The sequence below is a fragment of the Alligator mississippiensis genome, chromosome 12 (assembly GCF_030867095.1).
Source record: "Alligator mississippiensis isolate rAllMis1 chromosome 12, rAllMis1, whole genome shotgun sequence".
NCBI lineage: Eukaryota > Metazoa > Chordata > Crocodylia > Alligatoridae > Alligator > Alligator mississippiensis.
Genome location: NC_081835.1, coordinates 38,122,422 through 38,265,472, shown reverse-complemented (window position 1 = coordinate 38,265,472; position 143,051 = coordinate 38,122,422). Strand labels below are relative to the sequence as shown.

At 46.9% G+C, this 143,051-nt stretch overlaps 1 protein-coding gene across 1 annotated transcript; it reads right to left on the bottom strand.

The window, feature by feature from the left end:
• Positions 1-23,375: 23,375 nt before the first annotated feature.
• On the bottom strand, positions 23,376-130,384 carry SFMBT1 (Scm like with four mbt domains 1). The gene is made up of 20 exons (XM_059716060.1): positions 130,281-130,384; positions 98,735-98,975; positions 97,413-97,501; positions 95,779-96,025; positions 95,335-95,409; positions 92,153-92,253; positions 89,683-89,784; positions 79,708-79,858; positions 74,565-74,647; positions 72,988-73,114; positions 71,400-71,513; positions 64,797-64,839; positions 53,598-53,662; positions 40,183-40,322; positions 35,933-36,042; positions 33,630-33,805; positions 32,617-32,792; positions 31,003-31,248; positions 28,790-28,918; positions 23,376-24,173 (listed from the first exon to the last, which is right to left on the bottom strand). Exons 2-20 carry the CDS (start codon positions 98,937-98,939, stop codon positions 24,135-24,137), a joined length of 2,418 nt encoding a protein of 805 aa, XP_059572043.1. The 5' UTR covers positions 98,940-98,975; positions 130,281-130,384; the 3' UTR covers positions 23,376-24,134.
• Positions 130,385-143,051: the final 12,667 nt, after the last annotated feature.

Sequence of the window (143,051 nt, the reverse complement as noted above, 5' to 3'; positions counted from 1 at the left end):
GGAAGAGCGGCAGCGCTACAGGGTGGTCATCACGCGGGGACCACCCTGTAGAGTAGCCTTGAGAGTCCTGGCGCGAGCGGGCTGGTGTAGGGCAGCATGAACGGCTGGTGCCTCCTGAGACGGGGCGGGCACCACCTGCAGTCGGCGGCGAGCGGGAACCGAGCGGTGGCCAGTCTCAGGGGGGGCACATCCCCCGCTTCGCGTCGCCTGTGCAGGGCAGTGGAAACTTTTGCTTCCTCGTGCGGCATGTTCCGCCGGGGAACGCTAGCTCTTTTGCCCCTAACAGCTGGGAAAATCTGGAGTGTGCCTTATATGTGAAGAAAAGGGGCTCCCCTCAGTCAGGACCCCTTGGTGGCAGGGGAGGGATGGAGCAGGGGCAACATTAATTGCCACAGCTCCAGGAACAACTCTCCCCACAGCATGCTGCAGCTGGGTCTCACCCTCAGGCTGGCTCTGGAGCCACCTGCTGGGTTGGATCTGGCCACAGCAGGTAGAAGCTGGAGGCTGTGGCAGTGTTGGGGCTATATATAGCACGGTGAGCACACTCCAGGGCTACACAAGACCAGACTCTGGTCAACTCTATACTGTAGCTGTGGAGCCACTGCAGCTGGACTCTGCCCAGCCTGGTCTTGTGGCCTCGGTGCCTCCACAGCTGGATCAGGCTCAACTCTACCATGCAACCCCCACCACCTCAGTTCTGGCATGAAGCCCCTGGCTCCCAAGCTCCGGTCCTGCTGGGTGGTCCCAACTTCCAGCCTGAGCAGTGGTCCCAGTCCCAGACCACTGCTACTTGCCCATACCTGGACTTCATGGTAAGACTGTCTTCTAGGGGCCTTGAGAAAATAGGTTGCATACTATATTCTAGGGAGTAGTGTATGGGGGGGAAAAAGAACGTGGCATACAAACCTTGCAGTCAACCTGTACAAGCAAAGAGACTACCTTTGTTAACCAAAATATGAGGCTGCTGTCTGTTTATTCCCAGACTCCTCATCTGAGAGTTCAAACAAGCAAGTCAATTAGTGGGGGTGAGGTGTGTGGAGGGTTAATAAATTTACTAGGAGTTCAATAGAAGGGGAGAGTGCTTGGAGCTATTACCAAGACTTAAAAGCCTTCCTACTATTAGTGATCTCATGAATCATTTGGTCATCTTCCACACTTATTCTTTTTCTTTTTTAAGTTCTCTTTACCTTTGGGCAATTTAAAGTGGATCTAGTGGATTGTAAATTACTTTTAGCTATTTGTGCATGCACATGTGGAAAAACACTGGACATTCATATGTCTTTGAAATCACCTAACGTGTTGTACTGTGACAACTGTTTATTTAAGATTTTGCCAAAGGATCAATCCCCTTATGCACACCTTGAAATAAAATGATTACATCTCCTAAAAACTTGATTTTTTTTTAATGCTTGATTTCAATTTCAGCAGTAGCATTCTATAAATCAGTCTGTAGTCTTTGTACTTGTCCTTGTTGAACCTCATGGGTTTCTTTTGGCCTAATCCAATTTGTCTAGATCAGTGGTTCTCAAACTTTTTTTTTTTTCATGGACCAGCTGAAAGTTGCTGAGGGTCTCAGCAGACCACTTAAACTTTTTGTTTGTTTTTGTTCTACAAATCATAGCATACAACTCGTTTTTTAATAGCAGTAGTTTTACCTTACAAGTACAGACAGTCTCGATTGTTCTGCAACCTTTCTGTGGACCGCCTGAATGGAACTCGTGGACCAGTGGTGGTCCACAGACCAGTTTTAGAACTTCAGGTCTAGATCACTGAATCCTAGCTCTACCCTCCAGTGTATCTACTAGCTTGCAGTAGTATATCCCCCCAGCTTGGTGTTGTCTGCGAACTTGCTGAGGATGCATTCTTGCCATCTTCCAGGTCATTGATGAAGACATTGAACAAAACTGGCTCGAGGACCGACCCCTGGGGTGCTCTGCTTGGTACCAGTTGCCAACTAGACATCAAACCATTGATTACTACTCTGAGCCTGATGCTCCAGCCAGTTTTCTATCCACCTTTATGGTCCATTCATCCAGCCCATACTTCTTTAACTTGCCTGCGAGATATACTATGTGGTGAAGCACTGACTGTACTGTGTTGTCTGGCTCCTGTGGTTGGACAGTGGCAGAGGAGGACTTCCCACAGGAGGGGGAGAGGGGCAAGAAAGGAATAGGAGAGCACCAGAAGAATCTCCCTGGCTGCAGCAAAGACTGCTGGTAAGGAAGTCCTTTGTTGCCTGTGCTGGGCCACAGGAGCTGGGTAGCTCAGTGCTGCACCAAGCAGTGTATTTAGGGGGAAGGGAGCATCACTCTGCTTGCTCCATTTATCCCCATATATACTTCTTGGAGCAGCACTGGGCTGTGCTTTCCCTGCCCATGAAAAGATTCCTGGTGGGGGAGAATCCTGGAGGCCCTTACTAGTCAGTGCCCTGCCATAATTATGCTACTAAGTAAATAGGATATTTACTATTACTATTTACTGAGTAAATGCATATCGGCATTTTTAATAAGAAAATGTAGCTCATGGCCAATCAATTTAACTAACTAATGCTGTTAAGCTATGGGTCTCAATCATTTTGAGAAGTTGTCTTCAAATTTAGATTCCCATTTTCAGAGTGGGATCCAGTGAGGTTATTGGAGTAATACTACATCGCAAATAAATTGTTTTTGTGGTGCTGAACTTCTGCACCTGGAAGGGAAAGAATCCCACTTAGCCAAGAATTGTGATGGGAGGCACAGTGAAATATGTGCTGTAATCCGTTTAGGAGCACTGTTTTAGCAGGTTAGACCAATTCAGAGATAACAATTACTCATTCTCTTCTGCTTTGCAATACATTTAAAAAAAATTACCCAAAGAAGAAGCAGTAACTTGCCACATCATTTCTACCTACCTTACAAAAGCTATAAATCAGCAAGTGAACTTTCTTCCTAGCAGTCTTAGAAAAGGGTTTAAATAGATGAATGGACCAGGAAGACCACATTCTTCTTGTCCCTGGACATGCTTCTTCCAAGTTAGTGTTGTTGCACTTTGTCAGAACTTTGGGAAGCGTATAGTACTACATGCTCCCATTTTGCAAGATAAAACACTTCAGTCTCCCAGGTTGTCAACACATCATTTTCAGTAGAAACTAGGAGTGCACTGATAGATTTTTGGGGGCTTTTTTTGAGTCGCGTCTGCCAATACCATATCTGATTCTGATATGGAGCCCTGCAGCCTGGAGAGTGGCATCCAGATGGTAAGTCTGTTGCAGGGGAAGGGGTGTTGGGGGGTGCAAATTGAGGCCCCTGAAGTGGGGGAGAGAGTGGGGCTGGGGCAGGTGCTGCTCAGTTGGGCAGAGTGGGGCACGGGACGGAGCTGTGGCTTGGCCAGGGGTCATGGGGAGGGGGGAGATGGGATGGCTTCCACTGCTGTGTGCACCCTGGGGGGGTATGGGGACATGTACCCTTGGATCTGCACTCGGGGCCAGGGCAGGCTGTCGCTGCGGGCTGGGGCGAGGCAGGCACTGGATTCTTCCCAGCAGGGGGCTGGGCCAGGCTGTGCTCAGGACAGGCAGTGGCAGTACTGGAAAGGAGGGTTGTGGGGGCTACTGCAAATTTTGGGAACTTAGGGGTTGGGGAAGCTGCAGACACCCCAATTCCCAGGAGCACTGCCGCCCACCCCGAGTGCAGCCTGGCCTAGCACCCCTGCCAGGAAGAGCCCAATTCAGCCCCTGGTCCGAGTCCACAGCAACACCCCACTCCACACACAAATCCAGGGGCACATGCTCCCCATGCTGTTCTGGGGTGCGCACAGCCGTAGGAGCTGCCCCCATGCCCCGTGGATGAAGTGTGGCTCTGTCCTGTGCCCCAGCCCCACTCCCTCCCTTATCACGGGAACTTCGATCTGCCCCCCACTTCCCTTCCCCCTTGCCCCTTCCCCCACAACAGACTTAAGTTATCAGCCAGACCTGGCCAGAGAGCTCTCCATGCTGCCAGGCTGTGCTCCTAGCAGCGTGCATGCTGCGGCTGCATGCATACATGGGGCTCCTTTGGCCACATCAGACAACAAAAGCCAGTTGCTGATACTCTCAATTTTCCTCATATTGGTGCCAATCTGATATGGGACTGATGTATTGGTGCACCTCTAGTAGAAACAAATCAAACATCAAAATATTAAAGTAATCTGTCTTTTCTCCAAACTCTGCACTGAAAGTTTGATCCAGGGCTGCCTGGAATTCCAACAAGGCAAAAAGCTTTTAGCTTGTTTCTCTTTCCTGACAGCCAAGTAAGACAATCCAGCTCTCTTGATTTTAATTAGAAAACTGAGAGCTCTTTACATTTGATCAGGGCATGAATAAATTTTTTTGTTTATTATTGGGTATCATACACAAACATACTGTTAGTTTTGGGCTGACACTAAAAAAATGTTAATATCATGCCCAAACTGAATGGTGGAACATTTGAAATCATGGGAATAAGGACACGAGATGAATTCCATGTACAACATGGCCAGACTCTCTCTCTCTCTCTCTCTCTCATCACAGGCTATAATGATTTACTCATCAGTTTCCCATTTATGAAAAAGGGAGAGGGAAAGTTGTGCGACTTAAAATCAAATTAGAAAATACTACAGAAGTGCAGAGAGATACAGAACAGAGCCTTAAAGCAGTAAGAAACAAGGTTTAGCATGAACCATGAATTAAAACAGATCTAGCAGAAGAAAGCGAGCTTTTAGGAAAACTATTTCAAAAGCCGTAAACTTGCAAATTGTGACACGCAGTATACTGTGTCCTAAGAACAGCTCTTCCTAGTGATGACTCATTGCTGAAATGTGTGAACAATCTCCTCCATCCCCAAACCTCATATTCAGCTGACAAAAATGTGAAATCTGCTTTGCTGAGCCTGAAAATACACATTTAAAGGAAGTGCTGATGTTTTATACTAGTTGCTTGCCAAAGAGCAAACTTCCCTTTACAAGCTCTCTGCATTGAACTACTTGAAACGAAATGGAATTATGTGGAAATTTTAAAATTTGTTATAATTTCCCATGTATAGAATAAAATTATTGGCGGGATCATCTTAAGTTTGTTCACCACCAGCAGGGCAAACAGTGGCAGCAGGACAGGTGGTGGGAGTGGCAGACCTGATCCTTGCCCCCTGTTGCCTGACCCCACCACCGCTTGCCCCCCCTGCTTCCTGACCCTCAGTACCTGCTAGGTGGCCATCACAGAGGACATTCCGGTTTTCTGCTACTCTGTCCTATGTCTGCTATTAATATGAAACCTGACACCTTTATGTCCTCTATTTTTCTCTTCAAAAGAAAAATAGAGGACATAAAGGCATCTGGTTTCGTATCAATAGAGGACAACTGGACTGCCCTCTGTGATGGCTACCCTACTGCCTGCAGAGTCTGTGCCTGCACCACCATGCGCCTTGCTCCCTGCCACCCCCAATGGTGCCTGCACCTCCTGGCACCTGCCCCCCGCCCCCTCCAATTACTCCCTTGCCACCTGCCCCCATTCTTGGCCCCCTCTGCTGCCTATCCCATGCTTTTCAATCATAGCTCAAATGCTGATTAATACAAAGAATACCATATTTACTTAAATCCAAGAAAAGTGTCTTTTCCCCATTCAGCACAGGGGGAAAAGCCCAACATTTTGGATTTGAGTACAAGTGGGGAGGCAGCAGTTCAGACTCCAACTCTGGACTCGGGGTCAGAGTCAAAGCTGTAGCCACTGTCCCTCTGCCACTTGTCCTTCTGGCCTTGCCATTTACCTTTCCATTGCAGCTCTGGCTCCAGCCTCAGGCACAGAGTATGGAGCACATGCTGGCTTCAGCCTCCACCTAGCCATATGGCAGTGGTTGCAACAGTGGCAGCTTAAGCCCCAGCCCTGGAGATAGGGGTGCAGCTTCTGACAGTGGTGCTGTTGTTACAGGCTGGGCAGGAGCCAGAGCCAACATGTGCTCCATGTTATGTACCTGTGGCTGGAGCCACAATGGGAAGGTAAGCTGTGATGGAGGGCTGGTGGCAGGGCACAGAGGCTGTGAGGGTCAGTGGGTGCAGCTTCAACTCTGATCATGATTCGAGTCAGAGCTACTGCCTCCCCCACTTGTACTCAAATCCAAGGCGAAGGGCTTTCCCCCCATGTTGAATGAGGGAAAAAAAACCTTGTCTTGGATTTATATGGTGTTCTTTGTGTCTACAAGCATTTGAGCTGTGAATGAAGAGTGATTTCTTTCCCAAATCAAGCTAGGAAAGGAACTGCTCTCAAACTCTGTCAAATTTCTGTGTCAAATTTCAGCATGGCTGATAGTCCAATGAATAAAAAGCCTGAGTAAGCAGCAGCAGCAGCATGTTGTATGTTTGTGATTGCAAAAAATATATTAGAATGCAAATGGAGTTGCAATTATTAAATCAAAGACATCATCTGAGAGCTATGAAGCTCAATGCATCTGAAAAAACAAGAGAGTCTTAAGACCTCACATCACAGAATCATAGAAAAATAAGGCTGACAGGGCCTTCTGAAGATCATCTAGTCCAATCCCCTACCTGGAGCAGGATTATCCCTATCTAAACCATTCCATACAAATCCTTGTCTAACCTGTTAATAAAATTGCAGTTGTGTGTCACACAGCCACAAAGCACAACAGATTAACCTGCTGCAGGTGTAGCGGGGACAATGGAAGTCAGGGTCCTGCTGCTGCAAGGGTTGTTCAAATATGCTTGAAAGATCCAAGGAAGCGTTCCACACCCCCTGTGACAGAGGAAGCAAAATTTGAGTCTGTACCAATCTGTCCCGAATCTAAATGTGGTAATTAGTCTGATTCTGAGTGGACAGGCAAGACCTAAACCAGGAACCTCCATGTTTTAGTCACAGCAGGAGCTTTGGTACACCCCAGCCAAAATCCCCAGCTTCGGTTGCAGCCAACACTCAATGCTTCTAAAAAAGGCAACCTCCTTGTCCCATAACATGTATACCAACAGGAAGGGAAAAAATCCTTCCCGGCTCAATACCACAACCAGGAAAGCCCAGAAGTATGGGAAATATCCTTCGCAGGATACTGCTAGATCATCCCTGGCCAATACTTATCCAACCTCTTTTTGAACACCTCCAGAGATGGAGAGTCTACAAATTCGCTAGACAGTATATTCCACTGTCTCTCTGTTCTAACAGCGAAGAAGTTTTTCTTGATATCCATTCTAAACCTGTTGCTGCAACTTCAAGCCATTCATTGATCTGTCCTACTCTCTGCAGCGAGAGAGAAAAGGTGTTTTTTTTCTTCTTTACAACTGCCTTTCAGATATTTGAAGACTGTCATCATATCATATCATATCATATCATATCATATCATATCATATCATATCATGGCTTAAACGATGTTTGCCAGGGGATGGATACCAAAGCTCTGAGGTAAGTGGGGAGGCAGAAGACCTGGAAGAAGCTCAAGGAGGAGAGGGCAACAGGGAAGACCTCCTCATTCCTACTGAGAAAGTAGGGCAATTGGCTAGTTACCTCAGGTGTCTGTACACAGAGCCTGGGAAATGAGCAGGAAGTATTGGAAGTCCTTGCACAGCCAAGAAACTGTGATGAAATTGGAATAGCAGAGACTTGGTGAGATCGCTTACATGACTGGAGCACTATCATGGATGGGTACAAACAGGTCAGGAAGGACAGTCAGGGGAAAAGAAGAGGAGGAGGAGTTGAACTGTATGTAAAAGAGCTATATGATTGCTCAGAGCTCCAGTATGAAACAAGATAGGCCTGTTGGAAGTCTTTGGGTTAAAGTTAGAACAGAGAGCAAGGGTGACGTTGTGATGGGAGTCTGCTATAGACCACCAGACCAGGAGGATGAGGCATTCTTCAAATAGCTAGTGGACATTTGCACATTACAGGCCCTGGTTCTCATGGGGGACTTCAATTACCCTGATACCTTACTGAGGGCACAGGAACAAAACATCCCAATGTGCAGGAAGACTAGCAAGTGTGCCAAGTGATCAGCTTGGCTTAGCAGAGAACTCTTTCAGTGAGCTTAAACACAAAAAAGGAAGCTTACAAGAAGTGGATGCTTGGACAAACAACTAGGGAGGAGTATAAGAGTATTGCTTGGGCATGCAGAGATGAAATCAAGAAGGCCAAAGTGCAATGGGAGTTGCAGCTAGCAGGGGACATGAAGGGTAACAAGGGTTTCTACAAATACGTTAGCAACAAGAGGAAGGTCAGGGAAAGCGTGGGTCTCTTACTGAATGGGGGAGGCAATGTAATGACAGATGATGAAGAAAAGGCTGAAGTACTCGATGCCTTTTTTATCTCGATCTTCACAGGCAAGGTCAGATCCTAGACTACTGCACTGGACAACATAGTTTGGGGAGAGGTGAGCAGCCCTCAGTGGTGAAAGAACAGATTAGGGACTATTTAGAAAAGCTGGACTTGTACAAGTCCATGGGGCCAGATGCAGTGCATTCGTGGGTGCTGAGGGAGTTAGCTGGTGTAGTTGCAGAGCCTCTGGCTATTATCTCTGAAAACTCATGGTGATCGGGGGATGTCCCAGATGACTGGAAAAGGGCAAATGTAGTGCCCATCTTGAAGAAAAGGAAGGTTGAGCATCCAGGGAACTAGACCAGTCAGCCTCACATCAGTCATCAGAAAAATCATGGAGCAGGTCCCCAAAGAATCCATTTCTAAGCTCTTGGGGAATCAGGAACAGTCAGCATGGATTCACCAAGGGTAAGTCATGCCTGACCAACCTGACTGCCTTCTATGATGAAATGACTGGCTCTGTGGATTCCAGTAAAGCAGTGGATATGATAAACCTTGACTTTAGCATGGCATTTGATACCGTCTCCCACAGCATTCTGTAAGGGGGTAAAAAAGCTGGCTGGATTGTTGGGCTAAAATGGGTAATAATCAATGGCTCAATGTCTAGTTGGCAGCCGGAATTAAGTGGAATGCCACAGGGGTTGGTCCTGGGACCGGTTTTGTTCAATATCTTCGTTAACAATCTGGAAGATGGGATGGATTGCATCCCCAGCAAGTTTGTTCAGATGATACCAAACCCTATGCTGGAGGGTAGGGCTAGGATTCAGAGTGACCTAGCCAAATTGGAGGATTGGGCCCAAAGAAATCTCGTGAGGTTCAGCAAGAATAAGCAAAGTCCTGCACTTAGGATGGAAGAATCCCATGTGCTGCTACAGGCTGGGGCAGTGGCGACATGTAGGAGGTACATGGGGGCGCATGTGCGCCCCCTGAGAGTGTCGCCGCACCCCTTGCAAGGCCGCCCATTTAGCCAGTGGGCAGGGGGGCAGGTAGGAGAAGCAATGCCCCACCTGTGAACGTTGGCTGGGGAGTGGGGCTGCCAGCAAAAGTGGCCGTGCCACTTCTGGAAGCGAGTGAGTGAGATTGGCCATGGGGGACCCCCCTCCCCCCCTCCCATCAGTGGCATTTGGCCAGCACATGCCCCCTCCCGACTCGAGGCACCAGTCACCCATGGGCTGAGGACCAACTGGCTAAGCAGTAGCTCTGCAGAAAAGGACCTGGGTGTTACAATGGAAAATAAGCTGAATATGAGTCAGCAGTGTGACCTTGTTGCCAAGAAGGTTAACAGCATATTGGGCTGCATTATTAGGATTGTTGCTCCCAGATGGAAGGAAGTAATTCTTTGCCTCTATTCTGCACTGATGAGGTTACCTCTGGAACACTGTCCAGTTTTGGCCTTTGTTACTTATAGATAAGATGTGGATAAGTTGGACAGAGTCCAGTGGAGGACAACCAGAATAGTTAGGGGGCTGTGACACATGACTTCTGAGGAGAGACTGAGGGTACCGGGCTTATTTAGTCTGGAGAAGAGAAGACTGATGGGGGATTTGCTAGCATCCTTTAACTACCAGAATGGTGGCTACAGAGAGAATGGAGATAGACTGTTCTCAGTGGTGGCAAATGACAGAACAAGGAGCATTGTTCCCAAGTTGCAACAAGGGAGGTTTAGGTTGGATATTAGAAAAAAAAACTTTGTTTCTAGGAGGGTGGTGAAACGTTGGAACAGGTTATCTAGAGGAGGGTGGAATCTCCATGCTTGGAGGTTTTCAAGGCTCAGCTCGACAAAGCCTTGGCTGGAATGATCTAGTTGCAGATGGTCCTGCTTTGAGCAGGGGGTTGAATTAGATGACCTCCTGAGATCCCTTCCAACCCTAATTTTCTATGATTCTATGAAAAAAGACTTTTCTTATATCAACTGCCCTACAGGACTCAGTTCCACATGCTGTTGAGATGAAGCTTAGCAGAATTTTAAAAAAAAAGTTTCACCTATATATAAGTAATAATGCATTCTACTCTCAGAGCACAACAGTGGCAGCATAAAAAAGGTTTATTTTATTAGTACTAAATAGCTGTCTCTTGTTCAAGTAGGGATAGTGATGAAGGAGAATTCTGATTGAGTTCTACTCAGCTTAATCACAGATTGTCTACACAGGAAAAGCAAAAAGCTGCAACTTTTAGCTTTTATATCCCATGAAACATATCCATGCTTCCATCAGACAAAGCACAGATAAAAATGTTCCAAAACTTGATAAAACTAAGGCTAAGGCAAACTTCTATACAGAGGGGTGACAAGTGTTAGTTGCTTCAAGTTTATAAATTACTTTGCAGTTGTATGTGAGGGTCTCAAAGCAGAATTTGGAAAAGGACAAATTACATTTTATTTTGATTTCACAAGAGTGCATCCTAATTATTATAATTCCCAATTGTTAAAACAAAATAGCCATAAAAAGTTTAAGCCTTTTTAATCTAATCTTTTTACAATGACTTAAAGCTGTCATAATGTACCATAAACTTATGTACATTCTTTTTACAGAGGATATAGCCATCCACAATATTTAAAGTTGTTTTGATTAAATAAATGGTGAAACTTGATAAGCATATTTTCTTGTGCATCTCTCTCCATGTAGCATTTCCCTTTTAATGCTCGCTCTCTCTCTCTACATATATCTACATCTATATATGTATTATATATAAATAAATAACCAAAGAAAGAAAAGACAGCAAGCAGAAGACACACAACACAGTATGCATTTGATTTGTTTTCTTGTTGTTAAGAACAAGCAACTAATTAAAAAGGCAAAATACAGGAAAAGTGCATCAGTTCCAATAAGTTAGTACAAGAAGGAAGCCTACGCATGGTGCTTGTTTTAGCCAGGTTCAGATCTTCCAGCAGGCCACTGATTGTCTATATAGGTGTTAACAGAAGTAAAAACAAATGAAAGAGCAGGGAAGAAGAAAATGACACCCCAGGAAAATATTGAAAGTACATTTCCATTCTTCAGCTTCTTGGAAGCTGTTGCTAAGTGACTTCTGAAAGTCACATGGACTTGAAAACTTTAACATGGACTTGAACAATTCATCTAACTTGACCAAGACTCACCCCTCCTTCACTACTCAGACTGGGCCGCCTGTTTTCCAGATGCTCTACAATGCTGAAGACTTTCAGAGGCTCTGTAACCATAGTTCAGTAGAACCATAGACTGCAACAGATGTCTCTGCTTATGGTATATTAGTTAGATCCTGTCTCTGAATTTTGCTAGTGAGACCTGCTGACTGGTCTTAGATTAAATAGAACAAGTATCTGCTGATCACAATTCCATCTGTTTTGTATGGTGTACTTCAACACCATGATAGATTTAACCTTTACTGAGCATGCAGACTCTTGTTTTTGCTTTTTAGATTTCAGATACAATTTAAAAGGAGTCATGAAAATAAAGCAGCTTGCACTGTATTCGGTATCCAAACCTCACTCTCTTCACCTATAAGGCTGCTTTTGAAAACAAAGCTATTAGTATGATTTGGGGAACAAGTCAGATAATACTTCTAAAGAAGGCCTCAGCACATCCTTTTGAAATTCAGTTTCTGGCCTATATTTTTAAAAACTTTAGACAGACATACTTTGTGCTTATTTTAGGTATTCTGAAATAACAGCTGGCAATAACCATCTTGCAGTTATGCTGTATGATTGGTTAGGATGGAGGAATTAGGAATAGGACTATTATAGTTTTGGCCTTATGGTAAGGATACCTCAACCCAGACTTCTCTTTTTCAACATACTTGCTTGTTGCTTTGCCCAAAGCAAAACGTGGATGAGGAGCAAAGGCATCCATTTCCTACCCACACTGAAGTCTCAGGTTTGTTCATTTTATTTAGCTGCTGTCAAAATCTCATGGCTAGTCTTCTGCTATTAATGTAAAAAATCTTGGTACGTAATATGAAAAAACTGAGTGCTTAAACTAGCAAATAGCATATATTTATATTGCTGTGGTCTAGGCAACTGATCAAGCCTCCCTTCTTAAAAGCATCAATTGAAAGCCTACCACCAAGACAGAACAGTTAAAATTGTGACCTAAGTCAAGTCTAGAAACCATTCCAAAATTTCTCCATCAATCCCACAGAGGTTGACAAGCTCCCTGTCCTTCTGTACCATCCCCAGGTTAAGTGGCTCTGTCCTCCAACCAGCTATTTTTACATTCACATCCATAATATTTTCATATTTTTATGTTCACATTTCTAGTATCAGAAGAAAAGTAAGTAGTGCTACTTCAGTGAGATCAGTCCTGCACCTCTCTTTTTGGAAAGTTACCTTTCCCTTCATCTCTGCCCATTCTGTAGCGTATGTGGCAAGATTTTCTTGAAATGGGTCAATGGTTGGGACATGTCAACTTTTCATGTAGATGCAAATTTGTGGAGACCAAGAACCTCTCTCCTATTGGTTCATTCATTCCTGATGTAGAAAATACCATATCAATGCCCACTAAAGAAATGATGTTCAATAAGGCTAAATATAGCTAAATGTGTGCACTAAAATGCAGCTAAGTATGTGTTCATTTAATGGTGTGATGGAATTTGATCCCTCATCCCAACAATTGTGCCTCCTGCTATAGCACACGTGCATGGCAGGGGGCATGCTTTTGGGATCAGGGGTCAGATCCTAATAGTGCCATCACTACTTGCCACTGCTGGGAGAGACCAGGCTCTCTTAGCACTGGCGAACTGAAATCTCAGTGCTCACTTGTGGGGTTGACAGTGAGCTGATTGTTGGTCACAAACCCAGCCAGTCCCAGGTCCGGGTCATCCAGGGCTGTCAGGACAGATAATCAGCTGATTGTTGGCCCTGGCTCAGACAGCCCCAAGTTTGAGACTCAAGGCTGTCTAGGGCGAAGCAGACAGTCAGCTGATTTTTCAGAACTCTTCACCTGGAAGTTCTGGTGGGGCTTGCCTGATGTGGGGAACAGAGGCTCTGTTCCCCTGAGCTGGGGAGCCTGCCCAGAGCTGTCTGATGCAGAGTTTAAAGTCTCCAGTAAGGGAAGCCAAAGTCTCTACCTGCTGGAAGCCTCCACTCACTCCCCTCAGGCAAATCTGGCTGGGCTGCCCAGGCCAGTGCTTAAAGTCCTTGGTGAGGGAAATTCTTTGGCTCTCCCCAGCACCAGTTCTTGTGAACCCAACAATCATTCCTGCCTGTGGCAGGGGGTCAGGCTAGATGATCTAATCAGGTCCCTCCTGACCCTAGCTACTATGAAACCACAACACCTATTGTCTTGATGGGGCCATTAATCAGCTGATTGTCAATCTTGGGACCTTCCAAAGTCCAGTGCAGTGTGGGCCCCAGGATCAATGGTCAGCTGATTGTTGACATCATACAAACATCGAATATTTTTATGGCTTGTTCCCCATTTTATAGTGCCTACAATTGGGTGCACCCTTCCTATTTGTGCCATGATTAACACATTAATTAATTGTGGCATAAATGTAAAGCACAGAGGGGGGCTTTAGTTATGATGTGCAATTCAGACTGTATAATGTTGTTGTTCAAGTTTATAAAGAGATAAATGAGGGGAAGAGGAAGACAATCATTTGCCCCTGAACAGGTCAGCTACATAATTTAAATAGCATGTGAGCCTAGTATAAATTGTCAGTACAAGATCAACAGATATTCTTCTCTTTTTGTAAATATAAAAAATGGTACCTAGTAAGGAGTTCATTTTACTGCAGGGAAGGTTATTTAGATGCATGTGAAACCCTCTTGCCTTCTTTTACCCCTCCCCCAGTTCTTATGGTATGTAGATACACTATAAAACCTGAAACCAAAATACAGGGGCAGTGCCATATCAACTTCTTGTGGGGACATGGTTAAACTAATGCCAAGATTCACCCATCAAGGTATTTAAAATTCATTCTCAAGAAACAGAGGCATTTAAATAGCATGTGAGCCTAGTGTAAGTTGTCAGTACAAGATCAACAGATATAGCCTCAGCCAAATTTTTCCTTTCTGTGCAGATATAAACAGAATCAAGTAAAAAGATTACACCTAAGGATAATCCCCAATTCTCCCTTTTTAATCCAGCAACAAAGACAGAATGCATTTCCTCCCAAAATGAAGTGTACAGGTACCCATCCGTGTACAACATAAAAACTTGGTACAAATAATGGAAAATATCCCTTTGGAAAATCTGAAAAAAAATAGATCCCATTGGGATCATGCTGCCAATGCCTTCTAAGGTAAGGCAGTAAAAAGCACCCTACAATACACCCAAAGGAGACCAGTGTCTACCTCACTGACCTCTGAAGCAGCTGACTGTTTACTCACAATGACAAATGGCAGTATGAAATGTTTATTGTAAAACAAAAACTTAAACTTTATGTTAAGAAGGTCATTAAAAACTCTCTTTATGTTTAGCTTTTTTTCCTTGCTGGCCTTTACCTAAAGATGCTTATTTTTCATCAGAAGAAATATGCAAAATTCTTGTCTCCAGACCTGTCACTTCAGTTTAGAGTCAGTTTTTCTTGTAATTGAATGAGGGTCCCAGAAATATTTGACAACTGTTCAATTTCAAGGCAAAATGCTGGTAGTAAGTCAGCAACCATGCCTTTCCATAGTGTATTTCAGACTCCTAGGCTTGCCAGTTAGCAGATACTGGGGAAAGGAGTGTGAGCACGTGACCTAGGAAAAATTTGGGAGAGCAGAAATATTTATTACTGGGTATGTATCGGGGGAAGGTTAGGTCAAGATTTCAATAATAATGTTTTCAGCCTAGCTGGCTGAAGCTTGACAGAGTGTATATGTTTCATCCTTACACATACATCATTTGCCTGAAGGATACTAACTGGTAAATAGTCAGTCTTGCATGTAGCATTACATTTTGAGGGGGAGAAGAATTCTTTGGAATTTAGCATTTCTCCAAATTTTTTTTTTGTCTTTACTGAGCTATTTTAAGGGACATGCAGCAAAAAAAGCCCTCTCTACTTAAGAGTTATTCACCATGTGGGTAGCTTTGCTGTATTTATCCCCTTCTTACTATTAAGAATAAGCCAGGAGTGGACACTAAAACTAGGTAAAACCTACCATTTTAAATTTGCAAGGCATTTCCTAATGGAACCCAGAAGTTTGGTCCCAGAGATACTGCATGAATCAACCAGTAGACTTGTGTGGAACCTGAATTGCTTCTATGGCCAGACTACCTACTGCAAATGTTGGAAGCTGGGAAATGTTTTTCCAGCACCACTTCCTCAAACACACACCGGCAGGAAGCTAAGTACTATCATCTTACTTAAAATGTCTTTTGTATGTTGGGGGCCTTATACATACATTCATTTGAGGACAGGAAAGAATGGGGGTGATGTGTTCTGGTTTCCCAGCTGTATCTAAAGCCTCAGCCACAGTTCTTCAAATGCATGTGTAAACTCAAACAGAGGTTGATCAATGCATAGAATCTGAAACCCAAGTGGGTTCAAGGCTTAAAATAACTACACCAAATTTGAAACAGACAGTGAGGTTAGCTTGGCTGGTTGGCAAAGGGTTAAGCAGGATTCTGTATTGTGGCAATCTGGATTCTATTCAGGACTGATTTACACTAAGAAATTATAATCAGCAGTTCTCCAGTAGTGTAGTTCCATTAGTGGAAACTGGTGTAGACATGAGAAAAATGCCTCCTGCCCATGCTCAACTATGGTGCACTAATTTAATATTAACGTTTACCTGAGGTGTGTTCCCACTACGGCTTTTACTACGGCTAATGCTGGTGGGCCTGAACTATAAATCGCAGTTTCCACTTTTATATGTACAGCCCTGTAATTCATGAAGTGGGGACAGGAAAACAGCAGCCTTCCAGATGATTCTATAGCTGCTTGATATGCATAGAAAGAGAGAAGAGAGATTTCACCCATATTTAAAAAATGGAGGGTCAACGATTTTATCCAACAATCAAGGTACAGGAAATGGAGATAAAGCAGCATCTTCCTCTTCCATCTTCTGTCCTATGGCCTGTCCACCAGAGAAAAAGTATTAACACACTGCATTTTCCAACCTCTTTTTACAAAAAAGATGATGCTCCTGAAATGCCAAATAAGTCTACACAGTTCTTTGCCAAGGCTTTAGAACAGAGCTTACCTGGGAGATCAGAACTCTGTGCTGATATTGTTTTGTCCTTTTAAGGTCTATAGAACTGCAGCTGTCAATGAATTGCCCAAAGAATCAATCTCTCCCTATTCCAAATCACCACTTAAGCTACAGAGGTAGGGAGAACACACACACACACTTGCAATCCTGTGCATTTAGAACCATGTGGCGACATCACTGTCCTGATAATGAGCTATTTTAGTTTTTAAAAAAGGAATTAGAAGTACTGATGTGCAAAGAGGACATTCCAAAATCAGTGCTACAATAGAGAAAATGTTTTTTCGTTCTTCCCAAACAGGAAATGGAGAAGGCATTCTTCTGTGAATAGTCAGGAATAAAAAAAAAAGATGTCTACCAGTAGCCTGCAGTTTCAACACAACTTCAACTTCTTCTTTTTCGATTCTGCATCATCAGAACTCTTGAAATGTTCCTCGCCATTGGAAGCTTTTCTGTAACCACATTTAAAAATTACTTTAAAAAGTTAAAAAGAACTAACAGGCTGGAGGGAGGCAGGTGGGAATGATCATGCTCCCAAGCAGGAAGCTCAGTTTGCACTGGCCTTTTGTTCCAGGTGGGCTCTTCTTTCCTTCAAAAGCACAAAACTGTGGCTGACAGAAGTTTGTAGGTCACCAGAACCGGCATCTCAGTTTAACCCGTTTTGGCTTTCTCTGCGAGAAAGGAAAGAGTATGTTGCTTGAGTTGTGCTAATTTTCACTGTGACTTGGTTGCTCCTCAGTTAGCAAACTGCTGATAAAAGGCAAATTTAACTCTTTCAATATGATGACAAAGTTTAATGGCTGGCCCAAGTTTCAGGTCCATGCACTCCTGAACAGTGGGCAAGGTGAGCAGAAGGAGTGCTTGACCATCTATTTCCTGTCAAGAAACAAACAAAATCAACAAGGCAGAATTAGTTGCATGCTTACTCCCACTATGCCTTATATTTTAGCTTCCTTTAGTTTCAGCTCATTATTCTCTACCTGGCTTTCACTTATATTATTCCATTTAGGTAAAAAACAATCCCTCTAATTTTTGAAAATGTGACCTTGAAATAGGGTTCCACCCTGTACGTGGGTAAAGAATAGGACTCCACAATACCATTTGTATTGAATACATAGTACGTGTATTCAATTTAAATATATTTCCTAATTTCAAGCTTTGCAAAATTCTTTTTGTACTCAGAGAATTAAACAAGTTTCTTTTCTTCTCATGTATCAAACCACAATAAAATGTTCTGCAAGCCAAACTACACGTTCAAGAACATCTTCGTAATTCTATTTTTTTTCATGTTATGATATTAACGCACACTTGCTTTCACCATCCAGGAGACTAGCAACTTGAGGAATTAGGAATTTGATAGAAAAGACTTTTTAAAGCATACATTTCTACCATAGGTGCCATAGAAAAAACATATTAAAAGGGCTTTCATTTTTGTATTGTGATACTCTTAAAGATAAAATTATAATTTTTCTTTAATAAAATTCGTTATAAAAAATATGCCTCCTCACTTGGACATCAGTACAACTGAGAGATGCTCAATAATATAAAAATTCTAGATGTGCAAGCCTTGTATTTTGAAGAATTAATACAAGTGACTACTGAAAGTAAACTGTATCATAGAGCATGGACAGACATGCATATGAAGCACTTCAGTACAATAAAGACATGCCCTTCAAAGGGCTGAAACTAATGCTGTTGCATTGCTGAGAGACTGGTGAGTGGAAATCCCAGTACTTTTCTCAGCCACAATCCCTAAGTGGCTTCTGAGGACAGTCAAGTGACGGAGGTAGAGCCTAATCAGTATGGCATGCAGGCAACTGTTATGTTTTCATCTCATAAGGATTGGTCATTTCATGTGTTTGTACTCCCAGAAGGATCACAGAATGGATGCCTACTGTTTCCTTGCTCTCCAGGCTTTTGTGAAGCAAAGTGTTGCAAGGCCCTGTCCTAACTCTAGCTCAGGACTGCCCAACTTCTGAATAGTTGGGGGTCACACAGTGTGGCACACACCCCCTCTTTCCACTGCTGCACAGCACTTGCACCATTTAGGGTCCTGAGTCATCTAAGCCACCTGGCCAAGGGTAGAGGCAGAAAGTGGAAGTCGTAGAAGAAAGTGGGAACCTAGATGGCCCTGAGTTGCAGGGAACAGATAAGAAAGGCTAAAGTGACAACCGAACTTCAATTAGCAACAGGAATCAAGGACAACAAGAAGTCCTTCTTTAGGTACACAGGGAACAGGAGGAAAACAAATCGGAGTGTAGTGCCATTGCTCAGCAGCTCAGGAGAGCTGGTTACCAGCACCCAGGAGAAAGCTGAAATCCTGAATGACTATTTTGCCTTGGTCTTTCACTGGACCAAGGGGAAAACAATGCTAGGTAGAATACACGATGAGCATGGTAGGAATAATCGCCTTCCTACTATTGCTGTAGAATTGGTGTATGACCAATTAAAAAAATTAGACATATACAAGTCAGTGGGACTGGATGATCTTCATCCAAGAGTGCTGAAGGAGCTGGCCGAAGTCATTGCAGAGCCCCATGCAAAACTCTTCCATAACTTGTGGCACTCTAGAGAAGTCCCTGAGGACTGGAAGAGGGCCAATGTTGTGCCCACCCACAAGAAGGGCAAAGGGGAGGACCTGGGTAACTATAGGCCAGTCAGCCTAACTTCCATCCTAAGAAAAATCCTAGAAAAGTCCATCAAGGAGTCTATCTACAATAAGCATACAGAAGGTAAAATTCTGAATGACAGCCAGCATGACTTTGTCATGGGCAGGTCTTGCCTTACCAACCTCATCTCCTTCTATGACCAGGTAACTCGCCACCTAGACACAGGACAGCAGGTTGATATTGTATACCTTGACTTCCAAAAGGCCTTTGATCTAGTATCCCACAATGTCCTCATGAGAAAATTGGAGGGTTGTGGGTTTAATTCTGAGACCGTCAGGTGGGTGTGAAACTGGCTGCAGGATAGGACCCAGAGAGTCGTAGTGAATGGATCTGTGTCATCCTGGTGAGAAGTGGGCATCAGCATCCCACAGGAGTCAGTGCTTGGTCCAGTACTTTTCAACATCTTTATTATTGATTTTGATGTGGGTGTGAAGAGCTCACTGGCCAAGTTCATGGCTGACACCAAGTTATGCGGAAGCATGGTTACACTTGAAGATAGGCTACAGATACAGGCAGACGTAGACAGGCTAGCAAATTGGGTGGATCGGAATCTGATGAAGTTCAATGTTGAAACATGTAAAGTGCTCCACCTCGGGATGAGCAACCCCCAACACTCCTACAACTCCTGCCTCATACCTCTGGGTCATAATCAGTCACACTTAAAGCTGCACCCAGCGTCGTGGCTGAAAGCACCCGATTTGGCTGGTATTCCCCAAGAGTCCATTTGTTGTCAATACAAAGAAAGATGAAAAGACAAGCTGCTCCTCACCCGTCCACTGTCTGATGTGCTCTCTCATCAGCTTACTGCTGGGTCTTGCTTCCTGGAAGCTTTTGAGGCTTCTGGCCAGTTCCCAGGACAAATCACCTGCTGTCTGAGCCACACAACTGGAGCTCCTCTCTCCCACTATAAGGGAGAATGGCTCCTGATCACCTGGCTCCTGCCTCACCTGGGAGGCATCTAAGGAGCCAGTCACACCCCCAGCAGAACTGCCAGCTTGAGCCGGTGGTTGTCTCTGGCACTGGCTTCTGGCTCTGCAACACATCTCCACTCTGCCGAGGATAAGCAGAGACACTGCCCCGGCTCTTCTGATCCCGTGCCAGGACCAGACACCTGGTATATTTTGGGGAATCAGGTGGCCCGGGCAGGGTTGCAAGTGGGGTTTCTTCCCCTCTCTTTCCCCCAGCTCTGCCCCACGCAGCTGCAGCACTGAGGGTGGCTGCTTTGGTCACCCTGCCCTAATTACTCTGGGTGCCATGAAGTGTGAGGAGATAAGTGAGATGTGAGAAGATAAGTGCAGGCTCAGGCTCCCACCTGCCTGGCCCCTCTGCAAGGAGGTAAGCACTGTAATATAAATGGGTACTGGTAATCAGCTCTCCTGAGTTGTTGAGCAATGGCCCCACTTTCCCATTTGTCCTTCTCCTGCTCCCTCTGTACCTAAGCAAGGATGATGATCAATTATTCTCTATCCACAGGGGACAACAAGTAGCCATGGTCAATGAGAGATTCAGGTTGGATATTAGAAAGAACTTTCTAGCTATAGAGAATGGTTAAACACTGGAAAAAATTACTTGAAGAGATTGTGGAACATCAGTGGAACATTTTAAGTGCAGGTTAGACAAATACTGGGATGAGATGATTTAGACAGTGGTGTTTCTCCTCTGAGTAGGGTGTAGGACTAGATGAACTCCAGCTAAGGGACCAGAGTGTGATAGGCTGGGTGAGGCTAAGTAGGTTTAGGCTGGGTGGTGGGGGGAAGCTAAGGGACCGGGGTGTAATGCTAGATACGGATGCCAGCTATGAGGCATGGGACATGGCATGAGGGAAGGTTTGGAGCTGTATATACGCCCCTTGGCATCAGGGTAATTAAATGGGCAGCCTCCTGCCTGGGAACAACATAACGAGACATCAAAAGTGTGGCAGGCGAGGCAGGTGGGCAGTTAACCCTAGACAGCTGAGAGGGCCAATGTCTAGACTGGCCTTGGGATGCCCACTTATTCTTCTGGTCTTCCGTTATCAACAGAGCCAGTCACCTTGTCATAGAAGGCAATCAGGTTGGTCAGGCATGACTTGCCCTTGGTGAATCCATGCTGACTGTTCCTAATGTCCCTTTTCTCCTCTAAGTGCTTAGAAATGGATTCTTTGAGGATCTGCTCCCTGATTTTTTCAGGATCTGAGGTGAGGCTGACTGGTCTGTAGTTCCCTGGACCCTCCATTTTCCCTTTCTTAAGTATGGGAACTATGTTTGCCCTTTTCCAATTATCCAGGACCTCTCCTGATCGCCATGAGTTTTCAAAGATGATGGCCAATGGCTCTGCAATCATATCAGCCAACTCCCTCAGCACCCTCAGGTACATCCCATCTAGCCCCATGGACTTGTACCTATCCACCTTTTCTAAGTAGTCCCCAACCTGTTCTTTCAATACTGAGGGATGTTCACCTTCTCCCCAAACTGTGCTCCCCAGTGCAGTAGTCTGGAAACTGATCTTGCCTGTGAAGACGGAGCCAAAAAAGGCATTGAGCACTTCAGCCTTTTCTGCATCCTGTCACAAGGTTGCCTCCCCCATTCAGTAAAGGACTCATACTTTCCCTGATCCTCCTCTTGCTACCAACATACTTGTAGAAACCCTTCTTATTACCCTTCACATCCCTTGCTAAAGTGCAATTGGAGTTGCAGCTAGCCTTCCTAACTTTGTCCCTGCATGCCTGAGCAATGCTCTTATATTCTTCCCTAGTTATTTCTTCAAGTTTCCACTTCTTATAAGCTGCCTTTTTGTAATTTAGTTTACTGAAGAATTCTTTGCTAAGCCAAACTGGTTTTCTGCCATACCTGCTAGTTTTCCTGTGCATTGGCATGGCTTGTTCCTGCACTCTCAGTAAGGCTTCCTTAAAGTATAGCCAGCTCTCCTGGACTCTTCTCCCCCTCCATCTGGTTTCCCAGGGGATCCTGCCCCTGAGTTCTCTGAGTGAGTTTGAAGCTTGCATTTCTGAAGTCCAGTGTCCTTACTCTGCTGCTCTCCATCTTTCCTTTCCTCAGGAACCTGAACTCTATCAACTCACAGTCACTGCTGCCCAAGTTGCCATCCGCTGCTACATTTCTCACCAATTCTTCCCTGTTTGTGAGCAGTTGGTCAAGAAGAACACGGCCCCTAGTTGGCCACTCCAGCATTTGCACCAGGAAGGTGTCCCCAATAATCTCCAAAATCTTCCTGGATTGCCTGTGCACTGCTGTATTGCCCTCCCAGCAAATGTCAGGGTGATTGAAGTCCCCCATGAGAACCAGGGCCTGTGATCAGGAAATTTCCACTAGCTGTTTGAAGAAAGCTTGCCTCTGAAGATGATCTTCCCTCTCTTTGTCAGTTGTATCTCATCTCTTCCCAGCAATTTTTCTTAGAAGAACATCCCATGGTCAAAGAAGCCAAAGCCCTGCTGGCAACACCACCTGCACAGCCAGGTGTTGATCTGCAGGATGCTCCTGCTCCTGCCCAGGCCCTTTTCCTTGACTGGAACGATTGACAAGAACACAACCTGAGCCCCAAACCTGCTCAGTCTTGCACCCAGAGCCCTGTAGTCACTTTTGATATGCTCAGGGTCTCCCTTGGCAATATCTTTCATGCCCACATGGATAAGCAGAATGGGGTAGTAGACAGCTGGATGAGCCTCAGTAGTCCCTCCATGACATCTCAGATCTGGGCTCTGGGCAAGCAGCAGACCTCCTGAGACAACAGGTTAGGTCAGCAGATGGCTACCTCCGTCTCCCACAGAAGGGAGTCTCCAACCACCACCACCCATTGCTTCTTCTTGGTGGTAGTAGTCTCAATCCTTCCCACCTTGGTGAGGCCTGGCCTGTCTTCCTCCACCAATGGAACTCTGCTCCTCCCTAACAGCAGAGGCTGTTCCCTGAGAGTTTGCAGTTGTAAAAATACTCTCTCAAAGAAGCAGTTTTTTCAACTACTTGCTGAGCAACTACCAGATTCATGTGGAGAGTGCTTTTGGGTGCCTCAGCGCATGGTGGAGGATGCTGGGGGTGCACCTCGATACCAGTGAGCAGTTCTTATCTTGGACTGTATGTTGCACAACATCTGTGAGGTCAGGAACAAGTCTCTCTCAGAGGCCAGGGCAGTGAAGGCCCAGAGGCTTGCCAGCCAGTACAGGGTCCCAGAAGCTAAGTCATAAGTATTATAATTATCAGTGTTCTCATGAGGGAAGGCCTTTGTGATCAAAGCTTGTCACTGCTAGAAGTAGGAGTGGAAGGTAGGCATAACTGTGGAAAACCCAGATAATTCAAAGGACAACTCCTTTATTTTTAATCTAAAAGAACTGTTTATTGAACATCTTAAACATTGAAGCACTGTGTGCTGCACTCTTGAAACAAACTACTTTTCAAACTGGGGGTGAAGTTTCTGGGGACTTGTATGTTAGCTGGAAAAAGGAAGTCAGGGAAGGAAAGTTCAGGTGTGCTCCCTGAACATAATCCAAAAGGTACCCTGCCCTACCAAACTGGCAAATTATGTTCCTGTGGAGAGGAAAAGGTGCAGTAGGATAGAGTGGCAGGTCAACATGCTTCTCCATCAAATGATGGAATCAAAGGGGCTTATGATCCTACTCCATGCTGCTATTCCCTGAGAACTACTCGAGACCTGTAAGATCAAGGGTGCTGTTCCTCTGGGAAAGGCAGTGACTCAAAGCTCCTTTCCATGCTGTGGAAGGGGCTCTGGGGTTCTACAGTGATTGTTTGGCAGGACTGACTGAGAGAGAGGGGAGGGGGACTTATCTCAGTATGGCTGAGATGGCGGGGGAAGTTTGGGAATAAAAAGAAGGGTCTGGAACTGGAAGATTTGGATGAGAGGGCAGAAGCTGTTTATGACAAAAAGGTACATCACAGGGATAGTTGAGTGGGGTGTTGGCACTTCAGTGGGAAGCTCTGACTGATGCTAAGGGTGGGTAGGCCTGAGCTTGTGATTGGTGCTGCTATCCCATGGCCAGTGAAGAGTACTGTAGAGAATAGGCCTGGGCATGGACAGCAAAACAGAACATGGGTTGGGTACTCTCTATCTTCTACACCTGTAGGAACATCTGTGGGTGCAAGTGCTGACCCTGTAACGACAAACAAACAAAGAGTTGTTAAGCTTGTGTGATTTGATGATGTCAACAAAAAAAAAAAGTTCTTGCTTTCAATTTCTGGGGCCTCTTCACATTTACTGTACGATTCCAAGATCATACGCTAACCCCTAGGCTCCTGCTGTCCATCTGTGATACCCTGAGTACATGGGCTACTTTGGGTGACCACAGGACGCAGGGCCTTCTGGAAAAGGTGCTCCTTCCTTGGGCTGCTGCAGGACTCTTTCATGTAAATTACATGGGTGGTTATGGTAGGTCTCTAAACTCCAATTTTCCTATCTCCTCAGTTTGCAGGTCACCCTGAGTTTTGCTGATGTGACCCTTCAGAAGGCAATATTTTACAGTTAGGGTGGCCAAAATCTGGAACCAACTTCCCAGGGAAGTGGTCCTCGCTCCTACCTTGGGCATATTCAAGAGGAGGTTGGACAATCACCTGTCTGGGGTCTTGTGAACCCAGCATTCATTCCTGCCTGTGGCAGGGGGTCAGGTTAGATGATCTGTTCAGGTCCCTCCTGACCCTAGCTACTATGAAACTATGACCCTCCTCTCTGTTTTAAGTGCCAGACAACAGCAGACAGACATAGCAACACTTTGCAGTTTACAGTATCCTAACAATGGACAAGGCAGTATTGCTTCCTGATCTTGCCTCCTGTAAGGGTGCAGCACATTACAATAGCTATACTCTTGGTTGCTCTACAGGAGTGGTGTTAAAGATACAGCCACATCATCCAGTCCCCAGTGCTAGCCCCACTTAAGGCTAGTCTGGGACTCTTCCCCAACATGCTGGATCCAGCACCTGCTCTGGCCAGATTGGGACTGCATTGCATGCAGCAATCACTCCAGCTGGTCTAAGACCTGCACTGTATGCAGCATCTACAGACCTGCTAGAGTGGGCATCACATGTGGCTTATGTCCCAATTGGGCAGGAGCAGGTACAACATGTGATGTACTCCCAGACTGGCTGGAACAAGCACTTCCGGCACTAGATCCAGCATGCAGAGTGGGAGTGGGGTCATAAAAGAGTGGGGAAGCAGAGCTCTATTACTTGGAGAGGCTATGAAATCTCTATCCTTGGAAGTTCAAAAGTAGGTTAGACAAACATTTTTTGGAATGGTTTAGGCAGGAATGATCCACGCTTGAACAGAGGGCTGGACTAGATAAGTTGAACTACATTTTCCTATGATTCTAATGATTGAATAGACATCCCACTGGCTTCAGCTGTGTGCTATAAAACTGTAATGCATCCAGGTCCATTGTTGCCTCCCTTCCTTAAAGTAGCCTGCAACTGTCTGTAGAATTGGCCAGGACGGAAGGGGACATTTTCTGCTAGTTTTCCTGTGTGGCTGTTTGTGATTTCTACAGTTCTAATTTATGGAAGAGGTCAAATTGCAGAAAAACCTGACATGGGGAAGGGCAAGTTCAGTAGGATTACTTATGGCCTCTTGAGTGAGCACCCACATTAACAAATGCCTCGTCTCTCTTAAGCCTGGCTGCTTGGCTTCTGCTTCCCTGCAGCAGTAGGTACAAACTATTTTTTGGCTAAGGTCTTTGGTCTTTTGGCCTGGATTCCTTTCCCAGGTATGCTTTCAGATTCTCCAGGGCCTTGGGTTGCTGGATGGGGAAAGACAGTTGAAGGTTAGGGAGTCTATCATTTTGACAGCATTCCTTCGGTCAGTGAAGATGTGAAGAGGGGGTTGCAGGCAATGGGTGTTGGGAGAGAGGATTTGTGATGGTTCTGTCAGACAGAGATTAAAAATGAGACTGAACATACTTTCAGGGCATGGGCACCCCCAGACAGAGGATTGAAGGGATTTTAAAATGGTGGATAGGGGCAGTCCTGCTGGCAAATGACCTGTAGGGAGGAGGTAAAAGATATGCAAGAGAAGGATGCTTGGGAGTTGGTTGGCCAGTACTGGAGTAACAGATGGGGCAAGCAGTACACAAAATCTATGTCTGGCTCCTACCCTGTTGGGGTCAACCATCGACAATGGGTAATGTGGGGGCCCAGGTAGCACAGCTACCAGTTGTGGGAAGGGAGTGCTGAGCTGTCTGGTACCCTACCTGGAAGGGAGACTCAGGTGGGGGCAATGTAATTATATTTTAGTATACATTTCTGCACTAACTGAATCACCTACCAGTTGACTGAGAATCCTTCAACAGGCTCCTAATAGCCCTAGAAGAAGTTTCAAGGGTGTTCCCCACTGTTCTCCCCACAGTACGCCCCCTTCTCACTCCCACAGTGCATGAATGGGCACAAGGGCTGTAAGAAGCAGCTGTCGCTGATTTGATTTGGCAGCTGAATCTCTGTATCCAAATCGAATCAGGAGACCCTTTAACCTCTCTGAATTAAATCAGAACCCTCTGAATCGATTCAGGGAGATTCGATGATTCAGACATAGACACAGCTTTAAATGTTTTTTCTACATACCTCAAGGTACCAGCATGGGTTGTGAATGCTGCCATGTTGGGCAGATGGAGCGTCCCAAAGGAGCACGGCAGGGGGTCCCCAGTGTGCTCAGTGGCGGACCCAGAAGTGAACCAGAAGCAAGTCCAGTCCACTTTTGGGTCCACTGTGGAGCACGCAGGAGACCCCCCCCCGGCTTGGAGACTAGTGCCTCCTGGGTCTGAGGGGGGGCACCTGGGGTTCCCCCGTAGCTGATCGCTGAGCCAAGGGGTTGCCGGGGGGGGGAGGGGGGGGAGGGTTCCCCCCCCCCTTGTGCTCGGCAGCAGACCCAGAAGTGGACCAGAAGTACTTCTGGTCCACTTCCAGGTCTGCCATTGAGCACGCAGGGGGGACCCCACACTTCTGTGGGACTCTCTATCTGCTGCACCATCTCAGCATTTAAGAACCATGCCTGGTACTTCGAAGTATGTAGAAATAGCATTTAAAGCTGTGTCTGTGGCCGAATCGCTGATTCTCCAAATCAGCATCGAATCTTCAGATTCCTATTTGGCCAAATCAAAATCGGGACAGTGATCTGAATCAATTAATCGAATCACTGTCCCCCAATTTGGGCTGAATCTGAATTGAATATGGCTCATTTTGCACACCCCTAATGGGCACCCCATGGGCACCCTGACTCCAGATAAGATCACAGTAGGTTCTGGTTACCCTCTGCTGTCCTAAAGATCCCTAACAACACCCCACACACAAAATCGTTAGATACCAAATACCAGTGGACATTTGTTCTTCCACTCCCTCAGACCTTGCACAAATCATGGAGCAGGGTGCCTGTAGCATTTTCGAGATGAAGGACAGGTCTTAGTGATGCTACTGGAGTGTTGCTACTACTCACCAGTGGGTTCAGTGTCTGGCCATGCAGGCATTCCCTTCAAGCAGTTGGTCTCTGTGCACTGAAAGGATGACGGCAGGTATATCTCCTGCTTTGGTCCCAGGTCCATATCATCACTGTCATTACATGGCTCTAGGTCAACAGAGTTGATAATGAAGCAGGGCTCAATGGAGTCATTACTAGCTAGCATGCACAACAGCTCCTCATCGTATATGTATGTCATCTGACAAGGACCTGAAACATGGTAAAATCACAGGCTCTCTTATGCTGTGTCTTCAAAACCTTTGCCTTGGGGTGTATTGGTTATGCTTATGAGCTGCCACTTCTGCTGTGATCCATTCGTACATAGCCTGGGCCCAATGACTCACCCCTGAAGGACTGCTGGATGTTCTCCTCATTCCAGAGAGAAGGTCCATGCCCTCACTTGCCTACAATTTGTCGAGTAGTTCACAGATGCAGACATTTTTTAGTGCAGGTCATTTGTTCATGTGGTGGTTGAGCAGGTGTTTGAGCATCTTGCACTTAGGAAGTGGAGTTTCTGGGGTTGAAGTCCAGAAGATAATGGCAGCAGCCTTTGTACCAAGCTTTAAAAAGGCAGGTCATATGCAGGGCAAGGCTGGTGACCTCAGGGCACTGGAGCTGGGATTCAGTCACAGTACTTGCTCAAGAAGCCATAAATATCCTTGCTGAATTACCTCCTCCCATTCCATCAGTCAGGTTCCCCCCACCTGGAATAACTTGATCCCTTCCAACTCACCAATTCCACACCACATTCTAATTTGGAGAACAAATGTAATCTGAAGCACTTTGTAGTTGACCCTTGATGAAACAGGAACATTTTTATATGCCTTGGGCCAATTTATAGTATCAGTGTCATGCATCATTTGTTCCTGCCCATTCTATGGCACTTTTAAAATACTTGAAAGTGCTAGAAACATTACATCTGTCTATGTCTACATTTGAAAACCATTTAGTTTTTGAAGTGCAATTTGGATGAGAACAGCAATTATCTCTTTCAAATAATACTCTGCTGAATTCATTGCGAACTATTTCTAGCTGCTAGATATCGTTTCTCCCTATTCAGTTTGTGAATTTTAATAGCAAAACCTGCAGAAAAATGGTAGATGATAAAATGCATTTATTCCACAATAAATTTAAGAAACAGGAAGCACCATAGTTTGGCTAAAAAACAGCCAACCACTGAAGTATTAATAATTAAATCTGATGTAATGTGTCCAGTTAATCAACAGTTGTTGAGAATGAAGCAACAAGTTAAATCTTTCAAAACATGTACTATACCTGATCCAGGAAAATTCTGGCTAATGGGGCACAATCTGTAGATTTGAGGAATCGCACGACATCAGCCACACTCCAGTCCAGAGGATTACTGTCCAGCTGCAGCTTTTCTGCAACTTCAGCCTTTATTTCCTAATACAACACCCCCCGAACACCAAAGAGTTAAACAATTGTTACATTAAAAATGCCCAGTTCACAAATAATAAAAATAAACAATGTAGCAAGAAATAATAAATAATATTCCTAAGATAACTCTGAATTCCACAGTTAATGTAGCCTAGAGCAGGGTGTCAAACTCAAATGAGCTGGCAGGCCATATTCCCTGCCAACAGGCAGGGTGTGGGCCATGGCTAGGGGATGGGCCACCTGGCCCACAGGCTTTTTATCAGTAAGGGCTTTGCTGACTAGCTCTGCTCTTTGATTCCCAAAAATAGTAGAGCTTGAACATTTTGTGTGGCCAAGTAATTACATCTTTTCCATTCAGATGCAGAAGTCTTCCTACCTATCGATATTTCACAAAAAGCTAAGATGGCCATAACATTTTCCAAATTAATAGACTACCTGGCAGTCAGATTTGATGTCTAATTGCATTTATATATGAAATGATGAGATCACTATTAAGGTTTGGTATCAATCTGAGTTCAAGTATACCTTGCTTTTCAGTACATGTTGGAGATGGGAGTGAAACCCTGAAGAGTGTAAGTGACAATGTTTTAGGCCAGGGGTTGTCAACCAGGGGTACTTTGGAAGGCCCGGGGGGTATGTGGTGGCAAACCACTCTCCCCCACCCCCCACTCAATGATTGGCGGCTGGGGGGACCCCCTCCCCCTCTGCTCGTCTACCGGCTGGGGGACTCCCTGCTTGTCGACCAGCCGCTGGGGTACACCAACCAAAAAAGGTTGAAAACCCCTGTTTTAGGCAATGTGAAGAATGTATCCTTTTCCCCCATGTTTTAAATGGGTGCTGGTACAATCAAAAGATTCAAATTAACACAATTATAATTAAATGCATTGACTTCAAAAACAGAAGTTTTAATTTATACAGAAGATTCAGTGCAGACTGCATTTTAGATGATCTAGTGTGTTGCATTTGTGCAGTTGTAAAGTGACTCCTTGTCACATCATCAGAGTAGTGGGCTTTATTTTAAACATACTGCCTAAGTTTGTAGTCATTTTCATAGCAATTTCTGGAGATGCACAATCCTCTAGCACAGGGATGCTCAACCTGCAACCCACAAGCCAAATGCAGCCTGCAGAGCTATCAGATCTGGCCCGCGAGTCTCCCCACAGGTTAGGAAATTTAGTGGTGGGGGAGTGGTGGCCATCCTCTTCCCACAAAATTCCCAAACCCCAAACCCTGCACACTCGGTCAGAGCCAGGCTGCACCATCTTTTCCTTCAGGGCTGGGCCATGGCCCCTTCCCCCACGAGGCTAGGCCATGCTCCCTTTTACTCAATGGGCCTGGGTTGGGGCAGGCCATGTCCCCCTTCCCCCATGGTGCTGAACCACATCCCTTTTCCCCTGCTCCACAAGGCTAAGCCAGGTCCCCTTTTCCCAAGCCACATCCCATTTTCCCTCCAGTGGGGCTGGGTTGGGGCCATGTCACATCCCCTTCCCCCCACCACATGGCTGGGTTGTGGCTAAGCCATGCCCCTACCCCCATGGGGCTGAGCTATGTCCCCTTCATCCCCACCCAGCCAGGTCACATCCCTCCTCCTTCCCCCCAGGGCTGGGTGAAGCCCCCTTTCCCCTCTGCATGGCTGGGCTCAGGTCAGGCGGTTCTCCCCCACCCCCTTGCATAGTCGGAAGATGCCCGCTGTACTGGCCCCAGGCACTGGACTAGAATCACTATCTGGCCCATGGTTGGATCTGGCACTGCCCATGCTGCCTGCTGTGGGGAAAAAGGTTGAACAAACCAGTGTTTGTTTGTTTGTTATGTCTACTATTTAACTCTCACTAGAGCTGGCATTGCTGCTATCCCTTCTCTGCATAATACACAGAATGTCAATGTTTCCATGTAGCACTGGGACCACTGCAGATGTGCTCCTGCTATAAACTGGAAATTAAAAGGTAAATTTTAATAAGGACAAGAGGCAAAATTCAAGACAAACTGCCACCTTGAAGAAAGATCTGATTTAGCAACATTGCCCCCTTCCTGCAGCTGACAGGGACAAAGCCCTAAGAAGGGGAAAGGGATTTTTTACTTTTAGAACATACATTTGGTGAAGGGGGTTTATTTTCATCATCAGAGAAGGAAAAGGTTCGGAGCCTCCTTTTCTGTTTGTCTTGATCTTGAGCCAGAGAGTGGGACAGTTCACTCTGAGTGGGAGAGGATGACACAGATTTTTTCTCGGACACTTCCGATTCTTCAAGCAGTTCATCTTGCTGCTCAGAGGTGCTACCCTCACTCAAGGACTCTTCATCTACTTCATCCTGGTCATCATCTTCCTCTCCTGCACTGCCCTGAAAGGGAAGAAAAGACAGATGAAAGTTGAAGTGGGAAATCTGGCACCAACATACTATGATGGATTTTTATCTCCTAAAAATAACTGTCCAGCCACACAGGTTTAAAGGAGCTGGTAGCCTGCTATGCAGTCATATTCCAAAACTGATTTAAGAACACGTACAGTCGTTAGAAGTGCACCGACAACGATTTTCTTGGCCGATACTGATAGCCAATATTGGCCAATATTGATCCAATAACTGATTTTACAGGAACACAGCCAGGCAGCATGTAGAGCAGCTCCTTGCAGGTGAGTCTGTGGAGGGGAAGGGACATGGGGGAGAAAAGGGGTATGGGGGGGGCAGATCAAGGCTCCCACAGTGAGGGAGGGAGTGGGGCAGGGGCTGGTGGTGCTACCCAACCAGGGTGGTGAATGGAAATACGGGCCAGGGCAGGGAGCAGGACAAAACCATGGGCAGCTCATTCAGGGGATCACTGTCCTGGCACTTAAAAATGGTGGTGGGGGCACTTGAACTAAAGTTTGTCGAATGAGCTTTAGTTTAAGTGCCACCACCACCATTTTAAAGTATAGGGATGTTTTTAACTGGAGCCAAGCTGAGCAGGGCAAAGGTGGATGCAGGCTGCCTGCTGTAGGCTTGGGGCTCTCTGCCTTGCTGCCTGTGCCCTGGGGACCCTGCACAAGCCGTGCACCCTCTGCCCGCCTGGCAGTGGGAGGCACAACTCACCACCCCCACTGCTGCCAGGCAGGCAGAAGGCACATGGACAGCGTGGGATACCTGGGGCAAAAGCAGCATGGCAGAGAGCCCCAAGCCCGCAGCGACCAGCCTGCATCTGCCCCCCACACACACATATATACATCTGGAGGGGCACATGCCCCTCCATGTCTCCCCTGGAGGAGCTAGCTGCCTTTCATCCCTACCCCACCCAGCACCCCCTGGATGAGGTACCCACTGCTCTGTCTTGCTCCCAGCCCTGGGTCCAATTCACTGCCTGGGCTGGGCAGTGCCCCCAGTCCCAGCCCCTGCCCCACTCCCTCCCTCACCATGGGGGCCTCTATTTTGTCCCATCCCCCATGCCCTTATCCTCCCCCACGCCTCTTCCCCTCACAGACTTACCTGCAGGGTGCTGCTCTCCATGCTGCCCAGCTGCATTCCTGGCCAGATGCATGCATGCAGCTACGCATACAAATGCAGTGTCTGGGGGCCTCAGACAGAAGGCATATTTATCAGTGAACATTGTCAGCTACATCAATAGATAAAAGCTGATAGCCAATAATGTTAATTTTCCTTTTATTGATGCCAATCTGGTATGCAACTGATATGCAACAGTTCACCTCTAACAGTAATAAGTTTACTATGGCTGCTTGCCTGGGGAGATCCAGCTGGACTGTTATCCACTGAGGTAGAAGAACGTTTTTTCTTATGAACAAAGTGTTTTCGTCTCTTCCTCCTCTTATTTGGTTTCTTCATGTCTGCTTCCAGATTACTGTGAACACCTGGTGGTCTGCCAATCCTTTTGTTTCTCCTTTTCCCATAATAGTGTGCTGGAATGGCAAAAGAAAAGATCATTTGCTTAATGTGTTATATAATGCAACGTTATCATCACTAGTTATCTGTCAGCCCCCAGGAAGAGGCAATCAACATGAGAAGGTTTTCCAATAGAAAACTCAACTGCAAAATTTCAACATGAATGAGTCTGTATTCTTTCCTTCAATAAAATGTACCAGGTGAGAGCTTATGAATACAGTTTTATTCACTCAACGGGGATTTAAATTCCTCTACCTCTGAAAAAGGGCCAGTTTTTGCATAAAATGCCATAGGTTATAGAATGGCAGATTTGGGTGGTGCAGCTTGTAGTGGTGCAGTATTTTGCAGACTGGTGACCTGTACAGATATCTGGAGTTGATACATGATTGGTTCTCACTTTGTCCAGATGACCACATAAGTTAATGCCCCTCTCCCCCAGCCCCCCCTCCGAAAGGAGACAGTTGTTCTCTAGTAGAATAATTTAGTTAGTCTGTAAGATACCACTCTATCCTGCAGCTAACTATCTCTCTGCTCAGGAATAATAAAGAGTGAAACACTTAAAAATATTCTGGAGTCTGTTATATCCCAGAGATTAATGGCAGGAGAAAAATGAAACATTAGACATAACATGTAACTAATAAATACCATATGTTTATGTAGTACTATTATTCACTATGAAAGAACCATATCTTTGGGTAAAAAAATGATTATGTAAGTACCTTCATAGCTTGCATCACTCAGAAGTGAAGCAATAAATTATTTGTAATATATCTTCACGATCAGTTTTGATCAAAAGCACCATCTAAACCAATGTCATTACTATCGTTAAAAAGAAAAGTGGTGTTTTAACTCACTGTATTTAGTTTTTGTCAGGACTGAGCAGTTCTCTGAACACTTATCTAGCACCATCTGGGGGCCGAAGAGGTTTGGACAGCACTCCAGTTTGATGCAAGTTTTCCTGCAGAAATCTGCCACCCGATCTGCTGTTCTCACAACCTCCACAATGGCACGGTAACTCTTCCCTTTGTATCTGCCATAGGGAATAAATTATCATAAACCATCTGGCTCTACTACTGCAATAAAGGTGCAAAATTGAAAATTATTTAACATCAAACATTATATTCTTTTTCAGGATAAATGTAAAGAATTTAGTGTTGGTGAAAGACTAGGAATTGGCAGTCATTTGAATCAAAATTCTCTCATTAGTAACAAAACATGACAGATGTCCACATAATAAACATTAACAAGCCAAGACAGAAGAGACATTTGGGTTGCAGTGCCAAACATTACCATAATCCACTATTATAAATGTAATTAGGGATCTACTTAAATCATGCCAAAGTGATGGGAAATTTGTGGGCTGCTTACAGTGCCTTTTTCATGGCAAGCCCTCCCCCTCCCCTTCAATTGGCTGAGGGACCCACCTCTTGCTGTGGATTGGCCAAGAGGACTGCCTTTTGTGCAGTCCTGCCCCTCACCACTGATTGGTAAAGGGCTGCCCTTCACAATTTACTAGTTTCATAGACGTTAGGGTTGGAAGGGACCTATTAGATCATCAAGTCCGACCCCCTGCCCCAGGCAGGAAAGATTGCTGGGGTCAGATGACCCCAGCCAGGTGTCTGTCCAATCTCCTTTTAAATACCTCCAAGGAAGGGGACAGCACCACCTCCCTTGGAAGTGTATTGCATATTTTGGCATCCCTCACTGTAAATAATTTTTTCCTGATGTCCAGTCTGAATTTGTTCTTTCTGTTTGTGGCCATTATTTCTAGTTACCCCAATGGGAACCCTGGTAAACATAATTTCCCCTATTTCTTGCTGACCCCCCTGATGAGTTTGTAGGCAGCCACTAGATCACCTCTCAGCCTCCTCTTACGGAGGCTGAAGAGGTTCAGGTCTCCCAATCGGTCCACATAGGGTTTTTTATGTAGGCCTTTGACTTTTATGTGGCCCTCCTCTGAACTCTCTCCAGGCCATCCACATCCCTCCTGAAGTGCGGTGCCCAAAACTGGACGCAGTACTCCAGCTCCGGCCTGTCCAATGCCACCCTAGAAAGGGTGCAGTTAGCTTTACTTATTACCTTATCACACTGGTGACTCATGTTCATTTTGGAGTCAACTTCGAGATCCCTGCTATACCAGTATTTACTAAGGATCCCTAAGAACAACAATCTTGCAGTTAGGATACTGCCCCTACCATGTGAAACAACTGCTGGAAAGGGTAGTGAATTTCTCAATAGTCTGCACAGCCATCCCTGCTGTGATGGATGACTGTGTGTAATAATTATAACACACTACTCTAAATTATTTCCTTTCTCTGAGTATATTTACATAAATACTTCCAGGGGCTTTTTATAACTATATCCAAGTATATAGGAATCCTGCAATGCAGAAAAGTATGTCCATGTTATGGATAGAGAACTGATGCAATTACAGCTCAAAGTTGTATTGTTAGTTTTATAGCAGAGCTGACCTCTTGGGTCCAAGTCCAGTGCTTTAATTACAGAACCATCACACTGCCTCACAAGGCAGTTAACAACCTGACTCAAAAATACCATTCTTTTTTACTAACATGATAATAGTGTTCCTTCATCCCAGTTCTCTCTCAGCAATATCTATATTGTGGATTAACAAAACTCATCAAAACTCTGAGCAACACATTAAGGGGCTAAAAAGTCAAACAGAATTCTAACCCAGTCCCTGTTTGAGCTTTACTAAAGCTCAACAGATAAGAGATAATATTTAAACGGGGAACTGTTTTCATGTACAGAAATTGGAAGGTGATGACAGCCTGAGAACCTTCTCTGACAGATCTGTTAACAGTTAAAATGCTGATACTATCTTCAGTCCTATTACAAAGCTTTTACCTTTTCTCTGCTGGTCTAACAGTTGCATCTGCCATGTTGCACTAATTACTGTAGTATTACTCCATTTAAAACAAAGCAGCATCAGAGCCCACCTGACACATGAGAGGGTCAGAAGCACTCTACTGGATGTTCCAGAAAAAAAATACATTAATTTGGGGATTACATTTTGCAACATCCTTATGGACTTAAACTGCATAAACTTCTGAAAGGTAAGTTCTTAAGCAAAATGTAGTTTGTAAAAAAGAGATTACTGCTGGTTGTAAATTAATTAGATATAGGGTAGAGAATTTACTTTGCCTTCAGAGTCTCTCCATGCCCAAGCCATGCAGCTTCTTCATCCAGCTGGAGCTCTCGAAGGACACGGCTGGGTTTGTAGGCTGCATTGATCAATAAAGTGAGAACCTGCAAATGGAAATGAATAAAAAGGGGTGAAAAAAAAAATTAGGTTATGCTAGGTTAGAATAGCAGATTAATTCTATTCATCTGCATCAAACTTTCAGCATATACTCAGTCACAGTGGGATTATAGAAAAATCATAACTGCCAACATGAAGAAAAACATATCAAGTACAGACAGAAAATGGAGTCATGCCAAGCCTTAAGAACTAACTAATGAGGGGTTACTGATTCTAGCAGATCTCAGCTTTTCTTGCAGCTTCAGTAGTCTTACCTCATATCACCTAATTTAATTACAGAGTAGATACTGCAAAGCTCATACAACTAATGTTGCTAATGCCAGCAACATTTTGCTGCTGGAATGTGTAATGCATCTCTGAGTTTTTCCTCTAGAGACTGAGTGACACTCAAAGGGCTGCCTCATGTACTCCATGTCTGCTTGTATCCATAACCTTGATAAGTGTGAGCAGTTTAATCTGGATTCTGGACTGCTTCAGAATCCATGCCCAACCTCTTCTGAAACACTGGGCTTTTTATTATAGAAATAACATAGTGACACTCCAATTAACAAGAGAATGGCCCCTCACACATTATCTTTAGGATGTGATTAACATGTTAAATCAGCCTCTAAATAGTAACCTAGCCATATATGCAAGTCAATTTAAGGCGCGGTAATACAGTAAGTGAGCCAGAAAGTTATTCCACATAAAATGAATAACAACTTTGTGGCTTGTGTGTGTCACGTCTTAAATTGAACACGTATCCTCATTTTAAAGAGGTATCAGTGTACAGAAATCCCAGCACTGGGCTGCTGCAGTCCAGTGCCAGGACCTTCATGCACTGAGAGCTGTATAAACTCCATGTAGCACCTAGCTGGACAGCACACGGGGACCACTGCATTGGACCACAGCCCCGTGCTGGGCTCTCCCTATGCTGCATAGCATACAGGATTTGAGTGATACCAGGCTGCCACAGCCTGATGCTGGGCTACCCAGTTGCAGGATGCTATCAAGCCCCATGTGCTGCTATCAACGCCTGTGTCCCACTCGGCTGGGCTGCACATAGGGCTTATACAACTCCCAGTGCACAGAAAGCCTAGCATCAGATTGTGGCAGTTTGGTGCTGGGCTCCCAGTGTGCTGAGCTGACTGGCAGCTGGGGTCAGGGACCATTTTGGTTCCTGGTCCTGACTGACAGTCAGCTGATTTGCTTCATCTTGCTGGACTCTTGATCTGGGCCCCTGCACCAAAAGTATGGTGTAATCCCCGATCTCAAAATCACAGACCTTGCCATACATGTGTGGCATGATTGTTTGGATTGAGGATTAGATGCCATCACATCTTTAAAGCGAATGTCTCTTGGGGCCAGTCATACAACAGAGGCACCTTCTACAATCTGAGGTTTCCTCCAAGGGTATGTACACATGCACATTTGCAGCCATTTCTAAAAGGGAATGATTCAAAAGTACTGTTGCATTCTAATAGTTACATGTGGGCTAACTAGGAACAATGAAAATGTAGCACGACCATCCTAACTTTAACACTGAATGAAACAGTTGCTGATGTCACATGCTTCAGATGACGGCAAGTAACTTTTCTGCTACCCCAATAATGCTACCTGGTCAACTAGGCAATATACCGAACTCTTCCCAAAAGCCCATTGTGAACAATTTCACATAAAGTGCACAATCTGATTATCTACCATGCAAGTTTATTGATATTCATAATTTATGCAATTATACAAATAAAGCAACAATATTTAAACAATGGCCTAATCTTTCATTAACCAGAGTAAAAAAAAAATGTATATCTTCACATACATATGTATATATAGATATATATTATTCTATCAAAAGCATAAATAAGTTATGCATGCAAAACACTGGTTATCTATCTAAGGATTAGGGCTATACAAAATGGCACCGTTCCATTTCGACTTCAGTTTCGAGGTTTTGATGGAAGAGTGTTTCGTTTCAAATTTCATTTAGATTCGAAACAGCTATTCCATTTTGGTTCGTCGAAACAGTGATGCTGTTTTGACTTTTCACCCATTCACTATAATGAGGAAGCTCGAAACAGCCTCTCTTATCCAGTGGGCAGATGGGGGCCCACAACCTCGGGACGGCTGCGAGGGCTGTGCCAGTCCTCCCAGAGCTGTGGGCCCCTGATCTGCCTGCCAGATGAGGGAGGGAAGCCAGGTGCTGCTGCCTGGGACCGGGGAGCTGGGAAAGGGAACTGAGCTAGATTGGGCTGAGTTCCTTTCCCCAGCCTGACTGTAGGGCTGGGGAGTGGATCAGGCTTAGTTCCCTTCCCCAGCCCAATCGCAGCGCTGGGGAGGGGAACTGAGCCTGCGCTCAGTTCCCTTCCCCTGCGCTGTGATTGGCTTCCCGCAGCCTGGCGGTGAGAAGCAGGGAAAGCCAGGGCTGTGCTCCTGGTTGAGCCACATGGGACTGCAGAGCCACTGGAAGCACAACCCTGGTTCTCCCCTGTCTCCCAGCACCTGGCTGCTGGCTGCTTCAAAACTCGAAACGTTTGAAACTTTTGAAAGTTTCGACTAGCTTTGTTTTGTTTCAAGGCTGTTTTGAAGCCCTTCGTGTCGATTTGATTTTGCTGTTTCGAGCTCGAAATGAGTCGAAATAGTGTTGAATCGAAACAGTCGGCGAAATTTTGCACAGCCCTAATAAAGATGTATGTTTCTGTAGAAGTGCAGCTTGGTTGGTACTAACAATGGCTGAAGCAGTATGATAAAGGCATAACAAAGGCCTGTTGATCTGGCACCAATAGACAGAAAAATGCTCACAAGTTTTTTCTATGTGATTGTTATACATGTCACAACTAAAACTTTTTCAACAAACATTATAAGTGGTTGCCCCAAGAGTCTTGGTTTCTGACTTGTTAGAAAGTCTTTCCAGACAGCCTTTGTCTCCTTTCTTGTATTTAATGGAAAAAAGCAGAGGATTATGAGCAGACATTGCATTTGTCCTGAGAGCCTCCACTTTCTCCTGGGACAAACTGATCGCTCAGATGTCCACTTCTGTTGTTCCAGGACAGACTTCAAGGTCTGTGGGACAAGACCAGCTAACAGTTTATTGCAAAGTGTGTCTGAATGGACCTCCTGAGATTGCGTCATTGGATAAACAGCAGAAAAGCAGCACTATATTCAGCTGCTTACAGAACTCCTATTAGAAGGGCAATGTTTGTAATGCAAATCCTGCAACTTTTCTGTTTTGAGACAAACGCAGGCACAACTGGTCCCAAGAAAAATGTAACAGCTGCTCGTACCCTTTGCTTAATTTACACTAATAGTACACTTAATTCATACACTGTTCTTTAGAGAGTTCTGATGAAAGCAGACAGAGAGGAAGGGGTATTTCCCATGAAAAATATTCATAATTTAATTTTAGATGATACATTGCACATCAGAATTCTGGTTTTTAGAAGGTTCAGCAAATGTCATATGACAGCTCATGTCATATAAAAATGTTTCATTTTTATATGATTTGATATAAAATATTTTCTGAGAAACAGATCATTTGCTACAAGACACCAGGTTTACTTTCAGTCAGAACATAGAATAGTCCGTTTGTTAGATTTTCCCTAAATTAGGCTGACTTTGGTATTTTCAAAAAATTAAAAAAGCTCCTTGAATATTATTATAATATTTACCCAATTAATTGACATTTTTTGCCAATTGTCTTGAAAGAGAAATTATATTTCATGAGTTTGACCATAAACATAGCAGACTGCAGAAGGAAACTTTCTGGGCTACTTTTCTTGGTTTAAAAATGAACTATTAAAATATTAAGAACTAATTTCATATTATGGGGATTCAATGAAGGCCAAAGAATACCAGCAACAATTGGCTGTTTTCATAAGTGGCAATTCTGGTTTACTCTATATAAAACTAAGAAATGCAGTAGTAATGAGATAATTAGATCACTGGAAGATTAGAGACATCTTGCAATGACTCAAAACCACTCAAACTACTCAATGACTCATACTTCATTTTAAAAAAGAAACTGAACTTGTAGCTCATTACCACTCATTTCCTATTATTTAGCAGTCTATTACTCATCTCTAACTAGAAAGATACTCAGGAGTTTAATATACAAAACTGCACACACAGCTCCACCCTCAGAACCACCTCACCTCTTTAAGAACAAGAACACAGTTTCCAGGTCCTACAGACTGAGGAAGCTCTGCAATTCTCCCTTTGTTGAGGTAAGGCCCTGAGAAGCACCGGTGGTTGAAGTAGATCTTTGGGCAGCAGTACTTTCCATTAATTATCACTGAGAAATGAAAAGTAGCCAAAATTTAAATTACTTAGTGCCATTTCCCCATCCCTCTACCACCTCCCGCAGAAAATAAAAAGCAAACAAACAAACAAAAAACCCCCTTTTAATTCTTGCAAGGCTTAATATTACTACAAGTTGTAGAAAAAAGGAAACGAAAAAAAATCTATATGAATTTATGGAGTTAAAATATCACTTCTGTAACTATAACTCCAGCTACTAGATGTTGCAGAGATGGACTTTTTGGGTTCCTATACACATGATGGAACTCTGCTCTGATGCATGATAATCAGCACGTGTTGGAGCAGACTCGATTAATTGAGTCTGCTGCAAGTCTGCTAGAGTGAGTTAATTAGCACGCTCCAGGGGCCTCTACATCTCATGTATTCAGTGTCCCTGCATTTCAAAATGGTTGTGGGGGCACTTTAACCAAAGCTCATCCAACGAGCTTTAGTTAAAGCATCCCCACCACCATTTTGAAGCATGGGACACTGAATACATGCAACACTGTAGGTGCTTTAATTAGAGTAGCTCTTGGCTGCTCTAATGAAAGCGCCTCCCCCCCACCTCTTCTGCCCTGGAGCAAGTGTATAGATGCCCTTTGAATTTTACATGTGTATTTGTGCCTTGTATGCCTGCTGGCAATATCCCTATAATACAGTTAAGATATGAGTCAGAAAACAAATCCAGTCATATGACCTTGCAATTTACCATGCATCTCTGACCACCTACCTCATGGGTTCTGGTCAGTGATCTATTTTTAGAGTTATTTCTAATATTTTAAGCAGCTCAGAAAAATATTAAAATGAATCAACAACAAAATATTTGCTCCTTTTTCTCTATAATATCAGTATTTTGAGGCCCAAGACAGGAAATATTTGACCCATGATAGATTTAAGGCTGGATAACTTATAACCCGGGGATCTGGGTTTTCTTCTCACCATGGAAAAGCATGGTAACACCCAGATTTTTCTCCTTTTAAGGAGAAAAACCCAGATTTTCTCTTTTAAAGGAGAAAAATGCAGGAAACAGTGGGAAGAGTTCCAGGCTGCAAGGGCCTGGGGGGAGCACGAGGAGGGTGGTCAGGTAGGGGTGGCTTGTGCATGTATATGCACATGGCTGCCAGGCAGCCTGGACAGCAGCTCCTGCAGGTAAGTCTGGTGGGAGTGGGGGTGGGGGGGAAGGGATTAAGGCCCCCATAGTAAAGAAGGGAGGGAGCTGGGTAGGGCTGGGGCTGCTGCCCAACTGGGGTGGTGCATGGGGCTTGGATCCTGGGGCTGGCAGAAGTGGGATGGAGCCAGGGGCAGCTCACCTAGGGGGTAACAGGAGTGGGGATGGCTCCTCACTGCTGAGTGCACTCCTGGAGGAGGTATGGAGAACATATGCCCCCCAGATCTCTGCATGGGGTGGGGGTAGATGCGGGCTGTCTGCTGCAGGCTTGGGCTCCCCACCGTGCTGCCTTCCCCTGCAGCCTTCAAGGCCTGGTGGCCGGGATCGAGCACGGCAGGGCACAGCAGGGCGGGGAAGCTTAGTGCCACTGCTGGGAGTCCACATTGCCATGATGAAATGCCTCCTGTCTGCCCAGCAGCAGTGGGGGAGGGGGCACAAAGTTGTGCCCTTCACTGCTGCTGGATGGGCAGGGGACACCTTGCCATGGCAATGTGGAACTCCCAGTGGCAGCAACAAGATTCCCTGCCCAGCTCTGCCCTGCTGTGCTGAGTCCCACCTGCTGAGCCACGGATGCCCTGGGAGAAGGCAGCAGGGCGGGAAGCCCAAGGCTGCAGTGGGCAGCCCACATCCACCCCCCATGATGGGTTCTGCTCTGGCCGTGCCGACCATGGGGGAGCAGGAGCTGGGCTCCATGCTGTGCTCCACTGCAGTAGCTCCTGCATCCCATGGGCAGCAGCCAGGGATCAGGTGCTTCTGTGGGGGACAGGGAGCTGCAGACTCAGGTCCCTGGCCCCATAGCATTGACAGCTGGGGGCTGCCTCCAGCAGGGCTGAGGGGGTGGGGAGTGATGGGTGTGGTGGGCCAGTAGGGGGAGCTCCTGCTCCCACCTCACTACATCCGCCCACCTTCCGGACTCCACGCGACTCCCCAGGGGTGTCTAATCCCTGGCAGACCCCCTTTCGAGCCCCACCGCAGAGTCCACGGGTAACACGCTGCCACCCCCCTGAGAGGGGACCTTCTAGGCCCTGTGTCCTCGGGGAAATACAGGCCTAATAGTCCTACGGGTACTTGACCCAATACAAGCACTTGGGGCACCTCCCCAAGTCGGGGGCCAAAAAGGATAGTCTCCCTTAGTCCGCAGACCTAAGGGGCCTCCTAGGCATAATTAAACCCACCCCTCAATAAGTCTCCTACACCAGTCACAAAGAAGAACTTTATTGGTTACAAAGGGTAGGGTTAGAATAGGGTAAGAGGTAGAGCACTATCAAGGGATTACCATTGAGCAAAACAGTCTAGCTGAGGTAGCTGTTTGACACGCAAATGCATCACTGTGAGCTGACTAACTCTCTAGAAACACTCACAAGTATCATCTAGAAGATGGTAGAGATCTGGCTCGGAGATTTCCAGAGAGAAAGCGTTTCAGTTGGATCAGACTCTCTCCCTGTGTCCTGGTGTTTGGGCCATACTGGTAAAATGGCTTGGACCAGGCCCTTACATAGCCTTTCTGACCTCAGCAGCCTAGTTCAATAGAAGCCAGCAGTGTTAGCAACTAGCCAACCAATTTAAAAAGCATCACTGGTCACCTGGGCAGATGAGCAGGGGCTTTTCCCTCCCCCACTCAGGTGACCAGAGGGACCACACCCTAGGCACCAGGCTTTTGTTACACAGGCAGAGGGAGCAGGTTTCTCCCCTCCCTCAGGAATGTATCCAGCTCAGGTTACCCAAAGAGATAGAGTAAAGGTATGTATCTTTCAGCTGGGCCCATCCTTATCAAATTGTCACAGCGCAGGGACTTTGGGGAGAGACAAAGGTGGCTTTCTGCCACAAGGGGCACCAGTAGGGCCAGGGGGCTGTGGCTGGGGAGCGAGTGGCACCAGCAGAGCTGGGGGGCTGGGGGTCAGGAGTGAGGGACAATGGCATGGACAAGGCACTAGAGCTGCACAAGGCTTTGGACCGTGCTTCAGATCTGGAGAAGCTTTGGATGCTTCAGCATCCAAAGCAGCGTGTCTGGATCGAAGCATTGGCTTCATTAGGCTTTCCAAAGTGGTTCAGAGTTTCCGAACCGCTTTGGAAAAGCTTCAGAGCTGCCTCAGAGATCTGGCCATAGGGTATAATGGGGAATCAATTAAATATCTATAACTTTGTTGTTTCTTCATCCAATTTGGATGAAACTTGCAGGGGTGGTAGCCTCTACTGAGAACATGAAGCCTGACAAGTTTCAAGAAGATCGGTGCAGGGGCTCGGGGGGAACCGCACCCCAAATTCTTGGAAGCAAAACTCATGCCATGTGTATGTGTTACACCACAGGGGGGTGAAAACTACAGGAATGATAGCCCCTGAGGCCACGAAGCCTGCCAATTTTCAAGAAGATAGGTGCAGGGGTGAGGGGGGAACTGCACCTCAAGCTGCTGACAGGCAAAACTCGTGACATGGGTGCTTGTGCAACTGCTTGTCTCCGTCTTGGGGCAGTTGATTGTCTGTATTGATTATTTCCTCTCCTTAGTCTGAGGTTTTGTAGGTGTTAATTAGGTGTTAACAAGTTAATTAGCAAGGATGAACACCTACAAAACCCAGAATAAGGAGAGGAAATAATCAATACAGATAATCAACTGCCAAGACGGAGACAGGCAGTTGCACAAGCACCCATGTCACGAGTTTTGCCTGTCAGCAGCTAGAGGTGCCAGGCCCCAAGAGCCCATCATATTCCCATGGATGAGTGTGCCCAGGGCACCACAGGCCCATCACGCTCCCATGGATGAGGGACCCCAGAACCCGCCCTGCAGCTATCTCTTTGACAGCTGGCAGGCTTTGTGGCTGCAGCGAGGGCTAGCAGGCCTGCAGTTTTCACCCTGCTGCGCTTTAACACACAGTGTCACCCATGGCATGAGTTTTGCTTGTCCGCAGCTTGAGGTGCAGTCCCCCCCCAAACCCCTGCACCTATCTTCTTGAAATTGGCAGGCTTCATGGCCTCACTAGGGGCTACCACCCCCGCAGTTTTCACCCCCCATGGCGTAACACATACACGTGACATGAGTTTTGCTTTTAAGAATTTGGGGTGCGGTTCCCCCTGAACTCCTGCACCAATCTTCTTGAAACTTGGCAGGTTTCATGTTATCAGCAGAGGCTACCATCCCTGCAAGTTTCATCCAAATAAGAAAAAAACCAACAAAGTTATAGATATTTCATTGATTCCCCACTATACCATATGGCCAGATCTCTGAGGCAGCTCCAAAGCTTTGGAGCCGCTTCGGCTGGATAGAAGCGGGAACCTGGTCCAGACTTCTGGATTGGACTGCTGGCATCCAAAGCAGCTGGATCCGAAGCCATATCAAATAGCTGCTTACTCACAGAGGTCTACAAGGCACCTGCATTATCAGGGCTGCTCAGCACCACAAAGCTGAGGGGGGGGGGGGAGGTGCAACTGCAGCTGGACCCAATGTCCTGGTGATTGAAGGGGATGGGGGAGCTCTGAGTTTCCATGATAAAAAACACAAAATCAAACACCCAAATGTACAGATATTTAGAATTTATTTTATGCTAATGACTGAGGCACTGATAGGCTTCCAAATTGCTTTAAAATTGTAAATATATCAATAAAACATTGTGTGGCATTTCATTTTAATCATGGAAAAATACAGATTTGGAGGTTTCTAATAAAAGAATTTGGGATTGTGCGTTTTTGTCAGAGAACTTGCAATTTTTAACAGAGAAAACCAGGATCCCTGCTTATAATCCTCTAGGCTAGAGAAAACAGCCTCATGTCATTAAAAAAAGATTATCAACTTTTCACTGGAATACACTTTTGAGCAGCTGGCATTTCAAAAAAGTAGGCATTACAAGAGTCTGCTATTTTAGATAATCATAGAATCATAGAGAAGTAGGGCTAGAAGGACCTCCAGAGGTCATCTAGTTCAGTGGTTCTCAACCTTTTTTGTATTGGGACCCATCTGCCAAGATTGATGGCTTGTCCTGACCCATGCACCCCTGGTCCTGCCACCTGACCCACAGCCCCCTACCCCTCCTGGTCCATGCTGACCCCTCACTCCTAAGCCTCAGCCCCTTCCCACCCCCCACCAAGCCCTGCTGAAGGGGCCCCCCACCTTCCCAAATCCTGCTCAGGCCTGAGTGCCATGACTGCGGTGGCTCCGGCTCATGCGGGTGGCAGCGGAGTGAGGCTGGAGGGAGGAGGAGCAGAAGTCTCTGGCACACCTGCCCTGGGCTAGGGTTCATGTGCTGTGCCAGGCAGCCTGGTCATGGCCCCTCCTGCCAGTCCAGCAGTGTCTTCCAGCTGCCCCACCCACAGATACCAGCCTTGGTGTCACCAGCCTGGCCATGCAGGTCTGCTGTACCCCTTCCCCTGATGAAGCAGCAGGAGCTTTCCCCTCTGCTGTCCTTGCCCTGCTAGAGCCTCAGAGCCCAGCCACCTTCCCTCAGTGCCAGCAGCTACCTGCCCCCCCAACCCCCCCTCAACTGTCCCCAAGCCCTGGCCCTCCAACCCCCACTCCTGATACACTTACCTTCCTCTGGCTGCTGGCTCTGGCCCTCCAACCCCCGCTCCCAGGACCCTGCCTGGATACTGCTGGCCATGCCCCAAACAGCCCTTTGCAGGCTGGAATGCTGCCAACCTGCAAGGGGAAACCTGTGCTTTCACAAGTTTTTCTGGCACTTGCTCACAACCCTTTGAAACATTCTTGTGACCCACTTTTGGGTTGTGACCCATGGGTTGAGAAACACTGGATCATCCTTAGCCAACCCATCCCATATCTTTTTTATGAATATGATGCATGTATCCTCAATGAACATCAGCAAACAGTGACAGGTTGGCAAGGCTGACATACATATACTGCAGAACAAGCCAGTTTTTTCAACCCAAAGAAGGGAAAACTGGGTCTGGGTGATCTATGGTCAGAGAGATTATGTTTGGGTAATGACCTATCCATATAGAAATCTTTGATGTATTAACCTATTTTCCTAAATCCTGTGTTCCTAATGATTGCTACATTTTAATGCTTAATGAAAGAAGCTGTGTTTTTTTAGTTCTCATGTCAACTAAAGTCGGTGAAGTACTTTGGCATCCTTTAAAGTGCATATCAGATACCTACGGATGTATAACAATAAAATTGTTTTTCTCTAGTAATATTATACATTTTGATTAAGAAACATTTTCATTTAGAGGCCTTAATGCCAGTGGTTGAAAACCAACAGATAAAACATATGAAACCATACTAACATTGTGCCTCTGTTTAAAAATCAATTAAAATACAAAGTAAGCACCAATCAGTTCTGCAAAAACTATACTTGGCATAGCTTCAGACATGCATTTTACTGTATGTCAAACAGTGCAACAAACATTTAGATGTCATACAGATTCCTGTCATTTAGATGTCTTACCTGTTTCACCAGCAGGAATATTTGTTTATTATATGCATTCTTTCAATAATTCAGAAACCATTAAATTTCACTATCTAGTACATAAGATATTTTTTCTGTGAAAGATCTTTGTTTACCATGATAAATGTGTTACCAGAAACAAAAGCAAACTTGTATCCTATGGGATTCTAACTGCTCAGAGTACAAATATTTATTATGCTAGCCAAACCTAAAATCTACAGTTCTATATATGTATCTCAATACTTTAATACATTTATTGCCAGGAGACAGTTTTGAAAATAATTTCCTCCCTTACACAGAATATGGCCACATGTAGTTTGAGGGTTTTGTTTGCAGTTTTGGGCTCCAAATTTTGAAAAGGACATGGAGAAATTAGACAGGTCCAGAGGCAGGCAACACAAAAGATCACAGGCTTGGAAGGCAAATCAAATGAGGAGCGGTTGAAGGAAATAGGTATGATCAGCTTGAAGAAAAGGCACTTAAGATACAAGAAGACATGGCAGTATTCAAATATCTGAAGGGTTGCCATAAAGAGGAGGAAAAACAAATTTTATTTTCTTGCTGCAGAGTAGGATGTGGACCGATAGCTTGAAGTTGCAGCAAAGTATGGTTAAATTGGTGTAACAGTCCCTGGGGCTCCTGTTACTTTAAGGAGAAAAGCTGCAGCTGACAGAGCCTATGCAGCAGAATACAGGCCAGAAACAAGAAGGAAGGCAGTAGAGAAACACTGCTGCCTAGGCAGGGAGCTGCTCATTAAAGTAACTGGGTGCCCTTGCAGCCTGATCAGGAGAACTCTGCTTAAGACGCTTGTTGCAAAGGTAGCAGCCAGGCAGTAAGACAGAAGGGCAGAGCCTAGTTTGTGCAGCTGGGGTGCTGCTAGAGCAGCAATCACAAGCTGCCATGGAAACCAGCCATCAGGTCATAAGGAGAAACTCCTGTGGCTGGCTGGGACACCACCTAATCTGAAGTGGGAGGGTTTATAAACTACCTAAGCTCAGAGCCTGAGCCAAAAAAAACACAGTCTGGCCCTGCAAGCTGCAGGGAGAAGAGGTCTTAGTTTGAGCGTCTTTAAAAGAATGCCCAGTGAACTCCTGGCACATCCTGGGAATGCAAGTAAAGCACTGAAGGCTTGCTATCAGGAGGACATGACCCAGAGCCAGTAGGCTGTAACACAGCCAGTAGGCTTGGAGTTTGTTATAGCCAGAGGGCTAAGTTCTTTGTTATAGTTTGCACTGGTAGTTTGGGTTTGGAACTATCAGGGGATGGCAAAGGTCCCAAGAGCGACTGAGGGCATGAGAGTATCTTGAGGCCTGCCAGGGATATGGGAAGATGGAACATGGAAACATAGGCAGCAGAAGGCTGGGGTAAAGGGGCTCAGCCCCCTCAAATGCGGGGCAGCAGGTAGGGTCACAAGGCAGCCTGGCCATGAGCTGCAGCCAGGATCATAGCCTAGTATGGGGATCACTAGCAGTACAGCAGGAAAGTACATCTACTCTGAAGGGGAAGGGACTTAGGGGTACAGATTGAGGCTCCCCATATTGAGGGAGGGAGGGGCACACAGGCCATTGGCAGGAGCTGGGGTAAATGGGGTCCCGACTGGGTTGGGTCATGGGACAATCAGAGCCCTTGTGGCTTGCCCAGGGATTGGGGGGGGGGGGGGGTGGCGGCTCCCAATGCTGTGCACACCTTGGTGGAGGCCCAAGTGGCATGTGGCCCCTGATGTGTGTATGGGGCAGAGGTGGCTGCTGCTGTGCACAGGGCTTTGCTTCCTGCTGCAGCTGCCCTAGGAGCAGCACGATGCCATGTGCCTGCTGCTGCTGAGCTGCAATGTGTCCCCTGCCTGCCTGGCAGCGGGATGCATATGGTGTCACACTGCTCTCAGGGCAGCTGCAGCAGGGAGGAAAACCCAGCGTGTGGCGGCAGCCACCCCTGCTCTGCACACAGATTGGGGGGGGACCACACATGGCCCCCAGGTCTCTGCTGGGGTGTGCACAGTGGTGGCAGCCCGCCTGTGCCCCTGGATGAGCAGTCTGGGCTCTGACTGTCCCATGATCCAGCCCGATCAGGGCCCCATTCACTCAGCCCCTGCCCCACTCCCTCCTTCACTGTTGGGGCCTCGATCTGCCCCCTCACAGCCCTTCCCTTTCCCCCACAGACTTACCTGCTGGGCGGGAGGGGAGGGGAGGGGAGGAGGCACACACACTCAGCCCCCACAAATAATTTTTTATCCCTCTGCCTATGCATGGCAGATATTGTAATTAGCTGTTTTGAAATGAAAACTTCAGCGCTTAAGAAGCAGCAAAATTCAGCATCTTGCCTGCCATTGGACACTGTGAGGTAAAAAAACAGCTCCAGCCTTTGTTTGTGCCCAATTTGCATACTTACCCAATACTCAAACCAGGGCATAGACCAGGCCAGGGGACACAGTACCCAGGCAGGGCAGAGACAGGGCCCGGGGGCGAGCTAATGTAGGCTCAGAACGCAGTTCTCAAGGGGGGCAGACATTAGGGCCAGAAGGCCAAGAAACAAAGTAAGAAAGACTAGGGCTCGAGCCCAGAAGCCAGGCCCAGAAGAGTGGGCCTAGGCTAGAAGGCCCAGTGAGAGTAAAGGGGTGGAGTCTGGGAAGGTTGAAGCCCCAGCAAGGAAGAATGGCTGAATAGTAACACCTGAGGCATGGGCAGCAGGGGCTTTGAATACTTCTTAAGGTTGCTGATGCCCTGGTGGGCACAAATGGGCCAGGACAGCCCGCTTAGCTTGAGAGCCAGATGGAGACCATTGAGATTTGGAAGGGACCTGCTGGTTGTCAGAGGAATTGAGGCTTACTCTAGGACCCATTAGGTGTGCTCCCTTTCAATCAGGCAAGTACATCAAGGCATGGCTGGTGAGTGAGGAGGGGAGGTTACCCTAGAGCTGGAGCATGGCATGGGTTGTGTGACCACCAGGGATCCTGGTATTCTCTGATTAAAAAAAAATAAATAAAAAAACCCCCCTATTTTTGGATTTAAAGAAGTAAACATTCCACATTTTTTTGTGATCAAAATGAAATGTCACTAATATATAAATATATCTATATATACAGCGGTGTTTCATTTTAATCACAGAAAAATGTGGATTTTGGGTTACTTTTCTTAATCTGAAATTTGGGGATATATATATTTTTTTTTAACCAGTGAAAACCAGGATCCCTGGTGACCACCAAGGGCTCTCACAGCTGCCCCTGAGGCTCAAACCTTGCTACAGTTAGAGATTTGGAAAATCTTCTTCACTGTTAAAACAGAGAGGCAGTGGAAGACTGCCTAGGGAAGTTCTGGAATCTCCATCACTGGAGGTGTTCAAAAAAAGGTTGGATAAGTATGGGTCAGGGATGGTTTAAGAGTAGTTATGCCTATGCAGTAATATGGATATTTCCTGTGCTTTCTAGGCTTTGCTGGATGGGGCCAGGAAATTTTCCCCACTCCTGCTGCTATATGTGTTAGCAGGAGGTGGAAGGGAGGGGAAGGGGGTTATCTTTCTTGGAAACACTAGGTGTTGGCTGCAACCAAGGCTTGAGAAGTTGACTGGGGTGTGGCCAATGGCCCTATTGGGACTTCAACCCAGAGGTTTCTGGCTAGAGGGTCTTCTCTCTCTGTCCAGAGCAAGACCTATCACTAGGATCAGGAAGGAATTTTACTCCATGGTCAGATTGGTATAGCCCGTGGGGGTTTTTGCCTTCCTAATAGGGGGGAGCAAAGCATGACCCTCTTCCTTGAAACTTTGCAGCAGAAAGACCCTGGCCACCATTGTCTACCCGCTGTACCTGTGGCACATTAAAGTACTATGTCTCGTGGTTGTGTCGGGGTTGATTGTGTCATTTTGCTAATAGGTTAGACAATGGATTTGTATAGGATAGTTTGGATAAGGATGATCCTACCTCAGGCTGGAAGTTGGACTAGATGACCTCTGAAGGTCCCTTCCAGCTGTTCTTTTCTATGATCCCGGTATATTTAACAAAAACCACTTAGCTTACAGGAAAACGTCCAGGAACAATCAAGATATGATGAATACAATACTAATGGCTTTCACTTCCACTGGGATATCCATTCGTGGGAGAAAAGATACTAAAATAGCCTAACTTTCAAGATTAACGCAGCACAGTTTTCATGGCAATTAGATGCAGTAGTAATTGCATGCTTTTACCAACTGCAGATTTATTTGGGATGTAAATATAATTAAAAAAAATTTGTTTAACCTCCTTTAACTAAATGATCAACTGATAACCAGAGATCCTGGTTTTCTCTCATAATAAAAAAAATCCCCAATTTTCAGATTTAAAATAGTCCAAAATCCACGTTTTTCCATGATCAAAATGAAACACCACTATTATATATACTTATCATCAGAGAAAACCAGGATCCCTGCTGATAACACAGCAGCTTAGACACAGATGTTACTGGGAACCACTCCCCACTCTCAGAGTCCTTTGACTAGGGGGAGGGGGGAAGGAGGGAAGTCCAACCAGACAACACAGCTCACTTGAAACCCTGTGCTAGGTGGGAAGGAGCACCTATGAATGAGCAACTAATTGCTTAATTGATGAGCCATTAGGTTGCTCACTGTTTTCCTCTTGGGCTATGGGCACTAGTCCCCCTCACCCCTTCCTTGCCCCTCCCACCTCCTCACCCCTCCCTCCCTGCCCTGCTGCCCTCTGATCCCTGCGGCTTCCTTTCCCCACTTCCCTGCCAGGCTACGCCTGCCCTGACCTAAAGGATGACTAGTAAGTTAACTGGTTATTACTGCACTTATCAGTTAAACACACGTATGATTAATTGTTTTAGCTTTCACATCCCTAAGACTTATTCATCACTTGACAAACTATATTCAGAGTAAAGATCATCAAAAGCCTTCCTTTTGCACTATTGCATTGCTGGATACTGAGATCATTGATTCATAGCTGGCAGGTCAAATATATGGCTCATGGGTTAGATCCAGCCTGCAAGGCCATATCATTTGTCCTGCAGGGCTCCAGGAAAAGCAGGGCATTCAAGGGCTGGGCACAGGGGGCAGGGCCTGATTCCAAAATTCAGGATATGGAGACCTGTTAGGGCAGGGGTGGGCAAAATATGGCCCACGGGCCACATCCCGCCCACTAGGCAATTTCATTTGGCCAGCAGGCACCCACCAACTAGTTGTACCCCGCCCAGCCCACATGCCTTGCACCCACCTTTGTGGGCAGAAGGGCCCGGCACTGCCTAGCCAGAACGCAGCTTCCAGGCAGAGCTGCTCTTGCCACTGCTTCAGTTGCTGGGGGACCTGCTCAGCTTCCCTGGTGTTCTTCTTGTTCCAGGCATCAGATAGAGAAGTGGCGGGGGTGGGAGCAGAGGGAGCTGCAGCTGCGCGGGAGCGCACAGCATGGGGCTGGGGCTTGTGGCAGCACAGAGCCCATGCCCAGGGTGTGAATGAGGGAGGGGGTGGGTGTGAGGGAGGGCGGTGACCCCACACATACTCCCCACCATTGTGCACAGCCCCTGCCAGCAGTGGCAGCAGAAGCAGCAGGGGTCAGTGCTCATGGCCTGTGCAGGGGCTGCCGTCTGGCAGCATGCAGCTCTGGCCAGCACTGCATATGGTGGTGAGGAGTGCAGCCTGGCTGGCACATCTCTACTGTGTGGGACTCTGCTCATTGCAAGTGCAGCTCCTGACACTTGTGCCCCACTGAAGAAAGCTCTACACGAAGCAGGGGCTCACCTCCACTTCTGGTGGAGTCCCAGGACCTGCATGGAAGAGTTGCAAAGGCAGCCAGCTCCACTGTGCAGGGCTTCCCTCAGTGGCGCACGAGTGTCAGGAGCTGCACGTGCACCATGTGGAGCCCCATGTGATAGAGGCGGTCTGGCCAGGCTGCACTCCTTGCCACCATGCGCAGTACTGCATGGAGTTGTGTGCCACTGGGTGCCAGCGCCTGTGTAGGCCACGAGCACCAGCCCTCTGCTGCTGCTGCTGGGGGTGGGGGCTATGCACCGCTGGGGGTCCCTATACCCCCTCACCCTCCCTCACACCCCACAAAAACCACATACCCATGCCCTGCCACATATACACCCTACTGCTCTCTCTCACACCCCCCTCACAAGTTCCCCCACACACCCTACCATACACACACACCCTCCTAACCATACACAACATACAAGAGTAAGACTTTATTTTTGAGTTATTATGCAATCATCTCTATATACAGTACACAGACATATCATGACAAAAATATTTTTTGGAATAAAATGTAAATGTTTATAGTAGGTGTTTAGCTCTTAGTATATGATCTAGAGCCAGAGAAAAACCAAGATGGCAACCCTCCCTTCCCAAAAAGAGTACTTTTGGGGCAAGGGGAGGGACTTCTCAGTCCCAAGATGGTGACCAGGGGGTGGGGCACCTTTCAAGGGGCAGAGCTACCCTTGCAGTCCTCAATAGCTCACCAAAGCTCATTAAGCGGCCCTCCAGCCAAAATAATTGCCATCCCCTGTGTTAGGGATTCAAGTTAGTGGCAGAAGGCAAGTGACAACTGTTAACTCATGCTGCTCCCTGCCACTGCCAGAAGTAGGTCCAGACTCAGCCTGCAAGGAACCTTGCAGGCTGGATCTGGCCTCGGGGTGGTGGTGGTGGCAGTGGGGAGGGGGTCAAAACAATTTGCCACCCTTGATCTACAGTGTTTTTACAGCTTCTTAACCCAATGACCAAATCTCTCACCTGAGTCAGCAGAGTTCAGTTCCTGATTCTTCAGTCCTTCATGGACTGCCTTCGAAGATAGAATTCTGAAATGATAAAGATGGCATTGGGAATAGTGCAAGGATGAAGAGATTTCCATACACCAATTGGTTAAAGGCTTGCTCTTATTCCGCTTTCAATTTTGGCTTTAAATAATCTATTCTAAATCACAGTCCCCCCTTTGTAACATCTTCAGCTCTATGCTGATCTTTTTTTTACATGCAGGAATTATTGGTCTGAATGCAGAAAGGCCAAATGTACTGACCTAGCCCAGAGGTATCAAAGTTATCTGGCCCTGCCAACCAGATGAGGGTCACGGGGTCGGGGGCGGGGGGGGGGGGGGGGGGGGGGGGCAGTCTATGGGCTAGATAAGTCCTACAGACTGGTCCTCCATCCTGGAGCTAATGTGTAGGGCTGGGCGCCAGCATAAGCACTGCATGAAGCGTGTGCTTCAGACCGGCCCTGTACCTTATGTGCAGCACATGTTCTAGCTCCAGCCCCTTGCAACACATTCAGTATGCTCCTGCCATGGCCATGTTCAGGGCATATGCTGCACGTGGGGCTGTTCTGGGGCATGTGCTACATGAGGTGCCACCACCAGCCTGGCCCTGTGCAATGGATGCAGCCCAGCTCAAAACACATGTGCCACATGCACCACATACCTGTCCTGGCTCCACACAGCACACACTAAACTGGCCATGCAAGCTCCACATGGGTCAGGGCTGGTGCATACTGCATGCAGCATGCAGGCCTAATCCAAGACCCACAGGCAATATTATGGGTTGAATGATAGGGCTCCATGGGCTGTATCAAAGCTGGATTATAATCACTAAAGCAGTGATTCTCAACCAGGGTGCCAGGGCAGCCTGGAGTACTATGACATCCTTTGGAGGATGTAAAAGGAGATTCCCCAAGCAAACAGTGAGTGAGTAAACAGGGGCAGCAAATAGGGTAATTTGCCAGCAGTTTGCTGGGATCGAGAAGAAGAGGATCCAGGTACCAGATTATCACTCTGGGAAGGTAAGTGAGCCAGAGCTGCCTGTGTGTTTGGTTTGCTGAGTGTTTGGTCATGTGCTCTAAACAGTTGGGTGATTGCTGCCTGTGTCTGATAAAAGCACTACCAAGGCAGTGGAGCTAGTCGAGGACTGGGAAGGTGTAAGATTAGAAGACTCCCTATGTAACCAGGGAGTCAGCAAACAGGGCGGTTTGCAGGCCAGTTCTGAGGTCAGTTTGCTGCCCCCTTCTTTGAGGGGGATCCTTTAAAGGTAGGGGTTTTCAATGTTTTTGGGTCAGTATACCCCTGGCAGCTGGTCAAGAAGGAAGGAGTCCCCTGCCGGCCAGTCGACGAGTGGCGGGGGGTTGGGGGGTACCCAGCGGCTGATTGGTGACTGTGAAGAAGTGTCAGTAGTGGAGGTGCTGCGTTAATGGCAGTGGCGGTGCCCCCTGCTGAGTACCCCCCTGAGGCCTTCCCAAGTACCCCCAGGGGTAGTACTCCTGGTTGAAAACCCCTGCTTTAAAAGGTAAACTCTTTAATCAAGACAACTTAAAACCCATTGTTTAATTAGAGTCCAGAGCAAGGGGAAGTTTACTAGGAAGCATGCCCTGAAACTCCCTCTCACCTTCTTTCACTGTAATCTGAGTCTGAGAAAACAGTTTACCAGGGAAAAGAGAACTTTCCAGGACTAAGGAGCTGTTAACAAACCATTACAGGGGAGTTTGCTAGGGAATGTTGGCTTGGAAAGAGAGGCAGACAGACACAGGAAGTAGATTAAGAGACACAGAAATGGCTGGAGGACATCACAATGCCAGAGCCACACAATGGCAGAGGTGTTGGTCCCTGCAGGACCCCTTATCATCAAGGCTTATACCCAAGTCTGCGTTTGGTGTTGTGCAGACTGCAGTCTGCAGGTTCCTTCCAGTGACAGCCAGGTGGGGGAGTGCCTGTGATGTGAGTGGTGCCTCCTGGTGGTGTCCCTCAGGGAGCAGGCAAGAGAGCTACAGGAGGTGGTGCAAGGTTCCAAAGCATCCTCTGCAATGAGGACTTCATTGATTCCATGGTAGAGGGGAACTCTTAGATTGTGGAGGAAGGACTGCGAGAGGCAGCACTAGAGAAGGAAGAAGACATGGATTCCCAGTAAGGTGGAAGCTGGAAGCTTGTGATCTCTGGCAGCAAGCAGAACTCTTCATCTCCATCTGCAGCAGTTTGCCTGGAGATCAGTTGTGGAGTTCTAGCAACAGATGAGTAGGAGTATATTTGTGTAGGCCAAGCCAGGCATCCCCAAGGTGGGGAGGATTGAGACCATTGCAACCAAGACGAAGCAATGGGTGGTGGTGGTTGGAAATGTCCTTCTTCAAGGGTCAGACACATCCATCTGCCAGCCTGACCTGTTGTCTCAGGAGGTCTGTTGCTTGCCTGGAGCCTGGATCCGAGATATCGCAGAATTACCTAGACTCATCCAGCCCTCTGACTACTACCCCATGCTGCTTATCCATGTGGGTACCAATGATACTGCCAGGGGTGACCCTGAGCAGATCAAGTGACTACTGAACTTTGGGTACAAAAGGTGAAGGAGCCAGGGGCTCAGGTGGTTTTCTCCTTGATCCTTCCAGTCAAGGGGAAGGGCCAGGCAGGAACGGATGCTTCCTGCAGATCAATGGATGGCTACACAGACGTTGTTGCCAGCAGGGCTTTGGCTTCTTGGACCATGGGATGTTGTTTCAAAAGAAGGATAGCCAGGAAGAGATGGGAACCACCTGACTAAGAGAGGGAAGAGCATCTTCGCAGACATGTTCACTAACCTAATGAGGAAGGCTTTAAATTAGGCTTATCTGTGGATGGAGACCAAAAGCCCTGAGGTAAGTGGGTAAGCAGGTAACCTGGGGGTGACATTCTTTCTCATTCTTCCTGAGAAAGTAGGGCAATCCACTAGTTGCCTCAGGTGTCTGTACATGAATGCATTGAGCCTGAGAAACAAGCAGGAGGAGCTGGAATTCCTCTCAAAGTCACGGAATTATGATGCGATTGGAATAACAGAGACTTGGTGGGATAGCTCGCATGACACTGTCATGGATGGGTATAAATTGTTTAGGCATGGGAGAAGAGAAGGAGAAGTTGCACTGTATGTAAAAGAACTGTATGATTGCTCACAGCTCCAGTATGAAACTGGAGATAAGCCTCTTGGAAGTCTCTTGGTTAGGGTCAGAGGGGAGAGCAACAAGAGTGATGTTGTGGTAGGGGTTTGCTATAGACCACCAGACCAGGAAGATGAGGCTTTTTTCAGACAGTTAGTGGAAGTTTCCCAGTCACAGGCCCCGGTTCCTATGGGAGATTTCAATCACTCTGACATTGTCTAGGAGGGCAATACAGCAGTGTACAGGCAATCCAAGAAGTTTATGGAGGGTGTAGGGGAGGCCAACTAGGGGATGTGCTCTTTTTGATTTGCTGCTCACAAACAGGGTAGAATTGGTAGAGAACATAGAAGTGGATGGCAACTTGGGAAGCAGCGACCACAAGGTGATTGAGTTCAGGATCCTGAGGAAAGAAAGGAAGAAGAGCAGCAGAGTAAGGACACTGGACTTCAACACACTCAGGGAACTGATGGGCAGGATCCCCTGGGAGGCCAGTCTGAGGGGGAAAGGTGTCCAGCAGAGCTAGCTGTATTCTAAAGAAACCTTACTGAAGGCAGAGGAACAAACCATCCTGATGCATAGGTATACTAGCAAGTATGGCAGAAGACCAGCTTGGCTTATCAGGGAAATCTTTAGTAAACGAACACACAAAAATGAAACTTACAAGAAGTGAAAACTTGGACAAATGATTGGGGAGGAATATAAGAGCACAGCTTGAGCATGCAGGGATGAAATCAGGAAGGCCAAAGTGCAACTGGAGTTAAGGCTAACAATGGACGTGAAGGGTAACAAGAAGGGTTTCTACAAGTATGTCAGCAACAAGGGGAAGACCAGGGAATATGTGGGACCCTTACTGAATGGGGGAGGTAACCTAGTGACAGATAAGGAAAAAGCTGAAGCGCTCAATGCCTTTTTTACCTCAGTCTTCACAGACAAGGTCAACTCCCGGATTACTGCACCTGGCATTACAGTTTGGGGAGGAGGTGAGCAGCCCTTAGTGGTGAAAGAAGAGGTTAGGGACTATTTAGAAAAGCTGGAAGCATACAGGGGGCTGGGTGTGATGCACCTGAGGGTGCTGAGGGAGTTGGCTGCTGTGACTGCAGAGCCACTGGCCATCATCTTTGAAAACTCGTGGTGATCAGGAGGGGTACCAGATGATTGAAAAAGGGCAAATATAGTGCTCATTTTGAAGAAAAGGAAGAATGAGCATCCAGGGAACTACAGACCTGTCAGCTTCACCTTAGTCCCTGAAAAAATTGGAGCAGGTCCTCAAGAAATCCATTTTGAGGAGAAGGTGATGATTAGGAACAGTTTGCATGGATTCACCCAGGGTAAGTCACACCTGACCAACCTGACTGGCTTCTATGATGAGATGACTCCTTATAGGAAGGGAGGGCCTATTGCAGAGTGGGTTACCTTGCAGCAGTCCAGCATCTAGGCAACAGCAGTAAGCTACCATGAGATGAAGCCAGGAATCCTAAACAGAAAGTATCTGACAGTATCTGGGGAAGTCATTTGACTGGAAAGGGGCAGGGCCTGGGAGATGTATGCTAAGGGATGAGCCAAAGCAGTCAGTCTGGCCCCTCGGCTGAAAGGGAAAGACCTTCCAAGCAGAGAGGCTGCAGAGGACTGCCTGGATGTCTCCTGAGCTCATAGGGGCCCTGAAAGTAAGGCTTGGATGGCCTGCAGGGGAACATGACCAGAGTGAGGCAGTCTATCTTACAGCCATAGGGCGTATGATTTTCTTTATAGTTTAAACTGGCAGTTTGGGACCAGAAAGAGGTGAGTGGAGGTTCCAGAGTGCCAGGGAGGCATATGCGGCTCTAGCTTGCTGGAGCAGGATGCAAGCTTCAGTGTAACCCAGGAGGGGCAGAGATAGGGCTAGAGAGCCCAGAGAATGGCAGCAATGGGCTAGAAGACCAAAGCTCAAGACAGGCAGAGATTAAGAGCCTGCGAGAGACAAATCAGGTGGAGGGGAAGACCTGGAAGGGGCAGAGATAAGAGCCCAGGAGGGCATGACAAAGGCTGGAGGCCAAGAAGCTAGGCATGGTGCAGTGGATCTAGGCAGACAAGGACCAGCCAAAGCAGTGGGGTGGAAGCCAGGAAGGCTGAGGCCCCAAAGGAGTGGAGACCTAAAGTGGCTTGGGGCAAAGCTAGATGAATGGAAACACCTGCAAGGCATGGGAATGGCCATAGGGGAGGTTTGGAGGATGTGATTAGCCCATAAGGTGTCACAACCAAATTAAGTAGTGCCCATGTCACAAACAAGGAATAACCATTTAAAACAGTTTTTTCTGCACTAGGTTAACTAAGGGTTAACAATAATGATAGTAACCGCTTTTTTCTGCGCATGTCAAAAAGAAATTTATTGCTGCGCCACTAACAGAGATAAAAACTTTTGCCTTCTTTGCTTTATATAAATCATTATAATTGGTCAAAGAAAACAAGGAGTAACCCTGTGAAAATAACACCCTAGCAAAGACCGCTAGATAATTGGCGATTCTAATTAGATTTATGACTTGGCGAAAAACAATTGGCTATCATACAAACAAAACCCGCTTACATTTTTCGCAAAGTCGAAGACAACTCTGCCCACACCTTGGAGTAAATCTGACAATTTGATCAGTTGTCAGCGTCTTCCCGCCGCGACCTCCCTGGCGTACCCTTGCCCCGCATGCCCGATAAGCCGACCGCCGGCCCGTATACATATATCTGCAGAATGACTGAACGACGATCTCTAAGCTGTAACTAACTAATTATCTCTGACCTCCGTCTTACACCACCTTGACGTGAGTAAACAATCTTGCTTTGCAACCGATAAGCGTCCGCCTAATTAATTCCACTCCAAGCATCACAAGTACCCGCCTGACGGCCTTCTAAGGCCCCGGACCCTTATCTGCCCGGGTGGGAGTCAGGGAGAGCTGCTGGCCGGCTGCCCTGGGTCCCGACCTAAGGCAATAGGTGTCTTCAAGGACACGTACCGGTTGGGAGGGCTAACAAAGCATGAGGACTGGAATGAGTCCAGCAAGATCTGAAGGGCAGGAGGCTAGTGTGAAGTTTGCTCTACTGCCCTGGGGGCAGCCTCCCTTTCCAAACTACTAAGAGTTTCAGGGTGTGGCAGGTGAGAATAAAGGGAGGGTACATAGAGCTGGAGCAGAAGAGGAACTGAATGACCACCAAGGGGTGTCATGGCTGCCCCAGGAGCACAGATCTTGTTACAGTCTCCCACAACATTCTTGCAAGTGAGCTAAGAAAGTATGGGCTGGATGAATGGACTATAAGGTGGATATAAAACTGGCTGAATCATTGGGCTAAAAAATGAATGGCTGGCAGCAGGCATCAAGTGGAGTGCCCCAGGGGTCAGTTCTATGGCCAGTTTTGTTCAACATCTTGATCAATGACCTGGAAGATGGGATGGAGTGCTCCCTCAGCAAGTATGCAGATGACACAGATGACACCAAGGTGGAGCAGGAATAGATGCACTAGAGGGTAGGACTAGGATTCAGAGAAACCTAAAGAAATTGGAAGATTGGACCAAAAGAAATCTCATGAAGTTCAATAAGGACAAGTGCAAAGTCCTGCACTTAGGAGAGAACAATCCCATGCAGTGGTACAAGCTGGAGACCAACTGGCTTAGCAGCAGCTCTACAAAGAAGGACTTAGGAGTTACAGTGGACAATAAAATTAAATACAAGCCAAGAGGGTGCCCTAATTGTAAAGAGGCTAACTGCACTGGGCTGCATTAGTAGGAATGTTGCCAGTAGATCAAGGGAAGTGATTATTCCCCTCTATTTGGCACTAAGATGACATCTGGAGTACTGTGTCCAGTTTTGGGCCCCCACTACAGAAAGGATGTGGATGAATTGGAGAGAGTCCAGCAAAGAGCAGCAAAAATGGGCACATGATTTATGAGAAGAGGCTAAGGGAACTGGACTTATTTAGTCTGGAGAAGAGAAGATGGAAGGGTGTCACGACACAGCTACCCCAGGGATGGCCGTGATGTCCCTAGGGCACCATGACTGTGCAAGCTCCACCCTATGGGTGCCTACTAGTCTCACCTGCCACATCTTGCTGTTATAAATGATGGATTGGGAGGCTGCCCTTGAGTTGCTGCTCAGTCACAGTGCTGACAATCTCTTCTAAACCCCATGGATAGCTGGACCCCTTTATTGGGTCCCACACTCAGGAGGTGCCCTGTGATACCCCCAAGCCTTATGGCCTAGATGTGTGGCTCCAAAACTCCCCTTTACCATGCCCCAAGCCTCGCAGATGGCATTCAGATATCGTACCTCCAAGGCCTTAGTTTAACTTGATCTTTGGTCATTGATGGGCTCTCCGTAGTCCTGTCTCTCTCTCTCTCTCTCTCTCTCTGCGGCCCCTGGTGCTGGGCTCTTGGCAGCCCTGTCTCTCTCTCTCTGTGCCCCCTGGCACTGGGCAATTGGCAGCCCTGTCTCTCTCTCTCTCTCTCTCTCTCTGCGCCCCCTGGTGCTGGGCTCTTGGCAGCCCTGTCTCTCTCTCTCTCTCTCTCTCTCTCTCTGCGCCCCCTGGCGCTGGGCTCTTGGCAGCCCTGTCTCTCTCTCTCTCTCTCTCCCTCTCTGCGCCCCCTGGTGCTGGGCTCTTGGCAGCCCTGTCTCTCTCTCTCTCTGCGCCCCCTGGTGCTGGGCTCTTGGCAGCCCTGTCTCTCTCTCTCTCTGCGCCCCCTGGCGCTGGGCTCTTGGCAGCCCTGTCTCTCTCTCTCTCTCTCTCCCTCTCTGCGCCCCCTGGTGCTGGGCTCTTGGCAGCCCTGTCTCTCTCTCTCTCTGCGCCCCCTGGTGCTGGGCTCTTGGCAGCCCTGTCTCTCTCTCTCTCTGCGCCCCCTGGCGCTGGGCTCTTGGCAGCCCTGTCTCTCTCTCTCTCTGCGCCCCCTGGCGCTGGGCTCTTGGCAGCCCTGTCTCTCTCTCTCTCTCTCTCTGCGCCCCCTGGCACTGGGCTCTTGGCAGCCCTATCTCTCTCTCTCTCTGCGCCCCCCGGTGCTGGGCTCTTGGCAGCCCTGTCTCTCTCTCTCTGCACCCTCAGGCGCTGGGCTCTCGGCAGCCCTGTCTCTCTCTCTCTCCGTCTCTCTGCGCCCCCCGGTGCTGGGCTCTCAGCAGCCCTGTCTCCCTCTCTCTCTACGCCCCCGGCACTGGGCTCTCGGCAGCCCATGGTGCAGGGGTCTGCTCACCTCCTTTGTCACCGCACCCCTGGTGCTGGGGTCCCCACACTGTAGTGGGCCCCCAGTGAGGCATCCTCATTCCCCAATAGCCACAGACCAGTCTACCAGTTTATAAACAGAAATCAAAATACGAGCCCCTGGGCTCTAGCATAATGCAAGCAGTTCAGGGTGTGCTCTGTCCCTTTAAAAGAGTTAAACCTCCCTCCTAGCACTAAATGTCTTGTAGGCCAGGGTCCTTGGTGAGCTCTTGGAGCCCCTTAATCCTACCCGAAGTAGAACAGGCAGTCAAGCATCTCCACTTAGCTTCTTCTAAGGGAACTCCTTCCCCCTTGGCTGCTGGCACAGAACTGACTCTCTAGTCCCAGCCCTGGGTTTTATATGTGCCCCAGGCCCTGCCTCTTCTGGTCAGCTGACTGCCTACAGGTGCAGGCTAATTCCCTCATTCCTGCTGCTACGGTAACCTGCAGCTGTGGAGTTCCTAACTGACTGGGCACTCTCTAGGCAGTTTCTGCCCTTAAAGAAGCAGGCACCTTAGTGCCATGCGACAAAGGGATTTTAATAGCAACCTTCAACTACCTCAAGGCTGATTCCAAAGAGGATGGAGCTAGACTTTTCTCAGTGGTGGCAGAATAAGGAGAATGGTCTCAAGTTGCAGCAAGGGAAATTTAGGTTAGATACCAGAGAAACTCTCTCACTAGGAGGATAGTAAAGCACTGGAACAGATTACCCAGAATGGTTGTAGAATCTCCATCCTTGGAGGTTAAGAACCAGCTAGACAAAGCCTTGGCTGGGGTGATCTAGTTGGGGATGTTGCTGCTCTGAGCAGGGGGTTGGATTAGATGATCTCCTGAGGTCCCTTCCAACCCTAATTTTCTATGATTCTATGAAGGGTAACGCAGAAAATGTTAGGAAACAAGCAGATAAGGAAAGGGTCAGCTTTTTTCCTGCCTGGCCGCTGCCCCATGCCCACATGTCAGCCCCTCTACACGGAGGTAAGCACTGCAATGAATAAATTTGTTTTTGAAATGGGATGCTAGCTCAATTCATAGAACTGATAGAGGATGCCTTGAGCTGAGGTCGGACGCAGAGAGTGGTAGTTCATGGAAGTCAATCATTGTGGTGCACCGTGACCAGTGGGGTCCCCCCAAGGTTCCATCCTTGGGCCTATATTCTTTAACATCTTCATTAATATGGACATTGGTATCAGAAGTGGACTGGCCAAGTTCGCTGATGACACCAAACTTTGGGGTAAAGCGGGGTAAAGCGTCCACACCTGAGGACAGGATGGTGATCCAGGCTGACCTTGACAGGCTCAGAAAATGGGCAGATGAAAACCTGATGTTGTTCAACACCAAAAAATGCAAGGTACTCCACCTTGGGTAGACAAACCTGCAGCATGCTTACAGGCTTGGCACTGCTACACTTGCAAGCACCACGGCCGAAAGGGACTTGGGTGTCATGATTGACCACAAGATGAATATGAGCCACCAATGTGACGTTGCAGCTGGTAAAGTGAGCAAAACTCTGGCTTGCATCCATAGATGTTTCTCAAGCAAATCCCAGGATGTCATCCTCCCACTGTACTCGGCCTTGGTGAGGCCGCAGCTGGAGTACTGCATCCAGTACTGGGCTCCACAATTTAAAAAGGATGTGGAGAAGCTTGAGAGAGTCCAGAGGAGAGCCACGTGCATGATCAGAGGGCAGGAAAACAGGCTTTATAAGAGGCTGAGAGCTATGGGACTCTTCAGCTTGGAAACGTGTAGGCTCAGGGGGGACCTGGTGGCTGCCTATAAGTATATAAGGGGCGTATATCCGGATCTGGGGAAACACCTGTTCACCAGAGTGCCCCAAGGGATGACAAGGTCAAACGGTCACAAACTCCTCCAAGACCATTTCAGGCTGGGCATAAGGAAGAACTTATTTACTGTCCAAGCCCCTAAGGCCTGGAACAGACTGCTGCCAGAGGTGGTGCAAGCACCTACTCTGGACTCCTTTAACATTTGGATATTTATCTTGCTGGGATCCTTTGACCCCAGCTGACTTCCTGCCCATGGGGCAGAGGGCTGGACTCAATGATCTTCTGAGGTCCCTTCCAGCCCTAATGTCTATGAAATCTATAATGAGGGATGCCTTGAGTCTAAAAAGGTTGAGAACCACTGCCTTAAAGCATGTTTGTAATGTCTCAATTACAAAGACGGGGTAAATATCCTGATTTTGTTGTTTCTTTGAGGGCCTATTATGCTAACAATACTTCAACAATTAACCACTGTACTAGTGTTGTAAGAGCCAAGTTCTCAGAAAGTTGACCCATTAAGCAGTTTAGTCCAGATTAGTGATTCTTTACCAGGGTGCCACAGCACCCTGAGGTACCTTGAGATTGTTTTATGGGTGCCCTGGGGTATCACACAATGTTGACACTGTTAGGTTTACAAACATGATTCACAAGATAAACCCAGAGATTTCAAATAGAAATCCATAGTTGTGGTCTTTCTGAACTCTTTGCAACAGAAAAACTACTCTTTTTCTGTAGGCAAAAAAGAGTGAAAACTAATTGCTGGCATTTTTCAAGGGGTGCCTTGAGTCTGCCTAGGTGTGCCTCAAGTCTAAAAAGGTTGCGAACCACTAGTCTTGATGAAGTAAACTGAAAAAAACCAAGCACCCTACTCATTAGGTGTTTCGCCCCAAACAACATTATAGTCCATTTCAGAAGGGAATATGTTTTTCCACACTTACAGTTTCTGCTGATGTTATGCGTGTGTAATGTGGGGCCTGAAAAAAACTTCACCATTTTTTTTTGCAAACAGAAAGCTCCCAAAAGCAAATCACTATCCATACTGACTGGTAATAAATTTGTTACTTACTGTTTTTCTGGCTGAACAACTGCAATTTTCTTCTGTTTATTTACTATAAGTTAGGGAGAAAAGGAGATTGGAGGGTAAGATCACAAAGTGAAAGGACAAGCAAATTTAACTTTCATTATGAAACTTTTACACATATCATTTCACAGCCAATATATGCTGCACATTTTAGTCATCTTGGCAAAATTATCCAACCAGTATGGACTGACTAATATAATGAAATGAGGAATGGCTCTCAGTTTTATATACACACTCCTCATAAAAGATCGGAGATCTGGCAACACTTATTTGATATGTTCCTTCTATCCATTTAAGGTAGTGTTAGAGTGATGTTGTAGCTGTGATGGTCCAGGAATTATGTGAGAGGCAAGGATTTCTTAGGGCGATATCTTTTACTGGACGGTGTAGTTGGGATAGAGTTAGACAAGCTTTCAAATCCAAGACATTGCTTCCTTGCATCTCAAAGCCCCCCCGCCAATGAAGACTTGAATTCAAAAGCTTGCCTAACTCTGTCCCAGCTATGCAGTTGGTCCAATAAATGTATCACCCTAAGAAATCCTTGCCTCTCTCATAAATATAAAGCTCATTCTTAAAGCCCATTAGGCTTAGATGCTACATACACTGCCAAAACCCAAGCCAGTTTGAAATGCCAATGCATAAGAAGTATATGTTTTTATGATTTCACCTTGGGTATTAGATGTGCAAACAAAGTGTTTCAAATCCCTTTCCAATTTAAAGCCCTTTGGCATTGTGCAGATGTACAGCTCCTGCCCTTTTGGAGCACTTTAAAATGGCTATGCTGGTGTTCTGCAGACATTCTAGCATGCCTTTCAGGCCCCAGTCTCTGGAAGTCATCAAGGACAGCTGAACACAAAGGAGAATACGAACTTGCTGTCTGACCAAGCACTGCATCTCCCCTCCCTGCCGTCCCCGACACTCACGCTTCTGCTGGGAGGCCACATTCATGGAGATCTGTGCCAAGCTTTCCCCAGTGCTTCATAAGCAAGCCACCAGCATAAAGGCACTCCTCATTGTGGAGAAACATTTGGCCATCCTTACCTGGAAGCTCCTTTTTCTGCCTGTTGAGTGTGGTTATGAGAGTCTCCATCACTGGCTGTGAGGAGAAGGGCATGGTAGACATGATGTTGATGATCCAGTCTGATATGAGGTTGAGGGGACAGTCTGTTAGGATGGTTCAGGTTGCAGTATTAGCAAGGGAGACCTTAGATGAGACTGCTGGGTGATAAGCCTCCAAAAATCAAGCCTCCTCTGTTTCTGAACAGGAGGGACTCTCCAAATTCTAAGTTACCCTCCTACTGCCAGATAGGCTCCGAAAAAGAGGGTCCTCCCCTTTTTCCTGGGTTAGAAGCATTGGAGTTGTTGGTTTCTTGTGGACTGTCTCAGGAGCTGACAAAAGAGTAGGGTTCTATGAAATCATCCCCCACCATAATCTGTGATAGCTCCTTATAATAGGCACGTCACCTGGTGGCTGCTAGAGACTTGATTAGCATCTTGGGCCTTCCTGTAGAGACCTTTCAGAAGCTTGCTCTAAAAAGGCCCTTGGATACTGTCCTGTTACAGCAGAGCCCAAATCCCAGGTGTCAGGCAAATGCCTTTATGCCCGACAGTAAATAGCTGAGGTCACACCTAAGCCAGGTCCTGTGACACTGAAGCACTAGAGTTTGGCATGTACCTCAAAGGCAGCTCCTTACATCCAGAGGGTTGTGGGTCACTCTGGGATGCCAAGGGATCAAGCAACCCTGTTCTCACACTCCCGTGGAGAGTTCAAATGTTGAGTAAAGTGCTTCAAAGGGAAGTGGTTCAGAGAAATTTCTGTTGTTCCAGGTTATTTTTGAAGTGGAAAGGCCATTTTGAAGCATTTCATCAGGTGTGTACATCTGCCCCCTCACTTTTTGGAGTGCTGCAAAGGCACTTGGAGAGCTTCACGCTTTATGTCTGTCCATGCCCACTGTCTCATATTCCTTCCCCACTCTACCTTGCCACCAACAAGCAAAAGATTCTTATAATGTTCAGATTTTGTATTTTGGAGATTGGTAACTGCATAGACTGCGTGGGCTTTTTATTCTTAAAGGAATAACCACCATCTCTTTCACGGTGGTGTAATCATCTGTAGTTTGACAAAGCATCTTACAAATAAGTAATGAGCAGGATACAGGAACACATATCCTCGATCAGAAGAGAAGACTGATAGGAAATTTTTGATCCCGTTTAAATACTGATTGCCAAATTCCCAATTTATTTCAGATGTGTTGTTTAGTTGGGCTATCCTTCCTTTTGGCCTGGATCTTTGTACTGCATATTTCCCGGTCAAATTTTTCATTATTTGTGCTGAGTGGATGACAAGTTACTGCTATCTCTGACCTGTATGACATTATGTAAGCTCTTGAAATGCTCCCTCCACATTAGCCTTAATGTCAGATACTGTAATCTCAGCTCATTACTGGATACATACTAGGCAATTCTAACCCTGTCTTTTGCTAAGCCCATCTGCATTAGTTCATCAACAGTCAACCAAGTGATACAGATACACACTTTCCAATTTTCCTGTCATGCATTGTCTTGCTTGCTTTCTGTAGCAGGGGCCCAAAACTGGACATAGTACTCTAGATGTGGCCTCATCAGTGCCAGATAGAGGGGAAGAATCACTTTTCTGGATCTTCTGGCAACACTCCTACTAATGCAGCCCAGTATGTCATTAGCCTTCTTGGCAACAAGGGCACACTGCTGGCTCATATTCAGCTTATTGCCCACTGTAACCCACAGGTCCTTTTCTGCAGAGCTGCTGCCTAGCCAATCGGTGCCCAGCCTGTACTGGCACATGGGATTGTTCCATTCTAAGTGTAGGATTTTGCACTTGTCCATATTGAACCTCATGAGATTTCTTTTGGCCCAATCCTCCAATTTGTGTAGGTTTCTTTAAATCCTAAACCTACCCTCCAGCATACCTACTACTCCCCCCCAGCTTGGTGTCGTCTGTGAACTTGTTCAAGGTGCAATCCATCCCATCTTTCAGATTGTTAATGAAGATACTGAATAAAATGGTCTCAGAACCGATCCCTGGGGCACTCCACTTCATACTGACTGCCTGCTAGACATTGAGCTACTGACTACTACACTCTGAGCTCAATTTTCTATCTATCTTACCAGCCAGTTTTCTATCTTACAGTCCATTCATTCAACCCATACTTCCACAGCTTGGCTGAGAGAGTGTTGTGGGAGACTGTATCAAAAGCCTTGCTAAAGTCAAGGTACCACATCTACTGATCCCCCTGCATCTACAGAGCTAGTCATCTCATCATAGAAGGCAATCAGGTTCGTCAGGCATTGTCCTCGATGAATCCACGTGGACTGTTCCTAAGCACCTTCTGCATGTGCTTAGAAATGGATTCCTTGAGGATGTGTTCCACTATTTTTCCAGTGATTGAGGTGATTACCAGTGTGTAGTTCCCTGGATCCTCTTTCTTCATTTGCTTAAAGATGGGTACTATATTTGTCCTTTTCCAATCATCTGGGACCTCTCCTGATCATCATGAGTTTTCAAAGATGATGGCCAGTGTCTCTGCGATCACATCAGCCAACTCCCTTAGCACCCTCAGGTGCATCCCATCTGGCCCCATGGAATTGTACATGTCCAGCTTTTCTAAATAGTCCTTAAACTGTTCTTTCACATTTAGGGTTAATTACCTTCTCCCCAAACTGTGCTACCAGATGTAGTAGTCTGGGAGCTCACCTTGGCTGTAAAGACTGAGGTGAAAGGCACCCAAGTACTTCAGCCTTGTCTGCATCCTCTGTCACTAGGTTGCCTCCCCCATTCAGTAAGGGACTGACACTTTCCCTGATTTTCCTCTTGTTACTGATGTATTTGTAGAAACTCTTCTTGTTACCCTTCCACTAGATGTTTGAAGAAAGCCTCATCTACCTCATCCTCCTGGTCTGGTGGTGTACAACAGACACCCATCACAACATCACCCTTGTTGCTCTCCCCTCTGACAGTAGCCCAGAGACTTTCAACAGGCCTCTTTCCAGTTTCATACTGGAGTTCTGAGCAATCATGTGGCTCTCTTACATAAAGTGCAACTTCTCCTCTTCTTCCCTGAACAGTTTATATCCATCCATGACAGTGCTCCTGTCATGCAAGCTATCCCACCAAGTCTCTGTTATTCCAATCTCGTCATAGTTCCGTGACTGTGCCAGGACCTCCAATTCCTCCCACCTGTTTTCCAGGCTCCATGCATTCATGTACAGGCATCAAAGATAAGTAGCCGATTGTCCTGATTTCTCAGGAAAAAGAGAACACCTCCCCTGTTGCCCACTCCTTGTGCTCCCTCCAGGTCACTTCCCCACTTACCTCAGGGCCTTGGTCTCCAGCCCCCAGCAAACTTAGTTTAAAGCCCTCCTACTAGGTTAGCAAACCTATCTGTGAAGATGCTCTTCCATCTCTTCATCAGGTGGAACCCATCTCTTCCTAACAATCCTTCATCCTGGAACATCATCCCGTGGTCAAAGAAGCCAAAGCCCTAGTGGCAACACCACCTACGCAGCTATTAGGGCTGGGCAAAATGGCACTGTTCCATTTCAACTTCAGTCTCAAGGTTTGGATGGAACAGTGTTTTGTTTTGAATTTCATTTAGAGTTGAAACAGCTGGTCTGTCTCACTGCATCGAAACAGTGGGGCTGTTTCGACGTTGTTTCAACATTTCACCCAACCATCAGGCTGGGGAAATGAAATGAGCCCAGCTGGGCTGAGTTCCCAACCCCAGCCCCACCATTGGGCTGGGGAAATGAACTCAGCCCAGCTGGGCTCAGTTTGTTTCCCTAGCTCAACCATTGCACTGAGGAAAGGAACTGAGCCCAGTTGGGTTGACTTAGTTTCCCCAGCCTGATCTTCCCATCCCCTGTCCCAGATCGGGCTGGGGATAGGCTGACTTCCCATCCCCAGTCTGATCATAGGGCTGGGGAGGGGAACTGAGCGACTGGGCTCAGTTCCTTTCCCCAGCCCAACTGCAGCACTTGGGAGGGGAACTGAACCCAGGTTCAGTTCCTTTCCCCTGCACTGTGATCAGCTTCCCGCAACCCATTGGTGGGAGATGGGGAGAGCCAAGGCTGTGCTCCCAGCTGCTGCTGGGAGCGCAGTCCTGGTTTTCCCCTGTTTCCCACCACCTCACTGCTGGCTGCTTTGAAACTCAAAACGTTTTTAAACTTTCAAAACGTTTTGATTAGCCTCGTTTTGTTTTGAGGCTGTTTCGAAGCCCTTTCTTTCAATTCGATTTCACTGTTTTGAGCTCGAAATGAGTCGAAAGTGTCGAATCGAAACAGCTGGCAAAATTTGGCACAGCCCTAACAGGTATGCATTGATTTGCAGGATGCACCTGCTTCCACCTGGGCCCTTTCCCTGGACTGGAAGGATCAAGAAAAATACCACCCGAGCCCCAGTCCCCTTCACCCTTGCACCCAGAGCCCTGTAGTCACTTTTGATCTGCTGAGGGTCTCCCCCAGCAGTATCATTGGTGCCACATGGATGAGCAGCATCGGGTAGTAGTCAGAGGGTTGGATGAGTCTCGGTAATCCATCAGTGACATCTCATATCTGGGCCCCAGGCAAGCAGCAGACCTCCCAAGACAACAGGTCAGGCTGGCAGATGAATGCCTCTGTCCTCTGCAGAAGGGAGTCTCTCCAACCACCAGCATCTGTTGCTTCTTCTTGGTGGTGGTGGTCTCAATGTCTTTTACTTTTCAGAGGCCTGGCCTGTCCTCCTCCACCAGTGGAATGTGCTCCTTCTCCTCTGTTGCTAGAGCTCTATATCTGTTCTCCAGATGAGGAAATGAATATTTCTGCTTGCTGCCAGAGGTCACAAGCTTCCACCTTCCTCAGAGTTCGTGTCCTTTACCTTCTCTAGTGTTGCCTTTGGCAGTTTTCTCCGCAGTCCTGGAGGTCTCATCCAGCATCAACCTGATGAACTCTTCATGGCAGAGGATACTTTGGAGCCTCACCACTTCCTCCTGTAGATCTTTTGTCTGTTCCCTGAGAGACACCACCAGAAGGCACCACTCACATCGCAGGCACTCCCCCACCTGGCCATCACTGGAAGGAACCTGCAAACAATAATCCCCACAGCACCAAACCCGGACCTAGGTGGAAGCTTTGATGGTGAATGGTCCTGCCTGGACAGAAACCTCACACGTGCAAGTAGAGGCAGTGGCTCTGGCACTGTGATGTCCTCCAGCCATTTCCCTGGGTCTCTTAATCTGCCTCCTCTCTCTTACTGCCCTTCTTCCAAGAACGTGTGTGCGTGTGTGTGTGTGTAAAATCAGTTGAAGATCTCAGTCAACATATATATTTAAGTTTCCCAGTTACCCTAGCAGGAAGGAATGGGCAATGGAATACTTGCAGAGTACATGGATTCCCTATATGGACTGAAGTCACCTTAAGTATAGTGAGCACTGCTATAAGCTTGTATAGTTTCATCAAAGGGGCTAATGCTGCAGTAGCTACTCTTGCCATTTTGGAGGCTCTCACAAGACCTTCCATTCCTTCAATGACTGATATTAATTACAAAGAACAAATTTGGCAGAACGGAATTAGTACCTATTGCTCTTCGAGGAGGTCTGAGCTGGTATCCATTGGTCTCGCACCAACCCATAGGAAATATATTCATAGATTCCACACTCACTATGCATTCAGGGACTGTCGTTTTGGAGCCTATTCAGTCAACAGAAACAAAATTTAAAAAGAATAGCAGTTTTAAAAATAGTCTGTATGTCATCTGCTAAGTTTGGCAGCATAATTACTTTTGCTTAATAAAGTCTTCTGGAACAACATCAGTTGTTTATTCTTTTCCTCCCTTCACTGAATGGTAACTGTTTCCAGATCTCATTTCTTCACTCCTACAAGCAGCAGTGTCATTTCCTTTCATTCAACAGAGTAGTGGAATAAAAAGTAAGTGCAACTTGGGCCATTAAAAGAACAAATGGCTGGGGGGAGGACTATAGAAAAGCATGTATGACATGGGACATCCCTATTTTGGAGATACTTTTAAAAGGAAAATCTAACAAGTGCTATACAACTTTTAGACCTCTGTGAAGCTTTGATCAAAATCAAATATATGCACAAAATAGGACAAAGCCTATGCTCTATATAGAGAACAAGGACAGCCCTCAAACTAATGATGAAACTGGATTTGCACAGTGCAGAGACCTAATGCTGACTCTCTACATCAGTGGTTCCCAAGCTTTTTTTTCTGCACCCCACTGCTGGAAGCGGAGTGTGGCAGTGGCAGTGGGGGAGCTCCCAGCATACGGCAGGGCTTCTCTTTTCTGTGCGGCACCACTGGCATTGCCCCCGCAACCCTCATTTGGGTTCCGACCCAGTGTTGGGAACTGCGGCTCTGCACAGAGTGATTTTTACCTCAAGTGCGCATCATTATGTTAATCTTATCTATCTGGTAGATTTGCCATCCCCAAGAAGCAGTGCCCTCAGTCACTGGGAAAGCTGCCTTTGAAACTGGGAGGAGGGCAACCACCACTATGAGATTCTTGGGAAGGACTAACTCTCACTGAAAGTCACAGTGCCAAGCAGCCTGTCTTCCAAAACACAACTACTTTGCTTCCAGGCAGACTTCCTTCTACACTGGAGTAAGGCAGCCTGCCTGGAGTAATGCAGCACACTGGGGACAGACATTTTATATACAAACAGAGCCTTAATGCCTAGGATGGGGCAAAAAAAATAGGCCAGTAATACTGCACTCCTATTGAAGGAGACAGTACCATATTTTCTTGCGTATATTGTGCCTTTTTCTCCAAAATCAGCAGCTGGAAACAGGAGAGTGCAGGATATAAACAAATATGGTAACAACAGTTTGCCACTTAAACTTCAGCTGGGCAAAAGCCAAAATAATGTTGGTATGCAATCTGCAAGGAGCAGAACAAAAACCATGTTCAGCTACCTACCTGCTCCTAATCAATTACTTACTACAAGGAAAGATCTTTTTTCCTTCTTTCTGCCTTTCAAAAACAAGGTGCATATCTTATTCTGAGGTATGGTATATATTATCCTGGCCATTATTAGCAGAAGGTCTGGCAATTTATTACAATCTCTGTGTCAGACTGTGGAACTAACACCACTCCTGGGAAAGTCAAACCCAGTTCAACTCTTTCTCCCATCAAATCATACTTACCTTCCAGCTGAAGCCAGAGATAGGAACCTTTAACTTTGGTAACTGTAGCAATGCAAATTTCCTCAGTATCAACAGGGTTCACAGCTTCAAGCTTCATGTTCTCTTTAAATCCATGGTCAGAAGTGAGCTAACGAAAGGATGACAGATCAAGAAGAGTTTGAATCAAGTAAATATATATGCATTTACCAGTGCATTAGTTATAAACGTCCATGTGAAAGACTATATTGAACAGTCTTGATTACATGAGTGTGATGGGAGATCTGAAAAAATGTAAGCACACAAGGATCCAGAGGAATTTCCAGTGTAATTAAGAGGTGTTGGAAGATGTAAGCCTATTTCAGATTACAAGGTATTTTAGTAAAGCAAGCCAGTTAGGTATTTAATGACAGACACATGCAAGTGTGTATTTGCACTGAAACATGAGATGGATGCAGCTATGAAACTTGATGACAGGATTTAATCAATACTATTTAGCAATTACGAAACTCCTCCCAACAACTTTTCTGCTAGCTATCTCTTTCACCTGCAAACTGAAAATTAGGAGGCAAGGCAGAAGACTACCTTAGTCTGCCTTTTTCCTTTGAGTCTGGAGAACCTTTTTCAATGCATCTGTGACAATCAATCCCAAGTAAATGTCTTTCCTCATCCAAATTAGGTACAAGTTTTGCATCTAGCAAGGGAGGGTTTTTTTTATTTTTTGCTTTTTTCCTAAAACAGCAGGATTTTATTTTACTGTCCCTACCTGACCCATCATCTACTTACTTTTATAATAACTAATAATTAACAACTTTGGAGATATTGTGCAGTCTTCAATGCCTCTCAACCCACCATTCTTGGAGAAAGGATAAGTATTCAGCTATTTGCAAAGGACCACAGCTTGTATTTGCAGATAATTAGGGGAAGGACCAAGAAGAGAACATGGCATAATGAGAAACTTGCCAGGAGCACCCTCTTCAAATCAAAGTGTAAGGGATGTCCCTCAATAAATTCAAGGGCCTAAACAGTTTAAGTAAAGAAGGGTGGCAAGGGTTATAGGAAACACTTGGTGCTCCTCATATAAACTGCTAGGAGACAGTGATAACATCCTCATGGTACAGAAAGACAAATACTCTAAATCTAATCCTAGCAGGTAAGAGCCTAGCAGTTCATTTGTAAAAATGAGTGGGTATTTATCAAATGTTAAGTTAAAAATATAGTTTTTGAAGATAGCAGCAATCTAGGTAAATAGATAAGGGTAAGCCAATGGAAAGAATACTTAACATACACACCCCTAGGGCAGTGCAAATTTGCAGCAAATCCATGGATACTTATACCTCAGTTATGTGAGGTGTTTTACTCTGGATTTATGCAGACACTGACAACAGCATCTGGTCCAGTCTCCTCGTTTGGAAACTCAATGTTCAAGCACTCTGGTCCACCTTTACACACCACTCACGAGGCACTTCTGTTTTTTTAGTAGCCATAGGATTAGATTGAAGTACTGACAACTGCCACAGAAAGCACAACCGTTATTTAATTAGGCCACAAGTACCAGTGGTCACCTACATAAGAAAAGGCATCATTCTACAGAAGCTCACCAAAGGAAAACAGCTCTGGGGAGCAGCCTCAGCACCACACTGTTTGAGGTAGTCCGCCCAATCAAAGTCCTGCCTGGAATAACCTGAGCAAAGAGCAAGCAAAATCGTTGTTTAAACGGATTAAAAACGTGACTGCTTTCAACCAATACTAGCATTATCCAGAATAAGGATAATTTAAATTTCTGGGCAGAGCCTCCAGACTCCATTGTCACAGAGACTTAATCCAGCACCATTCCCATTGAAGGTCAGGTGGAACATCTCCCAAACATGCAGCACAGGTTCAGGCCCTACATAGTTTTTCATTCATTGGGTCAGAGCTGTCCAACTTCTGAGTGGCTAGAGCTTCAAGCTTGGCCCTGCACACCATACTGGGCCACATAGTCCCCCCTTGCTTCTCTGGGCATCAGAGACCTGACCCCTTTTGATGTACTGTGCTGGCACCCCCGTGCCGCACTACACAGGGTCCCTAGATGTGCCTGAGCTACGTGACTATGGGCTCCCTCTGTCTCACCAACTATGTTATCCTACTCTGTCCTTAGGAGCAGCAAATGGAAGCCAGAGGAAGGAAGGGGAGCTTGGAGACTCCAGTGGCAGTAGCTAGAGAAGTGGTGGAAGGGGCACTTGGACAAGAGCCTGGGGGCTATGTTTTCACTCCTCAGGGGCCAGATGAGGCCTATGGGCCGCCAGCTAGAAAGCTCTGTTTTAAAGTGATGCTCTTCCTCAAACACCTCTACATTTCTATAAACAGCTGTCAATCCAGAGAATTCCGAACTGACAGAGCAGTCTTTGATATAAGCTAAATTAATATGTATAAATCCCACCTTCCCTCCCTTAAATCCTCCATGTATTTATGAGTAAGAGATGAGCAGGCCTCCTACTTACTTCTAGAGACAGTTAACCTGGGACTAGTTAGGAGATTCTAAGCGGGAGAGGGAAGTAACTAACACATGATACTATATGTGCACTGCCTTTTAAAGAAAGCATTTGGACTCCTGGCAAAGTTCCTAGCCAACAAAGCTCAAGAGTTATCAGCAGGGATCCTGGTTTTCATTGTTTAAAAATCCCAAATTCTTTGATAAAAAACCCCCCTCAAATTCTCTTATTAAAAAAATCCCAAAATCTGCATTTTTCCATGATTAAAATGAAACACCACTATAGAAGTATCAGTTGAACACAATATTTTATTGATATATTTGGAATTTTCAAGCAATTTGGAAGCCTACCAGTGCCTCAATCATTAGTATAAAATGAATTCTAAATATCTATATATTTTGGCATTTGATTTTTTTTTTAATCATAGAAAATCAGAGCTTCCCCTGTCACCTTCACTCACCAGGATGTGGGTCCACCTGAGGGTGTGCCTCCCACTGCTTTGTGGCACTGAGCAGCCCTGATATGCTGGTGTGCTGCCCCTGCCTGTGCCAGTCCCCTTACTCCTGACCTGCCTCTCCCTGGCCCTGCTGGTGCCCCTCACTCCCAAACCACAGCCCCCTGGCCCTGCTGGTGTCCTTCATTCCTGACCCGCTGCCCCTCACTCTCCACCCACACCCCCCTGCCCACAGCCCCCCAGTGTGTGGGGAATGGAGTGGATGTGTGGTGAAGTGGGGGGTACAGGTACAGGTGATACATGAGGGCATGTGGAGGGCACAAGCAATGCAACAGAGGGGTGAGGGAGCATGTGCCCCCTGAGATTTCTGTGCCCACACTGCAGCATGGGGCTGCAGCCAGGCCAGACCAGTTCCAGGCAGGAGCCACCTCTGCAGCCCAGCGGGCGGGACCCAGCAGAAGAGAGAGCACCGTGCCACCATGGCCACATAGGTGAGGTGCCCTCGCCCACCCAGCAGCAGTGGGGGAACAACTCTGCTCTGCCATTGCTACACCTCATGTTGGTGGTGCCGGGTCTCACCTGCTGGGCTGTGGAGACAGCTCCTGTCCGGCTGCAGCCTTGCATCCCCTGTGGGTGCAGAAATCTCAGGGGCCATGTGACCTCCCCACAGCATTGCCTTGGCCCTCCTGCCCCTGAATGCATTGCCTGTGCTCCTCCACCCCTCAACCCATCACCTGTGCCTCCTCCAACCCCCAGAACATGTCACCTGTGCCCCCCACAACCCCATAGACTTACCTGGAAGGATCTGTAGGAGCTGTTCTCCACTGGTGCTTTGCTGCCATACGCATGCGCGTGTGCACATGCATGTAGTATCTCTTGCCTCTGATTGCCCTTCCCACACTCCCTAGCTCCAAGAAGCCCCTTGCAGTCTGGAACTCTGCCAGCCTGCAAGGGGAAACCTGCATTTTTCTCCGTTAAAGGAGAAAATCCGTGTTTTTTTCTGTCATAGGAGAAAAAACGTTTCCTCGCATTTTTTCACAGCAAACGGAAAATCTGGGTCCCTGGTAATCAGTTGTTAACTACAATTTCTTACTAGACTAGATAATATGCTAATTCTGTTCTTTATCAGCAAACAAACTGTCTAAATTTGGCTCTGGTGAGCAAGTCAATAGGGGATTCTGAATTCCTCATAGAAAAAAGATACATTGAACCCTTTCTATATTTTTGTTATCTGGACCAGATAAAAGTTTCACCTTTAAAATTAAAATTTCCAATCCACTTTGATATCTATTTAACAGAAATAGTTATTTCCCTAGTGCCTGAAGTATTGTATCCATAAAATAAATTCTGAGTAGTGTAACAAGGATGAATCATTATGATTGCCTACATAGGACCTTTAAAGCATGGTAACTTATCTTCTATAAGCATGGCCTAATGGAGAATTCTAATATAATAAAGCCTTAGTCTATCTGTCTGTCTGCCTATCTGTCCATAATGCTTTATTCGCACTCTGGTTGGCTGTCTTGGCAGCCAATCAGAGTGCTCTACACAGACAGATGGTGGAGCACTGCCATGACAACGGGGACTGAGGGGCTGAAGGGGGTCTCTCTCTCCTGTTCCTTTAAGGCCAAGTGGGATGGCGGGGACTGGAGCAAAACCATGATGGAGGGGATGGACCCCCCTCCCCGGTCTGCTTCTTGGAGCCAGGGACCGGTGCCCCCCCGCAACCTCCCACAACAGCTGGCAGGGAGGGGAGGCAGCGGGGAACATGGGAGGGAGTGGAGTGGGAAGAGGAGGGAGGGTTACCGGTGACTGTGCCCCGACACAGCCGTGACCACTGCTGCAGTCACAGGCCCCGGCCCTAGCCCAAAGTGGCAAGGGGGAGGTAGGAACGGCTCTGGCCTCAGCCTGAAGTGGTAGGGGGAGGTGGGGAATGGCCCCAGGCCTGGCCCAAAGAGGAGGGGGGAAACAGCTCTGGCGCCGACCCCGGCCCTGGCCCAAAGTGGCAGGGGGAGGTGGGGAACAGCCCAGGCCCCAGCCTGAAGGGGAAGGGAAATGGCCTAGGCCCAGGCCCTGGCCTGAAGCAGCGGGGGAGGTGGGAGCAGCCCCAGCCCTGGCCTAAGGCTGGGAGGGAGGAAGACAGACAGATGGACACAGACATCTGTCCCCATCAGCACCCCCACCATCATTCTTGATGGGCAATTTGCTAGTCTACCATAAATGTCTAATATATTCAGTCAGGCCACAGTTTTCAGCTTGATTTCTGGAGCCTTTATATAAGCTACAATGCAGATTTCTAGGGAGGACTGGAGTCCACTGCGAAGACAATGGGTATTTAGATCAAGTATTCCCTTCCCATTCTCTCTGATAAACAAAACAAAGACAAAAGGATGGGAAGTAAGTACCAAGGAACAGCACTGTTATGCTATTCTGCCAGCACAGGATACTAGATGCAACTGAAACTAGCAGAGTATCTCCAAGGGGAGAACCACTGCTTCAAAACAGATAGCTAAAGTATACCCCATACAGAGTACTACTACCATGACTGGGGTTGAGAAATTTATAGAAAAAGGATCTATAATACTATTTACCTTCAAAATAATGAGGTCCACCTAACTCTTTCTGGGAATCACCACAACAGGAGCTTTTATGTTTGCTCTATTATGTCAGCCAAAAGGTATACTCAAATGGTGTCTCAGTGAATCCAGCTGCCCCCCAGAGCAGACATCACTACTTATGGTGTTGGTCAAAGAGGACTGGAACCATTTGGTGGGTTTCTGTTATGTGGTTAGAATTTACAGGTCTGGATCCTGTATGTGGAGAAGGAATGTAGAACTATGCTAGCCGTAGAACCCTAGTACACCTGACCCAAGGAGAGGGAAGAGAAACTCACAATTTATGTTCCTATAAGCCAATGGAAAGCTAATGCAACTCAGGCATTACGATGAGTGGCAGCATGAAACCCCCGGCTCTGAACTGTAACAGACCTTTCCATCTGAGAGTCTTGGAAAGGAAGTCAGTGGGCACAATGGCTATTCTCCCTCTATCCTGTGAAATACATGTTTTAGGAAACTGCTAACCTGTAGAATAGTTTTTAACCAACAACTCTCATACGTTTCCAAGTAACAGGAAAAAAGCCATTAACCTAACACCACTACGAGGCAGAGGAGGAGCCTTATGTCCAGAAACAGATTCCAATGTCATGTTTACTGGGGTCTGATACTATATTGAACCTATAATTCATCTATGTTCAAGATCAGGGGTGGCCGACCTGTGGCACAAATGCTGTAAGTGGCACAGGTGGCCTCAATGTGTGGCATGTGGCAAACAGTGCAGGGAACTTTAAGCAAAGAATCAGATTGGGCATGGATCAGAAAGCAGATCAAGCAGGGAACACAGGGTGTAGGGAGCATCAAATATCGAACAGGGAAAGGAGACTGAAGTTGTATTTGGGGAGGGCACAGGGCTTAATTTGTAGCACACCTGCCAAAAAAGGTTGGCCCCCACTGTCCTAGAACATACCCTTTCCTATGTAGATACCTAGAAGCCTCCCTTTTCACCTCTTAAGATCAGCACTCTCTAGAGCACCCCTAGCCAGTGACAATCTCACACCAGAGTACATCTCTATGGGATACCTTGATTCCACTGCTGTCTCTTTGCATTTGCATCACTCTTACCACTTTATGTCCAGTCTTGCACAAAGTCTTGAAAAAATGTAGTCCCAGACTGGGTATTTACACAAGACTCTGAGGTTAGCAATCCCTCCTTTCCATAGAGACCTCCTAGAATCTGTGTGTGATGAGAGTGCAGACCTACCTGGCGGGGGGCTGAGATGCAATCCATTTTTCAGACTCCACTGAACAGGGAAAATACCAGCACTGTTGACATGGCAAACATAGGACTGGGTAGTTGGGCATTCGGGTCGCAAGTCATCAATTTCTACCAAGAAATATTTTTCATTGAATACCTGCAGAGTTATCCAAAAAATTTAGAGTAGCAGAGGAAAGTACTACTGCCTTTAAGAAAAAATACCACTGTCAGATATTCTTCGAAATCCCTCATCAAAAAAAATTGGGGCTTGTCTATATGCAGAAGATACTGCCCTAAGCAAGGGCTCAAATTTACAGTGCACTAGCTACATCACAGTAATTCATGTAGACCCTTCCAGTGCAGACTAAGTGACAGGGAATAAACTACCTCATGCAAAAGATCTCAGTGTGTGCCAAGACTGCCCACAAGGAAGAAATTGGTGCAAAGTAGCTAGTGGGCTATAAATTCCCACCTTAGTCTACTTCCCAATAATTTCCCCATATAGATGTGTCCTCAGAGGATTAAAAAGAAGGTAGGATGGCCTTAGGAATCAGAGACTAGTAGACTGTACTCCAATACCTGGAAAGTTAATTAAAGCAATCAATTTATAAGCACATCAAGGAAGCAGCAATAAGTAATTACTTGGGTCTTGGACAAAAGTTACTTTTGTAGTGTTATATACAACCTTATAGTGTTACAAAACTCCAGGGTCCACACATTCAGGTTGTTTGTAGCATTACAGAAAAGTTGGATCTATTACAAAAAAAGTTCCTGTTTCAAAAAGAAACTTCTTTACAGGCCTATGATTTGTAGTGTTACTTGTAACATGTGGACACTTGCACGTAATGCTACAGGATTCCCCCAGCATCTCACAGCTGTTCAGCCAGTGGACTGTGGGCACTGTAATACCTGGCGCTCTTGTTGTGATGGTTGTAATGGATACCTTCATAGTACGTTTTGTAGTATGGCAAATAGCTTCAGTATTGTAGTGAACATGTGTCCAAGAACTCAGAGAGCTCTATTGTGATTCAGAATAAAATAAAAATGTGGTCATCAAGGTAAATGTTTCTCTCTCATGAGAAGATAAACTTAGCAGACAAAATAAAAAAAAGAGTGAATATACTATACTCTGGGGCTTTAGGCTCCTGATTACAAATTAGAAACACATCATCTTGTTATAAAATAAAACAAGAATTTGGATTTTTTTTTTCAAACCCACAATAATAAATTGTTCAATGTGTTAATACTGATTGGAATCCTAGACAAGTTGGTTATTTCACTAGTTCATTATTTTCAAAACTGAAAGAGGATGGATGAGAGCATAGATTAAATTTACATCTGATCTAAGCTGGGAAAGTTGTAAATGACTCCTTGGAGAATGTGAAGTGTAAGAATACAGGGTAGAGGGCATCTTATTGACTAACTGAATCAGATGCTAAATGAGCTATTGCTCAATAAAACTTATGCATCTCTAATTCAGTTAGTGTAGTGATTTCAGACTAATACAGCTAACTACCACTCTGTGTAAGAAGATAGTACAGACTTAAATACTGGGAAGTTAATAAAATCTAAAGATTGTTATAGAATCATAGAAAATATGGGTTGGAAGGTACCTCAGGAGGTCATCTAGTTCAATCCCCTATTCAAAGCAGGACCATCCCCAACTAGATCATCCCAGCCACGGCTTTGTCTAGTTGAGTTTTAAAAATCTCCAAGGATGGTGATTACACAGTCATTCTGGGTAACCTGTTCCAGTGCTTTACTACCCTCTTAGTGAAAAAGTTTTCCTAATATCTAACCTAAACTTTGCTTGCTGCAACTTGAGATCATTGGTTCTTGTTCTGTCATCTGCCACCACTGAAAACCATTTAACACCATCCTCTTTGAAACCACCCTTCAGGTAGCTGAAGGCGGTTGTCAACTCCCCCTTTAATCTTCTCTTTTCCAGACTAAATAAGCCCAGTTCCCTTAGCCTCTCCTCAGAAGTCATGTGCTCCAGCCCCCTAACCATTTTTACTGCCCTCCACTGGACTCTCTCCAATTTGTCCATATCCTTTCTATAGTGGGGGGCCCAGAACTGGATATAGTACCCCAGATGTGGCGTCACCAGTGCTAAATAGAAGGGAGGAATCATTTCCCATGATCCGGTGGCAATGCTCCTACTAATACAGTCCAATATGTTGTTAGCCACCTTTGCAACAGGGGCACAGTGTTGACTCATTCAGCTTATTGTCCACTGTAACCTGTAGGGCCTTTTCTGCAGAGCTGCTACATAGCCAGTCAGTCCCCAACCTATACTGTCACATGGGACTGTTCTGTCCTAAGTGCAGGACTTTGCAATTCTCCTTATTGAACATATTTGACATAGACATTTCTTTTGGTACAATCCTCCAATTTCCCCAGGTCTCTCTGAATTCTAGCCCTACCCTTCAATGCATCTACTATTTCCTCAGCTTGGTGTCAATCACAGACTTGCTCATGGTACACTCCATCCCATTTGGGATGTGACAGAGATGATCCCGAACTTTATCCAGCCCACCTATTATTATGCCATGGTTTTAATCCATGTGGGCACTAACAATGCATCTGGGAACAGTCCAAATCACCTCATGAAGGACTACAAGGCTCTAGGGGCCAAGCTGAAGGAGACAGAGGTACAGGTGGTCTTCTCATCTATCCTCCCAGTGAGCAGATGTGGACAACACCATGAGACCTGCATCAGGAAGGTCAGCTTATAGCTTCAGAGCTGGTGTTACAAGACAGGCTTTGGCTTTTTGGACCATGACCCATACTTCTGAAAATGAGACATGCTTGGGTGGGATGGGCTACACCTCTCCCCCAAAGGTAAGCGTGTTTTCTCTTTCAGGTTGGCTGCTCTCCTCTGGCAGGCTTTAAATTAGGTTCATCAGGAGAAGGGGAGGACAAAGATGCAGGGATCCACAGAACACTACATCATGAGATACCCACAAGATCAACCCAGGTAAGTATCAAAGAACCTATTAGATAGGAGTATAGAGGAGATCTAGGGGTAGCCACCAGGGGAATTAAATGTATATATACAAATGCCAGGAGCATGGGAAACAAGCAAGAGGATCTAGAACTCTTGCTTGTGAGCAGTAACTTTGACCTAGTGGGTCTAACAGAAACCTGGTGGAACTCTACTCATGACTGGGTAGTAGGAATAGAGGGCTATAGGTTTACAGGAGAGATAGAGAAGGGAAAAAAGGAGGGGGTGTTGCTCTCTCTGTCAAAGAACAGTACACATCTTCCCTAATCAAATTGGGATCAGAGGATGGACAAGCAGAGACTCTGTGGGTAAGGATCCAAGGGGGTCAGGGGGGAAAGGGACCTGGTGGTGGGGGTCTACTACAGACCTCCGCACCAGGAGGACAAGCTAGACGAGGAATTTTCCAGGCAGCTCTCAGAGGCTGTGTAGTCTAGAGACATGGTAGTCATGGGGGACCTTAACTACCCAGACGTATGCTAGGAGGAACAGTCAGCTAGATCTAACCGCTCATGCAGGTTCTTAACCTGCTTTCAGGACCCCCACCTAACACAGGAGGTAAGGAGTCCCACCAGGGGTAACGGCTTGCTCAACTTGGTGTTGGCCACAGGGGATATCCTGGTGGGGGACCTGCAGATTCAAGCCAACTTAGGGGACAGCGATCACCAAATGATAAAATTCACTATCCAGAGAAGTGCGGCCACTATACCTAGCAGGACGCACATGCTAAACTTTAAAAAGGCTGACTTTAATAGGCTCAGTGGATTGGTTAGCAGGGTACTAGGAACCAAGAGCCTAGATACTTTGTGGGGGGTCCAGGAGGGGTGGTCATTCCTTAAGGATACCATTCTTTGGGCTCAGAGTAAGACAATCCCATGGCAGAGAAAAGGGGACAAAGGGGCCAGGAAGCTCCTTTGGCTAACCAAGGTCATCCAGGATACCTTAAGGGCAAATAAAGTAGCATACAGGAAGTGGAAGCAGGGGGTAGCTAGGAAGGAGGAGTACACCTCCTTGGCCCACACCTGCAGGAAGTCAGTCAGGAAGGCCAAGGCAGCTCTAGAACTCAGGCTAGCAGCAGGGATTAAGTACAATAAAAAGTCCTTTAGGTACATTGGGAGCAAAAAGTGGGTGCAGGGTACCATAGGATCCCTACAGGACGGGCAGGGGGGCTTAGTGATGGATAGCAGGGACAAGGCAGAACTCTTCAATGAGTTTTTTGCCTCGGTCTTCTTAAATCGGAATCTAGATGAACCCTCAATATGCATCATGGACATCAACAAGGGGAACATCAGCCGACCAATGGTCAGTGCTGATATGGTAAAAGGACACTTGGAGGGACTAGACGTATTCAAATCACTGGGACCGGAGGGACTCCACCCACAGGTAATGAAGGAATTAGCGAGTGTCATAGCCGAACCACTAGCAAGGATATATGAGCACTCATGGTGCTCGGGTCAGGTCCCGGAGGATTGGAAGAGGGCCAATGTTGTACCAATCTTTAAGAAGGGGAGGAAGGAGGATCTGGGGAACTATAGACTGGTCAGCATTACCTCTATCCCAGGGAAAATCCTAGAAAAAGTTATCAAGGAACACATCTGTAGGAGCCTGCTGGCTAATATGATGAGGAGGGGCAACCAACATGGGTTTATAGCAGGCAGGTCCTGCCTGACTAACCTAGTTTCTTTTTATGACAAGGCCACCAAATGTTAAGATGCAGGAGTTGAGGTGGATGTTATGTATCTGGACTTCAAGAAGGCCTTTGATGCGGTATCCCATACCATCCTTTATTAATAAAATGAGAAGATTTGCCATGGATGATTATACAGTAGAATGGGTAGCAAACTGGCTCAGGGGTCGCACTCAGAGGGTGGTGATGGATGGGTCAGTGTCAACCTGGAAAGATGTGTGCAGTGGAGTCCCTCAGGGCCTAGTTCTGGGGCCAGTGCTGTTCAGCATCTTCATCAGTGATCTGGACAAGGGGGTGGGAAGCACCCTGTCCAAATTCATGGCTGACACTAAAATATGGGGTAAAGCTAACACTCTGGAGAGAAGGAACCAGATCCAGGCTGACCTTGACAGGTTGGGGAAGTGGGCAGAGAACAACAGGATGCAATTCAATAAGGACAGGTGCAAGGTGCTGCATCTAGGGAGGATAAACTGCCATCATACCTATAGGCTGAGGAGTGACCTTCTCAGCACCACTGAGGCAGAAAGAGATCTTGGAGTTATTGTTGACTCCAGGATGAACATGAGTCGTCAATGTGATGAAGTAGTTGGCAGAGTCAATCTCACCTTGTCGTACATCCATAGGCGCTTCACAAACAGGTCCAGGGAGGTGATTCTCCCTCTCTACATGGCACTGGTCAGGCCAGAGCTAGAGTACTGTGTTCAGTTCTGGATGCCGCAGTTCAAGCGGGATGCGGACAACCTGGAGAGGGTCCAAAGAAGAGCCACTCATCTGATTGGAGGCCTGCAGGGAAGGCCCTATGAGGAAAGGCTAAGGGACCTTAACCTTTTCAGCCTCTCCAAGAGAAGGTTAAGAGGGGACCCTGTGGCGACCTACAAATTCATAAGGGGGAGCAACACGAAGTAGGCAATGATCTGTTTACCATGGCACCCCCTGGAATAACAAGGAACAATGGCCATCAGCTATTGGAGAGTAGGTTTAGACTGGACATTAGAAAAAAGTTCTTCATGGTTAGGGTTGCCAGGATCTGGAATAGGCTTCTAAGGGAGGTGGTGCTCATCTCATCCTTGGCGGTCTTCAAGAGGAGACTGGACAGGCACCTGGCTGGGATCACATGTTCCCAGGTTTGGTGACCCTTTTCTTGCCTGCCAGGGGCAGGGGGTCAGACTAGATGGCCCACTGAGGTCCCTTCTGACCTTGGAATCTATAAATTTATGAATCTTCCAGATCACCGACTAAGACACTGAACAAAACCAGCCCCAGGACCAACCCCTGGGGCACTCCACTTGGTATGGGCTGCCAACTAGACATTGAGCCATTGATTACTACTGTTTAAGTACAATGATCCAGCCAGTTTTTTTATCCACTTTACAGTCCATTCAACCAACGCATACTTCCTTAGCTTACTTGCAAGGATGTTGTGAGAGACCATATCAAAAGCCTTGTTTAAGTCAAGGTATTCTTCCCACAATCATCTCATTATAGAAAGCAATTAAGTTGGTCAAGCATGACTTGTTTTTGCTGAGTCCATACTGACTGTTTCTAATCACCTTTTTCTCCTCCAAGTGCTTAGAAATTGATTCCTTGAGGACCTACTCCATTTTTCCAGGGACTGAGGTGAGGCTGAACAGTCTGTAGTTCCCCAGATCTTCCTTGTTCCCTTTCTTGAGGATGGGCAGTATATTTGCCCTTTTCCAATTGTATGGGACCTCTTTAGGTGCATGAATTCACCAAGGGCAAGTCATGCCTAACCAATTGGGACCCAGAGACTTTCAGAGATTTATCTTGTAAAAAATAAGGAAAATTATGGCTAGTCAACTTAATCACTACACAGGATATACAGAAGATGAAATAAAGATGTCAGCCATGATATGTTGTCACATACAAAAATGAGATAATAACTAGAGGTGCCAAATAAAGGCAAGTAATTATCTCACTCCAGACTTGCCTTCCATTAGAATCAATTTTGAAAGAATCAGTAAGAGAGAAGTGTTTGTTGGAAACCTTAAAAAAATTAATTTTTAAAATAAACAGTACTGTTTTAGATTAATAGATTCATAGAAGTTAGGAGCTGGAAGGGACCTCACAAGATCATCAGGTCCAGCCCCCCTGCTCTAAGGCGGAAAGACTGCTGTGGTCAGATGACCCCAGCAAGGTGTGCATCCAGTCATCTTTTGAAGTTCTCCAGGGAAAGTGACTGTACCACCTCTGGAAGGAGTCTGTCCCAGACTCTGGATGCACAAACCATAAAGAAGTTTTTCCTTATGTCTAATCTGAAGTGATCTTCTATCAGTTTATGACTATTATTCCTAGTCTTCCCCTGGGGTGCCTTGGTGAACAGATGTTCTCCTAGAGTCTGATGTTCACTCCTTATATATTTAAAGGCTGCCACCAAGTCCCCCCCGAGTCTTCTCTTTTCCAGGCTGAACAGACCCCTACCCTTCAGCCTCTTGTCGTATGGTCTGTTCTCCAGACCTGTAATCATTCGTGTGGCCCTCCTTTGGACTCTTTCTAGCTTCTCTATATCCCTCTTGAAGTGGGGCACACAGAACTGGACCCTGTACTCCAGCTGCAACCTCACCAATGCTGAGTGGAGTGGGAGGATGACACCCTTAGTTTTGCTTGTGATGCACTGGTTGATGCATGCCAGAGTGTTGTCTGCTTTGCTGGCTATAGTATTTCACTGGTAGCTCATGTTCATTTTGTGATCGATCATGACCCCCAAGTCTCTTTCAGTTGTGGTGCTGGCCAATGTTCCCTCTAAGGAGCAGCAGTCTGTGAGCGTGCCACCTCGGTCCATGAGCGCGCCGCCTCGGTCCAGAGTGGGACACTTACTGAAGGGGGCTGAGGCCAGAGGCTGGAGCTGGGGCCGGATGCTGGAGCCGGGGGCCAGGGGCTGGAGGCAGGGGCCAATCCAAGTATATAATGTCGACCTCATCTCCCTTATCCAGGTGATTGTAGAAGGAGATGAGGTTGGTTAGGCATGACCCGCCTGCAACAGAGCCATGTTGGCTCTCTTTTAGAATACTGCCTTCTGTTAGCCTATCACTGATGGATTCTTGTAAATTTTTCCAGGATTTTTCCAGGGATTGAGGTCAGACTGATTGTCTTATAATTCTCTGGGTCCTCCTTTCTTCCTTTCTTGAAGCTAGGCACCACATTGGCCATCTTCCAGTGTTCTGAGACCTCAACCGAGCACCATGAGCTCTTGAATAGCTTTGCCTTTGGTTGTGCGATAATGTCAGTCAGTTCTTTCAGCGCTCTTGGGTGTAGTTCATCTGGTCCTGCTGACTTGTAGATATCCAGCCTCTCTAGGTATGCCCTCAGAAAATCTTCACTAATTATAGGTGGGTGATCACTCCCACCATGTCCATTCTGCTTCCTGTCAGGCAAGTTAATATCCTTGGTCTGGTGGATGCAAAGTATTCATTTAGGAGTTTGGTTTTCTCCTGAGCATGATTATTAGCTGTCCCGTTGTCTTCAGCAGGGGTTTTACATTTCCCTTATTTTTATTCCTGCTTCCTACGTAACTAAAGAAGGACTTTTTATTGTCTTTGATTTCTGTTGCCAGTTTGCATTTGGTTTCTGCCTTTGCTTTTCTAATCTGCTCCCTACAGGTGTGGGCCATTCCTGTGTACTCCTCTTAGGGAATAATTCCCAGCTTCCATCTCTTATAGGCTTCTCTTTTTGTTTTCAGGAGGTCCATGGCCATCCTATTGAGCCAGGGGGGTCTCCCAGCCCTTTTGCTACCTTCCTTACGAACAGCAATGGACCTTTGTGTGCCAAGGATCATATCCTCAAGGAACGACCACTCTTCTTGGACTCCCCTTCCCAATGGATCATGGTCCCACAGGGCCTCATCCACCAATCTCCTTAGCTTGTAGAAGTCAGCTTTCCTAAAAGCAAGGATTTCTACCCTACTAACTGATTTTCCTGCCTTATGATGGATGGTAAAATTGTTCGTCTCATGGTCACTGTCACCTAGATTACCCTTGGTTCTCAGGTTACTCACTAGATCATCCCCTTTGGCCAAAACCATATCCAGGAGTGCCTTTCCTCTGGTCAGCCCATACAATTCTTGAGTCAAATAGAGTTCCTTGATGCAAGTTAGGAAGTTACATGACAGCTCGGATCTAGCTGACCGCTCTTCCCATGATATATCTGGGTAATTGAAGTCACCCATGACAACCATGTTCTATGAGCATGCAGCCTCTGCCAGTTCTCTGGAGAATTCTAGATCAAGCTCCTCCACTTGGTTCGGAGGTCTGTAATATACTCATATCATCAAGTCTCCTTCCCTTGCTCTCCCTGTATCTTAACCCAGAGAGTCTCAGGTCACCCTTCTTTTGTGCCTGTCTTGGCTTCCAGGGATATGTACTGCTCTTTCACATAGAAAGCAACACCTCCACCCTTCTTCCATACACAATCCCTCCTATGTAAGGTGTAGCCCTGTGGTCCAATTGTTGGTGCAATCCCACCAGGTCTCCATTATTCCAATAACATTGTATTCCTTACTGGTTAGCAGGAGGGCCAGTTCTTCCTGCTTGTTCCCCATGCTCCTGGCATTTGTGTAAAGACATGCAAGTCTACCATTGGAGGCCCTTGGCTTCCTGTTTCGCTGAGGAGAGTTCAGTCCTTTGGCCTGTGTCAGAGTGTTCTTCCTATTGTTTTCCATTTAACTGGTTTCCTGCTTGCCACTTCCTGGGCTTGCTCCAGTAGTTTTCTTCCCATGTCCCGGCAATCTCAGTTTGTGGTGTTTGTGGTATATAATTTCTTTTGGAACACGTAAGTGTTAACTATACTATAAAGAGATTGGTGAAAGTTGTCAAACCTGAGAACCTAAAGCTGGAGTCTTAAATCTATACTTGCACATTTTAAATGACAGGCCAGTTACGCTTACCTACCTGCACGTCCACTAACCCTAGTTAATTTAGTAGGGGTTGCAAGTGTTCAGCATCTTGTGAAACCTCAGGCCGTTTTTAACTGGGTATGAAAGTACTGATTTGAATGCCTAAAGTTAGGCCTCTGGATTTGGTAAATTTTAGCTATTTAGTCTTGCAAGCTATATAGCTCAAATGTACTAATTTTAACTGAAACTCTTTACCTTGCAGTTAACACATTTGGTAGACTCCTGTCCTCTGTATGATCTATGTTATGCAAACAAATTCCATTTAAACTCTATTCTAAGATTTTAGAGAGCATACAGAGAGTACCTATTAATGACTATAAATAGAAAAATGTTAACTAGACTTTAACCATAACTAAGACATTTCAGAAAGAATCCTTATACCTTAATCACTGTAGCAGGAGAGATGACGAAAGGAGTCCCTGGATTGACAGCCTCCAACTTCATATTTTCAGAGAATGAATGCACTCTGATCAAAGGTTTTTCCTAAAAAGTTCATGTCAGAGCACTGATTAGCCATATTTCTCCAATGTAAAACACTAGACAGTTCTACACGCTCGAAGTGGATGAAGTAACTTTACCTAAGCATCTGTGGGCGCTTGTACACATGATGAAAATTGCCCGTTTTTGCGGTTCAGTTGTGTCACACTGTATACATGCAGGGTTTATTTTATGATTTAAATGAGTTTGCAACATTGCAAACTAAATCACATCTGCATGTAGTTTTGTTTACATTGTAGCTATTTGCAAATAGCCAATTACCTATCAAGAATGATGGCGGGGGTGGGGGGATGGGCAGGGTTGGAGCAGCGCCACCCAATGCCACACGCTACTGCCACTCTGCCTCCAGCCCTGTGGGCCCCTCCACCCCCCATGTCCAGCTCCATGTGCCTCCCCTCTCACCTACCCACTTAGCCTCGCAGTCCCCACCATCATTGGGGGGGTGGGGACAGAGCCCCACATCTGGCCCCACGCCCTGCTTCTTGTCCAGCCCCATTGCCTCCACTGCCCCTTCTCCTGCCCGCATTGGGTCCATTTCCTCCCTCTCCGTCCCCCTCTGCCTCCAAGGAGCAGGCCTGGGGAGGGGGGCAAGGCTGGCCTGGCCCCCCCACTCCGACCCTGCTGGAGGATGGCGGGAGTGGCACCGCCATGACAGTGGGGACTGAGGGGCTGCAGCAGGGGGTGTTGGGGGGGGTGAGGCCAGAGGCCAGTGTTCCCGCTGTCATGTTGGCACCATCCCTGCTATCCCCCTCTGCCTCTAAGGAAGGGGGGGGGGGGGTAAGGCAAGCTCCGCTGGCTTCATCCTCCTGCTCTGGCCCCTCGGTCCCCACTGTCATGGCGATGCTTCTGTTTGTGCTGACCACTCTGATTGGTTGTTTTAGTAAGTATTTTGATTGGCTGCTGAGACAACCAATCAGAATGAAAATAAAGCATTTTGGACAGACAGACAGACAGACAGACAGACAGACAATGGCTTTTATAATATTAGAATGTTGCAGTCTTTGACAGCTTACCCTCCCAACACAGGAGAGTTGGGATGAAGGCAGAAGCAGTGAGGGGCCTGATCGTTTCTTTTTTTTTTTTTCTCACAGAGCCTGCCCACATCTCCCATGCCCGGGGTGAAAGCTGCCAGTGGGCCAAGTGGCCCCTAAACTGTGGAGGGCCACAGCCTTTTTGTCCACAGCAGCAGTGCCCCATGGGGCGACCTGGGTGGGCTGCTAACAGTTGGATCAGGCTGGGTGCTGTCTGCGAGGTGGAGCAGCACCCACTCACTAGCTGCCCGCCCGGGTGGCCCCAGGGGGTGCTGCCAACTTGGAGGGAAGGTCTGGGGCCCCCCGCAGCTCAGGGCCCACTGGCAGCTCATCCCCTGGCTGCGGCAGAGGTGGGCAGGCTCTGCAGGAAAAAAAAAAAAGAATCAGACCCCTAGCTGTTTTTTTTCCCCCTTAGCGGAGCCTGCCCGCTCAAGCTGCTGCTGGGCTGTGCAGCCCCTGAGGTGTAGGGGGGCTCAGTCCTTCTGTTCCCAGTGGTGGCAGTCCCTAGGGCCACCCCAGTGGGGTGCTAGCTGCACGGGTGCTGCCCCAGCTCACAGGTAGCACCCACCAGACGCAACTCTTCCTGAAGCCCATGCAGGGAGCAGCACCTCGTGGACTTTCAGCACGCAGGCTTGGGGAAGAGTTGGACCCAGTAAGTGCTGCCTGCGAGCTGGGGCAGCACTTGCACGGCTAGCACCTTATCTGGGTGGCCCTGGGGGGTGCTGCCACTTTGGAGGGAAGGACTGGGCCCCCCCACAGCAGGCTCCACTGAGGAAAAAAAAGCAGCGAGGGGCCTGGTCCTTTTTCTTTCCCTGTGGAGCCTGTCCACCTCTTCTGCAGCTGGGGGGGAGGGGTGAGTTGCCAATGGTCCCCCAGACTGTCCCTCCATGGCAGCAGTGTCACCTGGTCAGTACTCATCTACTAGCAGCACATGCAGGCAGCCGCAGGGAGCACCGATGCCATGGAGAGAAAAACTGGGGCCCCCTATAGCTCAGGGGCCACTTGGCCCATTGGCAGCTCGACCCCTGGCTGTGGGAGAGGCAGGCACGCTCTGCTGGGAAAAAAGTAAAAGGGGTTCGGGCTCCTCACCATAATGGTGATGGAAACCCCTAATTTGAAACACTGCGCTTGCACTGGAACTAAACACACTAACCACAAGCATCCAATCTCATGCACCAAACAGCAGGCAGCAGCAGCAACACCACCTTTATTCTGTCCAGTGATTAGCTCTCCTGTATTAATTTCTAGAGATCATAGGCAGCTATTCTTATTACACTCCCTGTAGGTTTGCTTCACCATATTCTATGAACTGGAGAATTTACCTTAAAAAGATCAGTGGGAACTGAAGACTCTTCCTCCTCTTCTTCTTTCACCTTCTTTAGGATCTCTTGCCATTCTGCTTCACTCTTCAGGGACCTGATAGCTTCAACAAAAAAGGTAGCAAGGTGAATGAGGAGAAGCCTCTAATAGCTCTCAAATTAACTGGGTGGGGGGAGGAGGAGGGATGAGAAAAGTGATTCAATCCCCCTCTCATCAGTTTAATAAACTCTTTCTGAATATACCTAACAGATCATCTTGTGTGAGTCTGCTCATGGAGAGTGTTCATGTCGAAGACAGGGAGGGTATAAGATGTCCCTCTGTCAGCACCTCCACTTTCATGGAATCAGAGAAAATTAGGCTTGGAAAGGACCTCAGAGGGTCATCTAGTCCAGTGTTACTCAATCTGTGGCTTACAACCCAAAGCTGGGTAGCAGGAATATACAAAAGGGTCGTGAACAAATTTAAAAAATGGATCAACAAACTTTAAAAATGGATTTTCCTTTAAAGGAGAAAAAAAGTGGGAAACTATAGGCTTCCTCTTGCAGGCTCGTACGGGCTGCTTGGGGCTGGGGGGAATGGAAAGAGGGCGATTAAGCAGGGGGTGCCACATGCATGTGTGTGTGCACACATGCACAGGGTAGCCAGGCAGTATGGAGAGCAGCTCCCACAGGTAAATCAATGGGGAGGGGGCATAGATGACATCTCAGGGGAATGGGTGGTGGTGGGGGGGAATACAGGCGACACTGCCTACTACACCACTTCCTTTCTGAGGTAGAGCCATGGCTTGAGGGGAGCAGCGGTGGTGGCAGCTGGGCTATGGTGGCAGGTGGAGCTACGGCCTGGCGCATGAGCGGCTGGTAATGGAGAAGGGGAGGGCAGCGCATCCCCATCCCCTCATCTGTTGTTCCTTGCACTGCTGGCACTGTGGCTGGTATGGTGGTTCCAACTCCAGTGGCAGTAATGAGTCTCACCTCCCCACTCTGCCCTCCTTCAACAAGTCCCGCCCACTGAGTGGCGGAGGCAGGTCCTGCCTGTGCCAGTCCAGCCAGGCTGCAGCCCCATGCCTACTGTGGCTGCACAAATCTGGGGAAGCTATTGCTCCCCCATCCCACACTCCCCCTCAGCCCCACACACTCACTCCCTGCTCCACACAGTGGGGCTTGGGGGCAGGGGGCAGCAGGTAGTGAGGGACACTAGCAGGGCTGGAGGTTGAGGAACTGTGGGTTGGAGTGAGGGGTACCGGTAGGGCCAGGAAGTTATTTTCTATCTAAACTATTTACTGGGTTGGAACTAGCTAATGTTTACAAATGGGTTATGGTACAAAAAACGGTTGAGAACCACTGATCTAGTCCAACCCCCTGCTCAAAGCAGGACCATCCCCAACTGGATCATCCCAGCTAAGGCTTTGTCTAGCCAGGCCTTAAAAACCTCCAAGGATGGCTATTCCACAACCATTCTGGGTATCCTGTTCCAGTGTTTTACTACCCTCCTAGTGAAAAAGTGTTTCCTAATATCTAATCTAAACTTCTCTTGCTGAAATTTCAGACCATTACTACTTGTTCTGTCATCTGCCACCACTAAAAACAATCTAGCCATCCTCTTTGGAACCACTCTTCAGGCAGTTGAAGACTGCTATCAAATCCCCCCTCAGACTTCTCTTCTCGAGACTAAATAAGCCTAGTTCCTTCAGCTTCTCCTCAGAAGTCATGTGCTCCAGCCCCCTAACCATTTTTGCTGTCCCCCACTGGACTCTCTCCATTTTGTCCACATCCTTTCTGCAGTGGGGGTGGGGGTGTGCAAAAACTGGACACAGTATCTAGATATGGCCTTACCAGTGCCAAATAGAAGGGAAGAATCACTTCCCTCGATCTGCTGGCAATGCTTCTACTAATGCAGCCCATTATGCCATTATCTTTCTTCACAAAAAGATATTGGCTCATATTCATCTTATTGTCCGCTGTAAACCCCAGGGCCTTTTCTGCAGAGCTGCTGCTTAGCCCATTGGTCCTCAGCCTGTACTGATGCATGGGACTGTTTTGTCCTAAGTGCAGGGTTTTGCACATGTCCTTATTGAACTTCATGAATTTTTTTTGGTCCAATCTTCCAATTTTTCTAGGTATCTCTGAATCCTAACCTTACCCTCCAGTCTATTACTCTCCCCACCTTGGTGTCAACTGCAAACTTGCTGAGGGTGTACTCTATGCCACCTTCCATATTACTAATGAAGATACTGAATAAAACTGGCCCTAGGACCAACCCCTGGGTCACTCCACTGGATACCAGCTGTCAACTAGACATCAAGCCCTTTAAGTCCAATAATCCAGCCAGTTTTCTGTCCACTTTACAGTCCATTCATCCAACCCATACCTCCTTAGCTTGCCTGTGAGAATTTTGTGGGAAACCATTTCAAAAGCCTTGCTAAAGTCAAGGTATATTAGTTCCACCGCTCTTCCCATATCCACAGAGCCAGTCATCTCATCATAGAAGACAATCAGGTTGCTCAGGTATGACTTGCCCTTAGTGAATTTATGTGGACTGTTCTCTTAACTTCTCCTCAGAAGTCACCTTCTCCTACAAATGCTTAGAAATGGGTTCCTTGAGGACATACTGTATGATTTTTCAAGGGACTGAGGTGAGGCTGAGCAGTCTAGTTCCCCAGATCCTCCTTCTTCCCTTTTTTAAACATGGACACTATTTGCCCTTTTCCATCATCTGAGATCTTCTCCCAGCTGCCATAAGTTTTCAAAGATAATGGCCAGTGGCTTTGCAATCACATCAGCCAGCACCCTCAGGTGCACTGTGTCCAGCCCCACAGATCTGTATATACTTAGCTTTTCTAAATAGTCCCTAACCTGTTATTTTGCCACTCTTGGCTGCTCCCCTTCTCCCTAAACTGTGCTGCCCAGTGCAGCAGTCTTGGAACTGACCTTGCCTGTGAAGACTAAGGTTTAAAAAAAAGCATTAGGTACTTCAGCCTTTACCACATCATTTGTCACCAGGTTGCCTCCCCATTCAGTAAGGGACCCACACTTTCCCTGATCTTCCTCTTGTTCCTGACTTCAGGAACATAATCTATATGGAGATCCATTTACAGGGGGAAATACATACATTTCTCTCCTACTGCTAACATTACATTAAAGTTATGTTTATAAATTTCCATACCAGCTTCCCCTATATGTTTTACCTGTCCCTTTAAATGGAGCTCTAGGCAATCTAGTAGACCTGGAAACCCAAATATCTTGGCTCCAATGAAGATGTGCTGTTAAGAAGCAAGGAATTAATGTCTTTATACACTGCACTAACAAAACATAGCATGACATGAGCTGAATTACATGGATTACTTCTTCCTACGAAAATCTCAGGCATTTATGAAAGGCAATCTTTCCCTGCATTCAGTACCTTCTACAAACAGGTCAGAGGTAGTGGCAGGCAAAAGCAACTGGCAACATTTGAATATGGGGATGTAACTTTGATTTCCTGAAGCTCTCATTTATTTTACACAGGAGTACAATAAACCTTATGATATGTACTCACATAGATCTGGAATGCAGATCACAGAAGCAGAAACTGCATTTTGAAGCTCAGGATCAACAGCTTTGTTTATAAATATTAAAATATTATTCTTTACCTAATGGAGGTTGAAGGCTATATCCCTGTTGAGCTGCCCAACCCACTTGATGAAGGAATGGATCCAAATAGAACATCCACTTATCAAATCTATCAGAATCCCCCAATCCTTCATAACGTAACTTGAGCCTTCCACCAACATTTTCCACCACATTGACAATCCAGGCATCCAAGAAATCCTGGGAGTTTTGCAATTCTAGTCTGGAGCCTGGTGCAATGAGATCCAAGGGATTTTTTCCTCTGTGAAGCTATAAGCCAAAGGGAGAAAACAAAACAAGAAAGTCATCTATATACCTGGCTCAAAATACATGGCATTATGATTCTTTCCTATCACTGTTGTAATGCCTGACACAGTTTGGCCAACTGAAGCATGAACATAGAAGCCAAATTGTAGAGCACCCTTTCCAAACAGATCACAAAATTCATGAGCAATGTTGATCACATTGCTGCTATTACAGCTTCTGGACTATTTAGAGCCATGGTGATAGAAGTATGTATTTATATAAAGTCAGAAGATGTACTTAACTTGTTTCAGTGGTATTTGAAATTGTTATATTCAAAGATTAAAATGAAAGGAGGAAGTGGAGCAAACCAGGCCCATCTGTTTAAAATTCCAGCATCTCTAATACAGAAGAGCGGGGGTCGTCAACTTCTTTTGGTGAAGGGCCAGAATGACGCAGCTCAGGTCTGAGGTGGGTGGGCACTAGATACTGTCTGCTTCCACTGCTTCTCCCTGCCACCCAGCTTAGCATGGTACAGGGAAAGTTCTCCCTCCACCAAAGCCCCAGGTGTACAGCTGTAGCACGAAGACACAGCCTCTGAATGCTACCAAAGCTACAACTCTGTGGATTGTATTCAAAGGCTCCATGGACCATAGGTTGCCAACCCCTGTGGAAGAAGACAGGGCAGCAAGGATGTAAAGATGTTTCTGTTAAAACACTGGGCATAGGCAAGAATTAATTTGTAGCTCTCATTTTCCAGTAAGTAACCACACTGTAATCGGGAGTAATTTGGGCATAATTTAAGACTGGACACCAACTGAAGTAGTTTTGGGGATGTGGGTAATTTCATACAACAAACATTCTGGCTACAGAAAAGGAATGACAGTTAAAAGATTCTGAATATGGCCTATTTCAAATACAGGAACATGAGTTGAGGAATAAAATAATAATGGAACAGTAATGGAATGAAATTCTGTTCATCAGCAAAAAAGGGTAAGGAGGAACATAATTGAGGAAAATAGCATTCTGAAGGTTAGATAAAGAAGAGAATCCACAAAAAGTATTCAAGGGAAACAAAAATAAGCTCACTCCTTTTTTCTTAAGTGAATTTGTAAATAAAAAGCATTTTTACTCTGATTGGGGCTAACAGGCTGAACAGACAATCCAAACTAGTAACTCCATATGTAGATCAAATGCCTTCCTGAATTAAGTGGTGCAAACACTGGAAGGTAAACAAAACTTACTTCTCATAGGTACAGTGGCATATAAATAACAGCTCTTAAAATTAAGAAGGGAGTAGAACTGATCAGTTTAACAGGGCTTCATTTTACACTGTATGTGCAATAAATTAAGAGTGTACTAGCCCATAAAAAAAGAATTCCATCATTTTAAATGAGTTGAAATGAGAACTCACCCCCTCTAGCAGGTTTGCAGGAGCACTGCATGATCCTTTCAGCGTCAGCTGAAGGAACTCCTCCTGGTCAGGTATCTTTTCCTTGATACCTAAACAAGAAGTAAAGATGGCTTCTCTTGCCAGCAAAAGGCTACTTGCGCAACAAGAGATTTTCAGATCCTCAAAATGCTTCATTCAGAATATAATTTATCATCTGTATCAGTCAACTTTCAGGCAGCCAGGGGCCATACATGGTACAGGCTACAGTCCTGGGGGCCACACAAGGTATAGGCAGTGCCCCCAGGCTCTCCCCAGCACATGGGCAGCCTGTCTCCTCCCCTCCCCCACAATCCCAGCTGCACCATGTTGGGCAGGCAACCTCGCTCCCCTCTGTTGCATGCACAGCACACCCCACTCTGACCATGTATGTTGCCCACCATAATGCAGGCAGCCCAACTTCTGCTATTGTTGTTTGCAGCTCAGGCACCTTGGTCTCACTGCCCTGTGCACATCATGAGTACCCTGACCCTCTTCTGCCACAGGAAGCAGAAGCTGGAGGAGAGCAGGGGAGCCAGAAGAACCTAGTTGATGCAATAGGAGCAGGGGGCAAGGGAGGGGGACAGTAGCGGGCAGTGGTGGCCGAGTAGGAGCCCATGGGCCACATGCTAACCCTTTGGGGGCCATGTGCAGTCTGTGGGCTGCCAGTTGGACAGCCCTGATCTACATGTCAACAACAAGGCATATATGCTCCTGCATCTTACACAATGTGTCTTTATCTGGCTTACTTGTTGGTAACACTGGGTGTGTCTACACATGCATTTATGCCAGCTTAAACTTCCTTTATTTCAAAGCAAAAGTCTGGAACCTTCACTTTTGACAATTTGACATCACAACTCGCTAGTATAGATAAAGCCTATGTTGGAATGATCATTTGGCATTTTACAGGAAAGGATATTAAATTAATTATAAAATAGGAATTAAGATGCAGCTCAAAATTAATGTACTTTTTGTTTTGTGCAGTGTTGGTACTGATATTAGCATAGATTTGAGAATGAAGTTTAATAAAAACTGTTTTCACAGAATCAGATAAGCACAAGGCAGTGATGTATATCAGGTGTTACATCAGACCAATTTTTTTTTCTAAAAAAGGTAGCATCTTTGTAACAGCAACCAATGTCTAAAAAATCAAAGCCATGAGATATGGTTGGTAACAGGTAGTGAAGTCCAAGTCCGAGTTCAAACTACTCATGCCTCTGAAATGATAAAATAGTCAATTATTATTGCAGATGCATACTGGCTCAGAAATTAAAATATATTCCCTCATTTCCAAGGGGAGCTATTACCTTCAGGCACTTTGAGAATCTTTTTGTTCTGTTCACACCACCCAACTGGGTGCAAGTCAGCTGTCATAACATCACACCAGAAGTCAGCCTTACGGTCTTCACCATACCCATCATAACGTAACAGGAGCAACTGTCCACAGGTTGTAACAATGGTGGCTACCCAGTATGTGTTTTGGTCAGACTTGACAGCAACCTCTAGCTTCATGCCTGGGGCAAAACCATTCTGCAAGCTAGTATCTACCTGGAAAGGATAAAGATTACCACAAGTCATTAGTTCACACAAGCTTTATGTAGCAGCAGAAGAGCAAAGTGCCTACCATGTACACAAATCTCAAATAATATTAATCTCTCAATGGCTGTTTTACTCTTCAGAGATGTATTTCATCATGTGATCTCCCATGAACAAAATTATCCACATAATTAAACGTGAAGTAAATTTTAGTTTAGAATGGTGGGAAGAATCCTTTTAATTAAAATATAGTCTTGTATTATAGCTTCCAATTTTAGCTGCACATTATTTTTTGCTTAAGAGTTCTCCAACTCAAAACTGGGTGCTCAGGCCAGTTGGTTTTACAAGTAAATCACTGCAGTGCACTTTTGTCTGTTGCAATGGAATTCAACATTTTTAATCTAAGACAACCTGCAGAAAGTGTTTGGACAAACATTTGTTTGAAAAAGGAAAGGGAGCCATTCAAGAGCAGGTATCTGCTATCATGGAACTGTTAGATAGGCACGATCCTGTAGCAAAAAAAAATAGCTAAGCATCTATAACTTTAACTCAGTTTCATACAGGATTAAAGTTGCAATGGTTTGCTATGCTTCTTTTGCTACAGAAGCATGCAGACGTAAATTACATCATAACAGCTTATGTCAGTATCAGTATAATTATAATGTCTGTCTTTACCAAAATGAATGCTTTATGCAGTAATACCATCCCTCATCTGCCAAGGATAGACACTTCCATATCTAACAAGATACAATTCAGGTGCACGGCAAGTTGCAGACCTGAGACTTTTTCTCAGGCTGCTTCCTCTGAGTTCATGTCACTAGACTTCTTGGTTATTTCACTAAACAATTGGCTTCGTCTCTTTCACATTTTTTCCAAAGTTTATTCTTTCTCAGATGCTCCAGAAATTATATGAGGTAAGGATTTCTTAAGGTGATATCTTTCGTTGGACCAACCGTGTAGTAACGATAGTTAGACAAGCTTTTGAAAGCTTGTCTAACTCTATCCCAAGTACATAGTTGGTCCAATAAGAGATACCACCCTAAGAAATCATTGCCTCTCACATTGCTTCAACTGCAGTTGCTATTAGTTTGATCCTGTCCTTAATCCCATATCAATTGCTACTGCTTCTAACACAGGGGCAGGCAATTATTTCAGGCGGAGGACCGCTTACTGAGTTTTGGCAAGCCATCGAGGGCCGCATGACAGGCAGCCAAGGGTAGATAAATATTAATTTTCTAAATTTTTTAGGGGCCCCAATAGAACGGCCTAGCTAGCCGCATCCAGCCCATGGGGCACATTTTGCCTGCCCCTGTTCTAACACCTTAGAGTAGTGATTCTCAACCAGGATGCTATGGTATTCTGAGGTGTAATAAGATCCTTTTAAAGATGTCACACAATATTAACACTGCTAGGTTTGTGAACACCTATGTGATTCGTAAAGTAAACCCAGAGATTTTGACCCAAAATTTCCCTTGGATTAATTAATTTTAGAAATGCGTTAACATTGTGCTGGTGAATATATTTTTTATTGTTGCATAGGAATCTTCTTTTTGTTGGTTGGTCTGTATTTACTGTAGTTATTATATTTTAATTAGTCAGCATAACATTTTTATTATGCACAGAAGTGTCATGAACACTATAACAAGTGCTGTAATCTGATATTTTTGCATTAAAACCAGTGGAGACAGAGATAAGTGACCTCTTCTGGCAAACAAAGACTGCAAAGTGACTTTTTGTACAAAATTCATGACTTGTTTAAACTGACCATGGAAAATATCTGGCAAGAGATAAATGCTGAACATCTTTTCTCCTTTGGATCAGTGAATCTGAGAAGGGCGAAACCCGCTGATTCTCATTTTCATCCCCCTAAATCCAGAGAACTGCTTAATGTCAGTAAATAGTAAGGCTGTGTGAAATTTCACTGGCTGTTTCATTTTGACACTGTTTTGACTCATTTTGAGGTCAAACCAGCAAAATCAAAATGAAACAAAGGGCTTTGAAACACCCTCGAAACAAAACTAGGCTAGCTGAAACATTTCAACAGTTGAAAAGTCGACATGTTTCAACCATAGCGCTGGGGATGGGAAGTTAATCCAGCTAGGCTGAGTTTACCTCCCCAGCATGACCATTGGACTGGGGCTGGGAAGTCAGCCCAGCTGGGATGACTTCCCATCCCCAGCGCTAGATCAGGCCAGGGCCGCGAAGTCAGACCAGCTGGGATGACTTCCCATTCCTGGCCCGATCTAAACTACACACAAGGAACTATGTTAAGAAAGCATTAAAACTGTAAAATTAAGAGCTCAAAAGTTAGGAAATACCCATGCAAACTTAAATTTACTCCCTTTGGGAACAAGCATTGGTAGTTTTTATTGCATCAGATCCAAAGTATCACTCACATTCAGTGCGCAAGACTAATACTGCTTGTCCGGGGGTATTAGTTCAATATTTTGTTTGCTCGTCTGTTCAGTTTGTGGCCTTATTTAAGCTTGAAAGGACAGATCATTATTTGTTTCCTTTTGGGGTTTTCTATGGTGTTTGTCAGTTCAGGGATATCAGAGTGCTTCACAAATGTCATATTTATTTTCACACCTGTGATATAAATTAATATAATCTCCCCATGTAAAAGAAAAAAGGGGGGGGGAGGGCGCCTCAGACGCAGTTTAAGATCAGAAATATCCAAAAGATTTGGATGCTGAATTTGAAATGCTTCTGAATTATGTCTTGTGTATACAAACACTTTAGACTACAAGAGCAGAATTCAAAAGGATCTTAGATAAATTGGAGACTTGGGCTGTGGACAATACAACATAATTCAATAAAGACAAGTGTAAGATGTAGGGAAGAAATATCAAATGCACAAATACAGGATAGGGGATAATTGACTAGTGCTGGTGTGAGAAGGGAGGCAAAAGCCCCCACAACTAGCCCCAGGCCCCCTTCTCCCCGATGCGCCCCAATACTCACCACAGGGATGGCAAAAAGCGACAGCTGGGGAGAGACATCGAGGCAGGGAGAACTGGCTTGGCAATTTCAGAGCTGCCTGAGCCTGCAAATCAGAAGGAGAAGGGGGTGGGGCCCCAGAGGAGACTGGGCTGCTCAAAAAGCATCTGAAGACTCAGCTGCGAGGTGGGGAGAGGGAGAACGGCGCGTCAGCAGAGAGATGCTGGTTGGAGACCCGTGGAGCGCGAGCCCTGAGGACAGTGGCAGGAAGTCAAGCACTGGCAGGGAGATGCCGGCAGGTGTGCTGCGGAAATTGAGCCCCAGGGCAGAGGGATGCCAGGAAGCTCCACTGGGGAGAAACAGCTCCTTGGGATGCCAGAAACAGGAGCCGAGGCTCTAACAGGAAACCCAAGTGGGGAGCAGTACCGAGGGACCGCAAACACCCCTGGGTTGCACAGCAGCGAAGAAAGTGCGGAGTGCCACGGAACCCAGTGCAGGAGGGACAAACAACACAGGCTGGTGGGACCAGACAGCCCAGCCTCAGGTCAGACAGGACCAACGTGGGAAGGGGCGTAGGCCCAAGGGAGGCTTCCCCAAGAGGGTCAGCAGAGGCCCTGCATAGGGTGGCCACCCCTCCCAGATGCCTACCAGGCAAGGAGGGACTGAGTCCCAAGCAGGACCAAGGGGCCTGGGGGACAAGATCCCAAGGGCCTGCCAACAGATGCTAATTTCTTATGTTAATTTTTCATTCCTAAATTACAGTTGACCCTGGACTGGGGTATGTTTAGTTGCCAAGGACAGAGTCCGAAGACGAAGGATGGCCTCTGGAGGACGGACGACCAGAAGGCCTCTGACCCTTGGAGGTGGGTGACATGGATGAGATGGGATCATCCAAAAGTAAGACCTGTGGAGAGCAGAGTCTGCCTTGGCTGTGGATGTGGTAAGGGTGGGGTAAAGGGGAGGTTGGAGCCCCATGAAAAAACCCAGGGGTGAGATCCCCTCAGGCTACCTACCAGGAACCGCCTCCCAAGAAGAAAATAAAACATTAAAGTTGTGGCAGGTGAGTAGGAGCAGCAACCAACTTACATCAGTGGTGCTGAATTTGGATCTCACCCTGACATCACTAGGGGGCTAGGCACCAGCCAAGAAGGGGGCAAAGCCCTATAACACCTACCAGCGACAGCTGGCAAGAAAGATCTGGCAGTTTTGCTGGATCATAGAACCTAGATCTATGAATAAACCTACATGAGTCAGCAATGTAATGCAGTTGCAAAAAACCCAACCCTCCTCCAAAAAACCCCAAACCAAAAATTGCACCAAAACAAGAGAGAAAAACAAGCCACAAATTACAAATTTGGGCTGAATTCATAGATTTCATAGACATTAGGGCTGGAAGGGACCTCGGAAGATCGAGTCCAGCCCCCTGCCCAAAGGGCAGGAAGTCAGCTGGGGTCATAGGATCCCAGCAAGATAAGCATCCAATTTACTCTTGAAGGTGTTCAATGTAGGTGCTTGAACCTCCGATGGCAGACTGTTCCAGACACTGGGGGGTCAGACAGTAAAGACTTTTTTCCTTACGTCCAGCCTGAAACAGTCACGGAGGAGTTTGTGACCATTCAATCTTGTCATCCCTTAGGGCACACTGGTGAACAAACGTTCCCCCAGATACTGGTGGTCACCCATGATAAAAATATAGGTGGCCATCAGATCACCCCTGAGCCTGCGCTTTTCCAGGCTAAAGAGCACCATAGCTCTCAGCCTGTCGTTGTAAGATCTGTTTTTCTGACCTCTGATCATGTGTGTGGGATCTTCTCTGGACTCTCAAGCTTCTCCACATCCTTTTTGAATTGTGGAGCCCAAAACTGGATGCAGTACTGCAGCTGTGGCCTCACCAAAGCCAAGAACAAGGGGAAAATGACATCCTGGGATTTGCTTGAGAAGCATCTATGGATGAAAGCCAGCATTTTGGTCACTTTACTAGCTGCAGCATTGCACTGAAGGCTCATGTTCATCTTGTGGTCAATGATGACCCCCCAGTCTCTTTCTTCCATAGTAGCTAGCCAGTGTAGCACTGCCAAGCCTATAAGAATGCTGCAGGTTTTTCCTCCCAAGGTGGAGAACCTTGCATTTTTCAGTGTTAAACACCATCAGGTTCTTGTTTGCCCATTTGCTGAGCCTGTCCAGGTCAGCTTGGATCGGCCTTCTGTCTTCAGGTGTGGATGCTTTGCCCCAAAGTTTGGTGTCATCGACGAACTTGGCCAGTCCACTTCTGACTCCAATGTCCACACCATCAATGAAGATGTTGAACAATATTGGTCCAAGGACAGAGCCTTGGGGGACCCCACTGGTCACAGGGCACCATGACGATTGACTTCCATCAATTACTACCCTCTGGGTCCGACCACAGAGCCAATTTCCCAGCCAGCGGATCGTGGTGGACCCAAAGCCACAATTGGCCAGTTTTGCCAAGAGGTGATCATGGGATACCAGATCAAAGGCTTTTTTGAAGTCAAGATATATGACATCGATCTCTTCTCCCTTGTCCAGGTGATAGGTCATCTGGTCATAGAAGGAAATGAGATTGGTCAAGCAAGACCTACCCGCAACAAACCCATGCTGGCTATCCCTCAGGATGTTGGCATCAGCCAGTCCATTAAGGATGGCCTCTTTAATAAACTTTTCTAAGATCTTCCCCGGGATAGAAGTCAGGCTAACGGGCCTATAGTTTGCCGGATCCACTTTCCTCCCTTTCCTAAACATAGGCACCACATCGGCCTTCTTCCAGTCTTCGGGCACTTCACCAGAGCGCCAGGAGTTTTCAAAGATCCGTGCCAGAGGCTGGGCTATGATGCTCGCCAGCTCCTTGAGTACCCTGGGGTGTAGATTGTCAGGGCTGGCTGACTTGAAGGTATCCAGCCTCTCAAGATGTTCCTTCACAAGGTCAGCATTGATGGAGGGCAGGGGATCTCCCTCACCTGGAGGGTGAATTAATAGAAGAGTTGTATAGACCTTAGGAGGAATACTTTGTGCAGTTTTGGGCTCTCCATTTTAAGAAGGATATACAGAAGTAGGAGAGGATCCAAAGGTGAGTGACAAGCTACTGGAATTTCTGGGTAGCAAAAAACAAACAAACAAAAAACCTGGAAAAAAGTGGCACAAACCATGCCAAAGTGGTGAGCTGAGGCATGCAGAGACAGTGCAATAGCCAGCCCAAGGCTATGTGCTTCTCCATCTCAGGGCACAATGTGCGCCAGCCAAACAGGGAGTGGCTGGCTGGGGCACAGGGTACCTCAGCATGGGGGCTCCACAGGGTGCAGAGATGGGAGAGCAGGCAGCCTTGGGATGCTTGTTCCCCCATCTGTGTTTGTTCCAGCACTCATTACTTTGGCGTAGTTTGTGCCACTTTTTCCAGGTTTTTTTTGTTACTGGGAAATCTCAGTAGCAAATACTAAGCACCAAGCACTGATTAATGTGCAACTCATACAGTTTGTGGTGCTGCAAAGAGGTCTGCAGCACCACAAAACACACATGTCTGCACAATGTGTCCCATCACAAAGCACATGGGCAGGGGTGTGCACTGGGGCACAAAGTAGCGGTACAAATTCATGCTGCTGCAAAGGCACACCCCTGCTTGTGTGGACCTGGCTAAAGGCAATAGGTTTAAGCTGCAACAAAGCAGGCTTCCTGTCAGGACAGTACAATGGTGGAATAAGCTGCCCGGGACAGTTATGCAACCTCTTTTTTGGGGGGGTTTCAAACAGAGTTGGGATAGGCCCCATAGGCGGAGGGAGAAAAAATTATTGGGGGGGGGGGCTGAGTGCTCATGCATGCCCCCCAGAGATGTCCATGGGGGAAGGGGTGGGAGGATGGGAAAAGGCTTGCAGGGGGGTGCAGATTGAGGCCCCAACAGTGAGGAAGCAGGGCACAGGTAGGAGCAGGGGTTGAGTTGAGTGGGGCCTTGGCTGGGCTGGGTGGTAGGCCAAGTGGAGGCCCAGAGGGCACATGCCTCCCCAATCTCTGTGTGGGGCAGAGGCAGCTGCTGCTGCTGCATGCTGCACTTTGAGCACAGCTGGCTTGAGAGCCACATGACACCACATGCCTGCAGCTGCTGGGGGCAAGTGGGGGGCAGCTCCTGCTGCTGCATGCACCCTGGGAGGGCATGGGGATTGTGTGCTCCAGATCTGCATACAGGTCAAGGGCAGGCTGCCACTGTGGGCTGGGGCTGGGGGGCTGTGCTGGGCTCTTCCTGGTCGGGGGTTGGGCTGTGCTACACTCTGGGAATGGTGGTGGTGGTGCTGGGAGGGGGAGTTGTGGGGACTACAGCGAATTTGGGGTGGTTGCAGTCCCTGCCATCACCCCCCTCCCAGTGCTGCCGCTGCCTGCAGCAGTGCAGCCCCATCCCAGCCCCCTGCCAGGAAGAGCCCACCTCCATCCTGGCCCTGGCCCCAGCCTGCAGTGGCAGCCCGCCCCGCCCCGCCCCATGTACAGATCCAGGCACACACATTCCTTCATGCCCTCTTGGGGTGTGCGTAGCAGCAGGAGCTGCCCCCAGAACCCTGAGCCCCCCAGACTAGCTGCTCATGGCTATGTACCATGCCCTGCCTGTACAGCATTTGCCCCTGCCCTAGCCCCACTCCCTCTCTCATCACTGAATGTGTGCCTCTCCCCACCCCTGCTGCAGCCACCCGCCACAGCTGGGTTGCATTTTGGCCCTATCCACTGCCCTGTTTAGGGGTTGTAACAAGGGGTCTACTAGGGGCTGATTTTCCCTTGGCCCGCCCACCTGTTTCTGGGCTAGCCATCCACCTTCTTTCCTGCCACATCTTGTTGTCAATTAATTAATGATCTTAATTAGGTGGGAGGCTGCCTGTTTTTTTTTTCACCCCAATGCCAGGTGGCGCTATCTGTGGCTCCGTTCCTCCCCTACACCACAGCCCAAGCCTCGCAGATGGTACTTATAAATTCCTCTTTATGTTGGGGTCTCAGCCGCTGTGGGCTTACTCTCCTTCTCTCTAGCTAGGCCTGTCAGCCACAATCCCCCCCTCCCCCCCACTAATTAGGGCTTGGCTCTAGCTCTCAAAACTCACTCAGGCTTCTGTGCCCTCTCTGGCACTGGGGCCTGTTCACCCCTGAATATGGCACTCTCTCTGGCATTGGGGTCTGCTCGACCCTGAATACTGAGCCCTCTCTGGTGCTGGGGTCCGCTCGCCCCAAATACCATGCCCTCTTTGGTGCTGGGGTCCCCATGCTGCAGTGGGCCCTCAATGAGGCCTCCTCCTTTCCCAAATAGCCTCCCTGGTCCTCCGGATTATTAACAACCAACACAAACATAAAAAAATGATAATAAAAAATAGGAGAGGCAACATGCCTGCTTAATTTAGGTGATCATGCCCTTTGACTCACAGCATGGTGTACTCTTCCAGATGAGGCTGCGGCCGTGACACCATGTTAATTGGGGAGTCCCTTTCTCTCCTGCCCCTCTGGTCTTCTCCACTCGCTGTTTTTAGGGGTCTGGCCTTCCCCTTCCTGTCACCTGACCGGCTGGCAGGCCTGACCCTTAACCCCTACCTGACCTGCCGGCCATGACCGGAAGGTTCTAGATTTAAAGGGACCACCCTGTCTCTTGGTAACAGGGCTAGGGTTCCCTGTTATGCACACCCCTCTCTTCTCTTTTGTCTGGGGGCCCTTTTTCTTCCCCAGACCCTCTTCTTCTTCGTATTGTCTCAAGAGGAAATTGGCACTTATATTCTGAATTCCTGGGTGGTGCTCTACCTCAAAAGAATATGGTTGCAGACTAAGGGCCCATCTCATCAGCCTAGTATTATCTGTCTTCATGCTCTGTAGCCAGTGTAGAGGCACGTGATTGGTGATCAGTGTGAACTGTCACCCTAACAGGTAATAACTGAGTGTTTCAACAGCCCATTTAATCGCCAAACACTGTTTCTATATCATGGAGTAATTCCATTCCGGTGGATGTAATTTCCTACTTATGTAGGCTATCGATGCTCTTCTTCTCCTCTCTGGGCCAACACTGCTCCAATAGCCACATTTGATGTGTCGGTCTGCACCAGGAAAGGTTTATTAAAATCCGGTGTATTTAGTAGGGGCTGTAAACATTGCGTGTCCTTCACCGCTCAAAACGCCTCTTCTGCCTCTAGCGTCCATCTCACCTTGTTTGGGGCCCCTGCCTTCATCATCTCCGTCAAAGGCACTACCAAGTCTGCGAAATGAGGTACAAACCTTCTATAATAACTAGCTAGCCCCATAAAAGCCCTCACTTGTTTCTTTGTATGGGGAGCTCGGTAATTCCTCAATGCCTCCACTTTGTCTAACAATGGTCTCACCTTTCCGCTTCCTACTAGGAATCCATGGTATTGTGTTTCTCCTTTCCCTATCTTACATTTCTTCAGATTGGCTGTCAGCCCAGCCCTTCTCAAATCTTGCATTACTGCTCTCAGTGCGGTTAGGTGTCCCACCCAGTCTTCAGTGTATATAATAATATGGTCTATGTAAGCCACGGCGTAACCCCCATGGGGAGCCAAACTCTGTCCATTATATGCTGAAATGTAGCCATGGCTCCATGTAGTCCAAACAGCATTCGCCAGAAAAGAGACCCCAAGGGGTGGCAAACGCTGTCTTTTCTTGATTTTCTGGTACTACAGGGATCTGCCAGTAACTGTTTGTCAGGTCCAAAGTGGAAATGTAGTGAGCTTGCCCAATGTTTTCCACCAGTTCATCTACTCTCGGCATCGGATAGGCATCAAACTTGGCTATTGCATTTACTTTCTGGAAATCAATACAGAGACGAATTTTCCCATCTGGCTCGGGCACTGCTACGATGGGGCTCCGCAAGTCACTGTGGGACTCGCATATGATGCCCTTCTCCAGCATCATCTCAATATCTATTTTTATCTGGCTGTGCAGTTGTTGTGGAATCCTTCTCCAATTTTCACAGATCATCTGGCCTGGAGGAGATTTTATTCGATGTGCCACACCCCAAGCTTCCCCAGGGGTTTCCTGGAACACAGCCCCATATTCCCTGACTATCTTGGCAGCCTGTCTTCTCTCATCTTCAGATAGTTTCAGGGCCAGTTCTTTGTCACCCAGTCCACTTCCCTCTGCCAAAGAGGGCCCCAATTCTAATTCCTCAGGATGAAGGGCTAGGTACATACCCTCTCATTCTTCCCACTTCTTCAACATATTGACGTGATATACTTGCTTCTTTTTCTGTTTATCTGTCCAATACACCTCATAGTCTATGGGCCCCACTTGGCATATAATTTCATAGGGTCCCTGCCACCAAGGGAGTAACTTACTCTCATGGTCAGGCAATAGAACCAACACATGGTCCCCCAGGTCAAACTTCCTTTCCCGCATGCCTCTGTTATAATGCCTCACTTGCCGTTGCTGGGCCTCTCTGAGATTTCCTAAAGCCTTGCTCCAAGCTGCTTCAAGGCGTTCCTGCAGTTGTATTATGTATTGGATCAAGTTCTGATCTTTGCTATTCTGTTCTTCCCAACCCTCTTTAATTAAATCCACGATGCCCCTTGGTTGCCAGCTGTATAATAGTTCAAAGGGTGAAAACCCAGTTGAGGCCTGAGGTGCCTCCCTTATGGCAAATAACAAAGGTGGTATCACTTTATCTCAGTTCTGAGGACTCTCAACCATGAATTTCTTCAACATCTACTTCAATGTCTGATTAAACCGCTCCATGAGCCCGTCCATTTGGGAATGATACACTGCCGTCTTTAGGTGTTTAATTCCCAAAGCTTTACTCACTCCTTCGAACACGCATGATGTAAAATTCATCCCCTGGTCAGCAGGTCTCTAGGGAGTCCTATTCATGAGAATATTTTCAATAGCTCATTTGCCACCTTTGGAGTGGACACTATCCGCATCGGCACAGCCTCTGGGTACCTTGTTGTGTAATCCAGTAAAACTAAAATATAATGGTTTCCAGTGCTACTTCTGGGAAGTGGCCCCACGATGTCCACTGCCACACGCTTAAAGGGAAATTCCACCAAGGGAATTGGAATTAAAGGAGCTCCTGGAGGGTGTCTTGGGTTCACCTTTTGGCACATGGGACATGAAGTGCAATACCTCGCTACTTCCTGTACCAGTCCTGGCCAAAAAAATCTTGCCCGAATACGGGCTTCTGTTTTGTCCCTGCCCAAGTGTCCACCCATAGGGAGCTCATGGGCCACCTTCAAAAGAGCCTGTCGATATTGCCGAGGTACCAGCAACTCTCCTCCTTCAGGCTTTCCTTGCTCAATTCGGTACAGAAGGTCATTTCTTACCTCAAACCACGGCATTGTCTTCATCAGTTCTGGTCATAATACTTCACCATTTCGTTGAGCCAGGTGTTCCTGCAAAGCACACTGAAAATCTGCTTCCTGACTCTGTTCCAACTGGAAATGTTCATCCTCCCACAAGTGTATGACATCCACCTCCTTTTTGGTCTCTTCTTTGGGTGGGGGTTGTTCGGTTTCACCGGAGAACCCCTCAGCCCCATGATCACCTTCCCATCCAGCCTTGGGCTTTCTAGCCTCCCAGGGCCTCCAATGATGACTTTCTCTCCCTCCCCTCAGTCCCCTCTTTCTGCATCACACTGGCTATCACTGTCAACCCATGTGATTGGGTCACATGTCACAGCCCAGTATCACTAGGAAGGGTAGGCGCTCCGTGACCCCAACTAACATCTGGCAGGTCCTGTCGCCTACTTGTAGAACGGCCCCCACTCTGTCCACTTTTATGGGATCCCCACACCAGCATTGCACAATTACATGGTCCACTACTTCCCTCTCTCTTGCTGGTAATACATCGCTCCCCACCATGGTCTGCAATAAGCCTGAGTCCAGCATAACCCATATTCTTTTCCCCTCCACTGTCACCTCCACCATCAATGCAAGCAGCTCATCTCCCGCCTCAGGGTTGACTCTGGCCCTGTAGCCACACATCCCCACCTGGGTCGTTGATCGTGGGTGGATGCTCCCAGTCCTGTTGGCTACCAGTGCCCTTTGTCTTGGGGCTTGATCCTGTAGGCCTTCTATTATTTGGTGTAGCTGATCCAAGACTTGCTGCTGTGATTCCAGGTCTGGGGCTAGGGTCTGCTCTCATTTCTCTGGCTTCTTTATGGACCCAAGGGTTCTTTCCCTCATACGGGCGAACCAACACCTTATGATACATACTGCCGTATAGAAGTTTCCTGGCCAATGCACCATTGTAACAGGGGGTCTACTGGGGGCCGATTTTCCTTTGGCCTGCCCACCTGTTTCTGGGCCAGCTGCCCGCCTTCTTGCCCACCACATCTTGTTGTCAATTAATTCATAATCTTAATTAGGTGGGAGGCTGCCCGTTTTTTTTTTCACCCCAATGCCAGGGGGTGCTATCTGGGGCTCCGTTCCTCCCCTACACCACCGCCCAAGCCTCACAGATAGTATTTATAAATTCTTCTCTATGTTGGGGTCTCAGCCACTATGGGCTTACTCCCCTTCTCTTTAGCTAGGCCTGTCAGCCACAAAAAAAATAACCTACTAATCAGGGCTTGGCTCTAAGGCTCTAGCTCTCAAAACTCACTTGGACTTCTGTGCCAGATCTGGCGCTGGAGCCTGCTAATCCCTGAATACTGCACTCTCTCTGGTGCTGGGGTCCGCTTGCCCTGAATACCGCACCCTTTTTGGTGCTGGGGTCCCCACACTGCAGTGGGTCCCCAACGAGGCCTCCTCCTCCCCCAGACAGCTTCCCCAGTCCTCCAGATTATTAACATCCAACACAAACATAAAAAATGATAATAAAAAATAGGAGAGGCAACATGCCTGCTTACTTTAGGTGATCATGCCCTTTGACTCACAGTATGGCGTACTCTTCCGGATGAGGCTGCAGCCATGGCAGCCCCTGGGAGCCGGTGAATTGGGAGCCAGTTCATCGGGAGCCCCCTTCTCTCCTGCCCCTCTGGTCTTCTCCACTCGCTGTTTATAGGGGTCTGGCCTTCCCCTTCCTGTCACCTGACTGGCTGGCAGGCCTGAGCCTTAACCCCTACCTGACTGACCAGCTGTGACTAGAAGGCTCTAGATTTAAAGGGACCATCCTGTCTCTTGGTAACAGGGCTAGGGTTCCCTGTTACAGGGGCCAAGCCTCTTTAGTCCCAGCCTTCCACCACCTAAGATAGACCCTTATCTGGAGTCATTTAGAAACAGCATATCTCATGTAACCTGGCAACACCCAAGGGTGTGCCTGTCCTCAATTGGAAAGGATAGAGGAGGCAAGCGACACCTGGAATTTGAGCTTGGATCCCTCTTTCCTGTACAGAGTCAGCTCCACGCCAATGCTCTTAACTATTAGGGCTATGCGAAATGGCACCGCTCTGTTTCAACGTTTTCACGGAACAGCATTTCATTTCGAATTTAATTTCAATTTGAAACTGCTGTTACATTTCATTTCGTCGAAACAGTTTCGCTGCTCTGATGCTGTTTCCACATTTTGCCCATAGGCTATAATGGGGAAGCTTGAAACAGCCTATAACTTTGTCATTTCTCGCCTGATTTGGATGAAACTTGCAGAAATGGTAGTCCCTTCTGAGGGCATGAAGCCTGCCAAGTTTCAAGGAGATAGGTGCAGGAGTTTCAGGGAAACTGCACCTTAAATCCTTGAAAGCAAAAAACTCATGTCACATGTATGTGTTAAGCCACAGCAGGGTCAAAACTACAGGGGTGGTAGCCCCTGCTGAGGCAACAAAACCTGCCAAGTTTCAAGGAGATAAGTGCAAGGGCTTGGGGGAAACTGCACCTCAAGCTGTGGACAAGCAAAATTCGTGACATGGGTGACACTGTGTGTGTTAAGGTGGAGCAGGGTGAAAAGTGCAGGCATGCTAGCCCCTGCTGTGGCCACGAAGCCTCCCAGCTTTCAAGGAGATAGGTACAGGGGCTTCTGGGTTCTGGGGCCCTGCACCTCTGGCTGTTGACAGGCAAAACTTGTGACATGGGTGCTTGTGAGACTGTCTTGGGGCACAGGGGGGTGAAAACTGCAGGCATGCTAGGCCCTGCTGTGGCCACGAAGCCTGCAAGCTGTCAAGGAGATAGGTGCAGGGGGATCCTGGGTTCTGATGCCCTGCACCTCTAGCTGCTGACAGGCAAACTTGTGACATAGGTGGGTGACACTGTGTGTGTGTGTGTGTGTGTGTGTGTGTGTGTATATAAGGTGCGCCCTCACTCAACTGACACGAAGGCAGAAAGCAGGGCAGTTCAAACAATGCTGCCTTTTATGCAGTTTTTCCATCCCTCCCCCAGAGCACTGGGATTGGAAGAGACTTCAGGAAAGGATGACAGTCACTGGCCAGCTACACAGTTAATAATGAGAGCACTCCTTCTCCCCCACCCTCTTTCCCCTCCCCCTCCTTATTTTAATTTCTGTTTCCCTGAAGGCAAGCCCAGCTTGAGCTTTGAAACTCGAAACATTTAAAAAATTCTGAAATGTTTCAATTTGCCTCGTTTTGTTTTGAGGCTGTTTTGAAGCTCTCCGTTTTGTTTCGATTTTGCTGTTTTGAGCTCAAAATGAGTCGAAATAGTGTCAAAACAAAACTGCCAGCGAAATTTCGCACAGTCCGATTAACTATTTAAAGTTTATTAAATTATAATATACATACTATCCTTATCCAATATATTCAGGTAAGTATCTCAGTAGATATCACCCAACAAATAAAGGAAAACTTCTGGTAAGTATTTCCAGTGATATCACTCAACAACGCTAAGGGTATACAGATAAGTATTTACAATATGGTAAGCCAGGAACCCCCTCCTGGGACTGTTTGTCCTAATGGGCAACCCACCTCAGGGATGGCCTTCTCAACCCTGCATCCTACAGAGGCCTGGCACAACTGGTTAGTCTTCAGGATGCTCATATGGAGAGGAGAGGTGGATATCCAGATAGGTGAATCAGGTAAGTTAGGGTCAATGGGTAGTTTACAGAAAACCCAGGGAAACCATTGGCAGAGTACAACCGGGTAGAAAAAAGGAAGGAGGGGGGGAAAAGGTGTGAGCAGACAGCACACCAGTGAGGAACCAGTTATGCAAAACTAAACCAATCCCATCACATATTGTACAACATATCCACAATCATGTTAACAGTCTTACAAAATATAAGGCACAGCTTTACATGATATAAGGTACATCTACCCCTGGATTCCAGTTAGCAAGGGGTACCGCCCCTCCTACAGGTTTACCTGGGAAAGAACCTTTCACCCAGGGCTTCCCTCAAGAGGGGGTGGGACTTATTTCAGGAATGCCTCCCCTGCGGGTCCCGATTCTACTAACAACTCACAGTCCTCTCTGAGGAGCCACTGACCGGGCCTCAGGGTCCTCCGCTCAGTCAGAGGCCCCCGGCGCTGTCTGCCTCACGCCAAGACCTTCCCTCCTGGCTCTGTGCCCTGCTTTGGGCACTGAGGGTTCTTCCAGCTCTCGGGGAGGGGAGGGGGGAGTGGGGAATCCAGCCGCTGTTGGCTGGTTTACCCAGCCGCAGGCCTGGGCCTTCCCTTTCCCAGGACCTGCTCTAGGCTCTAGGGCTCTTTTAGTTCCTTGGCCGGACCACACCGCAGGGCTCCAGCTATCTGGCCTATGCCAGGGCTAACCCGAGCAGCTTCGAGCTGCTACCAGAGCTGGCTCTCCACATACCGGTCTGCATACCATGTGGGGTCTGAGTAACCTCAAGCTGCTCCCAGGGCCAGTTTTTCATGTGCCTGTCTGCACACCAGGTGGGGTCCAAGCAGCCTTGAGCTGTTCTCAGGGTTGGCTCTCCATGTGCTAGTATGCAAACTGGGTGGGGCCTAAGCAGCCTCGAGCTGCTCCCAGTGCTGGCCCTCCATGTGCCGGTCTGCACGCCTGCACAAGCAGGTAAGACCGCCACATATTCCCTTGCGAGGACCCTTCATTGTCCCTGGTGAAGCACATGCCCTTGGTTTACTGGGTCCATGGGGCGGTGATGGTCACCTCCCTGGGCATTCCAGGAGTATCATAAGTGAATTTTTGGACTGGCCTCCATTCTCATTGAGGCTGAAGCAATGGTTCCTGCATGGGACTCCAGGAAAGTCTGGACGAGGGGGCCTCTCTCCCCCGGCTGGAAGGTACAGGTTCTATGTGCCGGGTGTTTTCCTTGGACCAGTCTCCCAGGACCGCTGTTCTCCTGAGACTGTTCATTGGAAGGCTGCCCTGCTTGGTGCCCTCTTCCACGGGGCTTTCAATTGCAACCCTCTGAATGGGTTCTCCTTCTGCCACAGTGGGCCCCAGACTATGGTGAAATTGGAAGGGATACCATCTCTCATAGTCCAATTTGGAGTCCAAATCTCCCAGGAGAGGGGAAAGGGGTTCCCTGTTTATTTGTGGCTGAATCATTCAGGGACTCTGTGGCCTATTAGGGGGCATCTCCACCTCAGCCTGACCAGGCCCATGCAGCTCCCTGATGGGCAGGAAAAGATTTCCACGCACCACCTTGCATGGCCCATACTCTACCTCGGGGGCATTTTCATACACAGGCAGTTCCCCCATTTTCTTGACTACAAAGTAGGGCTCAGCCTTCCAACAATCAGCTATCTTGTGCATTCCCCTCAGCCTGTGATTTCTTAACAGCACCCAGTCTCTGTGGCTCAGTCCTTGCTCTTGGACTTGGGAGTCATAATGCATCTTATGGCGCTGCTGTTTTTTTCTGGCCGACTCTCCTGTGAGGCAGTAAGCTTGTCATAGGCGATCCCGCAGCTGTTTGGCATACTGCCCAGGCACTAAATGCTGCCTGTAAGCTTGCTCTACCCTGAAGCAGAGATCAATAGGCAACTGGGGTTGCCTCCCAAACATAAATAAATAGGGGCTTGCCCCTGTGGTGTCGTTGCTGGTTGTACTGTAAGCATGCAACAGGTAGGCCAAATGCTGGCTTCAAGAGGCCTTTTGTTCCTGGCACAATATACCTAGCATGCTTAACAACATCCAGTTGAACTGCTCAGGCTGGGGATCCCCCTGAGGGTGATACAGGGTGGTCTGTGATTTCTTTATTCCCACTACAGCCAAGACTTCTTTGAGCAGTGTACTCTCAAAGTCCCTTCCCTGATCAAAGTGGATTCGGGTAGGTAATCTAAAAACAGAAATATTTCTACTGTAGCATCTTGGCGACAGTTTTGGTGGTGTGATTGTGTGTTGCAAAAGTTTGGGCATGCCAAGTGAAGTGGTCAGTGACAACAAGAATATTTCCCTTTTGATTTTCTTCTCCTTCAATTGATAGAAAGTCCATACATACCAACTCCACTGGTTGTGGGCTTTTAATGGTATGAAGGTAAGCTGTGTGGGTGGGCAGAGTTTTGCATTTCACACAGCATTCACACATTGAACACTTGATTCTGATGTCTTCGGCCATTCGTGGCCAGAAAAAATGCACCCTGACCAATGCTAGCATGCGCTCCACCCCCGTGTCCAAAATCATCATGGAGTGCTCGAAGCATGAGGGCCCACTGTTCTTGAGGCAGGACCAGTTGCAGCACTTCCTTTCCTCCTTCATTGTGCACTAGGTGGAGAAGAACCCCGTTGAGCAGCCTCACCTTCTTCCATTCCCGTAATAGGAGGCAAGCCGTAGGTGTGCTAGAGTCAGAGAGGTTTGGTAAGGTAGGTCCCCTTTGCCGAGCCCACAATACATCTCAGATGTCTGGGTCTTGCTCCTGTGCTGCATGCCATTCAACTGCAGTTATCTCAGGTAAGGCAGTGGAGGCAAGAGAAACATAGTGACTACAGGCCTGAGGGATTCCTTCGGGGTGTACTCCCAATACTTCAGCCAAACACACGGCATCTGCCTCTTCGGCTGTGGAATCCCACACAGGTAAATCACAGAGGGCCTGGACTGCCTCAGGTTGTAACACATCCCTATCAGAGGGGGAGGCTAGGTGAGACAGCGCATCGGCATCTAAGTTGGTTTTTCCTGGGTGATAGTGCAGGCTGAAAGCGTAATCAGCTAGGAAGGCAACCCACTGTTGTCCAGTGGCATTCAGTTTGGCGCTTCTCAGTATATATGTTAAGGGATTATTGTCTGTTCATACCTGAAAGGTAGTGCCATACAAATAGTCTTTAAACTTTTCTGTGACAGCCCACTTCAGAGCTAAAAATTCCAATTTATGAGCTGGATATCTTGTTTCAGCAGGTGCTAGGTTTTGACTAGCATAAGCCATGGGGCACCGCTGTCCATTGTGCATTTGGTACAACACAGCCCCAAGCCCAGATAGGCTGGCATCAGTGTATAATATGAAAGGCTGCCCCAGGTTAGGATAAGCCAAGATGGGGGCATTGGTGAGGCATTTTATAACCTCATGGAAAGCCTCACACTGGGGATCCCACCGGTGCCTGAAAGGCTCTGCGAGGCTATGTTCCTGCCCCCTGGGCCAGGCAGCTTCGGGTCCTCTTTGAGCTGGGGGGCCCTCCCCATCTGACAACCCCGGGTAAAGTGTTTTAAAGGTTTAATAATGGTGGCATAGTCCCAAACAAATTGGTGATAAAATCCAGCAAACCCCAAGAACCTTTTTAGTTCCCTGTAATTAGTAGGCTGGGACCAGGTAGTTACAGCGTTGACCTTCTCTGGGTCAGTGCTGATACTGTCCTTGGAAAAAATATGCCCTACGTACTTGACTGAAGATTGACAGGATTTGCATTTGTCAAGGGCCAACTTGAGCCCTGTTGCCTCCAACCGGTCCAGCACTCAGAGTAGGTGCTCATCATGCTCCTCTAGAGTTTGGCTGAAGATGATTATATCATCAAGATACACGAGCACTTGGCTTAGATGCATATCTCCCACAACTTTTTCCATGAGACGCTGAAAGGTGGCCAGGGTGCCAGAAATGCCTTGAGGCATGCGTTCAAACTGGTAAAATCCTAGTGGGCAGATAAATGCAGTCTTTTCCTTATTGGCCTTCCAAAGGATTGGATAATAACCACTTCAGAGGTCCATTACGGAGAACTACTGACTGCCCCCCAGATAGTCCAAGGCCTCCTGTCCTCTAGGCATAGTGTACTGATCTACTATAGCTCTAGCATTCAACACCCGGTAGTCTATGCACATTCTTAACTTGCCATTTTTCTTATGCACCATCATGATGGGTGACGCATAGGGACTTTTGGATTCTGAGATGATCTGGTGATCCAGCAGCTCCTGGGGGTGGTGCCAAACTTCCTCCATCTCCACCAGAGGAATCCTGCGAGACCTTTCCCTGAATGGATGAGGATCACTTAGGAGGATATGGTGCTCGACCCCCTTCGCTTTCCCTATGTTCCATTTGTACAAAGAAAACAAATTGGTTCAGTGGTAGCGTTTCTCTTATAGCTGCACTCTCCAGGTGTCAGTAGCCAGGGAATCACTGAAGAGAAATCATTCAGGGTCAAAAGAGGTAGAACAAAGTTTTGTGTCACTCAACATTACCTCCACCCTCCTAACCGCTGCCACCTTCTGACCTGGTCACACCGGTGACACATAGGGGGTGTACATGGGTGCACGTGCACCCCCTGAGAGTGGTGGTGCACCCTTAAGAAAAAGTGCTCACCACCTCCCCCCTCTCCCCCCCCCACCACCACCTGTGCCAGAGGCATCTGTGGGAGCTCCCGCTTATCACTGCCACACTCTCGCTCCTGCCAGTGCCACTGTGTGCCCCCCCAGCCAACAGGGGCACACATTGTTCATGCCTGGTTGCACCACCACGCTCTGTGGGGTAGAGCTGGCTACTAGAATGGCCACTGTGCCTTGACTCAGACCCCTGGGGTCGAATAGCCCATCAGAGGCCCTTAGACTCTGGAGCCCCAATTTCCCCAGGAAGGTTTCTACTATTACGGGGCCCTTGGTAGTGGGGTCTCTCTCCCAGGAGCATTTGACCAGTAGGGCCTGTTGACTCTGAGTGGGGAAGGTCAGGGGGGCTGGCCCAGTAAATTGTAAAGTTCTTAAGATGGGAGAGGCTTTCCCCTCCACCCTTCCCTCCCACTGGTCATAGGCCTCGGTGCACAAAGCATGCATTCTCAGCTGCTTTCTGTAGTGGGGCCCTGCTTGCCACCTGCAATATTGTGTCAGCACCTGAAAAATATTTGAATTAGTTCCAATGAGCAGAGACACCCCTGGCTTCCACCCAGGGTCCAGGCACAACAAAGCGATCATAGTGACCTCCCTGTTTGTCCCAGCCACAGAGGTGGGAAATCTGATCCGGATCTTAAATATTCCAGATACAGATATTGGTCCCTGCTCAATCCACACAAACCTAGACCAGACAAGGGATACAAAGGCAAATGCTCAAAATGCTTTTTATACAATGATTCAAACAAAATGGTTACTTGGGACCCACTATCCAAAAGGGCCACACATGGATGCCTGTTTACCTCCACAGGGACTTCTGCCCCAGGGTCTATTAATCCCTCAGGTAGTCTGCCTGAGCCTAGGGTTTGGGAGTCTGACTCTTCCTGGGGCAGGACCAACTCTCTTGTCCCATCCCAGTAGCATTTTCTGATTTCCACAGGGCCTTAAGGTGCTTATAAACACACTCCAGATTCTCGGTCCCCGTGCATCCCTTGGCCATATAGCCTAGTTCCCCATATCTATAACAGATTCTGGAAGCACGGGGGCAGGTTCTGGTTTGTCTCAGAGCCAATGGAGGGGCCCTGGCAGGCTCCCTGGGGGGAACACCACTAACCATCTCCATTAAGAGAGGCAAAGACGGTTCTTCCTCCAACTCAGCGGGGAAATCCTCTTGGGGGTCATGGCCATCACCTGGTGCATGGGTCCCTTCCTAGCTGGGGAATCCTCAGGGACCCACACAGATTCCCGTAATTGGAGAATCTCTTCCTCCTCTCTTACCTCCTGTACCAGCTGATTTAATCCCAGGGGATTTTTTCACCTGGACAAATTTAAATTTCTGATAAGGGCTAAACTATATCGAACCCCTATTTGGACCTGTCATAGCCTTGCCTGATCAGCCTCCACAGGGGTGAGGGACCCTTGCTTAATTACCCGCTGTAAGACCTGCTCTAAGCGTAGCAGGTATGGACGCAGGCTCTCCCCCACATTGAAAGGTACCCAACAGTTCGTAGTATGCTCCACCCCATAAAGACGGCCATCCGAACATGTCCTGTAAGACCTGTAGACACTGCTGGGTGGTGATCCCTGGATTCTGCTAGTTTGCAGTTCTGATGACACAGGTTCCCTCAACATGTTGAAAAGACAACAGTGATTTTCATCATCAGGAATTTGCCATGTTAAAGTCTCTTGGATATGCGCCAGTCAGGCTTCAAGGTCCTCCTCCCCAGATGGGACAGGGGTGCTCCCTGAAAAGCTACTCAGCCGTTTGTAAGCAGCCCAATAATTAGAGGAATCGGCTACCTCTCGAATAGCTTCCATAAAGCCAAGATCCAGTCTGCAGGAGGCGATGCCCCCCCAGACCCTGAGGTTACCTGGGCACTGGTGCCCCCCAAATCCTGGGGACCATGAGGATCTGACATCCTCCCTGTAAGAGTCCTCTATAGATAAACACAGCACCTAAAATAGCAAGTCATCTGCCCCAAATCCCGGATAAGCCCCCAAAAATGTAACCCAGGAACACCCATGGGTGTGCCTGTTCTCAGCTGAACTTTATTAATGATGTAAGGCACTGTGGCAAGTGCTGGCAGCAACACTAACTGCCACAGATCTCATAGCCATGGCAATTAATGCTGCTTGCTGCTCTTCCTACATTTCCAGATCCATGGGGACCCCCACTGGTTTCTCCCAAGCCATGTTGCTCCCAACTCCCTGCTTCTCCCAACCCCCTGCTGCTTCTCCAACCCACATTTCCAGACCCATGGGGACCACCATGGGCTAGATTCAAAGCATGAAGTCACATCATTAGGGCTGCCTGCAGGGCTGGAAATTTTGCAATGGGAGGAGAAGTAGCTGCTGTGGGTCTGGGAACTACAGCAATTACTGCTGCCACCACTAAATTCCAGCCCCACAAGCCAGATGACTCAGCTCCATGCTCTGGACTTGGCTCATGTAGGGTGGCCACTGATGCATCCCCGGAATACAGGAAATCCCCTTGGTAAGGGGCAGAACCACTTCCCCCCTCAGCCAAACAGTGGTGATGGGTGGGGCCACCTCCTCCCCAGCCAGTCAGCAGCTAGGGGCAGGGTCACTGTGCCCATTGTTCAAACAGCAGCAAGGGGTGTGGCCACCACAAAACAACTACTGTTCAGTCCATGAAGCCCATGCCAATGAACATGTGAACAGCACTACCTGGGCTGCACCAGCCGAGCACTGAGCCCAGCTCTGTCCCCTGTGAGCAGTGCTGGGTTTGGTACTTGGCTGGTATGGCCGCATCCCCTGCAAGCGGTGCCGGGCTCAGTTGGTGTGGCCCAGGCAGCTCTGGTCACAGGGGATAGGGCCATGCTAGCCAAGCACCAAGCCTGGCCCTGTCCCCTGCGAGTGCTGCTGTGACATGTGTTCACCCTCTAGGTGCCCAGCCCACAGTGAGGGTGCGCAGGGGCCAGTGTAAGTCAACCCCATATTTCTGATTTAAAGAGTTAAGTCAACTTATGCCAAGACAGCCAATTAGAGTGCAAATAAAATGTTACGGACGGATGGACAGACAGACTACAGCTTTTATAATATTAGAATGGTTTTGGATATGGTTTAGTTAAGGAAAGGAAGTAGGTGGACTGGCTAAATATCTGATACTATTGTGGCTTTAGGTCAAAAAGAATTGCCAGACACAGGCAGAAGTGGTTGGGCCCCAAGGCACTGTCTGCCTGTAATGGGGAAGTCAACTCATCTACAGCAATGGCAGCTGAGAGGCCCATCTAGTCACAGGGATGTGAGATAACTCAGGCAGGCCAGTAATTTCTATGGAGTTCTGCTGACTGTTATGAATGCTGCTGTGGAGGGTTAGCTGGAAGGATTGAGGCAGTTAGCTTTGGGCTAATGAGGGTCAGAGAGACCTCAGTGGGCAGGGCTGGCAGAAATCAGCAGGAAGACTGATTTCTGGTGATGCTGGCAAGACTCTCAGAAAGGCTACAGTGTAGCTAGAGATGACAGTAAGGAACTTTTCTTCTTTTATCCTATGCAAGTGAAGCAAAGTATTTCTAATCCTGCTGAGATAGCCTAAGTGGTGGGCAGCAGGAGAAGGGAAGACAACAAATGACTAGTGCACATAGCTCACCTGAGAAGTATGGAACATAAGGGGCTGTCTGGGCCATCGTGTCCTTGCTGTCCTGCTGTCACAGACAATTGGTAATCCACAGAACCCCCCAAATCTCCATTTCAAGCCCTCACACTTAACTGTAAGCTACAACACCCTATAATATACCACTGGGCAAAGCAAGAGAAACAAGGAAATAAAACCTTCCTGAAACCAAATCTGGCCTCTTAGATTTGTAACATATAAATGTAAGCAATTATCTTCAGTTCTTCACAAACTGAAAAGGAGGATACTTCTGGGTTCCCAGTTCTATACGGGAAGAGGAAAAGTAACTAAAAGGCCATGTAGATCCTTCCAGGATGGTATAAAATAAGTTCAGTTATGTCTAGATAAAGTCCAAAAATCATCTTACTTACCTTTCCCCCAGGTTCTTAGTCCAGTAGGATTGTACACTAAAGTCAGGTATTTCAGGGCAGGGAACAGTTTGGTTAAGGGACACAAAAATATATCAGTATCTACTTCCAATGCTGCTTTTGGAAGCAGGAAAAAAAAGGTTTCCCTTTACTTTCATAAAGATGATGTCAAGCACTTCCTTCAATGAATCATGTCTATACTGCAAGCCCATAGCATAAAACAATGATCTACATCTAAGCTGATCTAGTGAAAAGTGAAACCGGTTTATTAGGAACAAAGGCAGATGAGGAAATATTCATAGATGCTAGGGTCAGAAGTGACCTCAACAGATCATCGAGTCCAACCCCCTACCTAGGCAGGAAACAGTGCTGGGGTCAGATGACCCCAGCCAGATGCCTATCCATAGTGAACAATTTAAGTAATTTCTAACACTGAAGAAAAATTGACCTTGAGTTAGATATTTGATCCTCTATTATGGATTTTGAAGTTTAGAAGACCAATTAAAATACTATACCACCATTTGATTTGTTTACCATTATGATTATATTATAGAAATGCAACTTAGAAGGGAAAAAAAAATGAGTGAGAATTCTTGAAAAATTACAGTTCACAAATTTTTCTTGGGAAGAAAATGGTTTATATAGCCTCATTTTTTAAAAATCTATGTAGGGAAGAAATTGGGAAGAAACTTTCCCATTAGTTCACTAAATCATACAAAAGAAGGGCTGGAAAGGATCTCTGAACCTTAAGGCAGGATCATCCCTATCCAAACTATCCCTAGAAGTCTGTGCCTACCCTATTTCTAAAACTACTTAATCAACCCTCTCACACAACTACAAGGCATATTGCCCAAAGACACCAAAAGCACCCTAACTAGCCATAGGTAAAGGAGGGAGAGGAGAGTGGTCAGTGTCCAACTGCTGCAAGGTTTATTAAAATGCACTCAAGAGATGCAAAGAGGGCCATACCTCACCCCACTGCACTCAGATCAGTCTGACCCTGAGTGGAAGGGCAAGACCTTCTGTCCAGGAGTCTGCATGTTTTAATTCCAGCAGGAGCACTGGCACATCCCAGTCAAAATTCCCAGCCTTGGCTACAGCCAACACACAATACTTGTGAGGAAGGCAACCTGCTCCCCCCCCCCCGCCCATGCTTAGAGCAACAGTTGGGGGGGGGGGGGGACGACTTCCCAACCTTATGTGGCAACTAGCAACCCCCACCCCCAAAAATTGGGAAAAGCCAAAAACCTCCAGTTTGCACTGCATCCAGGGGCAGCCAGCGTAACTGCACATATTAAACTGTGTAACTGGAGAGCCAGAATACTTCTTTTTATATCCCCTCCATAAAACTTATCCTAGCTGCTTAAACTTTGTTTGTAATTAATCTGGTTGTGGAACTCGGTTTCATTCTCCTGCAGCTGAGCATGATACTCTCCAATATCCACCTGTTCTGGGCTGCAGAGCTCTTATCTCACAGCACTTTGGAGGTGTGGCCCTCCTGGGCTTCCAATTTACAGAGTTGGATGGTGCACTTTACAGAGCACTCCATGAACTGCTATTCCTAGATCATCCCTAATGAACGTTTATTCAACCTCTTCTTGAAAATCTCCAAGGATGGAGTTTCCACACCTTCCCAGTCTATTCCACTGCCTCACTATTGTAAGCAAAGAAGATTTTCATAATATCCTAAAATTGCAGCTGCATCACATTGCAAGGTGGTATTGAATTGATGATTTACCAGGACTCCTGGAATCTTTTCAGTAAGTCTGCTATCCAGCCAATTTTCACAAATTTTATATTTGGGTTTTTAATTGTAGCACCCTGTATTTGTTAATACTGAATTTCATTGTGTTAGCTCTAGCCCAGCTTTCCAATCTATCAAGTTCCTTCTGAATTGTGCTCCTGTCCTCCAAGGTGTTCGCAATCTTTACCAGTTTTGTATCAGCAAATTTGCTCAAGAATTGCCCTATTCCAGCATCCAAGTAGTAAACAAAGACATTGAACAGCGCTGGGTCCAGGACTGACCCCTGTGAAACTCCACTCAATATGTCCTGCCATTCTGATTTGGATCCATTTATAATTACCCTTTGCTTGTAGCTACTGAGCCAGTTGTCTATCTACCTCCTAATAGTTTTGTTTAGCCCACATTTCTTCAGTTTGTTTAGAAGTAGGTCTTCTCAAAAACCATACTGGAATGAAGTTTATCAGGCCCTGCTTACTTAAATACATGCATACTCACCAAAGCTCTCTGACTGTCCCTTTCATTATCTTAGCCCTCAACTTAATTTTTTTTTGTGAAGACTGAGGCAAAGTAGCTGTTGAGCCCCTCTCCTTTGTATCTTCTGTTAACAGCTCACCCTGGCTATCAGAGGACCCAGAGCTTCCTTTTTTTTTTTCTTGCCACCATATTTATGGAACTTCTTCTTGCTGTCTTTAATATCCCACACCAGATATAGGTCATATTTTACCTTTGCCTGCCTCATTTTGTCCCTGCAAGATTTTGCTATTTCCTAGTATGCTTCCTTGGTGACCTGCTTATCTTTCCATTACCTGTATGCTTTCCTTTTGCATTTAAGGCATCCTAGAACAGGAGCTGGCAACATTTTTGGGCAGAGTACCAAAAACACCAGTAATCTCAACTTCTAGGATGCTGGTGTGCCAGGGGCAGATGGCAGAGGAGCTATGAGGGGCCTGATCCTTGTGTTGGCAGTGCAGCCCCAGCCCCTTCCCTATCATCTGCTCCAAGGCATGCATGCCAAGCAAAATGCCTTCACATGCCATGCTCTGGCACCCATGCTGGGGCTTACCTACCTCTCCTACAAACTCCTTGTGCAGCCACTTTGGTCTCTTGCCATTCTTATGCTTTCATTGTATTCCAACAGTTTCTTGTTGGATTTCCAATACTGTGCCATTTAGAAGCTTCCAGCCCTCCCAGGCCTCTTTTTCCTTCAGTCTATCTTTCCATGGCACCATGCCTACTATCTCTTTCAGTCACGTGAAATCAGCCATTTTGAAACCCAGTGTCTTAATTCTTCTACCCTCATAGTTTCCACCTCTCAGAATTGTGAATTTGATCGTACTATGGTCATTTCCTCAAGTTTACCATCACCTTTATATCCTTCCTCAGTTCTTCCCAGTTGGTCATGACAATATCTAAGACAGCTAATCTCCTGATCATATCCTCAAATTTCTGGAATAGAAACTTATCCTCCACACAAGTTAGGAACTTGTTTGGCATTTTGCTTGATAGTTGCATCTTTGGGTAAGAGCAGTACCATTAGTTCTATTTCCTGCTAATTGTTATAGCAAAAACTGCCTTTAAATGATTAGAAATTAAACATATTCACAGAATTCACATGCAAGTTCCATACTGCTTTCAGGTCACTTAGTGTAAGAATTAAAAACACATACTACAGGTTTATGAGTATAGTCTGACTTTCACCCAGTGTAAGCAAAGAGCAGACACGCAATATACAGCCTAAGTTCAATGTAAGTCACCTTGCTTACTCCAGGGTTAATTACCATTTGGAAAGTCAGAAGCAACTGTATTGCACATCTGCATACGAGTCATTTGTCTGCAGCTCTGCCTTTTTCAGCTGGTGAGTTTATAACAGAAATTTGTGTTAGTTCTTGATTTTGCACTTATTATTATTATATTTCATTCTATTTCCAGTCCCCAAAGTCATCCTGTTCTTCCTATAAGACGTTTTTGAGCCTCCTGTGCTTTGATGATACCTGCAACTGGTATTAAACGAGATCTGTCCCAAGATCATTGCGGAACTCCTCTGGTAAACTCCCTTCAGCCTCAACATTACTGTTTTAGCAAAATCTGTCATTTCCCCCTTAACTGGTTCCTGAAGTACTTCTATTAGCCCCTGTCTTCTCCAGTTCAACTATTTCCCATGTAAAACCATATCAAGTAGTTTTCTGGCATTTAGATTGATGACATCTACCACTTCTTTCTCAAAGATGGATGTCAGTCAAATAAATGACTTTTGGTAAGGCCATGTTGCTTTTTAGCCCATTTTTCATTTGCCCCAAGTCGTTCTATTATTATTTTAACACTGTTCCAATGTCCTCTGTATGAGCAAAGGCTTGTAACAGGCCTGTAGTTTGGATCACACTTCCCTCCCTTTAATTATATATAGAGGCATTTGTTATTCTATCATTCCCAAACTGAAAGATTTACTAAGTTTTCTTACCAGTGGATATGCGATTTCAAATACCAGGCTTTCTAGTTTTATCTAATTCCCCTAATTCAAGGATATTAAGTACCTTGAGTTTTGTTTGGGAAATTTCTACTTCTGCATATTCGCTCCTATTAGCAACACTGGCTGTGTCCTCATGTCCTACATCTTCCTACTTATTGAAAACTTAAGCAAATCATTGATTTAATTTTCCATCCACACATGAAATACTTGAATCTGAAAACCATCCTCAATAAAGAACAGCCCACATCCTTGCCACTGTATTTTTTGTTAACAAATGTTTCTTTAGTCACATGATTTATTTTTACATTTACTGTGCAACTCATTTCAAGTTGTGCCAGAATCATATGGCCTGGAGTTGCTATGCCATAGTATGCCATCTGGCAAATGTGTTTGACCAGTATGGAAGGCATGGTCAAGGGGGTAAGGACTTTTTATCAACAGATGGGAAATGAAGCCAGTACCACATGGCATTGCCTACAATCTATGACTGAGCACAGGAGACAATAGGAGCTCATTCCTTGCTCCTATTGGGAACACAACGCATGCGAAACTGACCAGTCCTCTTGATAGTTAAGGGACCAGTTCTAAAGTAGAAGAAAAAAAACAAGGCAGAAGCCTGGGAGTCAGGATGTCAAAAAGGCTGGTGTGCATGTGTGATCAGGCTGACTAGAATAATGAGGATGAGGGGAGGGGACAATATGCATGAAGAGGGGGGATTAGGTCCCAACTGCAGTACAGCAAGGTGTGGAACTCATTGCCACCAGATGTTGTGAAATCTGACAGTTTAGCCAGATTCAAGAAGGGATTGGGCAAATTCTTGGAAGAAAGGGGCATCATCACCAGTTACTGGGCATGGGAGACAGGGATATAGCCTCTGTATTAGAACGTCCTAGACTTTAAATGCTGGAGGCTGCAAGAGAGAAAGGAACAGTGGAAAAAAGCCCTCATCGTACCTTGTGTCAGGCATCCAGGTTGTAGCTATGTTTGTTTAGATTGCCTTCATCATACCTTGTTCACTCTCCCTTTCAGTATCCACTCTCTGCCACTGTGTGATGCAGGATACTGGGCAAAATGGACCTATGGTCTGACACAGTAAATGCCAGTTCTTATAGCAGAGAAGGCAGGGGAGAAAGTCTGGGCATGAGGCAGAGGGGCCTAAAATCGAAAAGCATCTATCAGGGAGAAAGAAACTGTCCAGGGCACATCAGTAGGGTAGACTTGGTTTTAATCTTGAGGAGTTGAGGCAGAGGTTAGGGTTACGAGGGCACGAGGGGAAAAAAGAGCACGGCTTGGATGCTATCTGCCTGCTAGTCGAGGGTGCCTACGAGCAAGCATGCACATGAGAGTGAGTGAGAAAGCCTTGTTGCATACACTAACTTTGTGGTGGCCTCAATGTTCTGGCATGCCTGGAAGATCACTACACACCTGGCCTGGGAGAGATATATTTGCCCTCCTGATCAGGTCAGCCCAGCAAATCTGATGGTTCTCCATACAGGCAAGCCAGCCTCCTCAGCCACTGCTCTTCTCTCTAATGATGCAGCCAGATTTAGCAGCATCTTTTCTTCATTCCTCCTTCCTTTCCATTGCCTACTTGCTGAGCTTCAGTCTCAGGCTGTGACTTTTGGATCTCAGAAGCACAGCACCCATGACAGCAGTGGTAGTCACTGCCTCTGTTGACCCTGGGGGAGGGGCTGGGGAAGGAGGAAGGAATCTTAGTGCCAAATCACAAATGTTTAACAGGCCTCCTGATGTTGGTGACATTTGTAAAAAAAAAAAAAAAAAAAAATCTTTATTTGCAACTTTCAGGTACACTCACCCTTCTTCAGGAAAATGCAAAGATTGTAAAATTTCTCTTAGGTGGAAATGAAAAGTCATATTTCACAGGAGAGCTGAAGGTGTTGTAAAATCTGGTTGGAAAAGTTCATTTTGTGCAAATTAGGCTCAGATAAAAGAGCAGTCTATTTACCTCAAAGTTGTCAGATGGCAAGCAGAATATTGAATTATGTTGCCTTCTGGTTTTGTTGTTTCATATTTCGCAGGAGGATGGGTTGACGAAAGGCTCTCCTGAGCAATGAACTTTTCTAACCGAGAGATCTTACAACACCTTCAGCTCTCCTGTGACACATGAATTTTCATTTCCACTTAGGAGACATTTTACAATCTTTGCATTCGTCTGCACCTGAAGAAGGATAAATGTACCCCAAGGCTTGCAAATAAAGACATTTTATTATGAATATCTAGTTGGTCTAATAAAAGGTATCACCTCTATACAGAGTTCTGATTCCTTTTGCCTGTAGGCCAGTAAGCCTACAAACTGTATCTCTGAAACAGTTTGTTTCACTTCACTTATAATAGACACAGCTATGATGGCAGTGTCACTCCTTCCACTTGAAGAGCTATGTTCACAGATATTTGGAGCATAGAGATGGAACATTTCCATTAAGTCCAAGTACATGCATTCATTGATAAAATGCTCAAATAAATTTGCCACATGTGCTATATAAATCTTATACTCCTAAATCTTAGTATGAGAGAATACCATGTTAAAAAATAATCCAGAGTTCTGTAGCAAACATCAATTAGAAAGTACCAAAGCAGCAGATGAGACCATTCTGACACAAATCCCTCTCTCATAGCCATGACATAGTATCAAATGCTCAATTCCTTATCAAGCCAAAAAAACATTCTTCTAACTTGGAGCGAATCATTAATTCTGCTTTCAGAGAGGTTAAGCTCACGTTTAGTTTAATACTCTCAAAGATAAAATTCACACCTTGTTTTTAGATGCTGGATATTTTAATGCTTATCTGGTTCCTTCCCTATATATGAAAAAGATTCTGCAATGACTAAAAACTAAAAGCTACAAAAAGTTAAGGCAATCCAGGTGATCCTGCACTAATCACACATACTACAAACACTCTATAAATTCTACAGATTACAGTCCAGTGTTTTATAAACTTACTATCTCCTTTGATACATTTGCAGTCCATTACTTAACTGCCCCCTTCAAAGCCTAAGTATATCTATATCAGGGGTCAGCAACGTTTCTGGGCAGAGAGGCAGACAGTGGGGGAGCCATGAGGGGCCCAACCCCTTCCCTGCTGCCCGCCCTGAGGCACACGTACCAAGCAAAGTGCCTTTGCATGCCGTGCTCTGGCACCCATGCTAGCGATTTCCTACCCCTGGTCTATATGATAAGTATTCTGTATTCCAAGATCCACAACACCTGTTCTGTTGAAAGCAGTTCCCTTAGAGTAGTTGGCATGTAGCAAGGACAATGCACTGGGACTAGAGCAGAAATAAAGGAACTGGACAGATCACACTTAACCAGAGAATGTGCTCTGATCAAGAGTTACTATTGAAGTGTTCCAAGAGATTTCCTTACTACTAATACTTGGAAAGATCATCAGTTCTTGATAAGTATGTGTGTGAGGGAATCTCATTCCTCACCACTCTAAAAGTTATGTAATCAGCCAGTTTTCCAGATATGATGCTCCACTAGGATATATTAGATTTAAGACACCCTAAACTGTCAGGACACTTGAAAGAGGAAAATGTTACAAGAGAATTAAGTAAATTAAATCTTACTCACATGTTTAAAGGATCCATGGGGGGCTGCAGTTGCTCCTGTTTCTTCTAGATACTCATCCCAACTGAATTCTGCTTCTTCCACAGCAGACCCAGCATCTAGAATGGGGGGGAAGGCAGGGAGGAGAGGAAGAAAGAGGGTGACCTAATGTTTGATGTGGAGAAAATATGCTTTTAGTCAAGCTATATACATATTTTGAGGTTCTCTTCATCCCAGACTGTTTTGCAAATTAGCAGTTTGGGCCTTCTCCTCAGAGGAGATGCATGGATTAATGCCCATTGTGACCCCAAGGAAGTGAAGACCTGGACCCAGACTCCACTGACCTGCCAGGGTAGAACCAAGAAGTAAGAAAATTGGGGCAAGGAGAGGGTGAATGAGGACAGGGGTGCTTAGAGGGTGTGGGTGTGTGCATAAGAACTTGTGTGTGCATGCATGCATGCATGCGAGCGTACAAGGGCTGCGCCAGGCAGGACGCACCGGCTGAGTGGAACCTGGGAGGGGAATGCCCTTCACCCCAGGTCCCTCCTTAGCTAAGGCCCCCAGGGAGCCCCACGAACAGAGTGCGCAAACAGGTGCGGTTTTGCGTGGGCACGGCAGTTGGTGCAGGAGTTCACATGGATAGGTGTGCAGAAGGCACTCGGAGGGCTGGGCTGAGCAAGACACCTGAGGCCAGGAGCCTGAAGAGTAGCTGCATGGACCAGGTAGGGGCATGGACTCACACTGAGCCATGGTGGCAATTCATCGGGTCCACAGGCTTCCCAGCACTGCTGAGATCCCCACCCAGACAGCCACTGGCCCTGGACTGTGAAGGCTGCCCAGCATGGCTGCTGGCAGCTGGGCATGGGGGCACCCCGACCTGTGGGGTGTGCTCCCTAGTGAAGTCTCTGGAGGGCCGGGTGGAGGAGCTCGAGGAGGAGGTATGACAGCTACGTACCATCAGGGCCCACGAAGACTACATCAATGGCTACTACCAGGCCCTCTCCAAAAGATGGAAGAAGATATGGAAATAGAGATGGTGGCCAACAAGAAGGCTGACCAAAAAGACCCAGCCGGAGCTACCTGGAAAATGGCCACCTCACATTCCAGAACACGCAGGGCTATGGCTGCTGCTCCCCTGGCCCTGCACAACAGGTATGCTCCCCTACCCACATGAGAAGGCCCCGATGGTGACACCGGAGGAGGAGGAAGGTAAGCAGCGTGCTGCCACCCCCAAGAGAAAATGCAAGGTTGTGGTGGTGGGGGACTCCCTCCTGCGGGGTACAAAGGGACCCATCTGCCATCTGGACCCCATAGCCTGTAAGGTCTGCTGCCTCCCCAGGGCCCGCATCTGGGATGTTGTGGAGAGGATCCCTAGGCTCATCCAGCCCTCCAACTACTACCCCAGTAGCAGGGGGAGCAGGTAGTCTTTTCCTCTCTTCTCCTAGCTGCGGGTCACAGACCTAGGAGGGAAGGATGCATCAAGGAAGTGAACTGATGCCTCGGTGGACAGGGAAACACTGACTGGAACATGCCCAGGGATCGACGTACAAGAAATCTCCAAAGACGGGGACACTAGGAGAGCCACTCTTACAGGAACTGAGGAAATAGTTCTCCTTCAGTATGACAGGAAATCTAGGGTCTCACCTGGAGGACTCAGGTACCTGTACACTAATGCCAGGAGCATGGGGAACAAGCAGGAGGAACTAGCCCTCCTACTCTGCAGTAGACATTATGATCTAGTAGGGATTACAGAGACCTGGTGGGACTCCTCACATGACTGGAGTGTAGCCACAGAGGGCTACACACTGCACAGAAGGGACTGAGTAGGGAAGAAAGGTGGAGGTGTAGCTCTCTATGTGAGGGAGCAGTACACCTCCTTGGAGGCTGACATCGGCTCCAAAGAAGAACAGCTTGAAACCCTCTGGGTCAAACTGCAGGAGGGGAGGCGGGGGGAGGGGGGGGGGGAAAAGACCTAACTGTAGGTGTATACTACAGACCATCAAAACAGGGAGGAGCTCAATCTCGAGTTCTCTAGAGAACTGACAGAGGCCACATGTGCACAGGACATGGTTGTCATGGGCGACTTCAATTATCCAGGCATCTCTTACGAGGAACCCTCGGCAAAGTCCGACTGGTTGTGGTGCTTCCTGACCTGCAACAAAAAGCTCTTCCTGACTCAGGAGGTGCACAGGCCAACCAGAGGTAAAGCTCTCCTAGACTTGGTCTTGACCAAAGGATCTGGTGACCAACTTGAACATAGAGGGCAACCTGGGTGACAGCAACCATGAAACCATCACATTCATTGTCTGTTGCAAGGCAGGGAAACTAGATAGCAGGGTTGAATTTTTTGGATTTCAAAAATGTTAATTTCAACAAGCTCAGGACATTAGTAGGGAAAGTGCTGCAGGACCAGGGACCGAAGGCAAAAGGCGTGTGTGAAGAGTGGTCATTCCTTAACAACACGATCTTTAAAGCACAAAAGAAGTCCATTCCCATACAGAGGAAAGGTAGCAGAACAGCTGGGAAGCCCTTCTGACTAAATAGGGAAATCATGGTCCCCTTGAAGAAGAAGAAAGACGCTTACAAACAATGGAAGTTTGGGACTGTGCCCAAGGGGGACTATACAACAATGGCTTGTATGTGTAGGGAGCAGATTAGGAAGGCTCAGGCGGCTGCTGAAGTTAAATTAGTAATTCAAATTAAGGGCAATAAGAAGTCCTTCTTTCAGTATGTAGGGAACAGGAGGAAAACAAATGGGAGTGTGGGGCCATTGCTCAACAACTCAGGACAGCTGGTTACTGACACTCAGGAGAAAACTGAACTCCTGAATGACTGTTTTGCTTCAGTATTTCACTGAACCAGGGGGAAAACCATGCTAGATAGGGTGTGGAATGAGCATGGTGGGAATGACTGCCTTCCTACTATTGACATTGAACTGGTGCACAATCAATTAAAAAAATTAGACATCTATAAGTCAGCTGGACCAGATTAACTTTATCCGAGAGTGCTCAAGGAACTGGCCCAAGTTATTGTGAACCCCCTGGCGAAACTCTTCCAAAACTTGTGGCGCTCCAGGGAGGTCCTTGAGGACTGGAAGAGAGCCAATGTTGTGCCCATCTTCAAGAAGGGGAGGAGAGAGGACCTGGGTAACTATGGGCCAATTTGCCTAACTTCTATTCCAGGGAAAATCCTGGAAAAATTCAATAAGGAGTCTATGTGTTATAGGCTTGCAGAAGGTAGGATTCTGAATGACAGCCAGCATGGCTTTGTCGCAGGCAGGTCTTGTCTTACCAATCTCATCTTCTATGACCAGGTGACTTGCCACCTGGATAAGAGAGAGGAGGTCGACGTTGTGTACCTTGACTTCCAAAAGGCCTTTGATCTGATATCCCATGCTGCTATCACGGGAAAATTAGAGGATTGTTGGCTTAACTACTCGACAGTTAGATGGGTAGGAAGCGGGTTGCAGGGTATGACCCAGAGAGTTCTAATGACTGGATCTGTGTTGTCCTGGCGAGAAGTGGCCAGTGGTGTCCCTCAGGGGTTGGTGCTTGGACCAGTTCCTTTCAACATCTTTATCAATGATTTGGATGTGGGGGTCAAAAGCTCACTGGCAAGTTCGCGGATGACACCAAGTTATGGGGGAACGTGGTCACGCTTGAAGATAGGCTGCAGGTACAGGCGGCCATAGACAGGCTGACAAGTTGGGTGGATTGGAACAAGATGAAGTTCAACACTGAGAAATGTACAGTGTTCCATCTGGTGATGAACAATCCCCAACATACTTATAGGCTCGGTGGCACCAAACTGACTAACACCGTGAGTGAAAGGGACCTAGGGGTAATAATAGACCAAAGTATGAATATAAGCCATCAGTGTGGTGCTGTAGCCAGCAAGGCAAATAATACTCTGGCATGCATCAATCGATGCATCTCAAGAAAAAACCAAGGAAGTGATTCTTCCACTTTATTTGGCACTGGTGAAATAACAGCTGGAGTACTGAGTCCAGTTCTGGGCGCCGCACTTCAAAGTACTTGGCAAAGCTTGAGAGAGTCCAGAAAAGAGCCACCCATGTGATCAGAGACTTGCAAGGCAAGCCATATGAGGAAAGGCTGAGGGACCTGGGCCTCTTCAGCCTAAAAAAAGAGAAGGCTGAGGGGACTTGGTAGCAGTTTACTGCTACATCAGGGGAATACATCAAGGGCTTGGCAAACAACTGTTTGCCAAGGCATCCTTGGGGAAAACTAGGAGTAATGACCACAAACTCCTGGGAGACTGTTTCAGGCTTAACACTAGGAAAAAGCTTCTTCACAGTTAGAATGTCCAGAATGGAATAAACTCCCTCCAGAGGTGGTGCAATCACCTACCCTGGCAATCTTCAAGAGAACACCGGATGGTCATCTTGCTAGGGTCACATGATCCCAGTTGTCTTTCCTGTCTAGTGCAGGGGGCCTGGACCCCATAATCTTGCGAGGTCCCTTCCCGCCCTTACAATCTAAGAATCTATCTCTGAATCTATAAATGTATGACTGAAGAACTGAACTATGGTTAATAAGAAGTTATTCAATAGAATAAGCAGTAACAAATATAGATTCATATCAATCATGTAGAAAAGAGCACTTTGCACCTATAGGTTGTTTTTGTGGGGTCCCCAACATTCTACCAGGCAAGTATGTCATGAATAACACTGATGGCTGAGAAGGAAGAAATAGGACCCACTTTTAGTCTCTGGCTGGGTCCTTTCACCATATGAAAGATGACAGAATGGATGGATTGGTGCCAACAGATCCAGGGAAAACAGGAGACCCAGAACCAAAGTGGAAGTCAATGTTTATCCATAACTACTTTCACAAAGAGAAAAAAGCAACTTGCTGTGGACTTCAATCTTTTCTTTCTACATTAAGCCTAGTTGCAGACCTACCACAACAAACCAGTGGTTGGGATGGCAATGGTGTTGAGGAATGCCTCTGCTACTTGCTAGGGGATCAAGGAAGTGAACTCTGGCACTCAGAGACACTACTATGGGGTGTCACAATTCCCTATCCATTTGGTGGCAGTCTCAGAAAGGGAAGAATGGGACAGTGAGAAGGACCTCTTAAAGGAACCCTAGGAAGTTGATCTTGCTTTGTAATTGCTTCTACACCAGGACTAACCAGAAACGGACTGGGACATTCCCAATGAGGATGGTCTTTTTGTGCTCCGAAAGGTCTGCACTCAGGTGGAACATCTGTTCTTGGATTAGAGACCAATCCCATAGATTTACCAAGGATGTAAACCTAGGGTTTGACTTTATGTTCCTTTCCTGGCTAGACAACACATGACTTACAAACAAACTTCCCAGGGATATAAGACTTCCCTAAAGAGAAGTAACACTTAGTGTGCCCATGGCAAGCATAGCCTTATAGCAGGATAAGCCTTATAGCAGAACATTGCTTGAATCCATGCAACCAGGAGAGGCTGGCTGTAGAAGTCAATGTTTGATGACCAACAAGCTAGAAAAGTCTTTGGGTGCAGGCCACAGAAATAAAAACAAAGGGAAAAAATTAACCCTACTGAAAAATGTCCAAACACCAAAAAGAGAGAAGTAGTGAAGGAAGGTACTAAGGGTGACTGTATATTGAACATAGCCTGGGTCAGACTGCAGAAATAGTTTGAATCAGGCCAAGGCATTTAACTGAGATAGGAAAGGTGCATGTGCACTGTACACATGTTGGTAGGGGAAAGTGTCCATGCTTGAGTGCTTTGAGGCATATAAGGACAAGCACCCAAAGGAAGAAATCCCATTTCAACATTTAGAGGTTATTAAAAATGAATTTTGGGGGGCTTTTGGTTTTGCTAAATAGCTGAAAGATTTCTTTTGTCTTGATCTCTTCAAAAAATATACACCTGTATTTTTCATTCTGGCAATTGAACCAAAAATTCCTCAATTAACCTTGCTCTAAATGGGACCTTGTTATAAAATTGCTGGTTGAAATCTCAGAAGCCAGGCATTGTATTTGAAGACTTAAAACTGATTGCATATAGTGTGTATACTGGCAATTTTGGAAGTGGTTTAAGACAGGATTACTATATGGTTAAGAACCCCAGGGCTAGGGACAGACATTACACATAAACTGGTTTAAGTGATCAGAAACTGGTTTAAGTCTGTAACAGAACAGATGTTCAGTGCATATAAACTAGTTTCAAAATGGCCAAAACCAGTTTGAGACAAACCTGGTTGAATGTAGAATCAGACTTAACTGACTGAGCTCAAACCAGTTTATACAATGTCTGTCCCAGAACCCTTCCTGGTTTAAGTTAAACCAGAGTCTCCCAGCATCCTGGCATTCTCTCTGGACTGGGCTCTCTGCTCCAGCTGAGCAGGGCTGGCCCTGCTCCTCTGCTCCCCAGCCGAAGCAGGGACAGGCAGGGGCATGCAGGTGTGGGGGTCTGGCCAGATGCTGGCCCCAGAAGGGAGCAAGAAGGAAGTTTATTCCTCCCCTTCCTTCCCTGTCCCACCAGCACAGACCTGCACTTCTACATACTGGCTGCTCTGGCAGTGGGGGCATGGTCAGCCTGGGCAGTAGCCTTGACTAAACTGGGCAGAGAGGGGTTTAATTCCTTCTCCCTGTCCCACTGGCAGGGATCCAAGTCAGGTCTGCCAGGTGCTTCCCCCTCGCTGCTGCAGTGGTGGGGCTGGGTGCGGCCAGACGCTGGCCGACATGGCCCCCTGAGGTAGAGGGGAAGTTGGGGAGGGAGGGTTATTCCCCACTCTACTCCCACTGTCCCTGGGGGACTGCAGCTGGGTCTGCCCATCCCAACCTCTGCTGCTGGCTCTATCATGGTCGCTCCCCACTCACTGCTCCAGTGGCCGGGTGGGGATGGGATCAGAAGCCAGCTGGCAGGGCCTCTTAGGTGGTGGGGCAAGGAGCGGGGTTATTCCCCCCTCTGCCCCTGAGGGAATGCAGCAAGGTCTGCCTGCCTCAACTGCCACTACTGCTGGTGCTCACTTTGTGCCCAGGGCAAGTGGTAGAATAACCCCCATTCCTGCCCCTCGCCTAAGGTCCCTGCCGGCTGGCGTCTGGCCCTGTCCCCACCCAGCTGATGGAGTGGTGAAGGGGAGTGACTGTGACAGGGAGCATGAGCCCTTTCCTGGTGAGGGGACTGTGCTGCGGGGTGTGGAAAGCTACTGTGGATGACAGCGGCGGGCACTGGGCGAGGCCTCTGACCCCCTTTGAGCCCCAGTACTGCAGCGCACAGTCCACTGCAGCTCTGCCTACCCCACAGCATGGTTCCTCACCAAGAAGGGGCTTTCGCTTCCCGACACCATGACAGGGGCTGCTGCCCCCGTCAAAAGCACTGACCTCTTGCCGATGCAGTGGTAGGGTTGGGGTGCAGCCAGAGCCCAGCAGCAGGGCCCCTTAGGCAAGGGGCTGGGAGCAGAGTTATTGCACCTCCCTCCTGCATCTGGTGGAGGAGGCAGTAGGGGGCTTAGACTAACCTTCAAAAATTGAATCAAATCAGGCTCTGGCTTTTTGAATGTCTGTCCTTAGCCCTCAAGGTTACCTGATAATTAAGGAGCTTAACTGTTCCTTAGTTAAGGTAAACATCACTTAATTTACTGAGAAGTGAGTAGTAACTGAAGTGAGAAAGGAAGTGTTTGTCTGCTGTTTTATGTACAATGTTGCCTGTAATTACAGATCTATTAAAAGACAGTTCTGATTGGATTATAGAATTATTATAGGTTTTAATTTTACTTTGCTAATATAGTATCTGAGTTGAGCTATACCAGCTGTTAGCTTCTTGTTTGTACTACAGTTATGAGAAAGCCTTCTGTCTTATAGAAAGCCCCACTTTTAGACATAAAATGTTATTCTGGGACTGTACTTTGAATATAATTACAACTATATTAGGGGAGGTTAACACCTTTTCTCCCATTTCTGTGATTAAATATAGTTATGTTTTTAGTACTATTGTACAATTCTTCTTTAACTCATTTCACCAGACACATGCAATGGGGCATGATTGTGGCCCAACAATCTCAAATGCATTCTGACTTATTATAACATACTCAAAATTATGGATTCCATCAATACTTTTAAAGCAACAGTCAGTAGCCTTGTGGTCAACCTATTTCTCCTGTATGTAGGGAATTTTCTTTCAGAGTTCAATTCTCTGAAGACATTGTCACCTACAACTAGGGGGCTTACCTACCCCTAATATGCCATATGGGAAATTTCCATTCTGCCTCTTACTAATATGCTGCCTTTCTGCACTGCTGAGCTTCCACATTAAATAATGTAGTATTTGTGAGTGTAAAAAAAAGAGTTTATTGAGTAATTTTCCCTAAGGGAAAATTCCGCATTAAAGTACTGCATAAAAGGGAATTTTGCAAGTGTGTTGGAAGTAAGAGGAAAACCAAGGAAAATGTAGGTCCCTTACTAAATGCAGAAGGCAACATAGTTAGAGATGGCACGAAGAAGGCTGAAGTATTTAATGCCTTTTGACCACAGTCTTCCTGAATATCATGAGTGCAGCTGGCAGCAAAGGTAGGGAAGGAGACTGTAAGAGTTTAGCCTCACTAGGTCTATGTGTCTGGCTGCCCAGTACCTTCCCAGCCCTGCTTGATTGTCTCATGATCACTTGCCTGTTATTCATGGTGGTGAGACCCAACTCTCATCTGCCATATCTTGATGTTCCTTTGAAGTAAAAGATCGGAAGGTGTTCGCTTTCACCACAATTGGTTAATGGCAAATACACTACACTTTCTTCTGGGGCTCCAAACTCCTCTACACCCTGTCCTATTGCCACCCAGATGTTACGCACCACCGCATACACTTTTAGGTATTCCTGGGTGATTTTAATTCTTCCTTTTATCTTCTAGATTCATGACTTTCATTACCACCTACCTCAATGGAATGGGACAGCGTGGACTACTGGGCTTTCTTTCAGCCACAGGTAAGCCCCATGTAAGTTTGGGTAATTCGGTGTCCTCTCTCCCTCAGAGATGGCTTGCACACCCCTCGTGGGAAAAAATTACTCAAAAAAAACCCTTGCCCCTGTCCAGCATGGCTAATTGACCAACTTGGTCTTTATCCCTTTTTATTCTTCAGAAAGGGTCTCTGTCTCTTAGAACCACTTCCCCTTTTTGCCCACATGGGCAATGTAAAACAATAAACAAAACCCCACCAAAACTAATGTTGACTTACTCAAAGGAACTCATCTGCTTGTCTCTGGCTGGCCTATCTCTGGCAGAGTTCCCTGTCCTCTCCTGAGCTGCTTCTCCTTACGGCATTCTCACAGCTAGGTTTCCTGGCTAAACAGAACTCTCAGAGCTCTATTGATGACTCCCAGTCAGCTCTGCAGGGACGAGAGAGTCCCACCAGCTGTCCTTGGTCCCAGGACGCTGTTTCTTGCTCCCTGGCTCCTCTTCCAGCTTCTCTGTACCATTTTTCTCTGGGGCCACTCTAGCTGCATGGAGCATCCTCCCTCTTAAGATGCCCTTAGGTGCCTTTCTTCTAGTCCCCTGTGGTTCAGCTTGGGGCTTGGTGGATTTACCCCAGTGGGCATGGGGTGATCTTCTCCATGGCATCAGGATAGGAAGTCCACCACCACATTGGCTTGGCCAGGCCTATATTCTATGTGAAAGTGAAACGGTTATAAAGATAAGGCCCACCTGGTTAGCCACACGTTATCCGCTTGTGAGGTCTTCAGCCATTTTAAGGGAGCATGGTCAGATATTAGGGTAAACTCCCAGTCCAGGAGGTAGTAATGGAAATATTCCCCCCCCCCCCCCATTTGATGGTTAAACATTCCCATTTGATGGTAGGGTGCCTTTGTTCATGAAGGTTTAACTTGAGGTTTGTGTAAGCTATTGGCCTGTCTACCCCATCCATATTCTGGGACAGCATGGCTCCCATGGCCTGATTAGAGATGTCAGTCTGTAGAATGAAGGATGGGTGAAGTCATGCTGTCTTAGCATGTGTGCCTGGTATTGGGTGCTGCATGGGCTCCTGTGACCTTTGGAGGGGTCCTCGATCACCCCAAGGTAACTCCAGAAACTCTCCTACCATGACTTTGATCAAACCTTCAGCGGTGGGTTCCCCCGTTAAGGACTCTCCCAGGTAGGTCATACCTCTTGATGGGTATCCGTGGGGCTCTGCCTCCCCTACACCCCTTCCATACACCAGCCTCCAGGATGAGCCACTTGGTCTTCATGCCGCTTGCCCTCCGGTTGCATGAATGCTTGCTCTTCACGCCACCTGGACTGTGAACCGGCTCTTCTCTATCATTGTGCTCTAGGGGAGGCTGGATTCCCATAACCTCCCAGTGCTTCTTCAGAGCCAGCCGGCTGCTTGCCAAGGGTCTGAGGCTGCTCCTGTCTCCTGGAGCATTGCCCGTGCCCCAGCCAAAAGAAAAAAAAAAAAAAAAAAAAAAAAAAAACAAACCACGAGGGAAAAAAAGGAATTCCAGCACTTTAAAAGGAAAAAAAGGAAAAGAAAAAAAAAAGCTGAAGGAGTAGGCTAGGTGCTCCTCCTCCCTCACAGCCCCAGTGCCTAGGACTTGGGTTGTCCCCCAGTGCCACTCCAGGTCCTTCCTCTTGCTGAGGACCTCTCTCTCTTCCTTGAAACTGGATCTTCAGTTGCCTGCCAGTGCTCCCTGCACTCAGCGTGGAGAGCACCTTCCCTGCTGGCCATCTCCTCCACTCCCCCCGTCTCTCCCAGTGCTGGCTTTTATCCCGGCCGGGCAGCATTCTGCAATGACATCAGCCGCCTGAGCCAGCTCTATCTGGAAATAAGCACAGCTTACAAACCACGTGGGCATCTCTTCTTGGCGCAGTTTGTCCTGCACTTCCTGGCCTGAAATTGGTGAGTTTGCCTGGTTCCCATCATGGGGAGGGTTCCCCATCCCTCAGTGACTGTCCCCCTGGACAGGGATGGAACAGCAATAATAACTGGCTAGGCCAAGAAAGGCCCTCATTTGTTTACAAGTTTGTGGTGGCAGGTAATCTCTTACGGCTTCTCTCTTATCTGGTAGTGGATGGCTACAGCCCTGTCACACCAAGAACCCAAGATATTTAGTCTTAGCTTTCCTTAACATATGTTTGCCAGGTTTGGCAGTTAAACTGGCTAACTGGAGTTCTTGGAGTACCACCCTGAGGGCTTTCAGATGGTAATCCCAATCATTGGTATAAATGATAATATCATCTATGTAAGCTGCTGCATATTGTTGGTGAGGAGCTACAACCCAATTAATGAGTCTCTGAAACATAGCAGCAACACCATGTAGACCAAACAGCATGTGTTTAAACTCAGAGACCCCAAGGAATGCCAAAAGCAGTTTTTGCTTGATCCTCTTTTTGGACTGGCACTTGCCAGTATCCTTTGGTCAAGTTCAGAGTGGATATAAATTTAGCCTGCCTGACCCTCTCTAGCAGTTCACTAATCTGTGGCACAGAAATAGCATCCAATCTTGAAGTGGCAATCAATTTTTGGAAATCAACGCAATCTTGAGGACCCGTCTGGTTTAGGCACAGCCACTAAGGGGCTCCACCAGGAACTCCAAGATTCAGTGATCAACCCCTGTGCCAACATTTTGTCAATTTCACTCCGAATTAGGTCATACTGATGGTATGGAATTCTCCTTCGTTTCTCTCTCACTACCTTTCCCTCTGGGGTAATGATGCTGTGGGTTATCCCTTTTGTGCAACCAGGGTTCTCATTAAACACATCCCAAAATTCTTGTACCAGTTGCCCTAACTGCATTTTTTGTGCCTCCATTAGTCGAGTCCCTACGCTGACCGTTTTGGCCCCTTCTCATCCCTTTTGGCTTATGTTTGGCTATGGTTTTAATTCTGGGTCCTCCACTACTGGGGCTGACATTAAGCCCTCTGTTTCTTTTGCTTTAGCAAATTCATTTGGTATATTTGTTTCTGTCTTTTGTGCCCACGGCATAGCACTTCATAATCAACAGGGCCAACTTGTCTTATTATCTCAAAGGGTCCCTGCCAAAATGTCAAAAAATTGCTGGTAGTGCTAGGTAGAAGCACTAATACTTTATATCCCTTTCAGAATTCTCTCACTTGTGCCCCTTTGTCATAATAATCTTTTTGCTTCTTCTGAGCTTGATGGAGGTGATCTCGAGCAACCTCTCTGGCCCTCCATAGCCTATGTCTCAATTTCTGCACATACTCTGTGGGTTGGGGCCCCTAGGTTCTTCTTTTTCCCAACCCTCCTGTACCATTTCTAGGAGACTTCAGGGTTGGTGTCCATATACTAGTTCAAATGGGGAAAATCCATAGATGACTATGGGGTTTTCCCTCACAGTGAACAATAAAGGGGTCACTAGCATATCCCACTTCCAGGGTTCCTTTTGGGTGCCCTGGCATAGCATTTTAAGAGTGCCATTAAATCATTCCAGTAACCCATTGGTTTGAGGATGGTTGTACGTAGGTGTCAAATTTGGAACACCTGGCAAAGGCTACATATGACATGGGACATAAACCTTGTCCCCTGGTCAGTAATTATTTCTTTGAGAATGTCAACCCCTGATATCCATTTAAGTAGTTCTTCAGCCACCCAAGGCCCAGTAACCGTGCGTAGTGGGATGGCTTATGGAAATCGGGTGGCATAATCAATTAGCACCAATATGTATTAGTGTCCCACCAAACTTTTGGGAAGTGGCCCAATTATGTCTAGTGCCATCTGTGAAAAGAGATCCGCCACCACTGGCATAGATTATAACAGAGCTCACAGAGGATTCACTAGCAGTTGGGACATGCCCAACAAAAGTCCTCTACTTGCCTGTACAGGTATG

Bases quoted from the DNA above. Each gene is read 5' to 3' on its own strand.
- SFMBT1 (XM_059716060.1), bottom strand. From the start codon at position 98,939: ATGAAGCTAGAGGTTGCTGTCAAGTCTGACCAAAACACATACTGGGTA. The intron at 74,648-79,707 runs GTAGGTCTGCAC...CTCTTTGCTCAG, and splicing joins GCATCTCAGCCCCCCGCCAG to GTTATTCCAGGCAGGACTTT. The intron at 36,043-40,182 runs GTGAGGTGGTTC...TTCCATTTGCAG, and splicing joins GTGTTCTTGTTCTTAAAGAG to GTTCTCACTTTATTGATCAA.